Below are 121,896 nucleotides of genomic sequence, written 5' to 3'. Positions count from 1 at the left end.
CATAAACTATTTCTATTTTCAATAACGTTGAAAACATGTAGTTAAAGGTCTGCTTTCACCATCTCTTAAAGTGGAGTGCTAGAAACTTTTATTAAAAAAAGTTTCTTCCCTTAGAGTAACAGAACTTCTGGTTCTTAAGATTTGGTGAGTTTCTGTGCCGAGCAAAGAAAAAAAAAAAAGTAGTTTCACAGTTGAGCTCCGCAGCAGCAGAGGCAGGAAGATGTAATCACGGATGTGGGTTCCAGCAAGCTGCTGCACAGAACTGCGCTGGCGGCAGAACTCGCCGCGATGAATCCCGAAGAGCAAATTGTAACGTGGCTTATTTCATTAGGAGTTTTAAATTCCCCTAAGAAAATCGTAGATGATCCGGAGGAGTTCCTGAAAGCTTCTCTGAGAGATGGAACGGTGCTTTGTAAACTCATTAATCGGCTTCTTCCGGGATCTGCAGAGAAGGTAACTCGTTAAGATGTATTTTGCTGAATACTGCCCTGGTTGGTTTGAGGTATGGTTTTCTTTGGTACGATGAGCAAGGATGAGTGTTCAGGGGTGGAATGTTTCGCACTTCGGTTACTGGTTGTATCTAACTGAGGGCAAAGTACGATTGTAGCTTTAGTTCTTCGATTTTGTCTCTACATCCAGAAAAGCCCTGAAAGGTTGCAGTTGGGTGAGTTACGCGTGTTCATGCAGTGGCAGGAAATACCAGGCCTACCAGAAATGAAAGTATCTTGGTTTTTGAATAGAAGGATATGCAGTTGGGCTGTATTTACGTAAATATCATTAATTACGGCTGTAAATATATTCACTCTTACAGAACTCTTGCTGTAAAATGCTTTCTTAGTCAGGAAACACACTAGAAAGGCAGGTGAGGTTACGAATAAAGGGTAAACCTTGCATCCCTGCCGTCTTGAACTGCCCCAAGGCCAGCAGATCCGCTGGTACTGAAGCCGTTTCAGCCATGCGAGTGCCTCCCGTTACAGTTTTGCGAGGCAGATATTCAGACAGCCCAAAAGTGCGATAAGTAACTGCAGGAGAAAAAAAGGGAAGGAGTCCAAGGAGAGATAGGAAATGGCAACACAGAAGAGAGGCGGTTTAATTAAAAAAAAACAAAACCACAAACGCGTTCTCTACCCTGGAGAACAAGGAGCCTTTATTATGCAAAAATCACTTTTGCTAGCTCCTTATCTCTTCCTTCTGTGTGATGGTTGGGGGCAAGCGTGTTCTTAAAGGTCATGGGTTTCCCACTGTCCCGGAGGGCAGTGTCATATGTTGACATTCAGAAGGAGATGCCGACCATGGCGCTGTGTGCATCACTTCCTCCACTGGCTCGCTCTTCCTGCTTCAACAGCTTGCCTGCCGCCCCCATCCGCCCCCGTAAGAAGCTTCCCTAATTCAGTATAAAACGCACATGTCAATATTCATGCAGGCCTTCTGAATAGAGGCTATACGGAAGGTAGTGCAATGAGCTCAGTGGATTTTCTTTCTTTAGTATTGCCTGGAACCTAAAAATGAAGCCGATTGCATCGGTAATATTCAAGAGTTCCTGAAAGGCTGTGCACCCCTTAAAGTGGAGGTAAGTCAACTCGCGTCCTTTCTCTCATCATTGTAACATTGCTTTTGAAATCAGCCTTCCAAAAGGCAGCCAGATACCAGAGGGACGAAGTCCCTCGTGTTTTGTATGAACATAAATGAGAGCCTGGGTAATTCGGTGTTCTGTCTGGAGAGTTTGGAAACGGGAATGTATTGACTGTGAGCTTAACAGATTCCTTATCTCCTTCTGAGACGAGCCCCGGGCAGAAGTGTGTGCAGCAGTGGCAGGAGGTCCGTCTAAACGGAGTCAAGCAGCATGGACCCGTTCACATATTTTTTTAATTATTAGCAGGGATTGCAGGTTTTAGCTTGCTTTACTATGAAGCTGAAATATTCTTAATGCTGCAGTGTTTTTCATCCCCTCGCAACTGTTGCGTGACATTCTGCCAAACACGTAATATTAAATTGATCCTTGCACATAAAAATACTCCTAATGATGACAAAAGACACCTTTTCAGTGGCTATTCCTGATCCTATCTATGTGCTGGTTCTTATCACAGATAAGATGTTTTAGCATATGCTTTAGCATAGCTCAGATTTGCAAGATCAGAGTCTAAATGAATCCCTTAAGAGTTCAGCTAATTTTTGCCTTCAGATTTTTTACTAGAGTGCATATGGATTTTAAATGTAAAGACTTCCGTATCACAGGAAAAAAGAAACCTGTGAGTAAGAGCCATCACTCTCGTTTGAAATATGATCGACATGGTGAAAAAAATACATATTCTGAAGACAAATTCTGCCAGAAACGGGGACATTGGGCATTACACAGCACCCAAGGGCATCCTTGGGCATTACAGAGAATATTCATGCACCGCGCTGAGGGAAGTCCAACCCGTGGTAGCTCTGCTCCTGCGCTTTTCCTTTGAAGGTCTAAACAAACGAAAGAGCCTTTCTTCTCCTCGGAGCTCTTTAGCTAACCAGCAGGAAAATCTGCTCGTTCCAGAGCTGTTTCTCTAGCCCGTTGTTTCCCAGGAATGCGTTTCTCGGAGCCTGCTGCCGCAGCCCGCTTTTCAGAGCAGATATATATAGACTCACTGAAGGCCTATCGGATCAGACATCGCTTGTGCTGACCATGTGATTCCCTCCGTTTTTCAGAGAGTTTCTATTTGAAAACTAAATCATAGTGGTTGTGGTGGAAAATATTAAAAAATAGGAGTCTTAAACAGCTAAAAGAAGGGACAAGGGAACAGTCAATGGTTGTGCTTTAACATCTCACAGTTTTGGAAGCCAGTTCTGCAATATTGCAGTCGGACTCCACGATTTTCAGATGATAGGAACTAGCGACAATGTGTGTGCCCAGCTCTACATGTTGCTCCGATCCTCCCTGGCCCTTTTCTTCCTTGGTTTTAATTTAAGAAAAGGTTTCTGACTCCTTTTTTTCTTCTAATTTATAACCCACTTAATCTTTGATGTATTCTGATCCTCCAGTAACTCCCCTGGTGCTTGTGTGGTTGCTCTCGTCTTGGTTGCTGTGAAAGGAGACCTCAAAAGCTGAATAAAAGCTCGAATCTCTCAAGCTCGAGTTTAAATTTTGCAGTGAAATGAAAATGATTTCTTTTTCTAAATGATTTTTCCAATCATGATCATTCCAAAAATGATTTTTTTTTTCCAAATTATTAAGTCATATTACAACGCCAAATAAAGACAGGAATTTTGCTTCTTCCTGGCTCCTCTCTTTAGGCTCGGGCAGAGGAACGCCCAAGGTAGGACAGCTGAGATGGTGGCCAAGGCATGACCCAAGTCAGAGTGCTCATGCTTCCCCCTGGCTCTTCACCTCCCCTATTCCCAGCTTTTCCAAGCGCTCTGAAGGCAAAGCCAGAGGAGACATGAAAACCCTCTGCCGTCTGTTCCTTCTCAATGCTGCCCTGTTCGGACCCTCTTGGCAACGAGACTCAAAGAAGCCTACCTAGAGGTGGTCCTCCCTCATGTCTGGTGCTTGGTTTGCCTTGGGAAGGGCCACTGCCCTTCAGAGGGGGTTTCTCTGCAGCACGTTTACTCCAAAAGCATGTTTGGAGCATCAGAACAGGCAGGGAACTTTCTGGTTCCAAGATCCGTCGGCAGTGACGTTGCAGTGACCTGGTCTTGGTCTAAGGAAGATGAGCATAGGGTAGCAAATGTGCTCTGCTCCAGCATGCTGGCTTGAGAAAGGGGTGGCGTGAGGAAAGCTCTTGGCTTAATCAGTTTGGATCCCCTGATGGCCATCCTGCTGCTTGCTCACACTTTGGATTTGACAATAAAACCCTAGTGCTTCTGTCAAATTCTGCCCTCCTCCAAGTGCCACAGAGAAACTCTTGTTCCTTAACATGCAGAAGTAGCCTGGGACTGCCTCTGAGCCACTTCTCCTGTCTTGCGACCGACGAGTGCGTGTTAAGGTCAGAGATTCTGTTCCTGTTGCAGATGTGAGCAAAAGAGGATGTTCTGAGGAAATTCAGAGCTCACGACTTCTACTCTGGATACTCACTTGTACGAAAGGCCTCGTCCTGGGAACTCAAGCGTGACAAACTTCACACGTGACATTAAACATCCCGTCCCAGCATCCCGTCCCAACATCCCATGGCTTCCTTGTGCTTTGCCAAGGCAGTGGCCACCCTCATACTGTGCTCTAACTTGGTTCTTGTTTCTGCAGCAGAGGTTTGCGCAGCAGGAGCTGAGTACATCCCTGAGCGTTGCTAGCGTGCAGGGCAGGTGGTCGCTGTGGAAGGCAGGGTTTCCAACAGCATTGGGCTGAAACCCAGGTCCCACTTTCCACTGAGCGGGCGCTCCTTCCCGATCTCTTCCAGCAGGAAGAGCATGTGAAGAGGTTACTCCTGCAGAGCTGCACGTACACGCTTCCCTCCCACCCTTCTTTGTTGTCCTGGTAACTCAGTCTTAGGAAGTGGAAGAAAGACACAGCAAGGCAAACGGCACCTTCTTCCCTCTAACGGGAACAGTGAAAGATTTGGACATACTGGAAGGGAGGGAGAAGGACACTCCGTGACCTTCCTGCTTTGAGGTGGCTCCGTTAATTGCAGCAGCTCTACAGGCTAAGTTTGAGCTGGAGGAGTCCATCTCGTTGCAGGGTATAAATACCCAAACTCTTCCTTAGCTTCAGCCCAGGACTGAAGCCTGCAAAGATTTGCTGCTTCGAATGCGTTAGTCCTAAAAAAAGAAGGCAAGCAGGAGAATAAACACCTCCTTCTAACTAGTCAAGTGCTGTCATTAGGTGAAACAATAAGACTGTGTCTGAAATTTTCTGACTGCTTTTCAGCGCTATAATTTTACCCAAGTCATAAGAACATCTGTGAGCCCAGCTCTGCTGAGACAGAGGATTGGGCAGAGGACGTGGGCACCTCTTCGGAGCTGAACTGTCCTTGGGGGTGGTTCTTTGGTGGTTTGGACTGAGGAACGGTGCAGATGACCTGACTGTGCTTCATTTATGCTGCAGCTACAAGCTCTGAGCTGCCTGTGTGACCCAAGATCTGGACCAGTGAGTGAGGACCGGTGAGGCAGTGGCAAGAGGGCTGAGGTGGAAAGCGGAAGGCAAAGAAGTTCAGGCCTGGTGATCAGGTAGAGTCTAGTTTAGAAGATACGGGGAAAAGATGACATGATAGAGAGCAGGCCTGCAGAAAAGGACTTGGGAGTACTGGTGGGTGAAAAGCTGGACATGAGCCAACAGTGTGCGCTTGTAGCCCAGAAGACCAGTCGCATCCTGGGCTGCATCAAAAGAAGCGTGGCCAGCAGATCCAGAGAGGGGATTTTGCCCTTCTACTCTGCTCTGGTGAGACCCCACCTGGAGTACTGTGTCCAGCTCTGGAGCCCTCACCACAAGAAGGACATGGACCTGTTGGAGCAGGGCCAGAGGAGGCCACAGAGATGCTGGGAGGGCTGGAGCCCCTCTGCTGCGAGGACAGGTTGAGAGAGTTGGGGGGGTTCAGCCTGGAGAAGAGAAGGGTCCGGGGAGACCTTAGAGCCCCTTCCAGTCCCTGAAGGGGGCCTACAGGAAAGCTGGGGAGGGGCTGTTGGCAAGGGCATGTAGCGATAGGACGAGGGGCAATGGTTTTAAACTAGAGCAGGGTGGGTTCAGATGAGACATTAGGAAGAAGTTCTTTCCAATGACGGTGGTGAGACACTGGCCCAGGTTGCCCAGAGAGGTGGTGGAGGCCCCATCCCTGGAGACATTCAAGGCCAGGCTGGATGAGGCTGTGAGCAACCTGATCTAGTTGAAGATGTCCCTGCTGACTGCAGGGGGGTTGGACTAGATGGCCTTTAGAGGTCCCTTCCAACCCAACACATTCTATGATTGTATGGTCATGAGTAACAAGAAAAAACTGGTAAAAAGCTCCTGGCCTAGCTTGTTAGTCTTTGCTTTTACTGTTGACACCACTGTGCATGTAGCAACAGCAGCTCGATAGCTGAGCATCATTTACTGCTGAAGAAGCACAAGACTTTCATTCAGCAGCAGCATTTTATTGCTAATGTGACCACAAAACTTCTGGCAAGGGGATGAATTTTGTGAACTAAGAATGGTATCTGCAAGATACATCAATAGCTGGATTAAACCTGACTGTCCAGAAGGATCCTAGAGCACGCAGCGTGCCGTTGCCATCGTGGGCAGAACTGAAGCCCTTTCTGCAGTTGGAGGTGTTTGTGGCCTTCACCGATCTGTTTGTACTTGGATGGAGGTCTTGAAGGCAAATGAAAAATCATCACCCCCTTGGCTCCCCATCCATGTGCTCCCAAAGCACACGTTGGCTTCTCTCCTGGTTTCCTTGCTGGGTCATGTCAAAAGTGGAAGCCCCAGCCCAGCACTGACCAGTGCAGGCACTAGTGAACGGTCACGTCTGCATTCAGAGTGACCCAGTGTCCCAGGTGTGGGGGTCTCTGACACCCCTGTGTCCCTGTGTGGGGCCGGGACCTACAGCCGGGTGTCACCCTGGGTGCCAGTGCCGTGCTTCCTTCCCTTTCCAGACTGCAGCCTGCTGTTGCGCCGAGGTGTCCGTGGGTTTCTGCGCTCCCCGCAGCAGAGTGTTCCCCGAACAGATGGGCACAGGCAGCAGCGGCGCCGTGCTGGCCATGGCGGGGACATGCCGTCTCTGAGAATCCACTGCCTCCACCCAACTGTGCCTCAGCTGCAGGCCCTTCTGCAGCCTTTCTCTTCAGTGCTGCAGAAACGCTGCAATTACCACTTCAACAGCCTGGATTTTCCTTTCTTTTCCTACCTTTTCCCCCTCATTTGTCCTATATTTTTTCCTGTTCTTTTTCCTTTCCCTTTCTTTTTCCTTTCATTTCTTTTCTTTCATTTTTTTCCTTTCCCCCTTCACTTTCACCTTACCCCTCTTTCTTGATTCACTTTTTCTCTGTCCCTTCCCTCTTCCCTTCCCCCTTCCTTTTTCCCTTTCCCTATCCTTTCTTCCTCCCCATCCCTTTTCCCTTCCCTGTCCTTTTTCCTTTCCTCTTTTTTCCTTTCCCCATCCTTTCCCCTTCCCCCTTTCCTTTTTTCCTTTCCCCCTTCCCTTCCCTTTCATCTTACCCCTCTTTTCTGATTCACTTTTTCTCCTTCCCTTCCCTCTTCCCTTTCCCCATTCTTTCTCCTTCCCCCTTTTTATTCTCCTTCCCCCTTTTTATTTTCCTTCCCCCTTTTTATTTTCCTTCCCCCTTTTTATTTTCCTTCCCCCTTTTTATTTTCCTTCCCCCTTCCTTTTTTCATTTCCCCTTTCCTTTTTTCCCCTTTCCCCTTCCCTTGCCTTTCATCTCACCCCTCTTTCCTGATTCACTTTTTCTCCTTCCATTCCCCTTCCCCCTTTTTTCCTTCCCCCTTCCTTTTTCCTTCCCCTTTTTTCCATTCTTCTTTCCTTTTTTCCATTCTCCTTTCTTTTTTTCCATTCTTTCCTTTTTTTCCTTTCCCCCTTCCCTTTCATCTTACCCCTCTTTCCTGATTCACTTTTTCTCCTTCCTTTCCCCTTCCCCTTTTTTCCTTCCCCCCTTTTTTCCTTCCCCCCTTTTTTCCTTCCCCCCTTTTTTCCTTCCCCCCTTTTTTCCTTCCCCCCTTTTTTCCTTCCCCCCTTTTTTCCTTCCCCCCTTTTTTCCTTCCCCCCTTTTTTTTCTTCCCCCCTTTTTTTCCCTACCCCCTTTTTTCTTCCCTCTTCCTTTTATCCTTCCCCCTTTCCTTTTTTCCTTTTCCCTTTTTCCTTCCCCCTTGCCCTTTTTCCTTCCCGCTTCCCCTTACCCCTCTTTCCTCCTTCACTTTCTCCCTTTCCCCCCCCCTTTCCCCATTCTCCATCCCTCTCCCCCCGGGGGCCCTCCCCGCTCCTCCCATCCCTCAGCGGCCGGCGGGGCGGAGCGGGGGCGGTGGCGGCGGCGGCGGCGGCGCCGCCTGTCACTTCCCCTTCCCTTTCCCCTTCCCTTCCCCTTCCCCGCTCCGCGATTCGGCTCCGGGTCAGAGCCGCAAGCGGCCGCCCCGCACCACCGCCATGCCCCGGGGCTGCGCTCCCTCCCGCTCGCCACCGTGAGTACCCACCGGCACCCCGCGACACGCACACCGCGACCCCAGCTGCCCGGCGACACCCCCCGAGGACCGGCTGGGGACACCCGCGGGGTGTTACCCTCCCCGCGCCGGGTGCGGGGGGCTGGATGCTGCCCTCGTTTTGCGGCTCTGTGCGTGTGTGTATTTGGGTGTGAAAGCCCCACCGTGGGGTGGGGGGTGTCCTTCCCCTGTCTCTATCCCCAGGGCAAAGCTCTCCGTGCTCCCGCAGCCCGGTTTTCACCGGGAAACGCCGGCACCCGTGGGATCGCGCGGCTCCAGCCCCTCACGCTCGGGTCTGGGGGAAAAGAGTCGCGATCGCCCCCGTTTCTGGGCTCGGAGGTTCGCCGGGGGTTTTGTCTAACCGCGTTTTGTGCCGATAAAACATCTCAGGCTCGAAAACACAACGCGGCTTCCCCTAACTTTTCTCTACCTCCCATCCCGGCGCTGGGAATTTGGGTGCTGGGTGACTTGCTAGATGCCCCCCCCCCATACACACAAAGGTTTTGATTTCGGCGTCCTTCCCGAAAAGCCGGCTGCTTCGTCTGGTCTCTGCCCCGGAGAGCACCGGCCTCTCCTCACCTTCTGGCTGTCTCTGGAGGAGGATCCGCGGTGCAGCAGTGCAGGTTTTCTCTCTCCTGGTGCGATGCCCGGTGGAGCAGCCGGAATCCTTCCCCACGGAGAGCCGCCGTCTCTGCTTCTCGAAGGAGGAAAAGCATTTTAATGGAGACCCTCTGATGACAGCCTTGGGTTTTACTTGCGTCTTCCATGAGCTAAGAGTGAAAAAGCCTTCCCCCCCCTCTATTTTTCGTCTAGCCTTGCATCTTGTCTTTTAGTTAAGAATGGAATTATGGATGGATTGCACTGGGAAAAGTAATTTTTAGCTTGTAAATGAGGACTTTTCTTTATGACGAGTTTATTCTGGAACAAGCTGCGGAGTACATTTACGTTACAGTAGCTGATCCAAAAGAATTTTCCACGTAGCCGTTGCTCCACAGTAGCAATTCCAGGCAATTTCGCCATGAAGAAAAGCCCTGAAAGGTTATTGCTTGCTTTTGTGATAGTTTTTTGGGGTTTTTTTTTGCATCTCCCTCCTGCCACCCATTCCTCGGGGCTTCCTCAGTCTGATGACTCCGAGCTTACAGCATTATTCTGTGCATTGAAGGATCAGGGATGTATTTTGCTGCTTTGGTCCTTTAAAAAAAGAAAAAAAGAAAAAAAAAAAAAAAAGAGAGATGCCGTTCATTCAAGGCAGGACTTGTTTTTCTGGACTTGCTGAGGTGGAAGGAAAAGGGTATGGCTGAGAAAATGACACACCAGGGAGATGCACGCAGACGTCCCAGCCTCGCTGTTTACTTTCCCCTTCTGCGTGGCGGGAGGGTGAAGGCGGGTTGCTGCAGCCTCGCCTCCTCCAGTGGCTGCCAACGGGGTCAGCGTTCGCCCGGGCTCTCCCGTGCCGTCTCCCTTTCCACGGAGACGCTCACGTCGCTGCCGAGGGCTGGAGGCGACGCTCAGATAGCACTGACTGCCGTCGCAGGGCAGGAAAACTAGTTCACGCACCAGTTGGCAGAAGGGATGGGGGCCGCGTGGTCCAGAGGAGCAAACCCAAGAGGGCGCGGGTGGTAGATCGGCGTGGAAACAGCCCCAGGTAGGTGGGGACGTCCCCAAAATGCGTAGATGGGATCGGAGCTGCGGAGCTGCTGGTTTTAATACTTGCAATGACAGCAGGCTGGCTGTTCCCCCTCTCAGTGTGGATTAAATTTCTTTAGGGCAAAACCTTTCTCCCAGTATGGAGCAGCTGAGGCGAGTTTTTTTAAAGATATTCTCAGCAAAGAGCAGCCTTTGTGCTGCCCCTTTTGGACTTGGTGGCTTGCGCTGATGTGTGGGGAGGGAGAGATGCCGCGAGCATCCCGGGCTGCGGAAGGGGCTGTCCCTCTTCCTATTTGCAAAATGCCAAGTGTACCCAAGGAGCGATACGTGGAAAGCAAGAAAGGGCCGTTTTAAAGGGCAGTTCTACCCTGAAGGTAATTAACGCTCGCGTACTTATTTAGCAGGATGCGCTCCAGTCCATCAGAAGTGTTTAAGTAGACAGTGTCTGCCAGGAGAGCCTTAAAATCATCTTTCCTGTTCTTTGGATTCGCGGATCTGTGGTCTCCATCTGCAAGACAACGTGTCTTTGAGGACCGGCAGATGGTGCCTCGGTGGTACCAATAACGGGGGCTTTTTTGTGTCGCTTGTCTTTGCTTCGTTAATGGTAGGATTTGTACAGCCTGCATGAAGCGGAGGGCGTTTCTCGCGTGTTAGAGGGGATCGCGGTGTTTTGGAAACTCAAATTGCCCCCTCATTGTGCTGGGGGCGATTTCGGAAGGGCTGGGTGTACAAGGTCCCGGTTACCAGTCAGAGAAAATAAGCCCTTGCTAACGATGTATATCTGTCCTTGCTGTTGAGGTTTAGGAGCTCGAAATTGTTTAGAATGGGAGTCTTTGCACACGAAATAACCGGTTTTGGCTTCCTGTGAAAAAATGCAAATGCCGTATCGCAAGAGCAGAAAATTCTGTGTGTTTGTTTCTTCTGCTGCGGAAAATATGTGTGTGTGTGTGTGTGTTTTCAATAACAAAAATAGCAGCAAAATCTTTCCTTCCCTGGAGGCAAGCAGTAACCTTCGCTGTGATTTTGAGGAGTCCCTTCCCTGCCGACAGCACTGATTTCTCCCAAGTGCCGCCGGGTCCCCCTGCCCTTCCCACGCCGCCTGCCACCGGCGCCCCGGGAATTCCCTTGTTGTAAAGGAAAACGGGATTCGCCAGCCCTGAACAAACACCCTTTCCCTGCGGAGACAGGCAGGCCGCTCCGTCCTCCCTGTCTCCCACTCCCTGGGCTGCTCAGGTGGCTGGAGCGAGACCTTTCGCCCCCGACTCACCAAATTTGTCTTCCGCAGGTGTTTGATCCACATGATTTGTACACCGGAGAACGCTTCTCCAAGGTCCTGAGTACATTAACAGCTGTAAATAAAGCTACTGAAGGTAAGAAAAAAATGGTTTTTTTTCCATCTCGTATGTATGCTGGGGTGGGTTGGTTGGGTTTTTTTTGTAATTCTGAGTTTATGGTGATTTCAGGAGGCTCGGCAAACTGTGCTGCCGGCAGCGATGCCGGATGGCGGAATTGTCATTTCGTGCTTCTTTCTGCCAGCTCTGGGCTTAGACGTGGCGTTTCGGGAGTCGCCGTGCGCGCTTTGCGGCGCTCCATTGTCGCTTTTACGCGAAGGGACCTCTGCTCGGTTCTGACAGCGTTGAGGGAGCGTGAAGTAGGTCACCGTAAAGGAGCCTCCATGTAAATGAGCCTGCACCTCCCCAAATGCAAATAGCGGATTTTAAGTAGTGCGTTTTAAAGCTGAAGAGGAAAAACAGATCCATCTGCATAATATCTTTACGGAATGTCAAAACAAACGTCCTTGCCAGATGCTCGGTCAATTGTATTGATGTTTCGCCCCCTCCTCTCCCCGGGTCCCTGGAGCAGGCTCCCGGATTTGGGAATCCAGCTGATGGCTTCTCCTGCCTCCTGGGGTGCGGGAGCCGAAGCAAAGCAAATCACCTCCTCTCCTTTCCATCCCAAAAGTGTAGCGGCTCCCTATGAGACTGCTTTAAACTGATACACGGTCACGCAGGGCTGTGGAAGAAGTGCAGCTGGGAGGGCGACGGCCGCGTGGTGCTCAGGAGGGTGAGAGGAGCAGGGTCTCAATCGGAGAGGCGAGGAGCAGGTCTGCGCAAAAGTGTTTAACGGCCCCCCTGTCACACATGCAGATATGCACAGAGAGTCCTGCGCACCCCACAGCGTCCAGCACCAGGAGGAGAGTTTGGTTTCCCTGTTGCGGGTTGCGTTTTGGGCAATTAAAAGGAGAAAAATTCAAACCCCAAACCCACGATTTTCCTTTCATGGGGAGATTTTTCTGTCGACTTAATGCGTTTTGCCTAGGTTTGGGTTGCGGTGGTTTTCTCACTTGTTTCACTTCTCTTTCAACCGAGTTTTTGCTTTTGGGTTCTCTTCTGCCAGTAGAGAAGCTGCTTGGGTGCTTGACGAAACAACCTCTTTGCTGGGGCTGGACCCTCTCCTCCCTTTTTCCTCTTTTTTGGTTCTGCCCTGATGCAAAGTTTTATAAAATCATATATATAGATATATATAAAATATATATACACTATATTTATACATTATATAAACTATTGTATGAATTGTCGTGTATATATTATATAAACAGCAGCATATACATAATAATATAATAATGTATGATGTATAGTGATATATATAATGTAGTATAATAATAATGGTACATATATGTGCACAAACACACATATATATGTGTGTGTACAGGCGTATGATGCTGATCTGAAGAAATACAGGTTCTTAGGCTGTCTTTGTGCCACCAGCTCTCTCCCTCCAAGCCAGCTATCGTAATTCGGGCTCGGCACATCTCCTTACAGCCTCCTACCTCCCGGTGCCATGGCGGCACCCGGTGACCCCGCATAGAAAGCTGCCACGGTTCAATACGATGGGGGGGTACAAAATGCAGGTTACCTAGAGCATCCTTTGCAAAATGCTGTCGTTACGATTGACGTTACCTTCGTTATTCCAAAAGCAAAAGGAACGAGAAGCTTCCCTGCCTCTGCGCTTGCCCGTTCCTGGACCGGAGGGGTGTGATGGGGCGTTTGTCAGCGGGGCTGCGAGGCCGCGGTGCCCTCTTCACAACGGTCCCCTTCTTCACAGCCCCAGCTCGATTCTTGCAGCTGCCCATGTCCCTGCGTGGTCCCTGGGGGAGGCTCGGGACGGGGCTTTGCTGGGGAATAGTTTCTATCAGACGTTACTGATGGGGCTATAGGGAAGCTGGGATCCACTTGGTTTCATGGCAAACATCTGTTCGAACATATGCTTTCTTGGTTTAAACGTTAAAAAGCGCAACGCCTGCGACATAATTAGCTGCTCAGGCAGAGAGAACCCTTGGGAAAAGCACAGGGTAAAATAAATATATGTCTGAAATGTTTGCTTTTTGGTGGCTTGGCCATGTTCCTGAGAAGCAAGAGCCTGTGTCCTCCAAACCGCCGCTGCAGATGGTCCGGTTTGTCCGTCTCGACAGAGGCCAAGGGCTGGCTGGAGCATTGGGACAAGCCTGGGACCGGCTACTGCAGTTCCTGCCGTGGCCAGGGCTCCGGCACGCCACCGCATCCCGACGCCCGCAGAGCTGCTGCATCCCGCCAGCCTTGCCGGAGTCAGAGGGAAGTAGGTGACAGCTAAGGAAACGCCGTGGGAATGTGTTTCTGAGCATCCATTTGAAGTCCAAATCCTCGCGTCTCCGTGGATCTTGTTATGCAAATAGCCAGCGGCATCGTTCGTAGCGGATAAACTCAGGGTTCAGCAGCCGTCCGTCAAATAACAGCAGTACGGAGCGTGGTGCTTTTATCTGAAAGAGAGGGCAGGGGAGGAAAACCAGCTGTGCTGGCTCAGACAGGGCTCGGCTGCCAAAAATAGTGTAGGAATGTGAGCAGAAAACACAGTTATTTTAACCATAGTTTAAGCAACATATGGCGGCGGCGTTCCGTGCTGGACCAGGCATAAAATAGGACGCTGTCATGATGCAACATAAATGATACGCTTGCCTGCCAAACTGTCAAAGTCAGTTTTACATTTGTTTCTAGGTTGCTGCAGATATTTATAAAAGCTTTGGAAGATCGGGAGGGGCAGGGAGAAGCATAAAATCTACAGTAACCGAGTCATTTCCGTGGGACTGTTGCCGATGGCTTGAATCAGCGGAGAAGTCTGGGCTCGCGGTTTACGCCCTCCCTTTTTAGAAGGAATCAGGGGAAGAACATCTCGCGCTGGCAGTCGGCCACCCCTCCTGGCCCGGGAGTCGCCGGGAGCAGCCGAAACCGCTCCTGCTCAAATATCGGGATGCTGCAGAACCAAAAAGAAAAAAAAGGAAAAAGACAACAACAAAACCCCCACAAAACCCCACCCCAGTCTGTGTTTGCAAAGTGGGTTTTCCACGCAGGGGGGGGAGCTGGGAATTCATCGTGCGGTCGTCAGGCAGTGAGTGGCGTGGCGAGCAGGGCGAGGGAGGAAACGGACTCCCTGGCGGCACAGGAGATGTAATGTGAACGTCGTCCGTCGCTGGAGCGTGGAGCGGTGCGTGGGGACAGCATGGTTGGGGGGTTTGGAAGGCAGCGGCGCCTGGAAGTCGTAGTCACGGACCTGGTCCCCATTGTGCCAGGCGTTGGAGGGAAGGCAAAGCAAATCTATGCTCTGAGAGCTCACAGTCTGTGTTGCTTCAGGTCCAGTCTAAGGATGAGGTGTTTTCCTATTCAAACAAAAATCCTCTGGGGAGAATAAAAGCCCAGCTGAGTTCCTGTAACTCCCACCAGACTTCCCCTTTGGAATGATTTTTCCATGTTGACATTCAGACTGGAGGAGAATGGGGGAACGGCAGGCTTAGACATCGTGTTTCCCGATTCCTGCGCACGCTTGGTGGCTTCCTCGCCCTCTTGCAGCGTTTTCAAAGAAGAACCCCAGACGTTGAGCAGGGGACTTGCACACCCAGCGCGGTGATGCCTGCGGATCCCTCTTCCCTGTCCTCCTTTTGGGGTCCATGGACATGCTGGGTCCACACCGCAGGTGGGAAACAGCAGCTCTGGAATACAGAAACGTTCTTAAAACTAAAAAGAAACTACGAGGCAAGTTGTAAAAGTATTTCACAGTTTACGGAAATGATGGCATCTGCTGTTGCTTCATTTGAGCAGCATGGCACTTAGAAAGGAGGTGATATGAGTCGGTTGGTATGAAGTACAACAGCAGAGAAGTACTGGGAATTACTGGGTGGCTTCAATGCCATGTTTTTACAGCATCCAAGCAGGATTCTGGGGCTGAGCGCTGCCGGGTCCTGCAGGAGCTGGGACTGCTCTTGGTGACAAGGCCACTGACTCAACCTCAACACAGGGCAGTTGTGACCAGGAAACTTTTTGCCCTCTGGCAAGTTTGTCGGTATTAATAGAGAAAGAAATCACTAATTGTGAAAAATAGGTGTGTGTCAGAGCAGCAGCGTTATTTCCAGCGTGGGGCAGGTGGTGGCAGGAACAAGCCCAGAGACTAGTTTGCAAAGTGAGGAGCTTTGAGGGTGCGAAGGAGGCAACTCCAAGAGCTGCTGTGACCATCTGAGCCTTTCCGTGGGCTGTCCATCTCCTGGGGGTGACACTCCTGTCCTTCCTCGGCGCCGTCTGAATCCCTCTCTCACATGGTTAGTGGCAGCGGTCCACGAGCAGTCATCAAAATTGTGCCCAGCCTCTTCCAGCTGTATAATGAACCCAGAAGGACTTATCTAAATAGAGAAGCGATTGTGTTGACCAGCTGTTCGGCATTCTTCCCCACTCGGCGGGGGAGCCCACGCTGCAGCTGCGGAGGTGACCTAAGTGCACTCGCTTGCGAGCTAGACTTTGAAACACCTTCAACAGTGCTTACTCGGATCCCAGAAACATTCCCAGTTGAGCAGCGGTGGGTTGAGTATTGTTCTGGTTTTCAGTTTTAAGGAGGATTTCAAAAAAATGCTGTGATCGGATGCGTGGCTGCAGAGCTGGCATAACCTGGGGGTGCCTCGGGATCACAGAATCCCAGACTGGCAGGGGTTGGCAGGGACCTCTGGAGATGATCCAGTCCAACCCCCTGCCAGAGCAGGGTCACCCACAGCAGGTGGCACAGGAACGCCTCCAGGCGGGTTTGGAATGTCTCCAGAGACGGAGACTCCACCACCTCTCTGGGCAGCCTGTGCCAGGGCTCTGCCACCCTCACAGGAAAGAAGTTCCTCCTCATGTTGAGGTGGAACTTCCCATGTTCGAGTTTGTGCCCGTTACCTCTTGTCCTGTTGCTGGGCACCACTGAGAAGAGCCTGGCCCCATCCTCCTGACACCCACCCTTTCAGTATTTATAAGCATTGATAAGATCCCCCCTCAGTCGTCTTTTTTCCAGACTGAAGAGACCCATGTAGTTCAACTTCTTCCACCATGGAAGGGTTGACCCAGCCCAACAAACCCGTCCTCACTGTTGACTCGGAGTACCCACGCTGGAGATGCAGTGCGCTTGCTGCCTTGCTCTGATAGATGCTCTTTCACCTGCTGTGCCCTGTTCTTGCGTTCTTTACAGGCTTTACTCTTTGCTTTGCCATGGTGCAGAGGGAGTGTGGACAGTTGGGTAAAACTCAGGTGTCGTTTTTGCTTCACCAGATCAGCCGTCGAAAGGGCCATGTTCGCATCTGTCGTCTCTTAGCTCTGCGGCTGGAGGTCCCCACACTGACTCCAACGGCACAGCTTCACAGTCAGCGAGGGTGTTAAGGAGGCAGTCCAAGCCCGTGGTATCCTTCATTTAACATCTCATCAAGGGTTTGGTGGCTGCGGGGGTGGAGGGGGGTGTGTGGTACCTCTGGGTCGAGCACGCCGGAGGGCTATTTTCTCCCCTGATCTCCATCATGGCTTTGCTGCCCTGGCGGGAGAGAGTCTCGTGGCTTCTCCAAAACTCCTCCGTGAAATGAGACCAGCCATTCTGATCCGTCCTCCGTTGCACTGGGAAACTAAATTAATGCTTGGGAGGGACCTTGTGGTCCTCTGGCAGAAGTGCTTACACAAAAACAAGACGTTATTTGCTGTTATAAAGAGCTATACTGAAAAAAACAGCTGTCACAACAAAGAAGAACAATAGCTTTTCCCAGTGGCTTCTGCTTTTTTGGACTATTTACTGATGTTTTTCCATGTTTCTTTCCTTAGGAGATGACCGAGAATGGCAGTCATCAGCTGGTGGTAAAGGCCAGGTTCAATTTTAAGCAGACCAATGAGGATGAACTCTCCGTTAACAAAGGAGACATTATTTATGTCACTCGGGTTGAAGAAGGAGGCTGGTGGGAAGGGACCTTGAATGGAAAAACCGGCTGGTTCCCAAGCAACTACGTCAGAGAAATCAAATCCACCGGTAAGCAAATTGCTTTCAAGGGCTGATTGAATGACAGGGGTATAATGCAGTGTGGATCCTCGTGCCTTTGGGAAATTGCTGCTATTTATGAAGGGCCGTTTGCGTCCTTAAAGCAGCAGGGCTAATGGAAAGACGAACGAGGCCAGGCGGGTAAAGCCTAGTCTTTCGCATGAGTTGTTTGAGAGCTTCTTCCCCCTCTTACCCAGCGCGTCATGCCTTTCTCTTGCTCCGGGAGCGGGGACGTTGCCGGAGGATGCGTGAGACCCCTTTGTTGTGGGGAGCTGCCGGGTCATTCCAGTGTCTGAGCACGGAATTAGCTTTTTGTTAGAGACCTCGGTCAGGCCATGTGTTTGCCTTTGGTCCTGCCGTTCCTGGCAGCGGTGGAATGGACGCTCACGGTCGCAGTGAGGAAACCGACAACTCTGTGGCCACAGGGGACGGTCCCCTGGTTTTGTCCGCAGCGATGGCTGGTTTCACATTTCCCCCCAGACGCATCTTCTGCTGTGGTATTGAGAAAGGAAGAGGGAGGGGACGATCCATCTGACGACATCTGCCTTTATTGAGCTTTGTCTTGAGTGTCCTTAACGTTTTCTGGGATGTGATTTTAACCAGATGCGGGGTGGTGATGACATGAAGCGTGTCCTTGGCCAACTGCCCTGTAGCGTTACATAGCCGTTCAAGCAGGTTGCCCTGTTGTGCTTCCGAGGCCATCGTGTGACAGTAAACTTGTTTTGTTTTGTTTTTTACAAAATCTAACTTTAATTCCTTAACGTGCCTTGAGGGCTTACCCCAGACGGAGACCTGGTGTGCGCTCGCTGCTGGTTTTATGGCTCGGGATCAGCCCTGGCCTCAAACACTGGGGGTCTGCAAAATGTCCAACCCCCGTTGGACATCCTTGCTCCCACACTCGCAAGCAAAAAAGCAAAGAATAAAATTAATGAGCGAGTGCTCAGAGTTAGGCCAGTTTTTATTTCATTCTAAATGAAAAAAAAAAATCATTGTTAGGATAGCTGCTCTCCCACTGTTTCCCCCGGGGAAATGGTGTCTGAGCTGGAGCAGGGCGTTGGAGCAGAGACTGAAGGCTTGTCTGGCGCAACCTGGGAATCGCTAATTAAGTCAGCGAGTGGAGGAGAGAAATGCTTTGAAAAAAGGGAGGGCAAACTTCAGTCTTGCAGGGAAAATCAGATGGGGGTCGCATGAAATAACGGCACCGCATCGAAGCGAAGGACAAGCCTCCTGTTGATGCTGATGTAGGAGCCCATCCGATGTTTTTTTTATCTGCCGAGCTTTTCCCTCCAGCACCCGTTTCGTATGGGAGGAGGGTTCGTTCCCTTGTTCTCCGCTTGCTCAGGATGGGTGGTTGTGTTGCAAATGATGGATGCGGGGACCATCAGCGAACCCTCTCCTGCCCCGCGACAGCTGCCTGGGGGCTGTAGTCCAGGGAAAACCCTCGCTCCAAGCCAGCAGGAGCTGCTTTCCTTGCCTCCGAAGTGTGAGCTACTTGTTTTTCAGCAGTGTCTGTACCTCCGCTGTGTCCGAAGCCTGCCCTTTGGGTGGAAATAACTAGCTGTGTGGAGCAAAGCTTTGAATGAGGCACAGAGCTCCCGGCTGGAAGTGACAGGAAGCTCTCCGAGGGCAATAATTAGACAATACGTCAAGCTGCGGTTTCCAGGGGCTAAATTTATCAAATCTCGAGCTTCTCCCCAGCTATCGGTGCGAAAGTAATTGCCTTCTGTGAGCGATTGCAGGGAGAAAGGAGAGCGAGTGGCTGCTCCGCATGGCACAGGGGTGTTGCCGACCTGTTCCACTCCGGAGGGATAACGGTGCCATGCCCAGAGAGCTGGCATTGCCGTGGGGCAGGGAAGGGACTTCCCTAGGGCAGGAAAAACGGCGCAGGGACTTGTGGCTGTGCCTGTGTGTACCACGCCGGAGGCATCCGCAGGGGTTTAGGAGACGCAGGAGGAGATGGGAATTGGCCCCCAGGTTTGCGTGAGCTTTCTATTTGTTCGGAGAAGGGTTTTGCATCACAAACGGCTGCGGGGTCGGGGTTCGGCATGACGAGTGGCCTTGGCTTCCAGTGCCTCACAAATCACCTGGAGCAAAACGCTCTATCCGGCATTTCCGATGAGACACCCGGTTTTACAACCCAAGTTTTGTGGGCCGGGAGAAGGCACGCCGTCGCTCCCAACGGTGCCAGACGCTGGGCTGCTGCCAGGGATTTCAGAGGGAACCTGTGAGTTAGTTGGCAGGGGCTGCGCAGTGCCTTCCCTCCCCTGCGCGCCTTCCCTTCGCTCCCGGCGTCTCTGAAGCCGGCAAACAAACCCCGCAGCTGCAGTTTTGTGTTCGCAGGGGTGAAGCTGTGTTTGCTGGACATGACGCAGTAGTGACTTTTCCCACTGGAAAGCCGTGTGCTGGAATTTATTGATGGTTTTTGTTGTTTTTTTTTTTTTGTACAGATAAACCACTCTCTCCCAAAGCATTAAAAGGACTTGAAAGCACTCAGCTGACAAAGAATTATTACCCTGTGGTAAGTTTTAAAGCGCTGATCATACATTTTAATAAGTAGCATATTATTAATCTTCCAAACTGACTCCTTCCCTTAGAAATCATTGAAGCAGTTTATAACAATTGGGGATGCAACTCTGTGTTTAAACGCAGCTGTTGCCGTTTCCTTCTTGATTCAGGGCTGTCGAGGCAATAATAAACCACAAATGGAAACTTGCTGCAAGGTGTCAAAGGGAGAGAGTCAAAGTAAGCGACGGAGATAACGTAGCAGAGGTGGCGGCGTTGGGATCAGTGCTGGGGAATAAGGCACGATGTCTCTGGTCCGGTCCTTGCCATCGGCTGCAGGCTGTCTCCCATTGATAAAGATGGGGAAATAAGGTCACGGCGTGAAGCAAGCCAAATTTAGGGCTGTCATCCAAGATCCCTTTCTTGAGTTTGGCTGGAGATGTGACAGCCCTGTGCCTCTGCCCTCAGCGAAGGGGCAGCGGCCGCAGCTCACAGCCTGGCGCATTGGTGTGGCTTTGGGGCAGGTCAGCCTGCCAGGCTCTGAGCTGCGGGTGGAGAAGCATCACCTCCTCCGCCGTCCGGCTGCTGGAGCGGTGATGTCTGGCAAAGCGGGGCTGGCCCCTTCCTGCCGTGTCCAGGCTCGAGCGAGCCCTGCGATGCGGGAGAGTTAAAACGCCCGCATGTGAACGGCCCTGCCTCTCGGCGCCGGGGGCGAAACGTGCACATCATCACGTCTAAAATATATTTCAGGCAAAGCAAAGCAGAAACAGTATGTCCAGAGAGCTGGGAAACCACCTCCACTGTCTCCAAAGCTCTTCTACATGGAGAAACCGTAGCGCTGACGGGGAGCGTGCAGGCGGTGGGTTTGCCTACCCGGCTGCCAGAGACAAACTGGCTGCTGAGATGGATTAGCAGGACCAAACCCAACCCGGCACGTCCTGGAAGTGGCAAGTGAGCTGTGCCCTGGCTCGAGCTGTGGCAGGAGCCCTCCTTGGTCCGGCCACCCTTGCGTTGAAGTTGTCGCCTGCCTGGGTGCGAGCGGTGCTGCCGGGCTGCATGCTCAGATGGTGTGTTTGCCTACCTCGCATGCAGGGTCAGACACGAGCCTCTCGGAGGCCAGACACTCAACTCCGGTCCGAGCTGACATTGTCCTCATGCTTTGCCAGAGAAGAAGGAGCAGCCCTTAACACCCACTTTCCAGGCCTCCCCCAGTTTGCAAAGTAAAACCCTGAAATTGCACCCCCCAGGGCTTTCCTGAGCGTTCTGGGTTCTGCATGAAGGAATGTAATTTGTGGACTTAAAATACACTTCCATGCTTTTCCACACTTGGAAGCTGATGTCATGTTCCTTTGACTAGTCGCTAGTGCTAAGATCTACTCAGTGCTCTGTCTCTCACCCTAGGTGTTGCAAAATATTCTGGAAACAGAACGAGATTATGCGAAGGAACTACAGTCACTTCTGGGAACTTACTTAAGACCCCTCCAGTCTTATGATAAGTAAGATATAAGGGCGTCTGAGGTGGAGACAACCCTGTAAAATCGACCATAGTTCGTTACTTTCCTGCTTTTGAATGTTTAGGGACTGTTGCTGCTCTTCTTGTAGAGCCTCTGTGAACCAGAAAAAAACCCCCACGTTGTACGGGTTTCTGCTCTTTCCTCTTCCCCAGTGGTTGTGCAGGCGTTGGGCTGTGTTAGAGCTGGGCGTTTCCATCTGCTGGCCGGTACAACCCATCTGCGAGCTGGTGTGCGGCTCTCCTGGCATGCATGTTTCCCGGCGCTGTGCCTTGCATGGCTTCTTCCCTTGTAATTTGCCTTGTTGTGACTTCTCAGCCCCGAGTGGCGTCTCCTCCTCACCTCTTCATTTTGCACGCGGCGCCACGTATTCTCTGCGCTTGGATTGCCTCTCGCTACATCCAGGCTGCTGCTGAGCCAGGAGCGACTCCCCTGTCTCCCCGGCTGCGCAGCCACCGGCTTAAAGTACCTCTGTGCTTGGGAAGAGCGATGCCGGGGCAACTGGGGGGCTTTGGCAGGGCTTACCTGTGGAAATAAGCTGATGTATTTGCCATCCGTGCCAGGGAGTGATGCACAGGCAGCACACGCCATCCTGTCCCTTGCCCAGGCAGCGACGGCATCGCGCCGGTGCCTCTTGGCATATTTCCGGCGATAGTTTCACCCGGTGTAAAAGACCCGGCGCAGTTGGCTTCACCTCCCGCTTATTGCTTTGCCTTTACAGTCGTCTCTTCTGAATGCCGCCGGCTCGGCGACCCTGTCCTTGCAGCTGCGTTTGGGGCCAGGGTCATAGAATCATAGAATCAGAATGGTTCGGGTTGGAAGGACCTTAAAGACCATCTAGTTCCACCCCCCTGCCCTGGGTCCCTCCGGCTGAGGATGCTGCAGGAGGACTGGGCAGCCCTGGGGCACCACGGGCGGAGGGCAGATGTTTTGACATTGTCTGGAGAGATGTGGGAAAGTGATGTCTTAAGGCCTTTGTATTTAAATCTCTCCTTCCTTCCCCAAATCTTCATGTGGGATGTATTTAACTGTGGAAATTTCATGTGCTCGCAGCCTTGTAGGCGGCAAAGGGCTTAAATGAGGGCGGTGCGAGAGTGACTGGGAGGATGGCAGGAGCCAGGCACGTTAGCTTTGGCTAGGAAAAATCCAACCTCGCTCAAGGAACAAAGCAACCCCTTCCGGAGGGTGCTGCTCGGTGGGACCCTCCTCCCACAGGGAAACCCACAGCATGGATCCCTGAAGACAAAGCTGCCTCTGTGTCTGTGCACACACCTCCCTCCCCACCCCTGGCTCACATCCCATCTGTCTGTGTCTATTAAACAGCTAAACATCTGAGAAGATTAGCGTGATTAAGTGATTAAAATCCAATTAAGATAATCCTTGACAGCAGACATCTTCTCGGGGAAGCTGTGGTCTGTAGCTCGCAGGTCGTGAATTTTGTGTTTTCCCATGTGCGATGGGTGGTGTATCTGGGGAAAGAGAAATTCCTGGGCCTTTTTGGAAGGACTGCTTACAGATACTATGAGGGTACTGCTAAAAGCAGCATCTCTTTGATGATAATTGGTGATTTGACTCTTCTAGGCTCAGCGCCGTGGACATCGCGTCGTTGCTGGGAAACGTGGAAGAAATCTCTGCATTTCAGCAAACGCTGAACCAAGCCTTGGAAGAAGTTGCAAAGTAAGCTCGTGCCGTAGCACTGAGGGTGTTAAACCGTTAAACTGCAGCTAAAAATAATCGAGAGACCCATTCATTAATGTTCCTCCTGGCTGCTCTCTTCGACTTGTTAAATATAGAAGAAAATAACAGGATTGAAGAAAGGCAGCAGGTAGTACTTTGTCGGGAGGGAAGGTAGAAGAAATTCTGACATTTCTACTGTTAAGGCATCTGCTGAATGGAAGCGTCACTAGACCTGACACGGAGGTGTCACTAGACCAAAGATGCAGACATGTGTAGGGTGGGAGATCTGGTGGGCGTGAAGACGGGGATTGCCAGGAAGCAAAGAGCAAATTATTAGAGGTGATGGTTTCCCTGGGGGAGGTCCTCGAGGAGGACACGTTCAGCCTTAGGCCAGCCTCTCCTTTGGAAGGGATGAAAAGAGGTGGGGAAGAGACTGAATATTGGAAATATATTCAGGCTGTGGCTTCCGTGTCTCTCTCCACCTCCTCTCTCATATTCATGGGCAGCCCAGACGGTGGGACCACCCCTGCGTTGCACCCAGCGCTTCCCACAGCATCCCAGCTGTGGGTCTGCTGTGGGACAGGACATGCTGGGCACACCCTGTCTGTCCCAGGCCGATAACGGGTTGTGATGCTCACTGTCTGCACCGCAGAAACCCAGTCCCAGAACAGGACCTCCTTCCTCCTCCTCCTCCTCCTCCCCAAGCGGCAGGTGTGGGTGTTTTGCTTGGGTGACCTGGGAATGTCCCTGTGCAGCGGGTGGTTCCTGGGCACGTACCTGAGGGTACCGTAGCTGCAGGGTGCGGATCAGGAGGCTGAACATTGTGGCTGGTGTGTTGGCGTCCGTAGGCTCCCCGAGAACCAGCAGCGCGTGGGAGGCTGTTTCATGAACCTGATGCCCCAGTTCCGCTCCCTGTACCTGACGTACTGTGCTAACCACCCCTCCGCAGTCAACGTCCTCACGCAGCACAGGTGAGTGACAGAGGAGGAGGTCCAGACTGAAACCCCTCCTTCAAAAAGTTGCTTTGATTATTAGTGCTTGGCTTGGCATGGCTTTTTGACCTGGACTTTTGACAACAGGGCAAGTGGGATAACGTGCACTTGGGCCACAACAACCCCATGCATCGCTACAGGCTTGGGGAAGTGTGGCTGGAGAGCTGCCTGGCAGAAAAGGACCTGGGGGTTCTAATTGACAAGTGGCTGAACATGAGCCAGCAGTGTGCCAAGGTGGCCAAGAAAGCCGATGGTATCCTGGCTTGTACTAGAAATAGTGTGACCAGCAGAAGGAGGGAGGTGACTGTCCCCCTGTACTCAGCACCGGTGAGGCCACACCTTGAGTATTGTGTCCAGTTCTGGGCACCTCAATACGAGAGAGATATCGAGGTGCTGGAGCGAGTGCAGAGGAGGGCAACGAACCTCGTGAAGGGCCTGGGGAATAAATCTTATGAGGAGCGATTGAAGGAGCTGGGACTGTTTAGTTTGAAGAAGAGGAGGCTGAGGGGAGACCTCATCACTCTCTACAACTACTGGAAAGGACATTGTAGAGAGGTTGGTGCTGGTCTCTTCTCACAGGTAGTTAGCAATAGAACAAGAGGGAATGGCTTTAAGCTGCAGCAGGGTAGGTTTAGGCTGGACATTAGGAAAAAATTTTTCACAGAAAGAGTGGTCAGACACTGGAATAGGCTGCCCGGGGAGGTGGTGGAGTCACCACCCCCAAATGTGTTTAAGAATCATTTAGATGTGGTGTTGGGGGATATGGTGTAAGGGAGAACTTTGTAGAGTGGAGTTGATGGTTGGACTCGATGATCCCAAGGGTCTTTTCCAGCCTGAATGATTCTATCATTCTATGGGATCCTGCTGCTGGGAAAACTGCTGGGGCTTTGGGCTCTTCAATGTAGCCTCAGCTCCAGCATGGAGACAAAACTTGTGCTGCTTGTCTTCGGAGTGGTCTCACAGGTCCTGTCCCAGGTTGATGGTTGGACTGGATGATCTGAAAGCTCCCTTCCAACCTAGGCGATTCTATGATTCTATGACTCTCTTACCTTGGGTAAAACAGAGGTGACTTCAGCCCTTGCAGTAGCATCTCCTGTGACTGTTACTTGCTAAAGGACCCAGAAGCCGTGTCAGGCCCACTGCTGCAGTGCTTGCACGCTGGCAGAAGGGACAATGTTCCCCTGTGGCACTACGGTGCGGGGCACCTTGTTGCAAAAGTAGGGTGGTCATCAAGTCACCCGGAATTACCCACTTTAACAGTTGAGCTGCTGTTCAAGCAAATGGTTGATTTGCAGGGTCGTTGGTGGATCGCAGTAATAACAGCTTCCTTCAACATGTCCCACTTGAGCAGACACTTGAATTCATATAATGTCATGCTAAAGAGCCTGCCAAGCCAAAAGGCTACAGCTGTGTCATCCCTAATGCAGCTTAGCTGTCCTCCCTGCAGCGATGGGAAAGCAGGACCCCGGCCACACCGTTTAGGTCTTCCCATTCTGTACTGGGAACTCGCAATATATTTACTTACCTGCTGAAATCCAGCTTTAATTCAGCCTAATGAAAAGCCCGACTCCTGTAAATGACTCATTCATGTGCTTCCTCCGTCTGACCCCTTTTCTTAAATCAGTCAAACAACCAGCTTTGGCAGATGTGCTGACAGGCACGAGCCATGTTTTCCAGAGCGATGTATGAGCTTGCAACGGCGTCACGGCTCCCAGCAGGGTCCCTCCACCACGGCACAAGCCTCTGAAGCCCCCCTGGTGTCCACCAGACGCCTCTCCCTGCGCCACCTCGCCGTGCTGGGGCACCGGTGTACCCCAGAGGCTGTGCACACTGACACCCGCCACCGTGCAGCATCCTCCCCGGGGACCGGGGTCGAGCCTGGCTGGAGGCTGGCAGCTCCCTGCCCACGCTGCCGGCTTTGCGGTGGGGGGTGCTCAGAGGGGTAGCTGGACCGCCTTTAGAAAGGCACAGCTCGGAGCAGAGCCCCGGCCATCAGGAGAGCGTGGGAGGCAGCAAAACACAGCCCTCGGCGGTGGCGAGCCCTCCTCCTTCTTCTTGTTGTTGTTGTCTCTATTTATAGCGATGAGCTGGAGAAGTTCATGGAGAGCCAGGGTGCGGCCAACCCCGGCATTCTCATCTTAACCACGAGCCTCAGCAAACCCTTCCTGAGGCTGGATAAATACGTGACGCTGCTGCAGGAGCTGGAGCGGCACATGGAGGTAGGTGGGACGTGGGGCTGCCAGGCAGGCCGTCTGCCCCTCCATGCTGCCAGAGCTGCCCCCCAGCTCCCTGAGTTGCAAAAGGAACCTCTGCCCCTTGGTATTTGAGCACCACCTTGCTAAGAGCGCTTTTATCACCCCTCCAAGGAGGTGTCCTACCTCTGTGGGACATTATCTACCTTTCAGGTTAAAAGTGGGGAAGCGGTGGAGTCGGGGATGCTGTGGGAAGGCGTTGCCTGCCCTTCACCCCAGCCCTTCCTCAAGTCAAAGCGCAGTTCAGGGTCAGGCTACAGCTGGTATTCATTTGCACAGCAGGCAGTAAATCAGTGTTTTTATCATCGTTTTATGAGATTCCTATCCCCGGCTGCTCGCTCCTGCAGCTCGCAGGCATGTCCCCACCCCAGGCAGGGGTGACATCGATGTGGCAGCAGACACGGGGGCGGAGGAGCCGGTGCCTGGGAGCAGGGAGAGCAGCAAAGGGGGACGCAGGCTTCCTCGGCGGGCGGCAGATCTGCTTTAGGACATTTCCCCCCCCACTCCAGGGACTCTAGAGCTCTCTGCCGCTGGAGCTCTGCTGCTCGCCCGCTGGCACGCTCCAGCCGCAGGGATGCAAACCTCAGGGGTGGTACCAGGAACTGAAGAAAACAGGAGCAACAGTCTATTTTTAACTGGGTTTGCTTTTTCCCCCCCTCTTCCAGTATTAATTACCAGTTAATTACTCAGCCCGCTTAGGCATGATCATCCAAATCTGCATCCCAGCCAGAGGATTAAAACCTCTGTGCTTGAGCTGGGGATTTTTCTGCCTAGGAGAGGGTGTAAGAGACTGTACTACAGACACCGTGGTGTCTGGAGGGACACGACAGACCTGTCCTGTCCTGCTCTCGCCTGGCTGGGCTGGGCTGGGCTGCAGGGACTGGGCTGGGCTTGGCCGGAGCTGCCGTGCCTGTAGAGAGACAGCGTAGGTCCCCCAGCAGGATGCTGTATGGGGGTTGGTGGTGGCTCTGGGGACACACACGTTGCCTGTTTCTCTTAGCCGAGTGTGGGGGTTTTGTTGCATGAACCAGTAGGGTTGCGGCTTAAGCTGCGATGCCGTGGGAAGAGTATGGGTGCGCGCAATATAGCTGTGTGGAATATAGATGTATGCGGTGTGCAGGTATAGCATCGCATTCCCTGCGCTGCTGCAGGTCTCTCCAGGGCAGCCCTCCTCCCAGATTCAGATGTGAGCGATCCCAGGCAGCCTCTGGCAGCTCCATCCCAACCTAGACACCTTAGGATTTGCTTGGCATGAGGTCTGGATGGTGAAGGTCTTACGTAGGGCCTTAGATGCCCAGGAGAAGGTGCTGGGAGAGCGCTAGCATGCAGCTGCAGTTGGAGGTAAGGGGCAGCATCCTGCTTCCCCCTCGCTGGCCCCGGAGCTCTCTGCTCAGACCCGCTCTTCCCTTAAACCTGGAGGTGAAGCTCCCATTGATCCTCATGGAAGTGGCACCCTCCGTGTGGCAACGGCTGGAATACCTTGCGTGCCGATGGAAGTTGCCTTCCTGAAGGTGAAACCAGAAATCCACCCTGTGCCTCTGCCTGTTTTGGATCGATTTTCTTTGTGAGCCGAGGTTGTTGGAAGTAAAATCCTACCTGCTCCTGCTCTGGCCCACTTTAACACTCCTTAAATCGGCATCAATGGTTTTGCGTAGCTGCTTGAAACCACATCACCTTGAACTGGGTGGTGGGGAAGGTCCCTGGGGGGGCTTTGTCCCCCTCCTGCAGCCCTGGGTGCCGTGCTGGGGCAGTGGGCGCTGCTGCTGGTTCCCTGAGGGATTTTTCTCTCCCTTCACTAGGAGGCGCATGCGGATCACGAAGAGGTTCTGAAAGCCGTCACATCCTTCAAGTCCCTTGTGGTAGGTGGCGATTCTTAAAATAGAGCGTTCGCTCCATTTCAGGGCTGCGTTTCGCGAAGAGTGAGTCAAGCCTGACATTTGGCTCCTCATTAGCAAAAAAAAAAAAAAAGGTCTTTTGGAATGGAAAAGATGGGTTATAAAGAATCTTAAATTTCAAGTTTCAAGCCTAGAGCTGCCCCTCTGGCTGCGTGTTTCAGCAATTCGTGCCAGCTCCGTGGTCCCGGGCAGCAGAGACAGAGCATCTCTGACTTTCTCCTCTGCTGCAGAAAGCCGCGTGTGGGTGGTGCTGGTGGTGGGGTCCCTTTCATCTCCTTTTGCCTCCGTACCCTAGTCGTTTGCCACCTGAAACTAGACGGCCCCTTGCTCACGGAGATGAGCCGTGAAAGGTTAACGCGGGTGTCTGACTCAACAGGAAGGTTCCCTCCGAGCCCATTGAGCGACCCTTGGTTTGGTTGAGGTTTGCTCCACGGGCATCGGGAGGCTTTGACCGTATTACAGATAATTTGTGGCTCCGGGTGCCGTGGCCGTTGGTGGGGAAGAGAGCAAGTGGCAGCAAAGGGATGAATCAGGGATGATAAACCTATTTCTGTGAGCTGTGTCACCTAACACCCCTCAAAGTCCCGCTGCATCGAGATGAAAAAGAGGGGGAAAAGCCATCTGCGTGCACAAAGGTTTTACCTGGCAGAGCTTTTTTTGGTTATTAAAAAAGCGATAGTCTCTCTCGCTTTGTAGCCACTGAATACCTTTCACTACAACCACTCCAGATGTGGTCCAACTTCCTTCCTTAGTACAGCAGACGTGAGTTTTTGGTGCTTTGCAGTGCAGATAAAAGATGGGGAGGAGAAAGTTCATAGAAAACAGGAAAGGGCGATCATGTTACATTTACTTAGAAACTCAGCTCCCTTTCCATCTATTCTAGTAGATAATAGGGGAATAATTCGGTTAAATTACCCGGTGTCATTAATCTTTAGGAATGCTCGTAAGTGATGGACAGGTTTACTTGAAATGTGTGCTTGGGTGCTGAGTAGTTTAATGTAATTATGATACGACTCGAGAGGTTCAGTGTGGATTTGAGGTTAGACGGGCAGAGATGCCCCTCGCGACAGATGCGTGGTTCCATGGTAGGACCAGGGGGGGACCGCAGAGCCGCTGTGATTTGCCATAGTGCCTCTGCACACACTGGGGTGGATTGCTGTGGATTTTCTATGGATTCGTATCCAGGGAACATGGGATTCGGACACTTGGGGAGCCATCAAAGCACACAACAGTTGCAAAACCAGAGGAAGCCCTGGAAGTTTGGTTCAAATTTGTGTGTTTTCAGACTAGACCCCGTGCAGCCTCTCTCTTTGAAGATCTGGATAGTCAAAGTGTTTGCAGGACAGGAGGAAAATCTCTGTCAGAAACAGGGGTTTGGAAAAAAACCCAAGCAGCGGGTGAAAACTGAGCCCGGGTTTATCTTTGCAGCAGTTTTCCCTGTTGGTAGAAGGGTCAATTAAAGCAAGTCTTGTTTGGATCTGCAGGGCTGTCTTTGTCCAGTAGGTGTTGTCCTCTGCTTGGTGAAAGCTGCTGTAGGACTGGATGCTCCTTGGAGCTCTACCAGTCCCCAGCTGCCGAGCATCGGCGCAGTTTTTTAGTTATGGCACCTTCAAAAGCTTCTTTTTGTGCTCCTCTGCTGCACCGCTGAAATATCGCGCCACGTCCTGCTTTTGGGTTTGCAGATTTGGGTTAGAAGATATCCACCCATCTGATTCATGGGGGCTTTGCGTTGCTGCAAGTATAACTCTCTCTGCTATTTGGCCCAAAACTCAACGGGCAAAATCTCTCTAAGCAGCAGCAAAATTAGAGATGTTTAACTCTGCAGCTGTCTTGGTTTGGAAAATGTGACCCTATACTCCCCGAGGTAGGACTGGTTTGGAAAGAAAACCTTGCTCAGTGCAGTTTGTAATTTCTTTGACATTTTAATGTATTCATTACTTCATAAATTGCTAGGGTATGATTTTTTTTTCAAACAAGCTTTGTGTAATAGAGCCAAAGCAGGCTTTCCTGACCCCTTGATGTGACCAGCCCTGAGCCCGTGGGGCTGTTGGGAGCATTGCGGGTGAAACCGTCTTCGTTGGGATGGTTTGGGTTTGTGCCTGCCCTTTGGCTAATGAAGCGCCCCGCTGTGATTCCCAGTCGCAATGCCAAGAGCTGAGGAAGAGGAAACAACTGGAACTGCAGATCCTTTCGGAATCCATCCAGCGCTGGGAAGGAGAGGACATAAAAACGATGGGAAACATCATCTACATGTCCCAGGTTATGGTACAGTGTGGGGGAAGTGAGGTGAGTGCAGTGATCCTTCTCCTGGCTAAAGACATGTTGTCCAAATACCCCCTTGCTCATGGGGTCAGTGATGGAAGGTGGCACCTACTCTCGCTCCAGGCCAGCAAAGTTCTGACAAATGGGGCCTACTGGAAGGATGGGGAGGGACTTTTTACAAGGGCATGTAGTGATAGGATGAGGGGTGACGGCTTCAGGCTGGAAGAGGGGAGATTTAGGTGAGATATTAGGAAGAAATTCTTTGCTGTGAGGGTGGTGAGCCCCTGGCCCAGGTTGCCCAGAGAAGCTGTGGCTGCCCCATCCCTGGAGGGGTTCAAGGCCAGGCTGGACGGGGCTTGGAGCAACCTGGTGTGGTGGGAGGTGTCCCTGCCCAGGGCAGGGGGTGGCACTGGGTGGGCTTTAAGGTCCCTCCCAACCCAAACCAATCTATGATTCTATGAAATAATGCTGATAAATACTTTTACCTGGAGAGGAGCTGTGCAAAGGGATTGTGCACGTCTTTGGAGTCAGGCCCCCCAGGGGCTTAGCTTCAGCCCTTTGGTGACACATTTTTCAAGCAAAAGAAGTATCTCGGTGTCATATAGCACATTAATTTCCCTCTTTTCCCCCTGTGACTTACTCTGAGAAATGAGAGTGACCTGAAAGTGTGCATTAGCGTAACCATTCTGCCACATCCTGTGCACAGCGCGGTGGCTGCTGTGATGTCCCGCTCCAGAGCCGACTGCGCTTTGGAAATAACTGGAGGGATTCCTGTGCCACTGGTCCTAAAGCATCGCACCAGTGCTTGCTACAGACCTTCACCCAAGGTGTTAAAGCCATGGTTGGTGTTTGCTGTGTGGGAAAGTGCCTGCTGTAGCAACTTTTCCATGGGAAGGGAAGACAAAGCCCTGTAGAGTCTCATCCCCAATTCTTTGGGTGCTGAACTGCTGGGGAACATAAGGTCTTAGTCTTTGGAGGCACTCAAATCTTTGGAAGAGGACGTCAGTCATATCGTCAGGATTAGCAGGATGCAGACAAAACACATGCAGGAAAAGCTTGTACAGAAATGAGCTGCTGAAAATGGAAAAAGCCAAAATAATTGGCTTGGGGGTGGTCTCTGGAAGGCTGCGACTCCAGCTGAAACAGGTTCAGTTTGCTGGAGGAAAGTACTTGTGATGCATTCCAAAGTGGCCTGAGCTAAATTCTCATCCCCGCAGGAGAAAGAAGAGCGATATTTCTTGTTGTTTTCGAACGTTTTGCTGATGCTGTCTGCAAGCCCACGGATGAGTGGGTTCATCTATCAGGTAGGCATGCTCAAATTGAAGTTGCAAGGCGTTAGGTGTGAAAAAGGAAATCAGATAGCTCTTATCAAATTCAGAGCCTCTGCTTCCTTAAACCTCTCTGTTGTGATGCAAATGCCCCAGGGCTTGGTTTTACCATGCAGTGCCAGGACACTTAGTGCCTTTGTCCTGCCAGCTGGTTAAACAGCATTTGGTAAGTGTGAATGCAGTGAAATTAGAAAAAAAACCCAACCCTCGGAGCACAGTTGTCATACGTGTTCTCAAGAACCTTGTGTGTGTGTGTGTAAGGTGTCCTGACCCAGCTGTAGGGTTTTGCCCCACGTGACCAGCCAGCCGGCTCTTGGGCTTGGGCCATCTCTGGAAAATACTTCACCACTGCAAAGAGCCCCAAATTCCCACTCCGTGACGCCCCCCCCAAAACACTGCATTTCTTGTGTTTTGCCGTTTGAAAGGCTGCAATCAGGCTGGTGGGAGCTTGGCTTTTCTCCAGTTGCCTGAAACCATCCATCCCCTCCAGGAAAAGGATGCTCTCCTCTTGTGTCATTTGTCCTATGCAAGGGTGATGAAGGACACAAGGGTGATGAGGGACAGGAAAGATTCGGGAAGGATTTTGGCTGGTTTTTTTTTTAGACTTAAGGTGAGCAGGCGGTTCATCATGCAAAACAGAGGGACAGGGAAGGCTGTCAGAAAAACCAGGGGAAGTTCATCCTCCTGAGTTGGTTGTAACAAGGGTTTGCACCTAGTGAAGGGAAAGGGCGGCGGATGAGCCAGGGATGACTCAGTCATCATGGGAGCCTCTTCTCTGAGGCTTGACCTAGTTGTGCAGGGAAATCTAGATCCATACATTAAAGGAGACTCTTCCCACAGCCTGAAGCCTTCGCAAATTAGTTTTTAATGAGAATTCCCAAAGAGAATGGGATCAGCAGAAACAAGCAGAACAACGCCTGCCTGGAAGTGGGTGCAGACACTGACGACTCCTCAATTTTCCTAGGGAAAGCTGCCTTTGACGGGAATGACGCTGACAAAGCTGGAGGATGCCGAAGGGAACGAGCACGTGTTTGAAATTGCAGGTCAGTGTGGCCCCTGCCTGGGGACATCCTCCCAGTCTGAACAGCAGCTGCCACTGGATATGCTGGTCCTCCTCCCTCCACCCACTGCTCCACACTCTTCTTTTTGCTGTTTTACCATGCATGGTGGGAGTTGCTGAGCATCTCCCTCTGGGTTGAGGCAACCACCTCCCAGTGCCCGTCAGCTCTGTCTCTGGCCTGCTTTCAGAGACCGTAATGTTTGACAAGGGACAAATCTCCTGCCAGGGCTGGTTGTGGCTCCAGTAGCACTGCTGTGTGCCATGCATTCCCTGTCTGCGCCTGGGGTCCATCCCGTGCAGCTGTGAGCACCTTGTTTATTGACAGATTAATGGCTCTGGTCATCAGATAGCTTTCCTAATGTTCCTCACAATTTTGCCCTTCGATTTCTCTCATTGCTTGTTGCTATACACAGTTGTCATGCACAGTGACTTGGCTGCAGCGCAGCTATTTGCGCTGGTAGCATTTGGTGTCGGGGTCCTATCCATCATGGAAATGTTGCATTTGCTTCCTTTTAACATTAAATAATTCCTCACACATTCAGCTTGCCAGTTCCCTTGGCTTTTTTGTGCTGCTCCCACACTGGCAGGAACGGGCAGTCACGTAGAATCACATCTTGGCCATGGCCTTTTGCAGCCACTGGACTTTTCAAATTGAGGAGCCACTTGCCGCTGTGCCGAGTTGAGCTTCACCCTGTGTTTCCTCCTGGCTCTCTGCCAGCTTGCTAAAGATGGTTGTTTAACCCTCTGCCGCAGGGAACATGACAGAGCGGATCACTGTCTCCTGCAGCACCAGCCAGGACTTGCAGGAATGGCTGGACCACTTGCAAAGGCTGACCAAAGGGACCTGCAACACCGTACCCAAGACGCAGTCCTGGAGCGCTCACTCGGTAAATCTCCCCCGCCCCGGCCCCTCTGCTGCCTGGGGTTCCTCCGCCCTGTCCCATCTCGCTTTTTTTGGCAATGCACCTCGATATTGAGGTAACGTGCAGAGCTGTATAAGACACAATCTGCAGTTTTGCTTGTAACCTTGGCATGCTTATGCCATTTTACAGGTATCCTGCCCTATTTTTGCTGCATCGTAGATGTCTCGAAGGGGTTGACAGTGAACCCATGTCCATCGCCCTCTGCTACTCTACGTTGTTTGGTAGCTCACAGTCTCCATTTGCTTCCCCTCTATTTTCTCAGGCATTTAGTTCAGCCGGACAGATCCGGGGCCCTCTGGAACCTCCGAAAATCCTCAAGCCCTGGAGCTTGAGCTGCCTCCGTCCTGCTCCTCCGCTCAGACCCTCGGCTGCGCTGAGTTACAAAGAGGTAATTGTCCCACTTGCCCGCAGAGCACCGGGGTTCCACGGCAATCTCTGGTGCTTGTCTCCACATTTCTTATCCCACAGCGAGGGCACAGAAGTTTAGGTTAACGGGGAGGTGGAGAGAAATGGCTCGGCAAAGTTTTGTCCCAGTCCTGGCGATGGATGCTTGTCGCCGCGGCTGGCAGGGGAAGCAGGAGCACGTGTGTTTGCAGGCTCAGCCCCGTTCCCCGTGTTTGCTCTGGGCTGTTGGATGTCACCGGTCCCACAGCAGCCTGTCCCCGCAGCCTTGCATGTCCCATCAAGCGCTCTCCTTCAGCAGTGCCGTGGTGGAGCTGCCTCCCCACCTCCTCCTCCTCCTCCTGCCTTGGTCTGAGCCATGGGTGGGAGTTGGGACGTGCTCCAGCTCCAGCATCCCCCGAGCTGCAGGATGGAGCAGCAACGCTGCACCAAGAGGAAGCGGAAAAAGGCCTGTTGGTGTTTCTTGTGTCTTCCGCCCCGTGTTTCGGTGGCTGGAGCAGGGCTCCCTGCGGCAGCCGTGGGACTTGACCCTCCTCCACCACCCACCCCGGTGTTTTACACACCCAGACCCTGCCGGGAGGCGGCACCCGAGGGATCGCTTCCCCCGCAGAAACCCCGAGCCTGGGAGGGAGGGGGCGGCGTGGGGAAACCCAAAATACAACCCAGCTCCGATTCTCACCCCCTGCTGTAACTGCAGTGCTCTCCTTCCCTACCTCACATTAAACTTTTGGGATTACTCACCAGTACCTTGGGTAACGTTCCTCTTACTGAATGAGCACTCCGGTTCTGAGTCAGACGCCTTTCTTGGTACAGCAGCCCTGGGAGCGTCACTGCCCGGGCTCCCAGTGGGGATGGGGACGGGGAGGGAGGCTCAGACCCCCTCAGCCCCCCCAGCCCTCAGGGATGGAGAGCCCAGCAGCCGGGGGGGCTGGGGGTCCGCTGCTCCAGGCAGAGATTTTGGGTAGCCTCATGGCATTTTGCAACATTCATTTCTTAAAATTTGTTAAACGGCGCATTCCAGTTTGGGAATGAAGTTGTTCAAAAATCAGCCAAGCAGACTGGAAACCACCCTTAATCTTTGCATGGTTCAAGTCCCTAACGTAGACTAAACCCTTTCTTGCTTGCCTGGTGAATTAAAATATAGGAAGAGGCTTTGAATTAGAGGAGAAAATTTTTCTGCGTGAAAGTGCAGGGCTGACACTTGTTTATAAGGTAGGCCAAACCCACAGATTGAGTGATATCATTAATAACCACGGTCCTGCGCAGTTTCTCAGTTGTCCCCTGCCTGCTGCGCGGGGCAGGAGTCAAACTCGCTGTGTTGAAACCAGGCGAGAGGTTTTTGCTGCGGAGGCCGAGCAGGGGGGGAGCCCCGGGGACCCACAGCGTGGTTTTCATGGGAACTTGGCCACCTCGGTGGAAACCCAAAGGCGCAGGGGTCCGCCGGAGCTGGAGCACAGCCTGGTACGCAGTGGGTCCAGCCTGAGCCTGGGGGCAGCTCCCCGCTTGGGGAGGGACTTGTGGACGCCACCCTGCGATGACAAATGTGGAATAAGTTCAGTTGTTATCCCCAGCACAACTGCGTCCACCTCATCCCTCCCTCCGGAGTGCTCAGTCACTAAGCAGAACTCCTCTTTCACTGTATTTTTATTTTAATGTAAATTAGGGCACAAAATAAACTATGCTAACAGCTCGATTACCTTCCTTTGGTAGTAGGAAAGCTGCAAGTCACCTTCCTATGCTGAAGATATAACGAAGGGATACAAGTCTCAAAGGTTATTGGCAGGGAGTGGGGGAGTTTGATTAAAAGATTAGAGAATTTCAGACATCCAGTGTCACTTTAATTGGCTTCTAGCAGTGTAGGACGGGATGGCAGTCTTGTGCATTTCCTCGTACCTAGCTGTGCTCAGGAAACCCCAGAACCTGCGTGCGTACCGCACAGCGCTCTTGTTATTTCCATCGAAATTGGGTCATTTTTCCTGTTGTGTTTCCAGTAATCATTTGAAATGACAGAGCAGGTGCTGTGGGTAAAGCACTGTGTCCGGATTCGGGTTAGCAAACTGAAAAAGATTTACGGACGACTTCTTTTTCTTCTTCTTTTTTTTTTTTTTTTTTTAAGTGGCCTGCTTTGCATTAGGAGATGGGTTTATAACATCAGGATTCGGGATTCTGCAGGAGAGCCGTGCAGCTCCCTGTGCCGAGCATCCTAGGGATGGGGACCCGCAGGACGCGCCGGCAGAGCAGGGGGATGCCGCTGCCTCCTGTGAAGGATGGCAGGTGCCCTCTGGGAGGGTGCCCTTGGAGAAGATGGGGTTCTGGGGGATTGTCAGCAGGGTGGGCAGAGCATCCCAGAGCCGGGTCTTGTCAGAGGGCGCAGGACTGAGCGCAGGAGCAGCCCCCCAGCTGCCTCCCAGGGCTCGGATGCAGCCGGGCGCGCGGGGCGGCTGCAGCATCGCCTGGCACCAAGGGGTGCTGCCGTTTTTGAGCACCGTTCTCTTAGGCAGCCAACATCTCCAGGAAGCTGCTACTAACCAAGGAGGCATGTTCTCTATTTCGATGTGTCCGGAGCGTATTAATGCCCACTTGCCATGTATTTCACATGTAATATTTTTCAAGTTCTGCATGACACCGTGCTCCTTTGCATGTTGATAGCGCTCTAAAACCAGGTCAGAGGGTGTGCCACATTAATCGCAAAACTAACATTTATGTGTGTTTTAGAATTGTGGATTTAATGGACTTGGTCAATAAAAATCATCAGTCTCTCACACTCATCTTCTCTTTCTTTGCATATTCATTGTAGAGGATGTCTTATATCTTAAAGGTAAGGGTAGATACATCTCTTTGGCTTATTGCGGCAAAGAACGCTCGTTCCTGTTCACGCTTCTTGTGCTTGCATGACCCTAATTTTGCCTGGCTGTATCAGTAAGTTATCACGAGAGTCCGTGGTGACTGGCAAATATATTTTGAGATGACTCTCAAGAAGGATTTTAGTATTATAAACTTCCTGGCATGCCTCTTCTGCCGCTTACAATCCGTATTGCATGTAACCTACTAATACACTAATTCTCTCAAAATCAGCAAGACTTGTAACTCAGTGAAGGAGGTAAAAGCTTGTGTTTCTTACCTGTGGAGTCATAGCCAACACTAACTTTGTGTGTATTTGTTCGTTGTCTGTGTTTGTCTGTGGGGGATTTGTACTCTCAAACAAAATCATTTGGAAACAGTGTCATTTGCCAACCATTTTATATTAGAAATCAAATCGAGTCAAGGCAATAAACAACATTATAGGGTTCCCTGACAAAGACCCCGGAGCTGGTAAGCAGACTAAAAGTGCTGTGAATGTCTTTGAATTCTGTGGCTAAAGCATCTTAGCCGAGAGTTGAATCCGCTAAAGGAGCTTGTCTTGTCCCAGACCTGGAGTTACAATTCCCAGGGCTGTTCCAGGGCCACAGCTAGCCCATGGGAAAGGCAAAAAGCATCATTTCCCCCAACTTTGTCATTGTCTGCTTTGTAGTTCTCTAATGTGTTGTGTGTAACACAGGTAGCTGCGTTCAGCTGCGCTGCTCCGCTCTTCGAGCTGCCTTTGGTTCTGGTTAAACACAAGAGTCTGTTTCTCTATAGGATTCCAGCAAAAGTCCAAAAACAATGAAGAAGTTTCTTCCGAAAAGGAAAACTGAAAGAAAACCGTCTGATGAAGAGTTTGTTATTCGGAAAAGTAAGTGTTGGGGTTTTTTTTCTCTTCTTTTTGGAGGTTTGTGTGTACTCGGTGATCTCCGCGGGACGTTGAGAGCAGCCTTTCTTACGGCGCGGGATGCGCCAGGATGCTTGTGTTGTGAGCAAGCCTACACGCTGCCGAGCGCAGGAGGCTTCTGGAAGTGCCCCGCTCCTCAGCCTCTGTCACATCCCCTGCCAGTGACGACGGCCAGGAGTCCTGCCACCCTCCTTGTGATCCTCTGGTTGTGGGTGGTCTTGTTCTGGCTGCGAAGCCAAGGAGCTACTTCCAAGGGGTTAAAAGCTGCATCAAAACTGCACATCAATGGGCATCAAAATGTGTCGGAGAGCTGGGACAAACCCTTAGCTGGCTGTGCCAGCAGCTCCTGGAGCAGTTTTCGTGGGGGACCAGGGAACAAAAAAGGACCCCATCCTTGCAGGGGGTGTTCACCTGCAAAGAGGGATGTCCTGACAGCTCCCTGAAGTCCCCTTGGGACACTCCTCGGGGGTTTTACATGAAAGGCCCTGGTCACCCAGCGGTGAGCTGCTGCGGTGCACAGCCTGAGGGTCAGTCGTCTCCCTTGAGAAGACAGTGCTGAGCTAGGGCTGGACATGAAGGCTTCATGTTGCCAAGTCCCGCTCTGATGCGGCTGTGCCGGACCCCCCCCTCGCAGGGCTGCTCTGCTGCCCCGTCTCCTGGTCATCCCTACCCCCAAACTCGGGTGAGGGGGGGTTTTGCTGAGTTTTTGCTGAGTTTTTGCTGAGCTGAGCAGCGAGAAGTGCATTTTCACACCATTTCATCACGGTACTCGATGCCACGGGATGGTGCAAAGGCCAGAAAATATAAAGGACCTCAAAAAGGAATTAGGCAAAGTCCCAGAGACGGTGTCAGTCAAGGAAACAACAGGCTCTTCTCTTCGGGGACTTGGGAGCAAGATAATGCCAAAAGAACTGTGCTTTTTGTGATAGCTGTTGTCTGCGGTGTTTTACAGGTACAGCTGCGCTGGAAGAAGATGCTCAGATCCTGAAGGTGATCGAGGCATACTGTACCGGGGCAGGCTTCCAGCAAGCTCTCAGCTCAGGTGGGCGCACAACCAGATTTAATTTAATTCTTAAGACTCTGCCTGCAATGCTGATAACCCCTCTGGGAAAAAAAAAAAACAGCTGGTTGCATCATACAGCAACGCGACTCATGCTAGGAAACTGTGCGGTGTTCAATCTTCAAGATAAGGGAGCTTCATCTGCCTAGTGGTTTAGTTGCCATTGTTTTTCTTCTAAACACAGAGGATGAAGCAGGTAGGAGGGCAGATGAGACACAGCTATTTCACCAGCGCTTGTTAGGAATTAAGCAAACCTAGTCCGTGCCTGTGGCTGTCAGCACTGAAAACCTGATGGTAATCTCGGGTTGCATATAGCTTTAGAAAGGAAGCATGAATATTATCTCTCAATCAGCTGCGTGTTTAAGAACAAGCTGCTTCATGAGAACCTATGTAACATCTTCAACTCTGGAAATATAACTATTTGTCATTGCTGGTGAGATGTCAAATTAAATCACTGAGCTATCAAATAATGGTACGTTTGAAAAAAGAGAGGCCGCGTTTCTTCTGAGAGCTCTTGACCCTAGTCGAGTGATTTCATTTATAAGTCATGATCATAGAATCATCTAATGGTTTGGGTTGGAAGGGACCTTAAAGCCCACCCAGTGCCACCCCCTGCCCTGGGCAGGGACACCTCCCACCAGACCAGGTTGCTCCAAGCCCCGTCCAGCCTGGCCTTGAACACCTCCAAGGATGGGGCAGCCACAGCTTCTCTGGGCAACCTGGGCCAGGGGCTCACCACCCTCACAGCCAAGAATTTCTTCCTGATATCCAATCTAAATCTACCCTCCTTTAGCTTGAAACCGTTACCCCGTGTCCTGTCACTACACTCCCTGATCCAAAGTCCCTCCCCATCCTTCCTGTAGGCCCCCTTCAGGGACTGGAAGGCCGCTATAAGGTCTCCCCGGAGCCTTCCCTTCTCCAGGCTAACGGAGCTTTAGTCGCAGTGAGCCCTCTTGGAAAACTTTCCACTTGCTGCTTTGGCTCCCGGTTGGTGGGACGTGGAAGCCCATGTTTAACCATGGCAGGTCGCTGGTGGCTGCTCGAGCCCCCGCGTCCCTGGCCTGCCCCAGGCTCCCGGAGGGCGGCTGGCTACCTGGTGGCATGGGCATCATGCGAGGAAGTCTCCCTCCTTCTCCCTGACGAGTAATTCTCCTACACAGGCTCCCGTAAAGACTCCATCCCCCAAGTCCTTCTTCCCGAGGAAGAGAAAATCATCGTAGAGGAAACACGAAGCAATGGCCAGACCGTCACGGAGGAGAAGTAAGCGTGGCTGCTCTCCGCTTGCACATCCCCTTATTGCTTCTTGGAAAGATGTTAAAAATGAATGCCCTCTCCTTCTGCATCCCTGCAGAGGGGCCAGGCTGATGTCACCGGCTGCTGCCTTAGGGCTGGCGAGAACCACTGGGCTATTTCGGTGGCTATTTTGTCCCTTTTTAAGAACGGATCCTCCTTCCCAGCGGCTCTGACGTGGCCATAGCCCTCTGGGAGTCTGTGTGCCGGGTCCTGAGAGTCACGGAGCTTTTCCGGATGCAGCTAATGGGGGCAGGGAGGACAGAACCAAACAAGTGGCTTTTTTTTTTCTTTTTTTTTTTTTTCTTTTTAACCCCTGACATACCGGGCTGCTACCCCTGGGGACGCCCCCGACAGCCAGGGGATGCTGTCTGCGAGTGCCCCCAGTACCTTCAGCATCTGGCTGACCCCCTTGATCCGCTCCTTTCCAAACCCAGACAGGGCATTCCTTTCATGCTCGCTTTTCTGGCAGCATGACTTCAAGGAATCAAGGCCCTTTTACAAAAGATTGCTCAGGCGTTTCCAGATGTAAAGTCATTGTTATTTATTGCAGTAGCACAAACAAGGAAGCCAAAGCCACAGATCTTTGTTGATAAGTTGGAGATAGCAGAACAAGATATTTTTTCTTGAGTTTTGAGAAGAGAGCCCTGAATTTTGGACCGGTGGCCTATAAATGCCCTTGGGCATTTCCAGAGTCTCCTCACGGGCAGCAGCCATAGCTGCAACCTGAGGTTTGCAAGGCAGAAGCTGGAAGCACCTTCCCCATCAACACCTCGCTCACAAAAGCTCCCGTGCTGTTGCTGTTTTGTTGCCTTCCAGCTCTTTATTTCCTTTTTATTTCCTTTTGGGTTTTTTTGCATCTCTTTTCGCAGGAGCCTTGTTGACACGGTTTATGCACTGAAAGATGAAGTCAAAGAACTGAAGCAGGTAATTCCAGTGGGATTGTTTGTGCTGGCTGCACCGGGGAGTTGTCTTTGACTGGTCAGTGCCCAGGAAAAGTCTTGCCACTGCTGGAGCAAGCCTGCAGCTCCCTGCATCCGTGTTTTCTTCTGGTTTAGCCCCCTCAATCAGCTCACCACGTCACCATGCGGTCCCTTGAGCACCAGAGCCAGCAGGAGGGAAGGAGTAGTTGGTCTTTGTGGTAATGTGAAACTTTCCCCCTACTCTAAAAGCTGTTTTCAACTTGACTGGTGAACGTGGATGGTTTCCAGGAGGATGCTTCTGCCTGCGGAAAGTCACTTGGACTTCCATGCAGGTCTGTAGGGTAGTAAGGGTCTACCTGGGCAGATCGGACCTGTTGTTCATAGAATCATAGAATATGTTGGGTGGGAAGGGACCTCTAAAGGCCATCTAGTCCAACCCCCCTGCAGTCAGCAGGGACATCTTCAACTAGATCAGGTTGCTCAGAGCCTCATCCAGCCTGGCCTTGAATGTCTCCAGGGATGGGGCCTCCACCACCTCTCTGGGCAGCCTGGGCCAGTGTCTCACCACCCTCACTGTAAAGAGCTTCTTCCTCATGTCTCATCTGAACCCACGCTGCTCTAGTTTAAAACCATTGCCCCTTGTCCTATCGCTACATGCCCTTGCCAACAGCCCCTCCCCAGCTTTCCTGTAGGCCCCCTTCAGGGACTGGAAGGGGCTCGAAGGTCTCCCTGGAGCCTTCTCTTCTCCAGGCTGAACCCCCCCAACTCTCTCAGCCTGTCCTCGCAGCAGAGGGGCTCCAGCCCTCAGATCATCTCTGGCCCCGCTCCAACAGGTCCATGTCCTTCTTGTGGTGAGGGCTGCAGAGCTGGACACAGTACTCCAGGTGGGGTCTCACCAGAGCAGAGCAGAGGGGCAGAATCCCCTCTCTGGATCTGCTGGCCACGCTTCTTTTGATGCAGCCCAGGATGCGATTGGCTTTCTGGGCTGCGAGCACACACATTGTTGGCTCATGTCCAGCTTTTCACCCACCAGTGCCCCCAAGTCCTTTTCCGCAGGGCTGCCCTCTATCACGTCATCCCCCAGCCTGCATTGATAATGAGGATTGTCCCGACCCAAGTGCAGGACCTTGCACTTGGCCTTGTTGAACTTCATGAGGTTTGCTCGGGCCCACCTCTCCAGCTCATCCATGTCCCTCTGGGTGACATCCCGTCCCTCTGGCCTGTCGGACCTCACCACTCAGCTTGGTGTCATCCTCACAAGCCAGCAGTGACCTGTTGTCCATGGGATGTCATCACCTCTGAGCCACCAGGCAGCCAGGCGCACGGAAGTACCTCATTGTACAAAGCATGTGGGCACTAATTGCATCTTCGTTCCTTTCTTTTTCTCCTTGCAGGAGAACAAAAGGATGAAACAGTGTTTGGAGGAAGAGCTGAAATCCAGGAAGGACTTGGAGAAGCTGGTTAGAAGGCTGCTGAAGCAGACGGACGAGTGTGGCAGGGAGGACACGGGGCGCAAGTCGTCCCTGATCGCTTGAATTTGGGGAGAAGCTGCTGGCAGTGGTGTGTGACCTCAGGTGTTTTTTTTTGGGGAAGCGGAACTGGATCCTTTGCCTCTTCTTGCTCCTTATTTTGTTGGGTTTGGGAATTTTGTTACCAAAAAAAAAAAAGTCATAGAGGAAAAAAAAAATAGTTTTTCTTCCATCCAATAAGGAAATAAAGCAGAAACAATCCATCACAACTAAACCAGTAAGCAAGCGGTCCATGATTCACAATTCATCTGCAGCAACTAATACCTCATCGTACCTGCTACTGGGAGCAAATACAAACTCTGCTAACGATTGCCGCTCACCGAGGGGTTGGTAGCAGTTTCCTAGAGGAAGCTTAAGCACTTTTTAATGCTTTCATTCTTTTCAAAAGCACCGGTACCTATTTATTGAATGAAAACATTATCGAGGTGGCATTGAGCAGAAACCAAAAAGCACCATGCTCCTCTTTTCAGATAATCACAACTGGGGAAGCTTTTTCCCATCCACCTTCTTTTTTTCCCCATTAGTTGACTGTAGCGAACTAGAGCCCAGCAATACTGTGGTTCCCGTGTGTGGCCTTGATACTGATTAAAATGTGCAATTAACACGAAGACGTTTGAAGTCCTTGGGGAAGCCAGATCTGGAGCACCTGTCAGAGCGCATGGGAAGGTGTGTTGCACCCTACTGCCTCCTAACAGCTCGTGATTAGCGCAACAGGTAATTGCTGTTCTGCCCTCCCCCCCTCCCCGCCCCATCCCTTTCCTTATGCATGACCTACAACTCCCAGCCCCTGCTTTGTTTTCACATGGAGTGTCCAGGTATCGTATGAGTTTAGAGTTCCGCTGTGCTTCCCCTTGCAGCACAACATGCTTTTCTCTGTATGAAATGTAAACGCTGCTTGACGACAAAACCCAAGCCCCAAACGTGCTGGCTCCCCGCTCCCTTCTGCCCGCCTTAGGCTCTCCGTCGCTCCTTCCCAAAGGCTGGCAACAGAGCCAATGGCCACTTGTCGTCCCCGCCATCGCCCCCAAAGGGGCTTTCGGCTAGGAAAAAGGCACTGTCTCTTGGGCTAGGAAAGGTATTTCTGTTTATGCTTTGACAAGAGCTGGAACGCTCCTGGGGCAAGGACGTGCGATGCCCTTCCAGATCCCAGCACAGCTCCTCGAACACAGTGCACAGGCAACATGCATATGTATCGGCTGTCTTCATCTTACTCGGTGTTACTCCCTAGTTTAGAACGGACGTTTTCCTTCCTTCCTTAGCAGCATTATAAAAGTAACCTTCTGGTAAAGTTAAGGCTAAGTCGTACGTGTATCCCAGGGCAGCGTGGTCCCCGGGTGTGCGGACGCACCACAGCTCACCGCAGTCGTAGCGTTACACGGGTCATGAAGGACAGAAGAGAGGCAATAATTACAACTCCCTCCTTGCAATTAACATTTAGCCAGAACATAGCAAATGGTGTTTGAGGAGAGCCGGACTCCAAAACATCACAAGGAGTGTAAAAAGAAAAACCCTCTTTAAATCGAAGCTGTTTCTAGGATAAAACAGGGGTCTTTTTTGCCCTGGCTACATTTGCTGTCTCTGGAGCATCCCAGCTGGATGGCAGCTCCCTGCATCCCCACGCAGGCACACAGATGAGCGGTTTGCTCAGCAGTCAAGCCCTCCTGTGCTGATTAATTGTTTTCCAGGATAATGAGCTTGGCTGTACACTGAGCAGCTCACGCTGCTGTTGGGGGGAGGCCATGCCCAGACACCCCAGCATTCTCTGCTCCCACTGCCCGCCCAAGGCTGGGCTGGGGACCAGGCTGGGGACCGGCTGGGGACCAGCACAGCCAGCACAAGGAGGCAAACCCAGGGCCATTTACACTCCGAGGAGAGGGTAGAAATAATTCCTCGCTGCCCCTCCCTGGTTTAGTTGAAACCCATGCTGTGTACATATGCATGTTTGTAAGATGTAATGTGACGGAGGGCGCACTGGGACTTTTTGGATCAAGCGTTTGTCAAGAGCTAGAAGCCAAAAAAGACAAGAAAATAAAATTAAAAGGAAAAGAAGCCATGCCGGATGGACAGCAATGTTTCCATATTTACTTTGTTTACAGTGCTTTGTAAATAGGTTCCAGTGAGTCTGTCTTTAGATGGGTGTTGTGTCAGCTGCCTTCCAGTTTATCTTTGTCATGTAGGTTTATTTACTGTAACTACTTATGCAAGTTCAACTTTTCTAACATGTTTTTATTTTGAACAGTTTTTTAATTGACATTTTCAACAAATAAAGAAGGATAAAAATCGCTTCTTAGCTCTCGGGGCTGTTTCCTTTGTTTCCACCACGAAAGCAAAGCCCGTGCTTGCTGTGGGCATCCCTGATTTGCCCGAAATGCTCATCGCTGCATCATCCTCCCTCCCATTTACCAGCTGCTGCCAGGGATACTGGTGCGAATGGTGATGCTGGCGGCCAGACTGTGGCTCCCACCATCACCCAGAGCTGCGGCAGGGAAGGACGCCTGGTCCCAGGGGAAGGAGACACGTTTTCATCCCTCAAGCGCCACCTGAGCTCTGCTGACAAGGATGCTTCATGGAGAACTAGCTGCTCCCCTCTGCACCGGCAGCTTGCTGTAGATAAGTGACTTCCTGCCCCTTTGAGATTATTTTTTTTATTTTATTTTATTTTTTAAGTTAGTGTGTGTCTTTTTTTTTTTTTCCTGGAGATTAGGTGTGGTGACAGGATTTCCTTTGGTCTACCGCTTGGACAAGACCTCTCCTGCATGCTGGTATTTTTAACTCTTTGGTAGAGATGGGCTGTGCTCTCAGCCTGCAGCCGAAGTGGGAGGATGAAGGGCAGGAGGGACGGACCCTGCTCTCCCTCTCCAGACACAGCAGTCAGAGCGGGAGAAAGACCAGGCAAAAAAGAAACATTGGCCTTGGGTGCATCATGGAAAAACACCGGAGCCTGCCAGGGAGCCCGCTTGAACCCCAGTGGTACAGAATCCCAGACTGGCTGGGGTTGGAAGGGACCTCTGGAGATGATCCAGTCCAACCCCCTGCCAGAGCAGGGTCACCCACAGCAGGTGGCACAGGAACGCCTCCAGGCGCGTTTGGAATGTCTCCAGAGACGGAGACTCCACCACCTCTCTGGGCAGCCTGTGCCAGGGCTCTGCCACCCTCACAGGAAAGAAGTTCCTCCTCATGTTGAGGTGGAACTTCCCATGGTCAAGTTTGTGCCCGTTACCCCTTGTCCTGTCCCCGGGCACCACTGAGAAGAGCCTGGCGCCATCCTCCTGACACCCACCCTTTCCGTATTTATAAGCATTGATAAGATCCCCCCTCAGTCGTCTTTTTTCCAGACTGAAGAGACCCAAATCCCTCAGCCTTTCTCCATGAGAGAGGTGTTCCAGTCCCCTCAGCATCTTGGTAGCCCTTTGCTGTCCCCTCTCCAGCAGTTCCCTGTCCTTCTGGAACCGGGGAGCCCAGCACGTTGGGGAGTTGTTGCAGAGACAGAGCGGGGCCACGTCCGGACCCGAGCACCCCAAAGCCTGCACTGGGCAGAAGAGCAAGGAGGAGGCATCCCCAGGCTCACTTTGGAGGGGGCATCTCCACTCCCGGGTCCCCGTGAGGCCAGATCCAGACCAGAGACCCTCCATCTTGCTCTCCTGCTGAAGACAGGGTCCCTCTGGCCCCTTCTCGTACACCAGCTCCCAAACAGCCCCTTTGCACAACCCAACTCCAACACAGGCAATGCCAGCATCCTCCGAGCAGCCGGGTTTGGCTCCAAAAGACCATTGATGTGAAAAAAAACAGAAGAAAAACCCCAACAGCTTAATCTGTGCAGCCCAAACCGCAGCCGCGGCTGGGGATGCCCTCCCTGATGGTCCCCATTTGTGGTGGGCTGCTCCCACCACCCGTCCCAGTGCGGCACCACTCCACAGCACAAGTAATCCCGAGCCCAAACTTACATGGGGGGAGAAGTGTCCCTCGCCCCCACGCGCAGGTGAGTGCAACGGGTTTGGCCTCCTAGAAGAGATGGAGACCCTGCCAACGGGGACCCTGGCCAAACAGGGGAAAGGGCTGTCACCAAGCAAGGGGTGACAAGGTAAGGCTGCCACCCAGGCACCCAGTGCCTACCTGGGAAGGGGCATAAAAAAATAAAAAGACCCCAAAGTAGCGCACAGGGATGCTAGGAGGGGCTTGTCACCTGGTTGGCCACCGTGCAGAGCCACGTGGCATGTGGACAGCCACCCTCAGGGCAGCCCTGAGCTCAGTGCCACGAGCTGGAGAGACCCCACTTGGAAACTGGCATCCCAGCCTTTTTTAAGGAAAAAAAAAAACCAAACCAAAACCAAACCCCAAAATCTGATTTCCTATACAAAACTTAAAAAAATTACGTTTCCCAATGAGCTCAGTGTGTCTTGAGCCGCGCAAGCACCTCTCCCAGCAGATGACCATGCTGCTGCGTGCTGCTGCCCCAGCTCATCCAGGCCTACCCCCCACGCCAGCCCTGCTGATGTCCCCCAGGTACTCATCACCTTCTCATCCCCCTCTCCCTCCCTTACTCAGACAGAAGAACGAAAATCAGTTCAGAAACTGTAAAATCCACAGCCCAAGGAGTGACAGAGGCGCCCCACATCACGGGAAAAGTCAATGTATTGACGACCTTCAAACTTTCCATGGGGAGAGGAAACCTGCACCCGCCGTGGCACGGGGCAGGGACCGGGGAGGAGAACAAAGCTCGGGAGAAGGCCACGGCTGGATGGCAGCAATCGCATCTCCTCCCCTCCCACGCGCTGCCTCGCGTCTGAATCCCACGGGCTATTTTTGGCAAGCGAAGAAACAGAGGCAAGAAAAAAAAAGCCCCAGGAGAGGCAGCGGTGTGGGCAGGGGGGGGCGGCAGTTGGCATCTGTCATCCATTTGATGGTTGGACTCGATCATCTGAAAGGTCCCTTCCAACCAAATTGTATGATTCTACCTTCTGCTCTTGCTGCACAAGTTATTGAGCTGGTTTATGCCTCTTTGTTTGCTTGTTTTCTTCTCCCCTCTTTAATTGTTTCCCCCAGTCGCGCAGGAAAATCTATTTCTCCATGCGATTTGCAGCTCCCGGATCCTCTCTCGCTGATTCAGGCTGGCGATCGCAGACTGCCTCAAACCCTCTGGCGGGCGCTCCCGGCCCCTGAAGCTGGGGGGCCGCGGGGGGGGCGGTTTGGAGGCTGTGCACTGATGGCGATTTCCCCTCCCTTGTGACAAACAGCGTTTCTGCTCCTGAAGGTTTTGGGCACCCAAGAATGGCCACGCACATGCTCCTGGCGGCTCTCCCCGTCTGCTCGCTCCCAGCCAGCTTTTTCCCCTTTCCCAGTCTGTGCCAGTTTGCAGGGGCTCTGGTTTCTCCAGTGGCTCCCACCTGTATTCCCACTGGGGCCAGGCACCTCCAGTTCCCCACGGAGGGCCGGGGGTCTCCAGCCGCCCCAGCGTTGTGTCCGTCAGCCCATCCCGCAGGGGCTGGATGGGTTTTGGCAGCGGTGGGGACGTGGTGGGACCCAGGAGGTGGCCGCCCAGCCCCTGCCGCCCCACACGCAGCGGCTGCAGGATCCCACCTCGTGCAGCATCCATCCCTCCGCTCCAAAGTGGAGACATCCCTGTAGGCAGCATGACCTGGCGGGTGGGAATAGTCCTTTTCCAGCCAGGTGTCCTAAATCCCCTTAAATTAGCACCAGCCCTGGTGCCTCCCCAGGGCAGGGGGGGTCCCTGCTCCCTCTTCCAGCCAAAATGCCCCCGGTGCTGCCTGGCCCTGGCACCCCAACATTCCCCCAGGGACGGGGTGGGATGGCTGCCCCGGGAGGCCGTTGGAAATGTCCCCACTGCCCTCTCGGTCCCCAGACCCCAGGTAGGACCCAGTGAAATCCCAGTGTGTCCCAGTCCGGGGTTGAGAAGGGTGAGCAGCGTCTAAAGCATACAAAGCACCCGATCTCTTAATTCGGGAATTGTATTATTTGCCACAGTTGACGAAACCCCAGACTCAGGAAGGGGGAACTGGGAATGTCAAAATATGCTGCAAAACATGGCTATGGCCACACACAGTTCACAAATATAGTTTTACAGTTTTAGTTAAATAAATAGTTTTTGTACATGGTGTCAGACAAGAGTGGTCCATTCCCTGGTGAAGTTAGGTAATTTTGGAGAACAGTCAAAAAAATACATGTTAAATTATAGTAAAACCAGACCGTCTCTGAGCTCTCCTCTGCTGGCTTTGGGAGGGGCCCGTGCCGGACACCCAGCAGGGCAATGAGCTGTGCAAAGACTGCCCCGTCCGTCCCCGCAGTGGTGGCACTTGAGCACTGTGTTAGGACCAGATCTGCAGCCTCCAGCCAAGTAAAACCTAAGAGCTGCCCAAATCTGAAAGCTCTTCTGCTTGCAAATCTACCGGCTTCCAGGAGTGCTGCCCAACCTTTGCGCTCTGAGAAGTGTGACCTGTACAGCCAAGTGGCTTGCCACCTTTGGCATCTTTAGATGTTTTTAAAAAATGCAACATAGAATCATCAAATGGTTTGGGTTGGAAGGGACCTTGAAGATCATCTCATTCCAACCCCCCTGCCCTGGGCAGGGACACCTCCCACCAGACCAGGTTGCTCCAAGCCCCGTCCAGCCTGGCCTTGAACCCCTCCAGGGATGGGGCAGCCACAGCTTCTCTGGGCAACCTGGGCCAGGGGCTCACCACCCTCACAGTGAAAAATTTCTTCCCGATATCTAATCTAAATCTCCCCTCTTCCAGTTTGAAGCCATCACCCCTCATCCTATTATCCCACTCCCTGATCCAGAGTCCCTCCCCAGCTTTCCTGGAGCCCCTTTAGGGACTGGAAGGGGCTCTAAGGTCTCCCGGGAGCCTTCTCTTCACCAGGCTGACCACCCCCAATTCTCTCAGCCTGTCCTCACAGAACAGGAAAGGTGCTGCTGTGGACACATTCTCACTGAGGACAGCCAGAAGATGCTCTGCACATACATCTCGAAGGCCTTGGAAAGAAGCAGTCGGTCCTGCCACTCCTGGACTTTCCCAGTCCTCCCCAGGGGAGGAGAGGTCTCAGAAGAGGAGAGAGGTCCAAATTTGACAGTGGTGGCCAATGTCCCTTCCACAGGCTAGTGAAACAGTCCACAGGCAGAGTGTCCCCTACCTGCAGCAGTGGGAGGAGGACAGTCGCGCAAGCAGATTTGGTTCACCAAGAACAGAGCACCACCAGCACCTTACCAGTGCTCTGGGTTGAAATCAGTGACCACCCCTCTGATGCAGAGCGGTGAACCTGGCCAAGACAGTGTCACCCTAAGCAAGAAGGCTGCTTGAGTTTCATAGCTAGGCACGGGTGGAAAAAAGGGGGTTCTGGAGATAAAGCAGACAGTTAGGGTGGCAACAATGCATCACCAGCAGCTACCACGTAAGGACAGCACTTGGCTGATTAATTCCTTTAGGGGAGACGTTCCTAAGCCGTTTAATGTTTTTCCGTTGATGTTTTGTAAGCAGATTGGTACGGGAGATACGCATGAACCTAGCTTGGCTGGAGCACCCTGAGCCATCCTACATTCTTAGGAAAGAAACGTTGATGGTAGAATTTGCTAAATAAAGCTCTCGTGACATAATGGGGACATCCACCCTGCCAGGTGTGTGGGGCATGGTGGACCCAGACACACAACACCAGCATGTACCAAACCGTTGGCAATGAAAGAAAAAAGCAAAGTGCAAACAACAACAGCTTCATACTTTGTTCCATTTGTGTTCTCAGGGCCCCTTGGCCCTCATTAATAAATAAAAAAATATACAAATTAAGAAACAAGAAAACCAAAGAGGCAGAGGAACATAAATACGGGAAACAGGGAAAGCCACTTTGCTCAACAAAGTGGGGCTGGACCCCCAGTTCGGGGCAGCCCCCTCCTCACTACAGCTTGAAGATGCCAAAGTAGGTGCTGCCATGGTTGTAGTTCACTCGCGTTGAGTCTGTCACGTTGACAAAGACCATGTCGCCTTCCCGGAGCTTGAAGACACCTCCCTCCCGGATGGACTGGAGGTCGCAGAAAGATGTGGAGGTGCTGTGTGTGTTTAGTCCCTTCAGCAAGAGCCGGTCCTCTTCCATGGGGAGATACAAATAAATATAGAGGGTGAAGGGTGCCGAAGTGGCTGCCTTGGTGCAGAAGCTGACTTGGGAGTAGATGTAGTAGAGCCCTGCTTCCTTCACCTTCAGTTTCCCCTCCTGGTAGGATATCGAGTTGTTGTTCATGGGGCCATATATCGTCGTCTTCCACTCTAGCACTGTAGGGGGAAAGCGTGGCAGGTGAGTTGGGAGAAGGAGATTTTGGCAGGCTGATTTTGGGGGCAGACCCCACGGATATTTGGCATCACGGCCTCTGTCTGCTGCAGGGTGTGGGGGTGGGTCCTGCCCACCCCAGGACACATCCCCAGCCCCGCAGGGTCCCCGTCCCCGAGGCCAGGACATGTTTAACCCGAGTTTCTGATCTTAACACCCTTGAATCGATTATGCAAGCAGAGAAGCATTTTGCTTCCTTCCTCCAACCAAGAGGAAACGCTTAGGTTAGAAGATTGCACACAGTTGCCACCATGGGCCAAACACCCCCCGTGTCCGCCCCTGTAGGTTTGCTATCATCTCCACGGCTTTCGGTGGCACAGCCTCCAAGCCCTCAGAGCACCGACAAAACACACTGCAGCTCCTGTCTTCACAGGCACCCATCCCAGGGCACATAGTTTTTCCGAACTAGGTGCTGCCTTTCTTCCAAAGTCCTTCCTCCACGTGGCCTTTGGAGAAGGCAAGACTTTGCCAAGGAAAATAAAAGTCTCACACTTTCAGTCCCTGGAGGGTGCAGAGCTGGAAGGGTTCTGCATGGCAAGGTCTGTCTCCCATCGCCGGGACCACTACCCACACAGACCTGCTACTGGTGTGGCTTTTGGGGAACTATCGGTGTCACCATGAACACGCACTCCCGCTACAGTCGGTGCAGATAAGCCAGCAGAGACCAGGAAGCCATGGCCATAGGGGCTGAGCTCAGCTATGACCTGCGGGAGGGATTTTTGGACCTCCACCTTCCCCATCCTACTGAGACACCTGCAAGAGCACCAGGGGTGAGCACCCCAGCTCCATGGGGAATAACGGACCGTCGCAGCCCAGACTCCCAATCCCTGTGGTGGGGTGGCACGGGTGGTCCTGGGGGAGCCATGCAAGCCCGTGGTCCATCCCCATGGATCCCGCAGGGATGGTCCCTCTGCTCTCCAGCGCCAAGATGCAGAGCCGAGCTCCAGGCAACTGCTGCTCTCGGCGCAATTTCAGCCTGCTTTATAGGCTCACCAAGTGCTTAAGCCGGGAGCTTTAAAACACAGCGAGTTTCTCACTTCTTTGATCTTATCTAACACTAAGCTTTCCACAGGTAGACTGAGCCCTGGGTGAAATGCTGCGTCAGAGATGGAAAGAGCAGTTGCCGATTACTGGCAGTTACTCCAGAATTAAATCAAACGTGCTCAGATTGCGAAATCCTTGCCAGATAGAGCAACTGACTGACCTTGCAGACTCTTACTTGCTTCGGTCATCCTTGCTCTTGCAGGATGTCCCTTAGCTCAGGCTACGCTGGGGGACGGAGCTGCGAGAGCAGCCACCGTCCGTGCAAAGGGATGCACAAACGCAAACGGACTCATGCCTTTCTCAAACCTTAAACAGCGGCCGTGGCTGTGAATAAGTGCGGTTTAAGTGCTGTGAATAGATCAGGTTGGAGCTATTTGTGGTGTGGCTGTAAAGCCACCAGCCAGCCCGTATTGCTGCCGGGACCAATGGTTAAATCAGCAGGTACAATATGCCAGAATTCGGCACGATATGCGGCAGCCACCCCGGCAAGGCATGGCCAGGAGGGCAAAAGCCTTGCGTTTTGAGTCCCAAAGAAATGTGAGAGGTTGGCTTCCTTAAATATGAAGGAAATAGTTTTTCCCCTCATAAAAAACACCATAAAGATGAAGCCATTGTGGCGCGTTTCTAGGAAGGCATACATAAGGCTACTGAGGATGCCCGGAGCCCGTGTGGCGCAGGTACACGTGGTGACATGACCACTGGGAGGTCCACTGTGCTTTGGGGACACGCGCTGGTGATGGAGTTGTGCTGTCCCTGTCCCAGCCCCTCCAGACCCCCGGGGCAGGAATGCCAGGTCCGTCCCGGGACCACACTGCTGTGCCCCACTGGCTCCCTGGCCAAGGCGGTGCCGAACCCGTCTGTCTTACCTGAGACAGACTTGCTGCTCTTCTGACCTGCCAGGTGGGCTGCGACCGGCTGCCTCTTCTCCCCTGCAATTCCGAAAGGCCGGTGTTATTGATGGCTTGGCACCCACTGTCCCCCCGCCTGGCCCCGGGCAGCACAGCTCCTCTGCAGGGACCGTGGCACCTCCCACCCTTAGGATTTCTCTCTGGGCCAAATCCAGCTCAGAAGCACAGTCTCCAAAGTCCCTCCCACAGCAGGATCTGGCCTCTGCTCAGCAAAGACACTCAGTCACCTTCGAGGGATAAAGCCCGCGGAGGTGACCGTGCCACCTTGCCCACCATGGGAACAGGACCTGGATGCTCCTGCTGCTTACCTGCCACAGCCGTCTCGTTCTTGTGCATCAGACGGGGATGCTCATGGCCTGCAATGAGAAAAGGCCATGGATTTAGTTTTGGATTCATTTTCATCGGCTTCAGGCAACGTGGTGCCCAGAGCCGCCCGCCCCAGGGAGACAGCCATGCCCAGTGCCAGCCCCATGCCGTGCCCAGTCCTACCCCCCGGGGAATGCTCCAAACCCTGATCCCTTCCCCTGCCTCTCTGCTGTGTCCCGGGGCACCAGCGGGTGTTGCAGGGTGAAGGAAACCCCTTCCCAAGCCAAGCTGCTACTCCTGCCCCCAGCAAGCCACCTGGGAACTCACCTCTCTGCATTTCAAACTTGGGCTGCCCCTTGCTGGCTCCCCCGTCCTGCAACAACAGCAAAAATATATGCTTTTTTAAAAAAAGATGTACAAATCAAGGATTTTGAAAGCCTCTGTGTGAAGGATGCTCTGGCCATGGCGCAGGTTGGTGCTCTTTGGCCCCAAGAGGTCTCAGCGGAGGGTACCCGGACACACAAAGCCCCTCCAGCACCTTCCCCAGCATCACACGCGGCCGCGGGCTGAGCGGCTGTTTGCAGCAGCAGGGCTTACGATCTTAGGTTTTATGATCTTAGGTTTTATGCAATGCAAATGATGAGATGGGGAAAGTTTATTTAAAAAAAATAAAATAAAATAAACAAATAACCATCTCCTTTTCATGTAAAACCATGCCGGAGAGCCATGCTGTAGATGCTGCCCAGCAAACTGGGCACATCCCTGCCCCTACAAGAGGGAATTTTCAGGACTGCAGAGCACGGTCCATCTCAGACACAATTTTCTGTTGCCCATTGGGTGCTGATGCAAACCTAAAGGTTTAGCTGAGGCAGTGGATGTCACCAGGCTGCCACAACGAGGAAGAAATGTCCCTCTCCTGCTTTCTGTGGCCAGCACAGCCCCTCCTAAAGCACGAATTCAAGGGCCGAGCAGGCTGAGAGCACCCCATCCCCGGCTGGGCTGCTCCAGGAGGACATTGCAGTGCAGGTTGGATCTTTTGCACAGCATCCTCCTCCTCCTCACTGGCTGGCAGGACCCATGCCACGTGGCCCGAGCCTTGCACCGTCATCGACAGCTGGGCAAAGCAGGCCAAAAAGTGGTCCCAGCGGCAGGTGGCCACAAGCATCTTCCCAGCCACCCGGCATGGGATCGGAGCAAGGTGCCAGACTGCAGAAAAATCATTGTTTTTCAGACCGGGATCAGAGCGCAGAGCCCGAGTGGCTGCAGATCCACCCCTCCCACTGCCAAGCCCCGAGCACCCCTCGGCCACAGCTGGACTTGCTCAGACCAAGACAGTTTTGAGAAAAAAGAATGGGCGAGATTTTTCAATGCTATCAATATAGTGTGAAAAATACAGTGTAAAAAGAACATAGTGTAGAAAAAGGGCGTGTGCTATGCAGCCCCAAGGTACAGGGCACCCATGGTTTTCAAAGAAAAGCTTGGGGTGAAGCTGTGTGTGTGCCTGGGAGCCCCCCCCCTCTGCCTTCAACGGGGTCTTTTTCTGCCCAACAGCAACGTACCTTGCACTGGAGGTTCTGGAAGCCCTTTAAAACCTTTTCACAGTCCAATAATGTCGACTTCTGACCTTCTGCCGTCTGACATTTCTGTACTTTCCTCAGGAAGATGTAATCTTCATTTAAGCTCAACACGTCTTCCATCTGCCAGTGCGGGGAGAGAAGAGAGGGGGGAATGGGATGTTAGTGGGAAACCTGCAAGGGCTGGCAGCAGAGCCACCATAAATCACAGCCTGGAAAGCTCAAAGTCGGTGGTTCAGCATCGGGATGAGCAGGGCAGAGACACTGCCGGTACCAAACGCTCCCACCGACACCTGCATCCACCGGGAATTGCACCCATGGGGCTGACCCTGCTTGGCTGGGTGAGCGGAGGATTGCTCAGGATCCCTTCCTATTTTCTATCACCTTGATCACGAATATAAATTTCCCACTCTGCCTTTTCCAAAGGGCAGCTGGCAAATATCCACACGCTTGCACCTGCAGACAGCGGCGCGGAAATGTCAGCGAGCGGCTTCTTGCTGCTTCTGCCCCAGCAGCCCCAGCAGGCAACTGGGATGCCCAGTCAGCCCTGCCATGCCCTGCCTGGGCAGGGTGGCTTGTCATTTTTTCAACTAACTTATTGGCTAAAAGAGCTGCCGGGAGATCAAAAACGACTTGTGGGTTGGGGCTGAGTCCTGCCGAGAGCTTCAGGTTGAAAAAATCAGGTTAAAAATATCAGAAAGACAAAAAAAGAACAAATATATATATATCTGTATGTGTGTATTTATATATATATACATATACACACACACTGATTTTTGAAATTACACCTGTTTTTTGTAAAAACCTAAGGTTCGATTAAGTGGTATAAAGACCTCCAGATGGGCATGAGGACACACAGCCTGGCAGAGCGCTCAGGGCAGGCACCACTGGGGTGCAGAAGGTCGGGTTTGAAGCCCTGTCCCAACCTCTGAAGGCAGCTGAAATCCTCCTGCCACCCTCAACTGCGTCTCGGCTGCCTCTGATCCTCCTCCATGACCCCAGAAAGCCCCGTTTCACTCCTCCGGGGACCCTCTGCTCCCCTCTGGCTGCAACCCCCCTGCAGCAAAGTCCTTTTCCAGGTCCCTGCCTTTGTAGTCCCTCGAGGTCAGGATTGCTCCCCACCCTTGAAAATCAGCAGACACCCCCCTAAAATTTCAATATAAGTTGAGATAACACATTTAAAAATCAATAATGACGATCTTAGCGTTGCATCCGGTAAGGAGAAGTCATTCTGGGTTTTAGATGCATCATTTCTTTAGCTGGTAGTTTTTTCTGGTTGGGAGGAAAGTAGCTTCAGTTTGGGGATTTTAAGCATTGTGCAGTGCGGCGGCGGTCATGGCAATCTCGAAAATAGCTTTTCAGCTTTCAATTTTGTTAGTAAATATTGTCCCACGTACGGGACAGGATCACTGACACTGTGCTGCTTCAAAAAAGAAGACCGGGTACTGAGATCCACTCTTTTCTTCCCTAAGCAGAAAGGCAGCATCTGAAGTGAGATTTTGGTAAAATTCACACATGCAAATACTAAATTTCTGGACCCCTCCCATCCTCACCATTAGAGTCACAGTGCTGCCAAGGGCTACGGCACCAGAAAAGCCACCAAGGAGCCTAAAATAGCTACTTGTGTGTTTAAGCCACAATCTCCTCTCCCCCGCCTGGCCATCGGCTGCCAGGTTTGCCATTAACGGCTCTTCTTGATTGATCCATTATTGTTGTGTTAATGAAGGGAACAGATCTCTTCCTCAGCGTACAACTTAGCGGCAAATTAAAGCAGAAATGAGAACAGGGGTGTAATAAATGCCACTCCCGCATCCATCCAGTGGCCAGCATCGTCTTCTGCCATATTCATCCTTTGGGCGAGCACATCGCTCCGCGGCTGAAGGCAAATCGCGTTAGTGATCCAGCAGAGACAACCTGATTTCTCTACTTACCTTATCCATCTTCATGTGAAGATACAAACAGAAGAGTACGGTCCCAATCGTCTGTGCTACAATAAATACAGCAAGGAAGCCCATGAACATTTTCATGGTGCCGGGCGAGGTGCTGCCGATGGGTCGGGGCGTCGCAGGGCTGTAGGGTTCGTTCATCCTCTGTGCACGTTGCCGGGGCTCCTTCAAATGCGCTGCTTGCAAGTAGCATGAGAACTGTTGTGTGAGCGCCCGCTGCTCAAGGATACAGGTTGCAGCAACCTACACTTCCTGGAAAAAACTCTTCGTAGTGGGTAGGTTTGTTCACTACCGTCTCCCACAACAAAAGAAAAAAAAAAGGGTTGCTTAGACTTTCTTCTCTGGTGCACTTCCATGCTTTTTCCTACCATTCTACCAGAAGCAGAGAGAGTTTCTTATTCCATATATTCATTTTTGCCCTCAAAACCCTCCAGACGATGCCCGTGTTTTTTTCCTGCTGTGGATGAAAGTTTTGTAGCAATGTGTCTTCAAAGAAATGAAGACCATGAACACATGGGCAGAGCTACTGAACAGCCCTGTGGGTTGCCAGGGGCTAGGAAGCACTTAGGAAATCAGTTGTTTCCCAAAAGGAGAAGAAAGGTTTTTTGCCCTCGGTTTCCTTCATGAGGAGGATGACTTTGCAGTGAAGATGCTTGACTGAGGCAGGCGGGTTGTGCCAGTCTCTGGCCTTCCCTTGTGCTCCCCATGGATGAAGTCTCTGCAGGGGTAGTCTGGATAATCCTGGAGAAAGGACTATCTCTATGGGCACCGCGACCCTGCGGTGGGCACAGCTTTCATGCTCAGACAAGCGAGAATTTGGGTCTTGGTTCTTGGACATCATTTTGGAGACCTAACTTTTAAGCAGCTTTCTTGGTACCCTAGTGAGGTGCTCACCCTCCACCCAAGGGCACAAGCCACCTCAGACCCTGTCCCTGCTTACCCATGTTACCTGTATCTATATATTTGGGCATGAAAAGGGCAGCTGGGGATGCTGGGCACTCCTGGAAGCTGCTGACCTGCCAGCATCACCCCATGCAACTTTGGGCAACCCATGTCTCCTCTATGCCCTCATGCCTCTTGAGCCGGCAGCAGGGAGGCAAGATCCTGTCCCCAAGCTCTCCAGTCATCTGACGCTCATGTGGCCATGGACACTGATAAAATAATTCAGGGTAAATGCAGAGGGATCCTCACTGCTTGCAACAGGAGACAGACCACCTTTTCTCCATGTAAAAAAGGAAGAATCTGGGTTTCTGCTGGGAGACAGAGGAGGAGGGCTGGTTGCTGGTTTGAAGGCAGTCGTCAAGCCGTCATGTAAAGTTGTTTTGAAAGAAGCATGCTAAAGGCGAGGTTCTTATCAGATGTGCACGCAGCAAATAAAGGGTTGGATCCTGCTAGAAGCAGCGAGGCGCTGAGCAGGGCCTCCTCTGGGAGAGGAGGGTTCTCAGCACCTTCTTGGGGCTGCTCAGAGCCTCGCAGGATGGAGTCCAGCGTTCGCTTTTGCTACCTACCCTCTCTCTCGCATCCTGTCCTGTGTGGTTAGGGCGCTGTGAGCTGCAGATGCAAAAGCTGGTAACAAAGCACAAACATCTCTGCAGCCAAGTCGGAGTTTGACCTCGGCAGGTCACCGTGTTCCTAAATATAGCGTCCAAATCGCAAGTGTGGGATGGCACCAGGGTCTTCGTGGGCTGCAATTCAGTGGCTGGGCAGAGGACAGCCCGTGACCGAGGCCCTGGCTGGTTCTCTGGAGTCATGTCACTGTCCTGGGGACTGTCACCCCTCCGTGCTGGGGATGTCCAACTCACATGCTCAACATGCTTGCTGCCCAGCCCCATCAGGAGCATCCTCCCAGCAGCAGCTGGGAGGTGACCCAGCTGTGATGGGGATGCACCGTGTTGGGTCACAAAAGGGGATGGAGACCCTTGACATTGCTAGGATTTGGACCTTGGGCTTGCAGCCCTGCTGTGTGCGGGACCAAGCCACTGCTTTTAGTCCTTTCTATCTTAAAATTGGCATTATCTTTGGAAAGAGCAGCCCTGGCCTCCTCACAGGGCTCTGGTCCGACACCGCATTCCTACACAGTGTCCCTACCGTGGTGAGCTTGCCACAGACAAAAAGCCTTTTCATGGTGGACATCCCCAAGGACACCCCCCACAGCTGAGGGCCACGAGGCCATGGTGGGGAGCAGCTGCCCAGAGTCCTCGCCCCATGCCTCAGCCCCGTGGCGCTCACCATCATTTTCCAGGGCTCTTCAGAGTTTCCTCTAAATTTAACACTCATGTTTGGGGGAAGTCTCTACATGAGAAACCAAACGACATGAGAATTCATCACTTAATACTTTCCCCGAATCCTGAGTATCGGGACTGAGGCAGCTGATAACGTGTGAAACCACAGCAACGAGCGGTGCAGAGCGCAGCAAGTGAGGTTTTGCACAGCTATTCCTGAGCCCTGGCTGTCCCCGGCAGACAAAACTTTTTCAAAGCCGTTTCTGGATAGCCACCCGTCACTGTTTCGCCGAAATGAGAAGAACCTGTAGGTAACGCCGGAAACCCCGAGCGCATCATCGGCTCCATCACACACACCTTGATGGGGAGGACGGAGCTGGCAACAGCCTCAGAAGGGCACCCGGGTTTGGCAAGGAGGATGGGGAAATGCTCCAGTTTTGGGTACCCAGCACAAAACATCACCAGAGGGTTGGCCAGCTTGTGCTGTAAACCAGGAAATTGAGAGTCGCTAGTCACCGGCACCCTGACGGGAGAAACCGGGTGGAAAATATGACAGCGGGGATCCTGGCAGAGGTTCGTCAGTGGGGAGGACAGGCTGGCAGTTCCTCTTCAGGAAACCATTGCTCCATGTCAGCAATCCAGCCCCTCGTCACCCCGGCTGGCGGGGAGAAGGCCCTCGGGAGCCACCTCCTCTACCTTGCACCACCAGGTCCTGCAGCTGCTCCGGCTGGAGCCCGGAGTCAATGCCAGTAGCACCAGATCTACCAGGGGGTGCCAAACAAGGTCTGGGGAAGGTAGAGCCCCATCAGGCCATCCCACCACCATCACTCTTCAGATCCAGGCAAGACAGAGCTGCCACATGGCGTGCGGTGCTGTTGGTCCCTGGGGACACGGTCTGTTGCTACCTTACTGCTTCACATGGATGGTAGGGATGGGGGAGGAAGACTCAAAGTCCTCAAAGCCCATGTTATCCCGTGTCAGGGCCAGGTAGCAGCATGGTTGCACATCCTTGAACATTTCACCGCTGTAGGAACGTGGTGGGGGGTGTCGCAGAGGGGGGACACAGCCTTGGGGAAAGAGGGAAGTGGTCCAGAGGGACCCAACACCTGAGGGAAGAGTCTGCCTGCATGGGATAACTCCAGAGAAGGTGAAGTCCCACCTTTACCTGGTGATGAGCCCACCACCAAGAAACCAATGGGGTTTTCTTTCACCCCCAAAACCCTCTGAATGTGACCATACCCATCCACTCGTGAACCCCAACTGGCACAGTTCCTCCAGCCAGACAACCCCCGGGTGAGACAATGGGAAAATGTGATCCATCGCTTGCATTCCTATTGACCTAGTTGCGGTATTTCCGCTGATCAGCACATTGTCTCCACTTGTACTCGGCGCTCAGGGTTTTGTTTACCGAGAAAATATCCGGTTGCCTACCCCGGTGATCTGTCAAAGGCTGGGAGCATGTCTGAATTCAGCAAGGTGAAAGCTGATGAGAAGAGAGGGATTTTTTATTTTTTTTTTGGGTGCCCGCTGCGGTTTCGTGACTAGCTCTTTAAAATGTGCTGCTCACGCCACATGCTCTTGACAATTAACAAAAGCTGGGCCCTGTGCAGTACTAAGAACAATACATTCAAAAAGAAGATTTTATTCTGAGTCACAAAAGGAGTTTGCCTGCGATGCTGTGGGAGTGATGCAGAAGGGAACCTATGAGAGAAACCTAAATTAGCTCCTTCAGCACACAGACCATGGGCAGAAGGGAAATTTGAGCTTTTCCACCATTTGCTTTATCGCTTCTTTAGATGTTTCCCTCTCCTGCATCCTTTGAGCTCTTGTGTCTCCAGGACAACCCTGTCACCGGAGAGGAAGAGGGAACAGACATAGCCAGACCACCACCGAAAACATCACCAGCATCCGGAGAAGGAAAGGTTGCGTTGCAGTTTCCGTTCATTTTTTACCTTGGTATGAATGAGAGAAAGCTCTTGGAGCCCAGAGCAGCAATAGGCAGCCTCAGGAATAGGAGGAGGCTTCAATCCTTGTGATGGTCACGTCTCTCTGTGGAAGCGAAGAGCAGAAGATGGTGGTTGTAGCCACTACAGTGGTAATGGCAGGCTGCAGCCCCATTGCTTGCTGTGGCCCTCAGCCGTGGAGACACCCATGTGGAGGTTCAGCAAAAAGTTCCAAGTTCCAGCAGACGTGAACACGAGCTGTCCCAGGCTCCTGCTGCCCAGCAGGTAGATCAGAGCAGGGTGTGGAGCACCATCTCTGCTGCATTGTCCCCAGAGATGTGAGGGGACATCTGCCCCTTCTCTACCACCCTCCAGAGCAGCAAAGAGCAATGGGAAAGAGCTGCAGGGGGTGGCACTGGGGTGGTGCTGTCCCTCTGAGCCGCCCTGCTCCAAGGGCCATCATCCCCTGTGCCCTCCATCCCTCCTCACCACCCATAGATGCACCCCAAACTGGCTTTTCCCAAGGGGACTGAGGTGGATGAAGAGCAGGGAAGGCAGAGAAACAAGCCCCAGTGACTCCGTGGAGGATGGAGGGCCCCGAAGGGCACGTGGCTCTCCTGCCACCTCTGGGCGGCAATGCCAGCCTTGCTGTGCTGAGCCACGGAGAGCACCCGGCCTCTAAACTGCTGATGCTAAGCCTTCACCGAAGCCGTGAAACCACAAATCGCACTAGAAACTTCTTGCTGTGACGGGCTGCACCTACTTCTCCTGGCTTCCTAAAAATAGAGCCTGGTGCGGGGAGCCCCCGCGGCCCCAGCCCTGCCAAACAAGCCCCTGCTGCCTGAGTCACAGCGGAAGGCAGCGGGAGCATCCCGTGCGTCCCCTCTGCGCTCCAACCAGTGCCGAAAGCAGCTCTCCCCGGCACGGAGCGCGGGGGCCCACGACCATCAAAGCCGCAGTGAAACACCCTGGCGAGGCTCTGCCCTTTCATGTTGCGAAAGGAGAGAGTAGGAGCGGGGGAAAAGCAAAACCCGCGGGAGGCTGCGGGGCTGCCGACGCCAGCGGCTGCCTCCCACAGCACAGCGCCAGGGGGTGGGTGGGGAGGGTCCCGCCATCGCCTCTGCATTGCCCCTTCCTCCCACACCCGCCCCCTCGAGACAGGACCGAAAGGCAGCCAGGAACGTGTCTTCTGCATCCATGTGGGACTCACAAACAAAGCAAAACCCTCTGGAGGAGAAGGGGGACACTGCCATTCCTCCCCACCCTGTGGGGCTGAGCCCCCCGGCAGTTGCTGCTGCAGCCGGCTCCAAGCACTTGCCAAACCCAGCCTTGCCAAGGCAAAGTCACCCAGCCTCGCCTCCCACCGCCCCACGAGGGTCCTCGGCCACACCGGTGGAACATGCCCATGGGCCAGGAGTTGCATTGTGCCCTAAGGAAGGTTTCACAGCTCTTGGCCAGAGTTCAGGAGGTGATGCCACATACAGCATTGGGATGGGTGTGACCCCAAGGATTTTGGGTGGATTTTGTCATGGGAGGTGGGTGAGACACAACCCAGATCACCTGCTGTCTTGCACAGCCTTTACCTCCTGGGATCACTCTCTTCTCCCAAGTAACAAGTGTTAGGACAAGAGGAAACGGCCCCAAGTTGCACCAGGGGATGTTTAGGATGGATATTAGGAAAGATTTCTTCACCAAAAGGGTTATCAACCATTGGAACATGCTGCCCAGGGCAGTGGTTGAGGCACCATCTCTGGAGGTATTGAAAAGACGGGTAGACATAGTGCTTAGAGATATGGTTTAGTGATGGGTTTTTATCAGAGTTAGGTTGATGGTTGGACTTGATGATCCGAAAGGTCCCTTCCAACCTGGGCGATTCTATGATTCGATGATTCCGTAGCCGGAGGTTTGCAGTGAGCTCTCGGGCTGCCCGTGCCTGGTTACCCCTGCGGGGCTGCACAGCACCGACACATCTTACAGAACATCATCTGGATCCTGATTGGAAATTATTGAGAGATGTGCAATCTCCCAGGGCTGATTTGGCAGCCACTAATTTAATCTCCTGCATTAAACCCCAAACCCTCTACCAAGGCAATATTAATGCAAATTACTCATCTTTTTCAAAACGTCACATGCAGCGACCTCCGTAAGGCTCTCACCAAAGGGCTTCCTTCGCCACTGTGAGGATCAGCTCAATGGCTCTTCACTGTGTCCCCTCTCAGCCTGCACTGTCATTTCTCCCCTCGCCCTGCGTTGACCTTTGAATCCTCTGGGAGGTTGTGCTCGTCCCTCAGGATCACTGGGATCCTCTTGGGGTCATGGAGACCCCCAAGGTGGGCAAGAGAGGGGTTGGACTAGATGATCTCCAGAGGTCCCTTCCAACCCCTGTCATTCTGTGATGCTGTTGATGATGACAGGAGACGAGCCAGCAAGGGTGACGGGCGGCCAAGGAGCAGTGCTCTGACCTTTGGGGAGGAAAGCCTCAGCCCCTGCCTGGGAGTAACCATCCCCATGGGGAAGGTGGCGCCTGGGGGCAGGAGGGAGCCGTGCTGGGGTGGAAACCCGCTGGCAGCCACGCTGTCTAGTAACGCTCAGTCTGAGAACCCAACCAAGACGATCCGCACACGGTCGGCGGCAGCAAACCTGATCTCGAATCCCTTGCAAAGCAACGCAGAGGCAGAGCAGCGTCGCCTGCGCTGGCATGCAATAGATACTGCAATGGTAACCCACAGCCCTTTCCTCTCGGCGCTGCAAGCTGTGGTGCTCCGCGCCAGGCACGTGGGCGTCGCGAGGAGCCTTCTCCCTGCAGGGTGGCAGCCCCGCTGCTGCTGCAGCAGGGTGGTGGGAATGCTCGCCCCAGGGACAGCTTTGTCCTAGGCTCAAGCCTGCAATGGCTCGAGCTTTGGGGCGTCATTTTGCTGACAAATCCATCATAAAAATCCCTGGGAGCGTGCAAGAGACACGGCAGAGAGCAGATGCTAAAACAACTCTGCCATCTACTGACTTCTCCGGTTCCCCTCCCTGCCTGGTCTGTCCCTCCATCCCTGCTGCAAACAGACACCTGGAAAGATGATGTTAAAAATAAAGGGCCTCCATGCAGGGCTGTGGTGCCGCAGGTGACGCTGGAGGAGCCCTGCAGCCAAGCAGGCGTGTGTCTCGCCTGCTGTGCGCCCCGGGTACACGGGCACAGCTCAGGATAGTCCTCAGGCTGCAGAGCAACCGGCTTCGTGGGGAGAAGAGCAAACTGAAGCTGCAAAAGCTGCTGCCAACATAATCACAGAATGGTTTGGGTTGGAAGGGACCTCAAAGCCCATCCAGTGCCACCACCTGCCCTGGGCAGGGACACCTCCCACCAGACCAGGTTGCTCCAAGCCCCGTCCAGCCTGGCCTTGAACCCCTCCAGGGATGGGGCAGCCACAGCTTCTCTGGGCAACCTGGGCCAGGGGCTCACCACCCTCACAGCCAAGAATTTCTTCCTCAGGTCTCATCTAAATCTACCCTAACATAATAATGGTCTTGGTGCTCAGGCCAGGGACAAGACCTGCTTAAAGAGGAGGGCAAGTGTAACTTCCTGTAAAGCAGTGATGTTTCAGGAATTTCTCCATCTGAACAGACCTCAGGGGCAGGTTTTCCTCTGCGTGTCCGTGGGAGCAGTGCTTGGTGGCTGGCACTTGTCTCCTGCAGGTCCAGCCACCTCTGCTGTCCCCGCAGCCCCTGGGAGCCGGGCCAGAGCAGAGCCCAGGGCTGGCCTGGTGTGTGCTCAGCCAAAGTGCTGGCAGCCGCCGTGGGGAAGAGCAAGTGACAGCCCCAAGCCAGGCTGGTAGCCCCGATGCTGTGACCAGAGGAGGTGCAAAGCCTGCCCTGGGCTGAGCTCCGACCCCAGGCAGGGTGGACGGCACGCCTTTTGTAGGAGCTGTGCACAGAAACCTGAGCAGCAAGATCAGCTCGGCGCCACCTCGCTAAGTAAAATTAAAAGGAAAAAACACACCCAGAAGTGAAACTAGAAGAACATCCCTGGTGCTATGGAAACCATCCTGCCAGCGTGGGAAGGTTCCTCCTGGGCTAAATCCCGGCCACTGGGTGCTGCCCCCTATTTCCAGTGCTGCAAAGCAAAGGAGCTTCAGCTGCAGAGATCAGGGGAGACACGTGGCCATAAGGACAAGGACATCACCACCCCCAGCCTGCACCTTAGGGAGTGCATGCCTGAGCAGTGCAGAGGCAGCTGTGTGTGATACGTGGGAGTGTTTAAACACACCAGGAATTCATTTTCTCTTTTGCTTTCCTCCTAGCAGAGTCCCGGTGTGCACCACGCGTGCAGGACCTCTATGGCTGGAGGTGGCCGGTGGACCAGCACACCACGCTGCTGGGAGCACCATCGCCTCAGCCCCAAATGCCCGGCCCCACACCAGTGGTCCCAGCGGCTTGGGGTGGCTTCTGCAGGGGAAAATGGTGGCAGCACAATGACAAACGTCGAGCTTGCATCTTGGCAGCCAAGGACTGCCTCTCCCTGCAGTCCCTGCTTCTCTGAGGAGGAGTATGGAGACTTCCCATGGCGATGCTGCTGCAGCGGGATGGTACTACCAGAAGCATCGACATGAGGGTCTTTAAGATGTTTCTCTTTCCAAACAGTGAGAAAGTTAAAACCATGGTCGCTGTGCAGCCGAGCTCTCCCACCAAGACTTTATTTTCCCAAGGGAGATATTTCCTTTTCAACGCAGGTACTAGAAGCAAAAGGCTGTGTTGCAGCTTGAGCTCTCCTGGCCACTGTCACACCGTGTCTACCATGGCCAGACACACTCATCACCAGGAAGACCTGCTTTGAATTTTTTTGGGTCACTGCCCAGAGAGATGCAGGTCTCCAAACACCCTGCTGAGCCGTCTGTCCTCTGCATCCTTCCTGCAAAGGGTGCTGCGTGCTTGAAAATAAGCAATGAGGTCAACAGATGTGTCCACGCATCACACCTGGGGACAGTACAGCATTGGATATGCCAGCTCCAGCATCCCCCTCTGTCCTTTCCAGCCTGGAGGAGAGGCATTTCCAAGAAGTGGCTCCAGCCTGGATGAAACACAGCCCCAATGCGCAAGCAGGACATCTCCCGTCCTTCCAGGAATGTGACAGCGGAAGATGCTGCAGCCCCAGCCCCTGTGTCCTGCTGACGCTGGGAGCAAATCCGCTGCAGTTTCTAGGTAGAAGTCACTCTTACCAGCAGACACAAGGCGCTTCTCAGAGCTTGCAGCCTGCAGCCTGTTTGCAGAGGGCTGAGAGACCTCAGCTCATCTCACTTTTACCACAGGGGCCAGGCGTGCACCCAGGTGGCTCCGGCAGAGCCCCACACCCGGCCCCGGCCCCTCTCGCTTGGCGATGTGGGACCTCTACTCTGGCTCCCGACCCTCCACACTAGGGCCATGATGGGCTGGAAACCTCCTGGGAAGCACTCTGAGTGTGTCGGCTGTCTTCATCCTTCCCAGGGGTTTCCCCTAAGGTGTGGACCAAGTTCCTGTACAGCTACAGTGGCTTGGCTCAAGCACTCCGTTTTAGGAGGGGATGGGGCTAAAAAACTAGAATTAAGCTGATCATCCATGTGCAGGTCCCCCAGGACCAAGTCACACCAGAGGAACAAGCTTCATCTGGAGAAGATTCCTCCAGACATCTCTCACGTGTAACACTTGGGAGACAGAGCTACGTGCCCCATGGCTGGGTGCTGGTTATGGGTTCAGGGGAGACATCCCAACGTCAAATTGCAGAGCTGCAGGAATTCAGCTCCCCTGGTGGTGCCCAGGCTCAGCACATCCCCACCTCCCCTCACATGCCACTGTGCCACCATGTCAGCTGGTGAAAGTGGGCCTGGGGACACGCAAACCCTGCTCAGGGTACACCTTTTTCTTTCCAGAGCAGGTCCTCATAAGCCCAGGCTGGGGGAGACCCTTCTCCTCTCTCGCTTGAATGAGTCACCAAACCCCAGAGACTGTAATTCCCTCTTAGGAGAAAAGCAACTCTCATTTTAAAGCGGAAAATCTTTGGCCCAAAAACCCCCTGCATGCCTGGAGGGAACTATTACACAGAGGTGATGCAGTCAGAGAGGTTTGCACACCAAAATGGCCGCTTGCTGCAAAAAGTGAAAGGAAAACCCCAAACACCCTCTTCAAGGAAACCACCCAAATGGCACGAACCATAGGGACAGAAAAAAGGACCGTTTCCCCCCCGCCAGTATTCAAGGAGGGGAAGAAGAATGTGCAGATGTCAAGAAACTAACACCATTTTGCTGAGCCACAAGAAAATCTATTCACGTAAGCATTGATTGTTGTCAGTCCTGTGACAGTAAGTTGGGGGAACCGCAAGGGAAACCAGGCTAAGTGGTTGAAGAGAAAGGAAAGTAAACCCAGAGCACATCCCAGCCCGTTCCCTCAGCATCCAGCCTCCCTATGCCCTGCCTCAGGCCAGGAGCCACCAGGATGCAGATCCTGTTGGCCTTCACCACCTGAGCATCTAGGTGGAGAGATCTAGAAGGCAGGACACTGGCTTTCTCTTGCTGCCCCTGCCCGGTTGTTTACGACAACTTATCTAAGTCAACTGGTCTCAGTTTCATCACTGGTGAAACAAGGCAGCTCCGTTGCTGGGAAGAGTGAAGCTGCAGAGATGGAAATAGCCAAATGTATTCAGTGGAGACAGAAATAAAAAATAAAACCACTGTGACATCTCTAATCTTCAGAGCAATGTTATTTCAGAGCCGATTGTATCCCGAGGTGGGGCCACAGGATCTGCAGATCCCTTTTTCCCCAGGTCAAGTCTCTTTTGCCTGTGACAGTAACCGGTGCGTGATCTCCCCGTCCTTACCTCTACCCGTGAGCATCTCTTACCTCCTCCCCAGGTCTCGCTGAGCAGGGGGAGTGAGGGAGCAGCTGGGTGGGCGCCTGGCAGCCAGCCAAGGTCAACCCACCGCAAGGTCCCAGCCCTCCCACAGCCCTGTTCGCTTCCCACGATGCAGTGCACTTGAGGACAAGCACCGCTGCCCTTCCTGCCTTCCTGACCAGTGAATTCACCCTAATTCTCAAAGAGCTGAGCTGAATCGCTACCGCTAATAATTACATAGTGCTGTATTGAGTTCCAGCTCTGCCACACATCCATCCCCCCCCATCTCTACTAACCAGCCCCCCAGATCGTGAAGGTGGCTGTGGCAGTGCCACACGGCGCAGGGACAGTTTCTCAGTGACAGCCTGGATTCGGGGCAGGAAGGTGAATTCCCCCCGATTCCCTCCTGCGGTGCGTGAAATAACAGCAGAGCGCGCAGGCTCTAGGGTGGTCGTCAGCATCTTGGCAAAGGGGACTCAGGTATTTTTTTCTTTCATTTTGCAAGGCAAGAACATCAATGGAACTGAAAGTAGGTTCACACCACAGTGCCCACCCGTGCAAAACTATAACGAACCGCAAAACCAGGCAATTACACAACCTTTTTTAGTGTTTACCAGGTTCATTTTCCAAGCACCAGCTGCTACTGAAAACAGCCTCAGAATACTTTAGTGGTAGAAATGACCTCTTGGTCTGCAATTGCTGGAAAAACCACTGAGCTTGTCCTAGAGGGCAGAAGCACACGATTCAGGTCTCTAAGAATGAGCCCCGGTCTTCAAATAATCCTGCAAATGCTCAAAACACTTTTGGTACAAACCCAGAGCTCTCATATCACCTTTCCTCACATACCTGAGCTCAACGAGAGAAAACGTGAAGCAAGTTTTCCTCCTGGCATGGCAAGGATGGACAGGCATCTCCCAGGAGTTTGGAGCTTGAGGTCCACGGTGCCTTGAGCACCACATGGAAAGGTCATATCTGGATTAACACCAGAAAATGTAAATCTCTTAGACCCAACTATGTCCCTTTAGCCCATTTCAGGAGCTGTCAAACACTGTCCGCACCAAAATCCAGACCAGGTTCTCCAGGTTCTCTTTGGTCGCAGCCAAAGGCAGTATCACACACGGCATCTGGCAGAGGATAGCACGGGTAACCACAGAGACCACCACAACGTCTATGTGATGTTCCCTCTTCTACAAACCTGCTAAAATAACTAGCTACTTCTATTAAAAATCTCACTGAAGTGAAGAAGGTAAGAAGCACGTTGCAGTACTCTTTCCGAATAACAGGCTGTGGGAGCCCACCTGGACATGTCGGCGTGCAAGCCATCCCAGCTGTGCCATGGGATCTGGACCAGAAATCATCTCTATCCATAAAGAATGGTTGAGGCCAAGGCTGTGTGTACACGGAGGTGTGCAAGCCAAAACCTCACTGCGCACAAACCTTGTGGACCTGTGCCAGCTCCGGACACGGTGCCCACCTTGACGCAGGGACACTTTTCCAGGTCAGAATAGGGATAAGACCAAAGAGCTCTGCAGTGACCAATTCCTTCCTCTGAGCAGATTTCCCTCTCCAGATGCATGTAAGGACTCAGGAGGAAGCACAACTTACAAGCCCTTCGCGCAGGTGGGGACGTGCCCACCCCTTTCATGGCACAGGAGCATGGCCTGGAGGGTCACAGGGCATCCACAGCTTCTGCTCCCACGTCCTCACAGCCTGTGGATAACTGGTGTTCATGGGATGGGTCAGCTTTCTCCTCCTTCCCAGAAGGAGAAATAAATTTCTTCCCTAAAGGGCGCCACTACAATCCTTTGCAATGTGGTGGCTTCTGTTGGGTGGCAAGGTGCCAGCGAGTCATTCATAAAATTATGCCTCAGGTAAGAAAAAGGCCGGAGCTCTGCATGGGAAATGAAATGCTCTTGAAATTACGCAGCTGCCCTGGGGATATTAACATGCAAAATTAATGAAGAGCCCTGGAGTGTTTCATTCATCGGCCAAGTGTACAGCCTCAGTGAACACCAAGCCCCAACGCTCAGCAGCTCTGGGACTTGATTAAGGCCAAGGAGGCACTCAGCGGAAGTGACTCCTGAACTGCTGTGTCCCTACGGGTTTGGTAGTGGCAGGGCAGAAAGTCTCACCTAGATTGGCAGCACATTGACCGGCAGTTTTGGATCCCCCACACAGCGTTAGAGGATGCGGGATGGGGTTCCGTGATGCCACCATTACATGGGTCCAGGGCTGGATGACAACAGCAGAGCAGCCCAGCTGCAGCTCAGGAGACTCCAGGCATAAAAACCATCCTACATTAAAATCCAAGATCCAGTGCTCACCTCCAGGAGTAGCTGATAACCAAGGAAAATAAAGACCCACCTTGTGCCCATCAAAGTTTGCGACTTCCTACACTGGGGGTGCATCCAGAGAGCTGCGTTTAGGAGACACCTGTGCATACGGCTGCCCCTGTTGTGCCCCTGAGCTGGGAGCACCACGGCTTGGTTACACGCTGTGACAGAAACATGTGCTTTCCCTTGTTTCACCTGTCTGGTTGATCCAAGCTGCTCCACAGTTTTCATTTCCTTAGCAGTGGGAATTCACCAGTTTTGCTGATGCAATAGAGTCGAGTAGCACTGGAGAAGAGAAGGCTCTGGAGAGACCTTGAGCCCCTTCCAGTCCCTAAAGGGGCTCCAGGAAAGCTGGGGAGGGACTCTGGATCAGGGAGGGGAGCCATGGGACAAGGGGGAACAGTTTTAAACTGAAAGAGGGGAGATTTAGATGGGATATCAGGGAGAAATTTTTCACTGTGAGGGCGGTGAGCCCCTGGCCCAGGTTGCCCAGAGAAGCTGTGGCTGCCCCATCCCTGGAGGGGTTCAAGGCCAGGCTGGACGGGGCTTGGAGCAACCTGGTCTGGTGGGAGGTGTCCCTGCCCAGGGCAGGTGGTGGCACTGGATGGGCTTTGAGGTCCCTTCCAACCCAAACCATTCTGTGATTCTACGATTCTTAAAGCTAAACCTGGTAGGAAATTTGCTTCCCACACTGCGCCGTTTGACGACAGCTCTGGGACATGGCAAGGCTCCCCAGGAAGCAGCGAGAGCTGTGGGAGGCAGGACCTTTGGGAGAATATCTGGCTGGCATGCAGTCTGTTACCGGCTCCTTTTGAGGACCACGGCATGGAGCATGCATGAGCTTTGCATTATCCCTCTTCCACTGGGCATTGCAGGTGGCTTTTCCAAATATCTTCTTGTTTTATCATCAGGCAAAAAGGTAGTATTTGCATTCCTTGCCTCAATCCGTTTCTTATTCTTGTGTCCTGCTGTCTGCACAACAAATGTAATGTTCAAAGGCTGCAGCAGCAGCAGAGCGTGGCAAATGTTCAAGTTTTTGGGATCAGTGAGCATCTTTTCATTCTGGGCTTCCACGCAGCAGATGAGCCTTGTCCTGATGGAGCCTCCTGGAATTACCACACGAGCATCATGACGTGCCATTTGTCACCCAAGAGCTGCACCGCGTATCTATTGCAATCGCCAGCAGCACGATGAATCCGCCCACAAACGAGTGACAAACTTAATTGCACGGGTGCTAACACATTGCATGTCCTCGGGGGTGCAAAGTACCGTTAATAGCACTAATAATCCCAAAGTGCTACGATGCGCAAAAGCAGCCAGAGGTGCCCCTTGCTCTTTGCTCCCACTCTCCTTCTGCCGCAGCTGCGGAAGCAGCACTGGGCAGGAGATGAGGAGCAGGGAGTTGGGCATGATGATCCTTATGGATCCCTTCCAACTCGAGATATTCCATGATAAGAGAAACACCCTGCAAAAGGGAAGAGACACGCGCAGCGTTTGCATGGCGCAAAGGCACGGAGGACTACGCACACGTGGTGAAAACCGGCTGCAGCTGAAAATATACATCTAACGAGGCCAGGCCAAGCGTCCTTCCTGACTGAGCCGTATCGACACAGCTGGGTTTCCCAGTGCAGGAAGAAACGAGTGCACGCCCCAGGAAGAAGAGGCAGCCATCCCCTGATCCTGCCACCCAAGTCCAACGCACAAGCTCCGCACAGGCTGGAGCGTCCCTGCGGACCGAATGGTCCCAAACAGCAAAATCACCAATATGATGGTTTTTTTCAAAGACAGCAGAGCTAGGAATATATATATTTTTTTTAAAAAAAAGAGATTTCGTGAGGTCTAAGCTCTGAACCAGGCCTTGAAAAGAAACAAAGAAGAATGGATCATGTTTATCCAAGGAGTAAACGGCAGCACTGAGCGTTGAGGAAATGCAAGACCAGACTCATTTCCTACATGGGAAAGAACAATACCTTCTTTCATGCCACAAAGACTTGAGGCTTTCAGTATTTTTACTGCACACCGGATGACCGAAATAGAGCTACTTGAGTTTAGAGCCACCAAAGAACCAGCCTGAAGTTACTGCAGCTTTGGCTGAGGTTTGAGAAGGTGCTCTTGGAGAAGCGCAGAAACAAACCAAACCCAAACGCAGCCTCGCCAGAAGGGCTCTTAGTTTCACGTCAAACCACGTTTGGTCACTGAAAAACCAACCACTGACAGTTTATCAGCTGCACGATTTACCCAAACCTACCTCTGAATAATCGTAAATCATAAAAGTAGTTGTCAGTGGAGAGGCAGCCTCAGGAACACGCATCAGGAACCAACATAAGAGCTTAACAAATCCTGCAAATGAATAGAATGATTTGACTCATTTAATTGCTTAAATCAAGCCAAAATCCAATTTAATAACACCCTTATCCACAAAGAATATGTCACAAATAACGCATCAACAGAAATACGTGTTTAACACAAAGAAGTCAAACTGGTTCTGCGGCAGATGCTCGTTTACATATGTATTGATTTAATTACAGATTTCTCTCCCTCCTTTCAAGACGGCTAAAAAAGATCCAGAACACAACCCCAGAACCGCTCGAGCTGAGCCAGCCTGACTAGATGCACTAATTTTTTTCCTTTCGGCGTGCCTGCAGAGATGGGCAACACTTCTGCTCTTATTGACACAAACAAAGTCAGCGGCAGGGGCAGGGCTGCCGCGGCTTACGCTCCTCGTGCACCCAGCGAGCGCGCGTCGGGCTTCGCAAGCAGAAAAGCCAGAATCAGGCCAGAAGATCCTCGGGTTTTTGGTCTGCATTCAAGCAAACGCTGCAGCTGTGCGTATGAGAGCCGAGGGGGATGGGTATGCCCGGGGGAATAAACCTGGCTCTGGGTTCCCGCGCTCCCCAGTCTGCAAAGCCACGGAAAGCATTTTTCCCAAGCAAGGAGGAGGGGTAGAAAAGGCTCTTATTCCCCTGAAACCCCTCCCTTCCCAAGCATTCGTGTGGAGACGGGCAGCAATTCTCATTAGTCACTCTTATATGGTTGTTTTGTGCCCTACAGCGCGTCAGCGCAGGAAATCTGCCCAGAATAAGGCCAGCCTGGGCAGCGCCAGTGCCCTGCGGGATCATCCCACAGCTGCTTCCCAAACTGGTATTTCCAGGCTGCTTTTCTGTGTAAGGAAGGAAAAATTAAAAAAAAAAAAACAAACCAAGCTAGTTTTTGGGATACCAGTACACAGCTTGCGGGCAGCCAATGTGTTTCTATGTGGGGGGGTCACCGCTCGTGCCTGTGCGGGGAGGATGCTGCATGGGGATGCCTCATGGGATGCTGATGCACGGTGCATCCCTCGACCCGCTGCCTGCCCGTGAGCTCCTGCCTGGCTTTGCCTCCTGTGGTGGTCGCGAGATACACATCAGCTTTATGGGTGTGGATGCTCTTGTGTCCATCGGTGCACGTGTAGGACCTAAAAGCGGCACCTTTCGGCTCGCTAGCATTACCTGCTATTAAGATATTCCCGATCGGAGACCTGTATGTGTGTGTATGCGTGCGCTTCTATGCTTTGCTTAGATAAATATATAAAAAAAAGCATTAATTTGTGATTTGTACCTTTACTCATATGTATATGCATTGATTTGGGATACCTTCTAGTAGGTTAGTGTGAATTTTGTCACCTTCAAAACCGTAATTAAGTCACCATTCAGTTATTTTGTTTACTCGCTTTGCAAACCCCTGAACCGGTTAATGATTAAGCGCTGTTAAATTCAACCTCTCGATCTGCCTTGCCTCACGAACAAAGTTTGAATAGCTGTTAAATCATAAGCGTGTCAAATATCTCATCGGCGACGCCTCGTCCCCTCCCTCGGCATCACACCGTCCCGTGGGTGTTCCTGGCGAGACAGGCGGTCCGGAACAGCGTGGTTGGAGTGACAGACCTCAAAAACCCCTCATCAGACCCAGGTTATCCTCCAGCCCTGCCCAGGTGGGGACAGGCGTGAGTCACGCACCGACCAGCTGTGCTTGTGCCACCTTATAGACCACGCGTATGGATTTTACGCCCCAAAACCATCTAAAAAACTCAATCCTCTGTAATATATGTATTATTTTTTTTTTGGCAAGAAATGGGATAAAGGGTTCAGTGGTGATCCTCATCCTGCATATTTGGACAAAGCCAGAAAAGCAGTTCCAAACCACCCAGGGCAGGCGTTGGGCAATCGTTTTGCACTCTGTTGGCAAACAGAGAGGTCAAGGAGAGGGTGCTCAGATCCTGCGTGGAGCAGAGTGGTAACACCCCCCCACCCCTCCTGCCCCAGCCCTTTTACTCACAGTAAATCACTCACCTCCCTGCTCCCCGCGACACGGCGCAGCCCTGGATGCTGCTGTTCTAGCGAAGCACCTTTATGATTCACGAGCCAAATCATAGAATCCTAGAATGTGTTGGGTTGGAAGGGACCTCTAAAGGCCATCTAGTCCAACCCCCCTGCAGTAAGCATGGACATCTTCAACTAGATCAGGTTGCTCAGAGCCTCATCCAGCCTGGCCTTGGATGTCTCCAGGGATGGGGCCTCCACCACCTCTCTGGGCAACCTGGGCCAGTGTCTCGCCACCCTCACTGTAAAGAACTTCTTCTAGTCATGCCTGGCTGCTCTTTTCACACTTACGATCAGCAGTTACTGGTGCAACCTTAGGCAGGGGAAAGAGAGCATTGCGAATGCTAATCTTTTCTTAAAACATGGCACAAACCCAGCCCCAACAAACAACGTGTGGTAGGTGGAACTGTGATAGTATCACACGTCTCAGATGTCTTAGTTCTGTGACAGCTTGACTAAAGCGGGGAGATTTTCCTTAAAATCTACTTATTCTAACGTCAAAAAAACCTCACAACTCCTTTATGCATCAAAAAGTCCAGCTGGAGAACTTTCCTAATTGCCCATCATTTCTAATTAGCCCTTGTGTTTCTCTCTGGAGTGATGTGAGTACATACCCAGATTGTACACAGCGTTCCTCACACGGGTGAGCTGCACATGGCGACTTCTGTTAAATATCATGTATCCGGAACACACTTGAGACTTGACAATATTTGAGCAGTTCACAAGAAGCAATAGCCTTCCTCCCTGCCCTCCTGAGAACCTGGCTTTTCCGCATTAGCCCACGCTGCTCTACGACCTACCCAAATCCAGATGTCCTGGTTTCCAGAGCCACAACCAGACCCAGTCAGACGTGGGAGCCACTCCATGGGGCCAGGAGCTGGATGGGATCCACAAAACTATGAGACAAACAGACTTTCAAGGCTTTCATGGTCCTCAGCACAAGAAGAACATGGATCTGTTTGAGCAGGGCCAGAGGAGGCCACAGAGATGCTGGGAGGGCTGGAGCCCCTCTGCTGTGAGGACAGGCTGAGAGAGTTGGGGGGGTTCAGCCTGGAGAAGAGAAGGCTCCGGGGAGACCTTCCAGCCCCTTCCAGTATGTGAAGGGGGCCTACAGGAAGGATGGGGAGGGACTCTGGATCAGGGAGGGGAGCCATAGGACGAGGGGTAACGGTTTTAAACTGGAAGAGGGGAGATTTAGATATTAGGAAGAAATTCTTTGCTGTGAGGGTGGTGAGCCCCTGGCCCAGGTTGCCCAGAGAAGCTGTGGCTGCCCCATCCCTGGAGGGGTTCAAGGCCAGGCTGGACGGGGCTTGGAGCAACCTGGTCTGGTGGGAGGTGTCTCTGCCCAGGGCAGGGGGTGGCACTGGATGGGCTTTGGGGTCCCTTCCAACCCAAACCATTCCATGATTCTGCAAGACCAAATCAAAGCGTTGTCCCTTGACCGCATCACTCAGTGGTATCTGCAGGACTTGGGTCATCCCTGAGCCTATGGACAAGGGGTAAGAGATGAAGCCCATGTCGGGGTGCTTCTCCACTGCCGATGGAGTCCCTCGCAGCCATCCAGGCACGGGGAGACAGCACGTGACAGGCAGCCAGTGCAGGATTATTTTAGGCTGTGCTCAGTTACGAGATGCCCTTTGCGTGTTCAGTACATTCAGTTTCCTTCCATCCGCTCAATTTGTTTTTCCGTTTGGTAGCGGGATTTACCTAAAGTGACACTTCTCTCTGGTAAATGTAGAGTATTGGGAGCTAATGGGAGTGAGTCAGAATGCTGAGCATAGAAACTTTTTATTTGTGGGAGAGAGCTGCTACTTTATCCCTATCTCAGGTGGAAAGGCGGTAAGGAGGAGATGAAATGCTGTTGTATTTCAGTATGAAAAACTGCTTGGTAATATTTATATAGCCCTGTACCGGACCGAGCATCTGCCAGGTGGAGAAAAAGCGATGGGGAAAACACAAATTGCTCTGCTCAGGCTCAAACCTGGACCCTGCAGAGCCCAGATGGGTGCGCAGGGGGGAGGCTGGAGGCTGGAAGAAGCCACCAGCTTTCGGGGTGCTGCACCCAGCTTCAGCCAGCTGGCCGAGGCGCTGGGAGCAGTGGGAACCCACAGCGTGGGTGCTGGTGAGCTCAGAGGGGAGGCGGGGGCTCTCGCTGGGCTGCGTTTAGAGCAGCACCACCTTTCAGTTGGGGTCAGCCTGCTCCGTTACGGCTCCAGCCACCCAAAAGCATCATCCTCGGTGGCCCAGAGAGCCCCACGCCGCAGCCCGGCCGCTGACTTGTCCCCTCCTCAGCTGCCTTTGCACCCCCTCAGCAAAGAAATTGCGATGGGGGTGATGTGACCGCAGCAGAGGCGCTTGCACAGCAGTTTTGCCAGTGCGGTGACACGCAGCCCTCCGACACGGCGCGATACTGAAACGAGGAGAGCATCCTCCTCCCAGCAGCCCAGGCACCAAAACCACCAGTTTGCACCCTTTTGCTGCTGAAATCCTCCCAGTGTAACTCGATGTGATAACTCAGAGGGTACTAACAAGGGCTCAGGGGATCAGCAGCTAAGTGGATTAGAGCCCTGAGCCCAAAACGTGCAGTGTTTCAAACCCGACAGTACAGGAAAACAGATCACAAAACAGAGTGGGGCGACGACGCTTTTACCTTTCCCAGGAAATCACCTCTTCCAGTTATTTGTTTGCCTTTATTTCTACCAAGGCCACACGGACACTTAGTCATAAATCTGCCCACAGGGAAAATAACCCCAAATACACACACAGAGCAGGGGAAAAAAAAAAAGACCTAGTAAGGAGCATTTTTCCTGACCCAGCTTTGGAAAAGGCTGGCAGAGCACCGTGCTCTCTGCGCGGAGGCACTGATGGGGTGGGCAGGTTTGGCTCCGGTCCCCCTCCTTATCGCAGCGCCCTGCACCCAGCGGCTCCCCAGGCTGCTGGGACACGAAGCGAGCAGAACCAGCCCTTCGGACAGTGATGGAAAAGGCTCGGCTGCCATTTTCCTGGGGGGATTTGGGAGCCCACCTACCCAGGAGCAAGGAGCCGTCACATTCCCGAGTGAAGGTGAGAGCCTCTCTGCTCGGATGGCAAGCTCTTTCCCACCCACGCTTCTGCTCTTCTCTAGGGGGAAAGATGCCATGAATCCACTCGTCTCACCCAAACCCACTAGCTTTCTTCAATGCTTTGAGAACTTTCCCACATGAACCACCTTTGAGATTATTTTTTATTTTAAAAATAAAAAAAAAAGGAATTTTGACGCTATTTCCTGACCTTCGCAGCATTGCGCAGGGCACAGATCACAGAGTTCAGACAACTGCCCTGCTCTGGCCAGATCTCCGCCTTGCCGTGCCACTCCAAGCCGCCCAGCAGGAGCAGGACTGTCCCACTTGGCAGAGCCTACCAGAAAAGAGGGTTAAAAACCACAAGACGGTCAAAAATTCCAGTGATGAGCGAGTGTTTACCAAGGGCTGCGTGCCACAGGGGTTGACAAGGTGTCCCCTTCTCACTGGTGACGGGGCAAATCTTTACTGATGGGTTTTGTCAGTGTGAGGTTGATGGTTGGACTAGATGATCTGAAAGGTCCCTCCCAACCTAGGCGATTCTGTGATTCTATGAAATTAATTGACACCTGAACAAAAAGAAAAGCAACAACCGCTTGGGTTCCCTGCTCCGAAAGGGATGAGGGACATCAGCTCCAGGGTAAGGGCCACCAGCCGTGACCATTTTCCCAGGCGGCATCGCTGTTGGCATCACCGCCAGCTGGTGGTTGTCCCCTCGGCTGGGGCCGGCCAGCCCTCTCCCAGGGACAGCCCAGCTCCCCAGCAAAGGGCCGCCACCTCCAGCCCGAGTGAGCACGGGAGAATTTCTGTTTCTTTCAGCTCCTCATCCAAAATTAGGAATAAGAAATGCAAACACACCGTCACACCTCCGTCACGCTTCTGGGACATTTTGGAACTAGACTGGCGTCAAGTAAAATGCTTAGGCTGATGGGGAAGAGAGGCAACGAACGCCCAGAAGAGGCCATAGAAACTGTGGTTGAGTTACCCTGTAGCATTCTTGCCTTCCCGCCTGCCTTTTTTTTTTTTTTTTTTTTTTTTTAAACCCTTAGGTTTTTCTTTAATGGCAAAAGAATCTCTCTTGTTTGTCCTTACAGTCCGGGACTATTTTTAACGCTGCTAATGAATGACTAAAATGGGGTGGAGCGGCTAAGCCAGCTCCGCTGCTGCTCCCAGCCACCCACGAGCTTTATCTGCCCATCAGAGGAGGAGCTGGACCAGGGCCACCCCGTGCGAGAGGGCACGGAAGAAAATGCCTGTGTCCGAGAGGTGCCCGGTGCAACATGTACAACGGTTCCTACAGCCTATTAAAAAAAAAGAAAAGAAGCCCCAACCTCCTCCCAGGGCAGGCATGCCAAGCACTTGTGTGTTTTTCTCTGCCTAAATCTCCGCACGGGGCTCTTTGCATCTCATCTGCCCATCAGAAAAAGCCGAGAGAAAAACCACGCGTGCAAAGAAGTTATTCCTGCGCTAAAGCTTTAGAAATGGCACCCAAACGAAGGCAAACAGCATTTTCCCACAGGGTCAGTAAATTACCAGAAAATGTAACACCCGGCCCACGTTTGTCCTTCTGTCCTTCGGAGCGGTCTCCGCAGAGGTGCGCTAGCACCGGGGGAGGCGGAAGCTGTTGAAACAGGTCCATCCCGCATCCCTTCTCCTCCCGTCACCACCGTGATTGCTGCATTCAGAGGAGGAACCGAAAATAACCGTGGGAAGTACCAGATGGCAGCTGCTGAATGCCGGGCGCCGTCTGCCAAGTCCTTCCGAGCGAGGGAGCGCACGTCCTGCATGGGAATGAAGGCGCCGGCACCGGAGCGTGACGGCAGCATCAGGAATGCGGCATTAGCCTGAGTGGGAAAGCAAGAAACGCTCCACTCTGGACAAACAATATGTAGAGGAATAGATATATGTGTATATATTTCTTATATATATATAAAAGCCTTCCTAATGCAGGGAACTGCTGTGCAATGCTCACGCCTCTATTCATACTAAGTGATTAAAGGCAAATTGCGCTGCTGGGTTAACTGCATTGATTATTAAGACGCCCACAAAGCCAGGCACGCTCCGGTCGGGTGGTGTGAGACCAAACGGCGGAGCAGCAGAGCCTCTGTCCCCAGCCCTGCACCCCGGGACCATCGTCCTTCCCGCAGCCGGGGAGGGGAACATGCACCCATCTGCCCAGGAGAAGGGGGACCGGGGTAAGACACCCTCCCTCAGGCTGCCCCAGCGCTTGCTCCTTTTCCCCAGGTCAGATGGTGAGGACACGGCCTTGCCAAACCTTGCAGTGGCTCAAAGCGTTACCATGTCAAGGCAGTTCCACCTTGTGTCCTTCCATTAAGTGACATGCATTTAAAAACGAAGTGTTTTCCTCCCCCAGCACTGTCCGACCCCACTTGGTTGATTCACCAGAAACATGGGCTTTATAAGTCACCTTGAATATTCCCAGCTGTGACACGCACTGGACCAAACTGTTCCAAGAAACACTACCTTTTAAGAGCATTTAAATATACTGTCACACACATTTTCTGACCTTAGACAGAATTATTTAAGCATTTTCTTTTAGGAGGGAGGGCAGAGGGAGAGAAAAGTAGTATTTCACTATTCTGAAGCAATAACTTCACTGGAATTACAACACACGCCAGTAAGACACATGTACGGAGCACAGCTTGGAAATCTCTGCTTCGGCCCATGAAGGAAGGCAGATTATATTACCACGTGGTCTTAAAAATCAGGGAATTAAGTGATTTGGGATGACAGAAGAAAAGTACTTGGGTAAGTATTCCTAAAGCTGAAAGAGCAGAAAGGCAGTTGTGTAGAAATAGTAAAAATGAGTGATTTGTCAGTGCTCGTCTATCAAGAGACAGGATGTTGGTCTACCCTTTATTAATTTAGTTAAAACAGTTCCCCTCGCATGTGATCTCAGGTTGGTCTAACCCATGTATATGGCTAGAGCAGACTTCTATCACACAAACCGGGATTTTTTTTTTTTAATTTTTCTTTTTGAATCAGTAGCATAAACATCGAAAGTTGCTGAACTCAAATTACTTATAAAATTATGCAGGATGTTATAACTGAAGGAGATTCAGTGGCAGCATAGATACGTGGCACAAACAGAGCCGCAAACACTTTATACCAGCTGAGGATTTCTCCTACAAAATCACAAGCTCTAGGAGCAAAAACGGTCAAATTTCCTTCAGCAAATGCATAAAGCTGCCAGGAAATTAATCGTGCTCCTTTATATTAAATTAATGTATAGCTAATGAAGAAGGAAAACATAAACACAAATCTTTTTTATCCTCGGGATTGACACTAAAGGCTAAGCAGTCTCTCTTGCTGCAGGGATTACATACACGAACCTCAACACCAGCCACAGGAGGTTTTACCCGCAGAAGCTTCAGGAATTCTATTTGCCCCGGGCGAGTGGTGAAGCGAGGGGGGATCTGACTGCGCGGTACCGATGGCCGGTTCACGGCTGCCGTTCTGCTGCGGGGAGGAGCATCGGGACCACCCACCCCCGGTTCAGCCGCTCTCCGTCTGTGGGATGCAGCTGCCATGGAGGGATTGGTTTTCGCTTGTTCAGGTGGCCAAGTCCTTCAAGCTCAATCATTTAAAATCCATCCCCACAGGGTTTATTTAGAAAAAGAACCTTTTACGCCCGCAGAGAGGCTGGGAAAATATACCATCGCCACCTCCGCCTTTCTGCTCAATGGTATTTTAATTGCATCCAACGAGGATGCAGATTTCCTCCCAGATCTACTGTTAGTTCACTGTTTTCAAAAGGATGATTATACATTACGGGAGGGCAAAACAGAGCCTTCGGGCATATGCATATTATATGGCTTCTGAAGGATGTCCCTGTGAATTGCAAGTATGGTTACAAATTACTGTACTTCCAAAAAATAAATACGATAACGTGCTTTGCTGACCCGTGCTTGTCTTGAAGCCTCTTGCCCACGGTCTAAGACTATTTTGAACAATATGGAGATATCAAATCAAGCTAAGAAGCTGCAGCACTGAATTTACACTAACTGCATCCCTGCATTTATCAGTTATCAACTGTGTTGATAAGAATCGTGCTTCTTACCAAGAGATAACTAATAAATGAATAAACACAGAAAGATTAAAAAAGTGCTGGGTCCTTTCAAGAGGGCTCCATGAAACGCCTTAAGTAGACAGTATTTTTTCACAACAAACATACTCTCAGGTTTAATACCGCAGCTATTAGAAATTATTTACTGAATAGAAAAAGATGATTTTTCATTCCCCAAGTAGCACATCTATTCTTCCAGCTGAGAGAAAAAGCGCAGAATATCTGCAGTTCATGTCTTCCTGATTCACAGTTGCAAATAATAAAAAGTTCACGGCCGGAACTTTCTCTTTCAGAATAAAGTAGAAACATCCAGTTGCTAAAAGTACAAATCTCGTCTTCTGTTGTGAATCTGAATACCTGAAAGACACAGCAGCATCAGGACCGTCAAACAGCATAGTCCATGCAATCTCCTAAGACGTTGTGCAAACAGCATTGCACCTTTGGGTCTGATGCAAGAGGGCCCTTACTAGAATAACCTGAATGACCCCTCCAAAGCATCCCCAAAATATTGCACATCGAAGAACCAACATCAGGGTGTGACGCAGTCTCAAGAGGCTAACAAAAATACGGAAGCCTGAATACTTTGGGAATAATTTCTTAGAACGACGCCGCTAGCAGCGTGGTGGGTTTGTCGGTGAGAACTGCAGCGACACGAGCACACAGGTCCCACGGGGACCTCAGCCTGAAGCCGGGTGCTTGAGCTACAAAGCAAGGGGTGTCCTATCTTTCCGGGATCTGAAATTTAGACAGCCAGCCCAAAATAGGCATTGCAAAGCGGCAAGCTGATGGTAGGACCACAAAACCCAAGGCAGACGGAGTGAAAAGATCACATATCTCATTTTACCCTCTTCTCTGTTAACGTAGTTATGGGAGATGGCGCGTATATCTGGGGGAAAAGCAAGCTTTTGAAATACAGTCTGGAAGCAAGCAAGAAAGCATCTTTAATTCTGCGTGCATAAGCAAGGCAGCTATCCTTCATACGTGATTATTAATTCGGTCCAAACCTGCTGGTTTCATTACTCACCTGCAGCGGCATGGCTTACGCTGGGATTTTCTGAGCCTTGGTAAGAGCTTGCTTTCCTCTCTTAAAAAAAAAAAAAATAAAATACCGGAGATGAGCAGAGATTCAACATAAAGCTAAAAGTAGGCAGCAGTTCCTAAAGAAACCTTGTGCTTTTGCAGCCCAGCTTATAGCACAGGTGCTGGGGAGCTCTGTGCTGTCTGGCACAGCAATATATACTTCCATAAATATAAATATCAGCTGTTCTTAAACATGACACAGCGCAACAAGAAGTACATTTAACAGATAGCGCCAAGAAACGGGGACTCCCACAGCCAGCCTAGATGCACACATCCTAGGGACTTGCCAAACACTCCCTGTGAACATGGGCCAGTCATTTCTTATCTCTTCTTTTTTGGGTTGCTTGATAAGCACATGCACAGCGTTACACATAGGGTGTTACGAGGCTCCCCGAATATTCAGAGAGGCCCTGTAAACATCCTGAAAGAAAAAGCTTTAATTTGCGGTGGTTGGGGAACATCGAGCTGTTTAATTTCCTCTTCAGTTTTCCCCCCAGTCATTTTCTTTCTGAAATTTTGAACAGAAGTCGTTAGCGCTGCTTCCCTTTTTCGATCCCAAGGCTAGTTTCATGAAACATCTCCTTTTTTGGAGGCGTCGGTTCCTTGGGCTCCCAAGCCTTGGTAGGCTGACATTGCCCCCTTGGGGGAAGAGGGCACCTAACCTTGTTCTTAAATTAAATCCTAGAAGTGCAGACAGAGTCTTCAAAGTAATTAGACCGTTGTTTACTAGCTGCAAAAAGTCTAGGGTGCAATTCATACTTGCGGTCTCAGCTACATCCATCTATTATATCAGGAGCAGGAGGTCTATATTCCAGCTAAAAACATACACACTCTCCCTTTTCCATACACAGAAAGCATTGAACGCTCTAGCAAGAAAAAGTTAGCAAAACACCTACAGCTGGGGTCCTCATAACAACATAGCGCTGGTGTAGCCTCCAAAAAGGATAAGGCTGCAGATATAACCAGCAGTTTTAGCACCAATGTTCTGCCAAATTCCTGCGGACGCAGATTAGGAACTGGGTAACCAGTAGGTATTTCACAGCTGGTTATTTTTGAAAACCTAAGGCTCAAGATCACTTCTTCACACGCCCGGTCCTTTTTATCTAGAAGCACCAGGTAGGAAGCGCTCTATTTTTCCAGCAGACTCCCTAAACAATTTCACAACCCATTTTTCTTGGAGGCCAGTGCCAAGCTGACGATGCAGGTGACGCCCAAGAATGGCAACGCAGGCGTACCCCAACAGCGCACCAGGGCCAGGCAGCCTGACCCCAGAGAGCTGCTCAAGGTAGCAATTACTCACAAGGGAGCAATTTCATCCAGCAGTCCCAGATGCTGTGGGGATGTCACCTCCCAGGAAATGGACTTCAGTCACCAGCCATCGTTCTCCGTGTGCTGGCAGTACATAGGACTGGGATTCCTACTAATCGTTAATAATAAATAAGCAACAATCATCGCTCCTGCGTGGATTGCATTAGGGGTTGCAGAGCAATCGCAGCCTTCCACACGCAGGGCAGCAGTGCTTCGTGGAAGGCAGGAATTAGCTGGGAGATAAGGCGAGGCTGGCCTGCCAGCCCCTTCTGACTAGTCCTCCCAGCTACAGACAGAGACTGGGGAGGGAAAGAAATCCCCGGCCTTTCTGGTAAGGGCTGCAGTTTCCCCACCCTTTATTCAGAGTATCGTTAACACAGCAAGATAGGGCACTCAGGGCTCTTTCCTGGCCACCCTCTTCTGGTCATAGTACAGGAGCACCTGCTCTACCTACTACCTATAAGGAGCATCTGCTCATACCTACTACCTGTAAGGTAGAGATCCTGATGGCACCGTGGATAATGTTTATATTCACTTAAAATAATCCCCTAGTGTCAGCCAGAAGGTAAAATATTGTGCAAGTGGGCAACGCGTAGTTTTGATTAAGCCATACTAGCTAGCTAACCAATCCCAAGTACCACGGTATGGATCAACTATTGAAGAAAACTTCTATGAGCTGGGCTGAAGATGGCTCCAATTCAAGAACCTTAGGAACAAGCTGTATTATTTTGTCTCTTTACATAAGATGCCATCAAAGGATAAAGTGATAGTAAATATTTCCTTACCTCCCCCAGGAGCTGAACTTTGGCTTATATTTTGTAACCTAGCAGGTCCAGTCATACAAGCAGAACTTGAGTGTTGCTTCACGGTACATTCTTGCATGGATGTCAGGCACCTTTCCTGTTGCAGAAGACCAAGAAGAGAACCGTATTTCCTGTCAGAGATCGGTTCATCTACCGCATGCAGGTCAGGCAAGGCATGATGATATACCGAACTGGTAAAACTGGGAGTCCCGATGGAAGGGAAGGGCCATAAATCTGCAGGCTGAGTTGGATGACTCCGTGGAGCTGATGGCTGGTATTGGCCTGCCATACCAGCAGCAGAAAAATTCAGACCAGAATTTGACATGCTTGTAGCAGAAGATGATGGATATGGTTTGGAGCAATGTGAAGAGAAATTCCACTGATGGGGAGACATGCTATCTACTTAAAAAGAGAAAGAAAGCATCTGAAGTCTCACCAATTCTTATTTTTTTCCAAGGCAAATTCCAACGGACTTCTAAGGTAATGCTACTGGATTGCATACTCATTTTTAAAGACATAGATACTTGCTTTGGTACTGCTTATTGTAAAAATCAACAACAAATTCATACTAAAAGTGGACTATACCACCACCACCAATACTTTCAAATAAATATTACACAGGCTTTCTTACAGGCCACTAGCACAGGCACGGTTTTAATAATTGCAAGGTTAGACAAATATATTTTTGCAAAGACAACAAATTAAGACATAATGCACTTAATGCATCATCTGACAGTGATGGAGGCTCACGGTTGGAAAATGAGGACCTGGTCCTGCCAACAGGCCCATGGAGAGCTTGGGAAGCATCCCAGCAAGCACAGGGATTTACCCAGGAAGTCCCAGCTACATTATCCAGGGCTTTACAAGTGTGATTTTCTTGCTTTCTGTTTGCTCACAATTCCAAATTTAAGTACGCTGCATCTTACATTCCTTAGTGAAAGCTAGTCACCCCTGTCTACCACCACGCTCAGGCACAGAAAGCGGCTCACCGTTCTTCAGGACAACAGTCTCGCCCTTGTGCTTTGTGCTCAGGTCTTGTGGGTTCTTGGCATTGCTCAGAGCTCTAGAAAAATGCTCATCTACCACGCTGTTAATATCCCCTTGGAAATACGTAAATACAACACTCTGAGACCCCCATTCTGTTTTCACGGGTTCTTTGCTTTTACACGGCTTTGGAGAGAGCTTACTGGTGTCTTCCATTTTCAATAACCAACAGCCCCTGCCAAAAAAAAAAACAAAACCCAGATCGGTCAAAGAAATACTATTCCACTTAAAGTGCACAGGGAGTGGTGGGCCCGTCTTCCTCCTGAAACTGGTAGGGCCAGAAGAACTGTTAAGATTAGATTTTTTATCTGGATTTCTGCTTCTTCCATGGCCCGTTTCTTTTCAGATTTCCTTAGTAGATATAAAACAAAAAGAGAAAACTTTCAATAAACATGCATTGCATTTCTCAGAATGTGATGGGAGCCCCTTTCTCCCAAGCAGACAAATTGAGTCCTATTTATCTTTAACTCCTTCACAGCAGTATCTTTTGCCGGAGAACTCTAAGTTTGATATAACCGTACAAGATGCGACATTAGTAAGGGATATTGCATCTTTAAAGCTGTGAATGGCTCAAAAAGGCTCTGATGGATACAGACCTTGTATGAGATACCTGTCAATGCCATCGCATCGGCTCTACTGAAAAATAAAAGGGGCACATCTATTCACCAGCTGTCATTTCTCACTTTGCCCTCATCCGTCTCCATAACCCTGGGCGTAGGGCCCAGCGCTGTGCAAACGTGCCCCGAGGATGGAACTGTGCTAAAAGAACTGAAGCACTGGGACAAATAATCCAGAGGTGGCATTAGCCCTGGATAAAGTTCAGGGTGAACTTATCGAAATGCTTTGTCCAATTCTGGTTTTTGCATTGTTCCAAACCCACACTGATAGAGTGAAAAAACAAATCAAAGAAAAACCTCACTGGAACTTAAAATAATAACAACATTCGATAAGGTGAAGTTCAAAGTACCTTGGTCACTGTCAGCACAGACCTCCACAAGAAGACGACTTCTGAGAGTAATTAGTTGTTTCACCTGTTAGAAAAAGACACTCAGATTAAATTATTGGAAATTCATATTATGGCAAATTCAAATAAAAAAAACCACCAAACAAAACAACTTTTTTTGGTTGAAACAACTTACCTAGAACGTGATGGGCCTGCCAGTTGCTTAAAGCTTTGGTAGCAAGACTGCTAAAACACACACTGTAGCTCAACCAGAAGTTACAGATTTAAGGCCGGAATAACTCTAAAATAGTTTGCAGGAAGTCAACAGAAGACTGTAAGACTCCTTTTTGTTCTCCTTAAAAATCTCTGCTGCCAGATATGGTAAGAGTAGGACAAGGAATGTCACTGCTTGCCCTGGTGAAGCGTCGTTTTTATGCATTTGTGCAGTTTCTGGCCGCAGGGGAGCTAGTTCTACAACCAGACCTCATATTTTCTGCTGTAATCAAAATCAGATTTAGCAATGCTCAGGCTGCGAATGCAGTGAGAAGGGCCTGCTGGTTCTATTCAATTTTCCAGTCTCACTGTCAGCTCATCACGCCGCACAGCATAATTGATTTACCTTGGTAGCAAAAAGAAGGCTGTTATTTTTCAGAGAGCGGGGAATCCTTCGGCCGATAGCCAGTTGTATCACGCAAAACGTAATGAATCATTAGATTTGTGTTTCCATCCAACTAACCCTGCAATACACAGCGTTGCTTAAGCTATTCCAATACATTTATCTGATTTCTTTTCTAATCATAAACCCTCCAATGCTGAGAAGCTTCCCAATAAACATTGCATTCATCTGTGTCTCGAAGGGTATTCTGAAGTATCTGCAAAGGCTGCCTCCAAACGGTCCCTGTTTCTTACACATGAAAAGACTGTCCAGGCTGCAAAGCCAAGTATTCAGACATTAAGAAATATGAGGATTAAGGTTATCCAGCCATAATCCATCTCCCTTTTTAATCTTAAGCCTTCATTTACAAAATTCTTGTCCATGTTTATCATCTGCTTCTACGTCTAGTTTTGCTTGTTAGCTCTACCTGTTTCTCTGTTGCGTTCTCTCTTCACGACCCCTCGCTCAGCTAGCCCTAGTCCCCTGTCATCAACCACCAATTTATGTTCAAACTCAAGAGTTCCTCTGTCCTCATCTTAGCATTTCTATTGCTTTGTCCTTCTTGCATTCTTTCCCCAGCTCCAACCTCTGGCCCACCTCATCACAGCGGTGGGGATGGGACAGGTACAGGTTGGTCACCAGTTAGGAAATTCAAGGGGATGCTCTGTAACAGCCATCTGATTCAGAAGACCGTCTTTCAGAACTTTAAAACTGACCAAACTTTCCCAAACGCTGAAACTTAAACCAAAAACCCCTTCCCTCCTGGATTTACAGGCACCTTCCCAAGGCAGATGAGGGGAGCAGGAACCAGCACATCACAGCCAAACAACTGAAACAACTTCAAGCCCAGGAAGAGACACTATTTTTGCCCACTCTTGTTTCAGAAAGCACCCTGCTGTTTAGCTTAAGAAACTTTCTGGTTGCTCAGCTGGAGGCCAACGCTTGCCATGGAAAATTCAAAGCAGGTAGTGAAAACTCTGCTTTCTCAGTGACCGTACGGCCTGAGAAAGGACTACATCGGGCCATCTCAACAGCAAGCCAGCTCTTCCCACTCTGCTCCACCACTGCACAGCAACATACAATTTCCAAAGCGTTAGCTCTGGCCCAGAGGTCTATTTTTCCAGTGCCTTGCTCAGTGCAAGCCAGCCATTGCGTCTTTGTACCGCTTTATTAACATGCTTAACTTGCTCGTGACATTAATTGTAAGCTCCTTTAGCACTGTTTATTGGGGTGCAGCAGCTGTTTTGCTTGTGTGAATTGTGACCACAGTAGTTAACAATGCTAGAAAAATAATACGTTATTTTAAAGAAAGGTTGGTCATTTATCTATTTTTTCTCATTCCCCTTAAAACCCTCTTGTGCTTTTCAACAAGTAGTCATAAGAAGGCTGGATATAACCTAGGTTACATCTCAGTCCTCTCGATGATCTTATGCACATGAGGAGTCTGATGTCCCAAGAGTCAGGACTTAGATTTGGAGCATTTGGAGATTGGTCTTGGTTACCTGAACTTCCCATTCTTCCATCTTCCAGCAGGAAGTCTGCAAAAAGAGGCAGAAATCCTTCTGATTTGTGTCTCTTGTCAAAATACAGTAGAAGTGGAGCTCAGGATGAAACAGACTCAGCTCACCTCTCTCAGGAAGGGTTAATTATGGCAAAATAGTGCAAGTAATTGTCTAAGTTATTTGTCCTTCAGGTTGACAAGGATGGATGTGCGGCCAACACAGGCTTAAGAGACAAGGTGGTTGACTGCGAGCCACAAGAGACAATACTTTATAACATTTTTCACATTCCCCACCCTCGCTAGTAGTATTAATTTCCCATTACTGTAGCATCAGACAGGGAACTCTTTGTTCTCTATTTCACACAGCCCAAATAAAGAAAATAAAAATAAATAAAATTTAAAATTTTCCACTTCCCAAGTATTAGGCAATGATTTAACAAGCAGGCATTCTCTTTCACCGAGTGTCTTTCAAATCAGGGAACATTTGAGAAAGCCAGTGAGCACAGGTTGAAATTCTCAGCGAATTCTCCTACCTTAACTCACTGTCACGAGTGGTGTCACTCCAGTAAGATTTTCCAAGGTCATGCTGCGTCCAGCAGCTCGGGATCCTTCCCCCGGCAGGCTGTGTGCGCTCTGCAGCGACTGCAGGAGGAGACAAGCAGCGTTCATGAACTCCCTACACGCTTTCTAGCCTCTAGCTGCCAGTGAACTAGGCGTTTCCTTCAGCCCATCTGCTAAGAATGCATGAAATGCACTCCAACAAGTCAACCAGGTTAGGAGGTTTCAGGAATGAGGAAAATAAGATTGTAAGTAGGGTTTGGGTTTTGCCTTTTTTTTTTTTTATGACAATGTGTACATAATAAAGACAACAGCGTCTGGACTTCAGAAGACTTCAGGGGAAGATGATAAACAAGTTATGGCAGAGAACCAAACTCGGCCAGGATCAGAAAGGACTTTCCTACGCCAGGTTACAGCATTTTCAGTACTAAGTGGGTAACTACAAACATCTACAAGAAGGAAAATATCACCTGTCTCCAGTCCAGATAAACAGGATAACCGATTTTCCTCTCTTCTTTGCTGGATCTGTTTAAATGCTCACAGAAATCTTCAAAAAATAAAAATATTATTCTTGTCCTGCAAGGGCTGTAGCAAGGAACAGGTAGTTTGGGGTTCTTTTGTAGTAAGTCAACCAAAATTACCAAATTGCAGCCGTTCCAGAAATGCTGAAACGGGGTCAAATTTGCCAGTCTCAGTTGGAAAAAATACACCGGGGAACTAGAGTCACCAGACTGGTGGCATTATGTCTTTTATTGCAGTAGCTTAAGAGTTTGTTTACTCACCCAGAAAGTAGGAGAGCACAATCCAATTCCCTCTGCCTAAAGAGGTAAGAATCCACCCTCTGCCATCTCCCAGAACAACTTAACTACCAGGCTGTAACATTTCCCAGGAAGGTGCTTAGTCTTTTATTGACACACTCTCTGCATAAACACAATTTCATTGTGAGACGGACCGGATTCCAGTCTGTCAGCAGGGCAAGTGCCCTCAACATCTCCATCAGTCCTTCTTTGACACCCATTTTTAAAACTCTCATACAGCAGAGATTTCTTCCGCTAGGGCTTTTCAAGACACATTCAAGAACTTCCTCTCAGGCTGGGCACTTAAAGCACTCGTAAAGTTGTTAGTTGGCATGAGTTTAAAGCTCCTAGGTGAACACCTCAAAGTACTGGGTTAAAATGGGTTTATCAGCCCTGTCCCTGTGTTGTATAGGAATCGAAACAACTTGTTTCCAGGGATTTTTAAGCATTCAAAGTGTCAAGCTTTGAAGAAAATAAAATAATAATAAAAACATTATCTTCATTTCTAAGAATAAAAATTGAAATTCTGGTTTGTCCTTAACAAACACACACACCACACACACCCCCCCCCAATCTCAATTACAGCTACGGTGTCTGCAGTCACTCCTGCCCCTTTTCCCTTCACACAGGGCCCATTAACACACTGAGCCAGAACCAAGTCCGAAACCAAACCCAAGGAGGGAACAAATACCAGTGTCCCACTGGGAACACTTACAGTTCCAGCAACACGTACAGCGGATTCCAGCTGGAACACACAGGCTTTATAAATTGAAGTCACTGGGCACCAAACGCTACCGTGTCTTTTACTAGGGAAAAAAAGTAAGACAAATGCATTATCTCAAAACTAACCAGAAAAGACTTGTTTTGTTCACGAGTTTGTTTATTAAAAAGGTAGTATAAAACACAACCCCTTTAAGAAACAAAATTGAAGACAAATCAAGGGATTCCCAGATGCCGTCACAGGTCTAGATATTATTCAAATATGATTTTTTTTTTTAAATGTTGGTTTTCTAAAGGATAAATGAAAACGATCGATTTATCTTATCGAAATAAAATAACCTGGCAGAAAAGTTCCAAGTCAACTTATTGAAAAGTTTAATCTAACAATATACTTTCGTATTACAGAATGAGCAAAAAACAATTTGCTGCAAAAGATTTCATAATTCTATAAATATTTTACAGAACTTTCAGAGTATCCTGACAGTAAGACTTCAAGCCTTGTATAATGAGCACTAAAATACTCACAAGTTAAATCAACACAAGTACACAACTTCCATAATTCATTTATCATACTGCAGTATGTTTCCTCAAATTCAGAAATAAAAGTGAGAATTTAAAATCCAATTAAAATCTATAGGTATGTTTGTTTGTGTTTAAGAATGTAGTTAGGTTATACAGCTCAAGAATTCAGGGTATGGATATCGATTTTACCGGAAAATTTAAAGGCAGGGTTGGGTTTCTATGAAGCATCCAATACCTTTAAGTTTTCTCAAGCGAATTAAGTTAAGTATTTGTAATTGTAAATAGATCAACCTTAACTGAATAATGTCTAGGACATGTTTTAGCCAAAATGCACTGCATTTAACATACTAATGATTTTAAGTGAATTGCAATCCTTATACAAAATGTAAGTTGTACGAGGGACTGAAATTCAATTAAAAAAAGTAATTAAAAAAAGTCAGCAGGAGAAACAGATAAACATTTTGATGCAAAATGAAACTAATTCTCTCTTTACAGCTGTATATGAACATTCGAGAACCTGCTACCACCTCTGTGCCTTTTCTTTTGGGGCTTTTTGTTTCCAGATGTCTACCTTGGCCACGCTCCTCAAACCATGTCATCTCTGATGAATGCTTCTACCTCCACACAATGACTTTGCCAGCAAACCACTAAGTAGCATTTCATTGTAAAGCAAACTACCAATATATCTTAAAGCTAAGCAACTGATTTTATATTGCATGGTTAAGAAAGTGATTATCTATGCCGAATTATGCTGAAATACCAGTTAATACTCTTTCCCTGCTGTTATATTTAAGTGGCTTCACATCCATTTTGTTACACTCTGCGAATGAGCAAAAACAGCTATTTCTCTAGTTCAAAATTGAGCAGCAATGATTATCCACAAATTGTTTCAATGTGCTGCTAGTTGTTGTTTTCACAATATACGGCGGGAAGAAGACAGCTTTTCTTAAAACGAACCTCTCACCAAAAGCCTAGGGACGAAGGAACACGCAGTATACTGCAACACTGGAATGGAACCTAAGAAAAAGTAGAAACTGAGCAAAAAGTTTGATTTTGTCACTTCTAATGAGCAAAACAAGTCATCAGAAAGCACTATTAATTAGAGAACAAATATAGTGAAAATTCCATTGGGGTTTTAACTTCTTACCAATTTATGATGCTGTTCAGTCAGAAAAAAATCCAAGTTTAAAAATCAATCAGCTTGTTCAGCTTCTGATTGGTTAAAATTTGGTATTCAATATTACTGCTCTATACTACAAGATTTTCATCATCGTACGTCAAAATAGTAATTTTAACTTTTGTGAAAAATTTTAATTTATGTTCAGATTAATTTATAAAAATTTTCATCATTTAAAAAAGGAAAACATCAGAAGAATTCGGTCGCAATGAAAATCTGAAAAGGAAGTTACAGCTGCATTAGCCTCTCCAAAGACTATTAAATGCCTCAATAACTCAAGGAATAGTTTATAAAAATATATTTTTACATTTTACTGGGGAGTAACAGAGGTAGACAAAAGGAAAATACCAGTTTGAGTGTAATGCCGCACTTAGAACCACGTATTTGCATGGAAAAACAACTTTTATTTTTGCAAGAATCCTAGTTAATAGGAAAGCCAGAAAAGCGTTTGGTCTTTGTTGGTGCTCTACTTCACTGTGAAGTCTAGAGGAAAAGGTGGAAAGACTTAACATCATGTCTCATTTTTGAAGGACGCCAATCAAATTCGTACATCAATTGGAGAGAGGAAGGTTACTGCACATATAATGATTCTTTATTTTTCAGTCTTTTTTCAAACACTAACACTAACCTTGTTTTTTATATCTGATACCATGATAAGGCTTCATAGAACTGTACAATATTTATACATTTGTCAACAGTTTCCCTATATCGTTGCAATTCCACTGTAAAACAGGCGATTTAACTGCGTAGAGTGTTATATCACTAGGCTCTCTTAAAAAACGAAAAAGCTAACAAAACACAATAGTTAACAGATCTAAAGCCTGGAGTCTAGAAGCTGGAAGCAAAGGAGCACTGAAAGCAATACCCACCACACTAAATTACACTCTTCGTATGCCCAAACCTTCAGCCCTCAAAGGTCCGTGGTGCTTATTACCAATAAAAATAACTAAGGCAGAACCAACACAACCCGGAGATGCCATCTGAATATACCCCTACGTGCAGCTAGGCACCAGGCAGCATTTCAGATTCCCTGAACACCTGCTTTGCTGAAACGTACAATTCGCACACTTGCAAAGATGAGAAAATGGTCTTTCTTGGCTGGCAATACAGCTCTTTTTGTAATGCAACTCAAAATGGGAAATTAGTTGTGCCAGCTTAAAATGAACCCCCCCAACTTTTAAACCCCGAATTCAAATATCCCCTCTGTTGCAAGACCAAACATTTTGTCACAAAAAGACATAATTTATAACCACAGTGGCAAGTGTTAACTTAGATGCTCTGGTTGGCATAGCTACTCATACATACCAATTTAAAAAAAAAAAAAAAACAAAAACAAACAAAAAACCCCAAATTTAGAGTACCACACAGACTTCTGGAAAAAAATATAGATGGTAACCTCAGAGCACAAAGTTGGAAAATACCGATTTTCAGAGCATTCTGAATACTTCAGGATGGAAATATAAGAATTAGCATTTATGGTTTCTTGCAATCCAATATGAATTAAAAAAATTCAAAACATCCTCCTTACAAATGTGCGCTAGTAACCATCCACATGAACAGCGTGCTATGAATTTAGCACCAGTATTTTAACTGCTTAGTGCCTAAGTCTGTATCCTTCTTGCTTAGTGCCTAAGTCTGTATTCTTCTATCCTTAGGTATCAAAATAATGGGATTCTAAGTTAACAATGACTACACCCAAAACAGCTCCCCAAAAGTTATTTTTGAAAGCCTGCCACTTATTAAGATATGTAAAGTTAGAAGGTCTTCTAAAGCCTTGCTTTTGGAAATATTTCTAAGAGGGCTAGCATTTCCTTTTTTCCATATAAAAGAATATTATTTGAAAGCATAATTTCAAGTATTCTAACTTTTGCACAACAAATTGTAGTTCAAGTTGCCAAAAGCCTTTAAATTTTATGAAATATGGGAGATCCTTGCACCTTCAAAGAGCACAAAAATCTAAACTAAAACGTTGAAGAGAACTCACACTCATCATCTAACAAAGTTAAACAAAAATGTTTACTCTAATATTAAAGCAAAAACTAAACAAAGCCAACACATCAATCAAAAGCCTATTTTGCATACCTAGTGCATACAGACCATGAGAGTTTAAGATCAGTCTTAATTCATTATGGCCTAGAATGTGTGTGCTCATGCATTTCTAGTCTCCTTGACATAATTCCAGCCTCAACAGAAGATCTAAGCATCAAGAAAAGATTTAACAGGGGAAGAAAAAATAATTAACTGAATGCTGTGATTTAATAATCTACCTTCACTCAGTTTGCCTCATCTTGGCTCTGGCAACCTTGTTTGTTTTCCACTTCCTTCAAGTTTGCGACTTGGTACTGCTCTTATCATTTGCCACTTAATGCACAGCAACATATCGAAATGCATTCACCCTTTACGCATCACAGCATCTGTTCCATAAAATGATCCAAAGCACTCAGGACAAGAATCATTTTTAAGGATGAGATACCGAGCTCCAAGGGGTACAGGAAAATTAACAGGAAAACCCACAAATCTTGTAATAGCTTTGCATTACTTAAGTTACATACAGTTACATAAACTTAAGGGTTGGAACATATTTCACACTTACATAATGAAACACTGACAAGCATAGTTAGAACAAAAGAAGCCTGATGAGTTTTACTGCATTCTTGGCAACTTGAGTTACTTTACCTGAACAGCCAATTAATACAAACTTTTAGAATCTCATTAAATACTGCTTTTAATGAAAACTTCAAAGCACACAGCTGATGACATTCTAATATGCATATATTCATACGAACATTGTCTGCAGTCACCCTGAAGAAAGGGATAAACTCAAACATCACCCTAAAACCCATGCTTTCGTAAAGCATTAAAGACGTTATGTATCTGCTTCCACATCGCTGCCTGCAAGGCTGCTGTCTGTAGATGGAGCACCATCTTCATTAATGCCCTCACCATTATTCTCCCTCTTATGGGCTTCATCATTTACATCCTTAGATGTCTCATTAACTTTTGAAGGTTGTTTGCCTTCAGGCAGTTTAACGCTACTTGTTGCGGCATCTGAATCAGATGTAGGTTGCTGCTCCTTTGCATCAGGATCCTCTAGAAATGATCCCCACACCTTGAGCCTTTCTTCCCTTTCTCTTGCAGTCTCCTCCACCTAATAAAGATACGTTTATACGCATCATTACAGTCATGCTTGTAGAAATGAATACTTACACAGCTAAAATTAAGCAAACTAATATCTCAAGACTTCAACAGGCTCTGTTGACTGTGGACTAACAATCTGTACATCCAGTGACTAATCCTCTAAGTTGACAACTCCAACACACAATTTTTAACATCAAGCAGGTCCTTTAAATTTTTGCTAAGTTGAATAATTAAGCATGATTTTTTTGAGACATCCTTGCAGTTTTTGACAAGAAGCAAGATGGGGCGGGGGTGGGAAGGGGATGGGAACACCAAGCATTTCTCAAATTAAAACAGATTTTCAGTTTGGAAGAAATATTTGATGAAATAGGACCACAAAAGGCTACCTGATAATCGGTTACACCATCCCATGTTTCAGCACTGAGCTGACGGCCACCAAACCACCTTCCATTTAGAGTTAGCTTGCACAGATCGGCTTCTGTTGCTTCTTTAAATGACACAGAAGCCACGCCATCGGGGTGTCGCTGTAAGGAGAGACAACTTTCATTTAATACTTTTCTAAACAGTGTATTCCAAGATGTTTTAGATTGTCTTACAAAAATCCATCAGGATATAGCTCCATTCTGATCATACACAATTGGGTTCGAAAAAACTCAATTTGCAAGGTTACACATTTTATTCTATTGGTACACAGAACAGACATTTTGAACACAAAAGACAAATATTTCAGCCAGTTTAGCTATAAATGAATGTATTTATAAACTCTCAAACTTGTAATATGTATCCAATTTATTGAGAAGAGTTAGAGTTTGCCTTCACATCAGCTAAGTAGATAGGTGCTTATAAATTAATTTCCAAAACAGCCAATTTTAAAATAGTGGAAGATGAGGTCAAGTTTCCATAAAGTAAACACACAAAACCAAATAAATGCTCCACTCATAAGTGTTTTGCATAGTTGCACATTACATCAATTCTGCCAAAGCAACCTGCAAAGAATACCTACATCAAATATGAGAACTTTCTTTACTTGACCAAACTTTTCACATTCTGTCCGCAGATCTTCTCTGATCTCATTTAGCACTAAGGGATCCTCCTGCAATGCAATCACAGAGATTAGATTAAACAGAAGCACTTTCTTCCCAGCTTTATTTTTGCTCAATCACCAATGGAACACACCTGCCAATCTACTAAGTTTAGAAATTAAGTGTTGTTACGCTGCGCTTTCAAAGCCACTTGGGAGTTGACAGACAGCCCTTATTTGGATTTAATAAATACTACTTATTAATAAGGCTTTTGCACTTGCTTCTCTATTCTAAAACAAGACTTACTGCCTACTCTTTCTATCCCAAAACGGAATATTGTCAGGATACACACAGTGAAAAATGACAATTTGGAAAAATACATATCTTTGATGTCTTGTTTTTTTGGAAATAACTGAATGAATTTTAAACATACTTGGCACAGGAAAAAAAAAACCCGCCCAAACAGCAAGTTTAATGCTGTTCTCATCTGCCTACAATTTTGCTAAAATTCTAACAGCAGAAAGCGCAGACAATAACAGCACAATCAACAGTAGCAAACCGCATCCACCTACCTCAAAGTCCTTTGGGTGAAACATATTCCTGATAATAACGATGCGTTCATGTCGCATTCGAGTTGCGCCATCTTTCTTCTCAGGCCTCCAATCCAGCTGTCTAATGAAATGAAGCAACAGTAAGAAGATATTGTTGCGGCTCTCTTCAGTTTCTACAAGTATTTGTTGAAAAAAAATCATTAATTTGGCATTTTTTGCAATACATCAACCAAAACATGTATTTTGACACAAAGAGTTAACTTGCTCTTCTAAAAAATGCAATCATCATCCAGTTTTACCATTTCTCCTACAAAGCAGTTGAGATTTTAAGGTACTTAAATGCTATTAGAGGGACTATAAATTATCTTAAGAATCAAAGCATTTTCTTAAACACTGAAAAAATAATCTTCAAGTTTTACTTCCTTCTTAATTATCAGCTCAGATACAGGAACCAGTTGCTGCCAAGTATGATAAAAATGTCAGTATTTCACAATTTTTTCCTAACTTACTTTGTAAAAGAGGAGATCCACTATTCCCTTTGGTAAAATTTAACTACTTTTATTTAAATAAACAGGTAAGAACACCTTCAGTCTTACACAGGCATTGCTGCAAGATGGATTTTGTTCCACAGTGTACAGAGCTACTGCCACAAACTAGCAATGTAACTCAGGGCATCTCTTCTATGACTTCTGGTAGAAATGCCTACTTCACATCCTATTACAAAAAAAGGACATGTTCACTTACACTTCTAAATTTCAAAATATTATATTTGGGGGGAAAAAGTCTTAAGGTCCTTCTTGTATCTGCTACTTCAGCTGAAGATGACTTGGATTTCCAATGAAGGTAGCAGCAATTAAGTTATGCTCTTCAACTCAAAAGGAACGCCAACTGAAGTTAGTTTATTCACACAAATTGCTGTCAAATGCAAGTTAATTATTTTCATACCTCTCTCCACACCAGAGACATCTTACAGCAAGAACTAGCAATGTATCTCTGAAGTAGATACATTTCAAGTGGCTTTTATTTTTACTTGATAAGATGCCAAGTAGACTTCATTCCCTTTAACTCTGGCAAAATACTTTTTTGCATTACTATTTAAAATGTTTAGTGGAATGCTGCTTTCGTTAAAATATTAAGCGTCCTATATACTTTATTTTTTTTTCTTCTTTAATCCGCATCTTCTTGGCTCCAAAAGGCAGAAAAAAAGTTTTTAAGTGACAAAAGCAATGAATCTGTGTACAATTAAAAAACCAGCATATCTCAGACCAGAGAGAGGGGTCTGGGGGAATCTACAGAGGTATTTTAGTATTTCCTCCTATAGAAGCTAGCATCTCTTGCCCTTTGCAGCAAGTAAAGTATGGTACAAACAATATGTCCGTACAGCCAGAGTGTTAGTACCTTAAAAAAGTAAGCCTAAGATAGGACTTGCACACTCACACACTGAGAAAAAAAAACGAAGTCTTTTATCTCCCAAAAGTTGTAATATTTTCTTCTATAACTGAAAGGACCATGGCTCCCCTTGTGTCCTGGTTTGAGATAGAACCACACCACCTATGTATTATTTTAATGTGTCAATGATGAAGAAGTTCATTATGTCAACATTTAATTTAGAAGTTCCTCCCCTCCAAATATGTGATATTTAAGCTATTTCACTGTCAGATAAGACTTCAACTTTTGCATAACTCATAGCATTGCATTTGAAAGCAGCGCTTTACTAATAGCACTTAGAATTCAAGCAATATTTTACTGAAATAAAAAATACAAACTTCTGCTGTTGAGACAGCTTCTTCTTGTAGTCTTTACATTTCTTCTTCTTTTTGCTTGCATCATACTCCCCCTTCAGTTGAAACTTTGCAACTTCAACATGCAATTTATAGCCTCTAATTTCTGCCTCATCCAGAAGTCTCAATGCAAGTTGAACTGATTCTCTCTATTTGGAGATAAAACAGAACACAAGCTTTAAAGCACATGGCACAGTCAAATTATTCCAGTAACATTTAGTTAAGCATATCGTGGCTAAGAATCAATTCCTTGTCACTGAAAAACATAATGCCACATCTCCTTGAGTCTCTTGACACAGAGTTAGCAATGCTTTCTTTTTTGAAACCCAGTATTTCTTCACCACTGTTATAGTGGAGTAATGCTCCCAAAAGCAACTGCACACATTTCATTCATTATGTCATAAAAACTAATCTGCAATGGCCAAGTAAGCTGATGAACTTAAAAGCGAGAATAACAAAATTTCAGGGGGATGATTTTCTATAAAGCTTGTATGACGTTTCCAAGAACAGCAGACTTTGAGGCTCTTAAGTAATTTTTAATGTTTTCCTAAAAGCCCTTTAGAGCACAGACTGTCTTTATACTTGTGCACTAAACAGCCCTAACTACGAAAATTACAAAAATAGCATAGACTACAATGAAGTTAATTTAGTACTGCCTGGTGCTTCTTGCAGAATTAAAGCAGATTGCACTTGCAAGCACTAACTTTCCAAATGCTTCACAAGTGAGAACCACGAAGGAAATCGTATTGCAGCCTAAACTTTTATAGGCTAATACAGAATGCAAGAACAGTTCTGAACCTAACCAGCTGTCAATTAAACGTTGTAAATACAGCACTACAGTATGTTCCTTCCTGTCTTGCTATTTCTGTATTCTTGGCCACATAGTAGCATACTTTGAAAGTAAAAGGTGAAGAGGTTCCCCATTTCACCCCATAATCAGTGGCACCCAAGACAGGAACACGTAGAGACATGTCCAGCAGGTATTACAGATATTTTCAGGGGGAGGGTGGGGGTGGTTAAGAGGAAACGAATGAGGTGCACAAGCAGATATGTGGGCAGTTCTGGAATAAAACAGACACCTTAAGTGTTCCTTTAGACCCATTTTAAGTTATACTTTAGATATTTCAAGACTCTTCTGAATGTGATTCTGAAACAGTGCCCACAAGTATCTTCAATGGGAAGGAAATCTGCATTTCATTGCACCACTGACCTTTAGATAGCAACAGAGCCCATCTCCTTTAAGATTTCCTTCCTTATCTTTGTAAAGTTTGATTTTGTGTTCTTCTGTCTGTGGATCTCGCATGATGATGCCACATTTTGACATGACTTGTACAAATTCATCTTTAGTAATATCTGGTGGCAAACCTGCAAAATAAATTAAAACAGAAGGCTTGAGGATGTTCAATTTTTTTTAAAACCTCATTAGAACAAAAACCTCACAATGTTTCTTTAAATGAAACATATCAAAATTAAGGACAATATTTTACATACCACGCTTGGGACCAATATTTTCGATATTACCTTTTAAGCATTACTTCATACTAGCACTTTGAAAATTCTTTTACTTTTTAATAGGTGTAGCGTACAGCAACATCTTTGTGCTCCCTAATATGCAGGCCTAGAGCTTTAGCACTATACACGATACCGACGGTGCAGTGGACACAATGGCCTACACAAACACAACTATCCTGCCCAAGTTTCAAGTTCCACTGCACCTCTAGTGATCGGAGACAAAAAAAACCTACCCCAATCTATAAACAGACAACTATTTTATCCATCCACAAATTCGACAAAAAAAAAGCAACTGATAACGTATGGAGTTTTCAAAGTCTGAACTTTGAATTAAGAAAAAAAAAAACACACAAAACGGAGGGAGAAAATTATGTGAATGTTCCATGCTAGTTTGGCCTGGATAAAGATTTCTGAGAATTCAACTGTGTGCATTTCTGTGACTGCTCAGAACCACCAAATGTACCTCTGTGTATGCACCTAAAGATAGCACCCCAACATCCAAAATAAAATTTCATAATAAATGCACAGATAGTTTCATTTGAACTTCCCTGTTACTTGCTCATTCAATTTCTAGGGGTTTTTTTGTACTTACTGTTTCCTCCTTCTTATCCAATAATTGAATTATGTATTTATAAAATCAAAGAAAAATTAGAGATTAAAACATTAAGTGATATATATAGTCAATATTCTTTAGGACTTTGCAAAGATTATGTTTCTTTGCTGTAGCTTACTTAAAAAAAATAGTAAATCAGTGACTTGGCTGACACAGCTCACAGAATATCACATTTAAAAGATAAAAACATGGAATATGTCCCTTATATTACCTTCACACATCTGCAATTAAAGGTCACAAAGACATTATGCAGTCAGGAAAACAACATTAAGTAGCTTGCAAGTGGCAAACTGAATAGGTAATGTTAGAAGCCAGTGAGACATATACGAGTCTCTTTTACCATCCTTAGGTCAAACGAGAGAAATAAATGCTACTACTTACCAGTCACATAAACATTTGTGTTTCTGTCTTCTTCAACATGAAACCACCCTAAAAAACAGAGTTTTAATTCAGTTGTGCCAATATATTAAACATGGGAGCACACACTAACGTTCACATTCCATTAGATTTCTAAGAATTTTTGCTTGCCCACAGGAAAAGCTCTGAACACACCTTAATTTGCTTTTTTTCCACCCTGTACATGGACTTAGAAGGATATCTATGAAGTATCATAGAATTCTAAAATTATTCTGGAAATTTTCAGAACAACCTACATCTTTGCTGTACATGATGACACTGAACAGTTGTCAGGTTCCACCCAGTATTATGCAGGTTGCAGCCTACACAGAGGGAAACCCTTAGGCACTTACCTGGCTCAAGCTTCCGTTTTTCTGCTTTTTGTTTGGGATCTGTTTGTTTTGGTCCTTTCTCGTTTGCTGATGGTTGCGTTCCTGATGTCTTAGAAGTTACTGGTTGCTTACTTTCAGTTGCTGTGCCAGAAGCAGATGAACTGTCTGTATCATCTCCATGGAAGCCATAGTTGGCATGATACGTTGCCAGGAAATCTTCTGTTATCTGAAAAGAAATTAGGAAAGTTAATCCAAAATTCCAAAGGTCTACAAATTCAGGTTTGTAAGCATTTTAACGTTAGTGCGCTGATCATGGTCATTTTCTAATCTGGCAAGATAGAAAATAACAGTTTTTTAAAACTGTTTTTAAATTGTCTTTGTAAAGCTATGCGCACAACAAAAACAATCAGTGTAGGCATCACCTGAACTAGACTAACATGCTAATTTCATACAGCACATGAAGTTTCTTAACAAATATTTCAGAAGTTCTGCCTTTTTTTCCACGCAAAGCCTTCTGCTTTCAACCTAAATTGGATTTGCCTGAAGGGCAAAAACCCTGACCACATTGAAGAGATAAAGTGACACTGAAGGTAAGCCAACAACTTATTCACAGATGATGAACGACTGACATTTGTAGGCATCTGCCTTTTCATAGAAACATTTTCAGAGACAACATATTTACTGTCTGTCAACACAAACATATTGCACTTAGAGATGGATCTTAACACACTGTTTATAAGGCCGAATACTCTACTTTATATCCTACCAATAGATAAATAATTAGCTCACTCTTTTCTAGAGAGAGACTGTATTTGGATAAAATATAACATTGGCTAGCGTCTATCTTTAAAAGACCAAACCAAAACCACCCTACAAATTACATGCAGTATTTCCAGCCAGGAAAATTTTAATACTAGCCACTAGCAATTACACACAAAGACATGTTACACATGCAGGTTATTCCATGTTTATAACATCCATCATAGTTGATTTTGCTAGCATCACTGCACTATGAAGCATCTTCTGAAGATATGCACTCTGAAATGATTTATTCCCAAAGCTGAGCCTTAACGTTTGAAAACTTTATCTGACTGGGACTTGTGCTGCACTTGCTTCATCTGTATTCAAAAGGGAACAAAACTTAATGTCATTAAGCTATTGTAAGAAAGTGGCACAACAGACTGTGGTAAGTGTCAATGTTAACAATGCCATCTCATATCTTCCATAGCGATTTGAAGCTTGATGGTTCAACTCTAAGCTTTTTTTACGACAAATCAAAATAGCAGAATTGACAGTTAACAGGATTGTCATGAGTAACACAAGAGACTGTGGAGCCCTATATAACTTGAAAGTTTAGCATGAAATAGCTCCTGTGTTAAACAAGACTTGCAACACACCTCAATCAGGAATGTAAGTGGCTGCTCTCACAGACATGACATAATGCAATGTCAAGACAAAGGAAGAAAAAATACTGTGTTCTAATAAGGTTCATTATATTTGACACTAGCAATCTTAGCAAACCCTTAGTTTCACAGTTGATGAAATCCAGAGAATTAAGCTTTTAAACTTTCTGGTGAACAATATTATTAATTTTCATCAGAGAAACTACTGATAAATTAGTAATTAAACCTGCAACAACTAGCCACCTTCCTGCAGCAACTTCAATTTGTCAACTTCAGGTGGAGCCGCATTCTCATGTAAAGCTAAATTTATTCTTAGCAAATTACCTACCACGGACTGTCAAATTTTGCCAGTCAAAAACAAAGATTTTTTTTTTTCCTCTTTATATGCTATCATCCTACCATATATACAATTGCAACTACTTCCTTTTAAAATGCATTTTTGCAGGCATAAAGGAATTTATACAAGTATAAAGGCTTTTATTGGAACTTAAGTCATTCCGTGCCTGCGTGGAAAACAAGCGCTCACAGAATTCCTTACTTGGGGCTTCAATCCCGTTCTGGTGGAGAACATCACAGAAAGAGATCAGTTCTATCTCCATACCCACACAGTTGTACAGTTTGGGGCAATTAAGCTTATAGAAAAAGAAATACAATACTACAGGACATGCTAGCATCTAATTAACTAGGGGTCACACTGAAATGGAAAGGAATAGATTAACCAAATGAAGAACAGATACTCTACGCTCACAAAGACATCCAACGCCTGTTTTTTCACAGTAAGTGATGAAGGAAGGCAGATGAATTCAACATGTGATTTTGTGCTATGTTTATGGAGGACTATAAAATTCAATATAGTACCATTGAAAGAAAAATAATTAAATAATACATAAAGTTGCAATCACTTTTATTAAATACTTGACTTTTCCAAATTTTTCTGAGGAACGTTGACAGTTAATATCATTAACTTTTTGCACTGCTTTCAAATATGGTTTTGAATAAGTTCAGCAGCTACTCTATTCCCAACGTAGAGCAGCAGTGCAATACTAGTCTGTAGATGATGATTACTTAATCTTTTGCCAGAGAACAGAGATAAGGAATTTTATTAGCGTTCATGGAGCAGAGGAAGAACTACAATTTCTGGCTCCCGTGGTCTCTTAAATCTATTTTGATAAGACACTCTGCTGAATAATCATCATCAAAATTAAGTAACCAGAGATACTGTGGTATTGAGCTCAGTGACCTATCTATAACACAGAGTTTCACAACAATTCTTTACCAACTTCTACTATACATCATATTTACTAAGGAACTTTGCTGTTCCTATATAATCTGCCCAACTCTTAATGTTGTCTCCTTTCCAAGGTAGATATTTGAGGCATTTAGGAAAGACCAACGCTCCCAGTAGAAATAAAAAAAAATAATAATAATAAAAAAAGAACCCTTTTAAAAGTTACCATGCTTACTGGATATAGCACTCCACTGGGAGCCGGGAGTACTAAGCTCTCCACTCACTTCGCGAGTCTGGATTTTTCACATGTTTTTATCCCTCCGTAAGCCCTCTGCTACATGGACCTTACCAGGTTTACACACATATAAACTTGGCACTACAGGCTTCATTCTCACTCAGATTCTCTGAATTGCAATGAATTCAGAGCCGCAAATAAGAACTGGCACACTACATTTATGAAGTACATGCTATAAAATGTCGTAATATTTCTAAATTAAGTAACTGCCCTCATTCATTGTCACATAGTAATGAAACTACTATTTCACTTGCAGATCATAGAATGGTTTGGGTTGGAAGGGACCTTAAAGATCATCTAGTTCCACCCCCCTGCCCTGGGCAGGGACACCTCCCACCAGACCAGGTTGCTCCAAGCCCCGTCCAGCCTGGCCTTGAACCCCTCCAGGGATGGGGCAGCCACAGCTTCTCTGGGCAACCTGGGCCAGGGGCTCACCACCCTCACAGTCAAGAATTTCTTCCTAACATCTTATCTAAATCTCCCCTCTTCCAGTTTGAAACCACTACCCTTCATCCTACCACTACAAGCCCTTGTAATAATCCCTCTCCAGCTTTCTTGTGGGCCCAGTTCAGATACTGGAAGGCCACTGTAAGGTCTCCCCGGAGCCTTCTCTACAGATCAGCACGTTAAATCTATGTTCCTTCTCACCTTGAAGAACCACGTTGTTATAACAAGTTGGCTTTTTATACTTAAAATATTTAATTAAAAAAAAAAAACACAAGAAGAAAAACTGTAACACGTTTCCATTCTGTGGAATGCCTCTAAGCCAAATACACTTAATTTTCAAGTGCACTTCTAAGATCTAATAAGAAGGAAAGCATCTTTACACATGCCTTATTTTCAGATAATAACAGAAGAGGGACATGCTAGTCCATTTTCATCTAGGTCTCTCAACAAAGTAGTTCACTTCTTCACTCCCAACAGAAAAATACAGATAACCTCAGCTCCCATGACAAAGAAACCTACACATGTCAACGTCAGTAACGATTTGTTAGTATCCACAAATATAACTGTGACTTCATGCCGGGCCTGAGCAATTGTAGATTCGCAGCCAAGGAGAAAAGCCAACCTACGGCTCTTCACAACAAAAGAGCAGAATGCAGCCGGTTGGGTTACAGACGGAGGCAACGCCAGCTGCCGTGGTTTTGCCTGTAAAACAAGAGTGTTTCAGTGCCACAGGGACTTTGCACTGGATTTGGCCGCATCCAGACAAGCGAGACACCCCGGTGCTGAAGAGCCCCAACAACATCAACTGTTCTTTTTTCTCACCCCTCCGCGGGGGGAACCTGGGCACGCCGCCGGCCCCCCACCAGGCTCTCCCACAGAAGGCCGCAGCTAGGCGAGGAGGCCGCTCCTCACACCGGGCAGGGGGCACCGGGCCGGCCCGCCCGCCCCTCAGGGAGCGCGGCGGCGGCCTCCGCACCCACCTTGGGGAACCAGGCCTTCTTCTCCCGGTCCCACTCGTAGGCGGCCCCATCGGCCGGGTCCACGTAGGTGAAGGGGTCGGCCTCCCCCTCGCCGCCGGGCTCGGCCTCGTACTGCTGCTGGAGCTGCAGCTGCCGGTAGAACTCCTCGTTCCCGTCCTCGCCGCTCATCCTGGCCCGTTCGGCGGGGAAGGGGGAGCGGAGACGCCCGCACCGGGCCTAGGCACCCGCCGCCGCCGCCGCCGCCGCCGCCGCCGCCGCCTGAGGCGCCCGCTGGCCCTGCCCCTCTCGGCGGCGGGGCCGGGGCAGCGCCCGCGAGCGCGAGCACGCGCAGCCGGAAGCGGCGGGCGGGCGGGCCGTCGCGGGGCCTCTCCGCCTCACGCGGCCGGTGACCGTCCCAGCACCCCCGCAGGGCGCAGGAGCGGAAGTGGCGCACACCCCCCCCCCCGCCCTCTAAGAACCCCGCAGCCACTGAGCCGCCGGCTGGCTGATCACGTGAGGAAGGCGGAGCCAATGGGGAGGAGGGGGGCCGTTCCCGGAGAGGGCAGGGGGCGGGAGTTCCCTTCCCGCCTCTGTGCGGGCTGAGGCCTGTAGTGATGGCGCAGTGTCTGGTGGCTACGCGCTGTCGGGGCTGTCGGGGCTCCTTTCCCTCAGGCTGCAGAGCTGTTTCACTGCAGGCAGCGGCTCGGCAGGAGGCCCCTTCTGGCTCTGAGGCCCCTTCTGGGCCTGCGGACCTACCTGGGCCTGCTGTGTGTATGCAGCCCTGACTACATGGGCCTTGTGTGGAGACTGTTGAGGTTTTACTTACGTAAAATAAAAGCCTGCTAAGGGGTGTGAAGCAGTGCAAGTACTTTGTCCTGCACTAGTTGTCCCTACTGTGCCTTGGGACAGCACTGTGCAGTCAAGTTGCTGCTGTCAGTTGAGGTGCTGCGCAGCCAGCTGGCCGTCGTCTGTCACTGAGGCAGAAAGTGTTTTCATATCCTACTAGAGGCAAAGACAAAACCCAAAGGAGGGAGATAACACTTAAATGGCATGCTAAATGTCAAAAAATCACACTGGTTCTTGCTCCTCCCTTGGCACAGGTTGCTGGTGCCAGTAGTTTGACCAATTAAGCTTCCTGGGCAGGAGGAGCAGTTGCTGGGGTCTGCCTGGGTGGCACAAGCACCTGCTTTCTGCAGGACAGGGGTGTGACAGGCTGATGGCCTCCAGCTACGGCTGTTGCTCTCCCTTGCTGAAGGGTTGGTACAATGCAAGGGATGAGGTCTTCAAAATTTTGAATTGGTTTGCATTGATGAAGCCTGCAATTAGCTGTCCATCAGTTTAGTGCTCTACCGGTGGATACTGAAATACTTTAAATAAAATTTTCTTACTCCAATCAGTTCTTTTAAAAGACCTTCATTCAGTGCCATCTAGTGGTTTTCACATCAAAAACAAATTTAATTGCTGAATTATGTATTTAAAAGTATTTATTTAGAGGATAACGAAGCACACTGTTCAGGTTTTGTTTTTCAAAATCTAACCTAGAGCTATAAACCCCAGGTATTAAAAGAGTGCATGTGTTTTAAATAAAAATTTAGCTGAACAATCCTACCAAGGCTGTCGGTGGCTGGTTGCCAGCGGCAAAGCAGTCTTTCCACTAAGCAATGAAAATAATATTCAGGACAGAAGTTTGCTGAAAGTGAGTATTCCAGGAACAAATATATCTTTACTGTGATACAGACTGGAACGATAATAAAATCAAAGACACGATCCTGAGCTTGTGAAGCTCTGCAGGGAGAGAGCGACATCAGCTAACTGGCTGGTCAACAGACCGTCAGATGAAATTGCTGAGGATATAAATATACACTTCTAGTAACCTTTGGCTGTTACACAAAGAACATCCAGCCTGGTTAATGACATCTTTCATGCTTCAAGAATTTTCTCTTGGCAGGGCTATTACGATAGTTGTCCAAAGATTGTTTCGTCACCACTTATAAACTGACAGCTTAAGAGACATTTGTATTAGCTCTCAAATAGGTATTCGCTTTTGGTGAGGAGCATGAGAGTCTTCACGTGAACCGTGCTTACTTATAAAAATTGGAATTGGGTGTGTGTTTAGAAGCAAGATAATCATAGCCTTAATCATTTTAAGAGCAATACAATTTACGTCTTAAACTGCTTATTTGATTTTGGCAGTTTTTTACATTCATAACCTGACTAAATGTAGTTGCTGTCAGTTGAGGTGCCGTGTAGCCAGCTGGCCGTCGTCTGTCACTGAGGCAGAAAGTGTTTTCATATCCTACTAGAGGCAAAGACAAAACCCAAAAGAGGTAGATAACACTTAAATGGTGTGCTAAATGTCAAAAAATCACACTGGGTCTTGCTCCTCCCTTGGCACAGGCTGCTGGTGCCAATAGTTTGACCAATTAAGCTTCCTGGGCAGGAGGAGCACGGTACGGATTTCCCTAGCGTGCAGATCTACCTACAGCAAGTCACTGGGGCGCTGTCCTGGGGAGCAGGAGAGCCAAGTTTCATCTCAGTCCCGTGGAAGTGAGATCATGCTTGCGTGCAGCAGGGTTAGTGCCTGGTAAATCTGATCCGCACACTTTAATGTAGCTATGAGGACAAACTACCTCAAATTCCCTCACACTTTCCACAGATAACAGCATGTGTGACGACAGCTCCCGTGTCGCAGCTTCTTACTGTGTCGCCACCATCTGTTCTCTTCCTCTTCAGTAAAGACAGTGCAGTGAGCCAGCTCAGGAAACTGATTCGAGTGTAAGCTCATCGATTTTTGGGGTCAAGACAGCTTTCCTCTCAATCACATCCTTGAAAAGATACAATTCATGGCTGCACAAGCACTGCTGCAGCAAGCTGCATGTTCTGGGGATGGTGCGAAGGGCTTGAGTGTTACACAGATCAGGTCAGTCTGAGCTATCAAGAAATGGCATTTTAAATCCTGACAGAATGTCCCCAAGTACATATTAAAAGGAGGCATTAGCATGATGATTTTGTATCTCTGTCTGACTCTTCCTGTGTGATAAAAGGCAATTTTGGTTCATCAGAGCTGATTGTTGGTCTAGAGATACCACCTAGCAAAAGTACTGAAATCTTGGTTTTCTTAAAGTGGTGTTTTGTTGTCTATTAGAGGGGAACCAGCAAATCACTAGCTAATACTTAATTAGGTAAAGAGTTAACACTCTTTTCTTAAGATGCTTTGTTATGTTAAATCAAGGAGGCAGGAACTAGTGATTAAGTGCAGAGAGGTTACTCCTCTTTGGGCTTTCCATGGGGCTGGAGCCTGTAGCTGTTACACAGAGGAGCGAGCGTGAAGTGGAGTCTTCACAGGGCAAAAAATGACAGGACCAGATCCAGATGTGCTAAAATTTCAATACCCTTTCCTATGCCAACAAAGGAAATTCCACAAAACAGTTCGCCTTGCACCGAGGGGACCATCAGTGTCAGAGCCCATAACTAAACGCTGGTTAGAGCCTGTATTTTTTAAAAAATTATAAGTACCACTGACTGAAATGTGTAAGTGCTGTAGCTGTGTGTAACTTTAGCTTATTCTTTAATTGTAATATTCTTAGCAGAAACACATGAGTGTCAGCGGGCAGCCTATATTTAACTATGTAAAATAAAAATACTTTCGATGAAAACAGGAGGATGAGCTTTAAAATGGCTATAATTTCATAACTGACTAATATTCTGTGCCATTTGCTGGAGGTGCACATGCAGCATGTTACGCTGTATCCATGCTTTGACATCGTTTCCTTCATTTTTGTGGCTTTTTTTTTTAACTAAACCAGCATCTGGTAGTGGCAGCACAAATTAGAGTACTGAGGCTAAGCCTGTTGCTGAGGTGAACAATAGTTGTTACATTTATATGTATCAAAGCTGTTAATGTGTACATCTCATTCACAAAACAAACTATAATCAAGGTACATCCTAGAAATCGTATTTACTTTCTCAGAAAGACTCCCCATGAACAAGACCTTTCATGGAGTCTTGCCTTTCAGTATTTTGTGCCTTTTTTCTACCTATTCTTTCATTGTGGATCTAAATAGTAAACTCCTAATTCCTCATGCCAGTTTTTTGCTAAATAACACTCAATGTTTCTGTAAATAGACATTATTCCCATATGCTCTTACAGAATTACACCTGTATTATCTAGGGGTGAAAGAACTGGATTTTGGAATACTGAGCAAAGATGCAAAAGAAACATCCCCTTTTCCTTAAATCCAGTTATGGTAATGTGGAGACATTTTATGGATAATTATATTGGGGGAATAGATGGAATGAATATCATTGGATTGTTTAGATAAAAATAAAAGTTGACCAATGTATCACTCCAATACAACACGTCATGAAGATTTGAAAGCACAGAGTTATAAAAGCATAAAGTACACAGAATAGTTAAATTATGGCTTGAAATATTGCCAGTCTTTAACCAAAACATGTACAGCATACAGCAAAAATACCAATTTTGTAACAGGATATATTAGCAATAGATAGACTATCCAGTGAGAGGAGTAGTTACACAAGCAAAAAGTAGCTGCATGCAAAGCAAGAAAAATGGAGAACTAGGAAACCGTGGGTTTTAAGGGCTGCTGTGGGGGGTAGACAAGGATTTTGCAGTGGGAAATTTGGTCCCCAATAGAGACAAATTGTGAAGTCCAGAAACACGTGGCAGATTTGTTTTCCAAAGGCTTTAATAAACTAGAATAAAGAATGATGTAAAGAACTGTAATGTTCATTGATTTGTCTTTTGTTTTGAATTCCCTGTAGTAACATCCAGGAAAATAAAAGTACGCTCATAAGTGTGTAGGTTTATTTACCTATTTCAGTCTCACCCTGCAGCTCCATTGAAGAAAAAAAAGAAGGGGAAAATATCAGTGCAATATGTTTGTTCTATTTGTATGTAGCTCACTACCAGGGAGTGTGTTATATTAAGACAAAGAGAGTAAAATAAGGTCTCTGGAGTCTGGTTTGCCGTAAATTGCATTTATGTGCTGTTATATTTCCATTGGTTTCAGTGATCCTATCCTGGTCTGCAAATGGTACAATAAAAGGGAGAATCCATTTGACAATTAGTGTTTATAGCCTTGCAGCAGGTAACATGAAGAGTGCAGTAAAATAAGGCCAGGCTTGATGGGATTAAAATGGGCTATCATTAAACCGGTTTAAGATGACAGAGGTTGTATTCCAATGCCCTTGGGATTTATAGTTTGGTTTTATTATTCTGATTAGGGCAGTCAACAGAGAGAGACTGCAAATAGATTTTCTCGTCTTGTAATGAACTCAAATAGTGGTGCATGGATGGGTGGGTTTCCAGCCATGTGTTTTTAGGGGCTCTGTGGAGCTGGAGGGGTGTTATATCTTCAAGGGTTAGTTAAAATTGAAACTTCTGTGACTGACAGCACGATTTTCTTTAATTCATATATTGCAACCTCTCTTCTATACTTTAACGCACAAATTCGTTTTTGAGCTAGAAGTCCCTTAGTTTAAGCGATGGAAAATCTACTGTGTTTTCTGTCGCCCACTCCCACAGAACACAGTTTTGGTGCAGGGTACACAAAGTTCATAAAAATAAGTGTCATTCAACATTTTTGTAACGTGGGGTGGGAAGACTTGCTTCCTGTATTTCCCGATGGGAAGCGAGTCCCCGCCAGCAGTTTTTAGGGATGCGCAGGCTGCCCATGATAGGCTGTCCCTGACTTGCCTCTCCATGCAGAGTCATAAAATCAGTGGATTTGAGATTAGAAGGCCTATCTCATAAAGACAGTATATCCCAATATTAAAAAGGGATATTACCTGAATAACTTGAAGAAGAGAAAATTAGTACAATAGAGAAATCCAGCTCTCCCAGCATGGTTGAAAATGTGCGGCCCACTGAGATATGACCACGTACACTACAGCAGGAGTGGATCCGTGGAGGGAAATGGTTAATCTGACCGCCCCCGCCATACACTTTTGGGGGCTTTATTCAAACTTGGTCTAGTCTAGTTCTGTGGATTGGCTGTGCGGTTTAATCTGAGAGGAATCCAGGCTGTGCACTCACAGCACTCTGGGAGACAGAGCAAAGTAAGGCAGGAGGGGACGTACGAGCAATTCACTTCAAAAGTGCACCGCAAATCACAACCAGCACTCTGATACAGACCCACCCCAATTTCTTCATGTTAAATCACTATAACAATACAGAACTCTGCACCGTTGAGATGTTTTCCCCCATAGATCGCAAAGAATTTTACAAGCGTGGTTGAAGATGGTTATAGATTTTGAAGAGAGATGATGACCTGCTGGTTCCCTTGGCTTCCTTAGCAACTGTGAAAGGCACCCCTTCACCCAGCCATCAGCTCTTACTGAGAGTTTCAAAGTCACTGGCAGAGCAAAGCCTGGTGTGGATCTGGCCCATAATGCTTTTTCTTTTTTACTACACCGTACTACAGACCTTAGCTTGCTTTAATTTTAGCACGCTTTCTGATGGGCTTACCAATTTTTAACAATAGGGGCAAGAAAAGAAATAAATGAAAGATCTGCCTGTTTGATCGTGTTATGAAGATAGGTGGCTCTGCTTGCTTGCTGCAGAGGCGAGTGTTTGACAGAGGGAGCTCTCAGTCACAAGTCAAAGAACGAGTCACCAAGAACAAAACCATCCTCACCGCCAATTCTCGCAGCAACTCTGCTGACTCCTGTCCTGCCCAGTCCAGGAATTCCAGCTAGGGATCCGTGTTCGTTCTTGGGAACATGAACAATCCCTTTGAGCTTATGCTGGAAAGTTCAGCTGCTGCAGCTTCTCCCGCACAGTTTGATTTCCTTATTGTATATTTAAAAAAAAAGAGGAGCTCCCGATGAAAATGCTTTCACAGACAGGGCAAGGCATGGTGCCTTTTTCCAGGCTCCCGCTAGCAGTGGCTTGATTGCAAAGGCTCAGTTTCTGTCCTTCTTCATCCCAGACAGACTAAACGCTTTCCTCTTCTTTTGTGATGCTGTAATCTGTTAGCAGTGTAACACTGATTTCTGAGCCGTGCGTGCTGCCCGTGACGGACAGGGCTCTGGTGGGTGTATTACTGTGGGTACCACTGGGAGGCTTCCTTCCAAGTTTTGCCTTGCAGCACGAGACTTGCTTTTTAAAATGTTGCCGGAAACTTTTACTCAGCCAATAAAGAGCAAAAGGATTGACGCAGGAATTGCTGAAGGCCAAGGCACGGGAAAAAATAGTGGCTATCAGATGAAAGGTGGAAGCGTCTACAGAAGCGTGGTATGTAAAAGAGCGGTACAGGTAGAGGATGTGGTTAGGCAGCCAGCAAAAGGCAAACAAAGCAACAAGCACCAGCACTGTTTTTGCAACTCTCTTGCGGGATTCAATCTACGAGAAAATAATGCATATTTGGTATTAATAGCAATTAGTAACACGTGTTTATGTAGTTGGTGCTGATTTTCAAAGGGGTCTAAATGCATTAGTGACCAAAAAAGCAAAATGGAAAAAAATCAAACCCAAAACCAATAGAAAAAGAAATCTATTTCCTGTGATTCTGTAATTGTTTTACCAAAGTATTTCCAGTGCAGAGCACATTCCCTTTCCATTATAAATCACATGGCAATCTCATCTAAATTAGGATATAAAAGTACAATAGTTAAATGTGTCAGCTCACACGGATGAGGTCTCTGTTTACAAGTCAACGTTGTAACTCCTGAGTTCAATAAGTTCATAATTATGCAAAACAAAACCCCATCCCTCTTTAGGAAAGAGGGTACACTCACAATTAAATTAATGAGTCATAAACATGTGCTGAAGTGCATAGCTGAATTTGGATTGCTAATATTGGCTGAGTTTATGGAGCTTTTTACTCTATTACCAGGTAAAGGTTTTGCGCTCAAGTATTCAGACTTAATCAGCATGACAGATTTTGGAAAACTGGACACATTAGCGCTTGATCACAGCTTACCTGCTTACGGGCATGACCATGTTCTTCTGCTGGCATGTTGGATGTACTTTTATATAAAGTTCTGGCGATAAGAAAATAGTAGACAGAAATGACAGCTAAGGGTACAATATAGAACACTAAGAAGCAAACCAGGGAGTGAGCTTCCTGCAGGATCTTCTCAGATACAGGATAGGGGGCACATGCCTCAAAAGTTACGTTTTTCTCAGGATTGCTGAAAGAATACAAATCTGAAAAAACAGCCTCTGGGATAGCAAATATCATGGAGACAATCCACACACAGCCGGCTTTACAGCAGGTCTTCAGGAGCGCATCCGAAGTCTGCAGTTCCAAGGGCTTAACGATGGCTCTGTACCTAAAACCAACCAACATCACTGTCAGAATGAATGCAGAAACACTGCAAGCACTGACAATGCAAACTTCTTGGGGATAAAGCCATCCCAGTTCTCGCTAAATGGAGAGTGGTAAGATCATCTTGGAAATGAAAAACAGATACTAGCTCTTTGTCATGACGATGGAAATGTAAAAGTTAATCTTAAGCATGTATTTTAATGAATTGGCTGGCAGGGCTTGTCATTTAAAGCCTTCCTAAGTAAAGATGAATTCTACTGTTTGGATTAGGATCCGTGAGGGGAATCGTCTCTCCTATTTTTATGGCACTGCCTAGAAAGGTAAATGAGGGAATTAGTATGAAAAACTGGCAAAGGTATGAAACAGGTTAACTATTTTATAAATACATGAAACCAAGCATATACACCCCTCCTTTCTCCCATGTTCTTCAGATCCCAGCTGAGTGCAGTGATCTGACTCAAAATGATGCTCCGGTATTCATTCATGCTAATAAACCAGGAGCTAGCACTGCTGTTGATTCCCAGCTGTGATTCTGCAGCACGTGGACTGAGTCAGACAAGTGAGAAAATCTGGGTAAATCTATAGATGGGTGAAAATCTGTGTGAAATGGGACCGGGAAAAAGGACCGACTGCCATGAAGGTGGATGGAGCACAATACACCCTGCTCCCCAAGTATCAGGGAGTCTCTGTGATGCAGAAAGAAGAGATCCCTCCAGGGGGTACAAGACTGGCATGAAAGGAAAGGCAGTGAAAAAGGATCCAGAGGATAAGACAGCTTAATTGTACCATTTTTCACAAGCTGAGGATCTGGTCTTTTTCTCCTCTAGGCACATTTAATTAGCAAACTGCAAGCTGGACTGCTCTTTATCAAATAAATACCAGTTTTATTGACTTTGAGCTCTTCTAGCATACTGGAACATGATAGTCTGGCATTGTGCACATGACTGAGCTTTCTGAGCTTTCTCAGTTACGTTTACCCTGTGAAAATGTAGCGTGGAGTATTTACGTAGCAGCTACCATGAAGAATCAAATACAAAAGCAAGTGTCAAGCTTATAGATTCTGAATTGACTTCATACAGGACGAAGACTTTGGAGCTGTGATAGATAGGATAGTTCAGTGAAAACATCTGCTTAATACTCAGCAGTAGTAAAAAAAAACCAACTAACACCAAACCCCAGAAAAACAACAAAAAAGAAAAATGTTAGGGATTATTAGGAAAACAATGGAGAGCAAAAAAGGCTGTTATGCAATTACCTGTATCTCGTTCATGCAACTCTTGAACAACATGTGCTGCTCTGCACACCTTATTTCAAAAAAAAAAAAAGCATACCAAGGATGGAAATAACATGAATAGCCTGGAGAGATGGACAGGGATCACTGTCTGCTGGCACAAGAGCCAGGGCCATCAACTGAAGCCACGTGCAGAGCCAAAACAAGGAGTTGTTTGTGCAACAGGCAGCGAAAGTCATTGCTAAACAAGTTCAAGAAGAGGCGGAACAAGGGTCTAGGAGAGAAATCCCCTGAGGTTATTAAATAGAGAGAAACCGCATCTGCTCAGGAGGTCATCTGAAGACTTAGGATATAAGTTGGATAGTGGTTTTTGTTCTTCCTATGTGTCTTTTCTTGTCCTTATGCTACAGCTCCATGGACCCTTGATCTGACCCAGTGTGGCCATTCATGTGTTGGCTTGGATTTTTTTGGAGTATAGTAACAGTATCATTGCTTAAATTCTGCACGCATGAACTACTTGCTGTCACATACAATCCCTAATTGCTGGCATACAAGATGAAAATCTTTTGCTTTCTTAATACTAAAATTCCTGTTGGGTTTTTCTGCTCCTTTTTCATGCTTATGCTGGTTGAACTGAAATCTCATCTTAGTTTTGTTCATTCAGAAAAGAAGTGCCGATTGTTCAGCAGCTCCTGAGAGCAGTCAGATGGGAGCACTCATCCTGGTGCTTTCATTGTAACCTGAGTTTAACTTCAGGACCGCTGGGCTAAAATAGCTCTGGAAAAGATGTTAAGAACTATAAGATAAAATATTCAAATTGCGCCATATTATCTCACACTGACAATTACTATAGTATTGCCGTAACCATCAAAATATGAGAGTCACTAATTTTTCCCCCAGTCTGTTCTGTGTTTATTTTTGGCTTTTTACCCCACATGTCAATCTTTTTTATGTTCTGGGATTTTAGAGCCTCGCCGAGCGCAAAGGACAAAGGATTTCCACTCAGTCGTTTTCAGAGTTTTATTTTTCATCTTCCCCGACTACTTTAGTGCACCACTAGATAGCACCAATATACTGCCTTTTCCCTGCCTTAAGCAATTTCCCTTTTCTGTGCAATTGAGAAAAAAACCCTGTACTGTACTTCAAGCTAATAAAAGGTCAAAAGACTTTAAGAGTCTTTCTCACTTCACTCCATTGAAAAGAACTGCTCCAATTTTTCTAACACACATTTTAAAATCAAATGGGAGAGCGTTCTTTTTTTTGGTTTGTTTTTTTTTTTTTTTTTTTAGTCTATTACAATGTGCCGTTTAATCTTGTGCAAAATCGTCATTTCAGCTCTTTTATTCATTTCTAGCTTCACACCTGTGGCATCTCCTGGCAAAGCAGTCGCATCAGACCCACCTGTCAGCACTGAGAACAGTCAGGGTAAACACTGATACTCCAACTGAGGTTAACTGGATAAAAGACAGCAGCTTGCACCCAATTCTTCCGAAGACCCAGGTATCCACAATGTACCGCGTTGCATCTACAGGCACGCAAGTTAATAAAAGCAGGAGGTCTCCAAATGCCAGGCTGGTGATGAAGATGTTTGGAACCGTCTGCATTGATTTAATCTTGAAAAAGACTTTGATGAGTATAGCATTTCCAAGGAGACCCACTGAAATGATCACAGCGTATGTAATATAAATTGTGCACAGTATTTCTAATCCTGGAAAGGAGTCTTCGGTCCATTTTTCGTTTGTGGTTTCATTATCAAGGATTGATTTCAGTTCTGTACCATTTGTAGATGCACACAAAGTCTGATTAGCTGAATGCAAGTATACTTGAGACATTTCTTTAACTGTTTCTTCTCCCCAGGCTGGACTTAAATTGATCAAAAAATTGTTTAATATTTATCTTGCAGCATATCAGCAAGGTCAATAGAAAAGTACAGATCTGTGCCTGAAATTGAGATTCCCGGTGCGCATTAACTACTTTCATCCCCTTCTGGGTCTCAAAACATGCCTAGGAGAAATGCACACAGATCTTGTTCTGAACTGTGTAGGAGGTGGAGATTTTTTTTATTGGCTTTTCAGCTAGTGGAGCAGAGAGGGAGGAGGAAAAAAGAGAAAAGGGGTTTCTTTAAAGATATTAGCCAAAATGATGGTTGTTTTTTTTTTTTTCTTTGAAGTATCTGGCAAATAAATACTGTATTGTAATTACTGTAGTACTAGGGTTTGCGTGTTATCTAGAAAATGTTGAATGTTTTTCAAAATGTTCTAAAAAGGAAATAAAATGAAAACCTGAAATAGTTTTCTCACTACTACAGGTAAGCGTAGGACATTCTAATTTAACATAAAACTCTACAGTGTACCTTAATGGCAGATAAAATACCTCAAAATATATATAGTATTTGTTGAAGAAGCCGTAGAGACAGCCTGTGCTTGTCTATGCTCGGATTAGCATTGCCATCACAGAAATGCAGTGACCTTCCAAAAGGCAACATAAAATAGAAATTTATGGCCAGAATCCTGCTAACCCTTACATTAAACTTTAGGTTTGTCCCTTGTAACAGTCCCATTGCCATCAAAATGGCAAATTTTTGCCATTTTGCCCAATTTATGCTGAAGTTTGATCAGGTTTATAGATAGTTGCTGTATGGAAGCCTGTTCTCTTGCAATAATCCATGTAGGTATTGGCTTTGGGTGGTACAACTCATGATTCAAGTCTTCTGGGAGAAAAATAACTTTTCATGATGCTACCTCAATCAAACATGTTAGTACTATGGGTTTTCTTATCTTTAGATTAGTCAACAGTCAAATATGAAACTGCTCCATGATGAACCCTTGACTAACTTTAATGTAAATTAAGGTACAAGGAATGTGATCTACCAGGTTAAATCTCCTGAAATGAAGAAACCCAAGATCTCATTTCTAAATAACGGAAGTGGAAAGGATGTCAAAGGTCTGAACTTTATGCCTTGAAAATGAAGATCAGTAGCTGGAGTATTTTTTTCCTCCCAATTGTTCTTCAGCTGCAACGTTCGAGTGGAGAAGGTACCCTGCTCAAATCACAAAAGCAATCTTATACCCAAGTCCCTTTATCTTTAGCTGCACACACACAGACACTCAGACACATAAAATCGAGTTTGTTTCATTTACTTAAAAAAGCTCCTCTAAGTACTACTCATGAAAAGTCTAATTTTCCCTCTCTCAGTCCCAACCCTTGCAATCACAGCTATGCCATAGGTGGCAGGTGGTGAAAGACCAGATGGTAGATCGGATGGAAGACCAATGCTGTGGCCAGGTGGAAGAAGGAGTCCCAGAAACAAAAAGGATGCATGAGTTAAAAATTCCAGTTACATTTTTCGAAAGTGCTTTTAGAAGAGAAGTTCTTGTCACGATCAACCATAAAATGTCCTTTTATGCAGGCGCAGTATGTAGGTTGCTCACAGATTTAGGTGCCTTTGAGGATGCCCGATTATGTTGTCCACCCACACTGGCGTAGTACTGTGCATTATATTTAATATAAAGTTCGTCAACTGTAGCAGATTGTGACAGCTTAATGTCAGATAGTTACATAAAATGTTTAGATTTCCTGTATAGGAGAAGTAGGGTATCGCCAAACATTGGGAACTCATTGCTATCCACCAAGTGCTGAATACTCAAAGGTGGCATCTGAATGAAACATCAGGTGTTTAGCTGAAGTTGGAATTTACTGAACTCATTACTTGCCTTGAATTGCTCTAGAGGTTGGTTGATGCACCGAAGTTCAGCTGGCAGCATAGATCCAACCCCTTACAGTCCCAGAGCTTTCGGAGCCATCTGAGAGATTAGAGTTGACAGCGTGAATTCTAAGGCTTGGTTTGTTCTGTCTCTCCATCATTTCATACGGCAGGATAGAGGACCTGAACTGACACCCCGCTGTGTCAGATAATCCAGAGGACTGGAGACTCTTGAGCTACGAGATGCTCCCAACGCTTCGTTTGGGGGGTGACTCAGGTATGAAGGGAAAGGTGACAGACCTCCCAACCCGTATTTAATCCTCTTGAGGACACCAACGTATGCCATAGATGAAAGCCAACCCAGAAAGCGGCAAGGGCTTAAAGTTCTGTTTACTCCTGGTACTTCGTGTGCTGTTTATTCCAAACTGGACCCGAATTTATGTATCTGAGCCTGGATGCTCAGTTGATGCTTCACACTTCAGAAGCCCGCATTACCTGCAAACACAGACACATTTTCCCTGCTCTCTCCTGAATGGACCGCAGTAAATATGTCTAACCCAGCTCACAGCAACATGAAATTCTACTTGGTTGTCTCTTTCTACTGAGAGATTGTATTTTTCCCAGCTTTCTGCCTCCTTGGGGGAATCTGGCAGAAGGAAGCTCCTTCGTTTCTCACAATTCTTCCTACAGTCCTTGCGTTACTGCAGGTTTCAGATAGCTGGCCAGGTTCTCTCCCCATGGAGCATAAGATGTTGTCTTAGTCGATCCTAAGAAGATGAAAAATATTATTTTGAAAAAGCACACAAAATAATATTCTCTAGTCCCAACAAAAGCCTGAAGGACAGATAGTAAACATCAAATAAGCAATTTACTTATGGTGGTAGAATTTCAGTGTTGCTGTCCTCAATTTTGTCTGCTCTTCACAGGTAAAAACGAGGCAGGAGAAAACACACCGTGATTTTAAGAGAGATTCCGGTAGCTTTCAGTTGTGCAAATCCAGCTGAAAAGGAAGAGAATGGCTTCATTATCCCAAACAGTAAACAACTCCAAGGCGTTACTTTAGAGCTCTGTCTTCTGGTGAAAAGCAATTTGGGTAATTCTGGCTATTGTTTAAAATACCAGAAAACGCACAAAATGTTCACAGAAAATGAATGTTCCTTTTGAACTCCGTGCTGCAAAAAAACCCCAAAACAACAAAAAACCCCAAGTAAAATACTCAAGAGTATATCATTTAGCTGTATTTTTAATGCAAATTTTCTGTTTTAATGCAGTGTGACTGCTGACTTAAGTCATTTCCATGTGCTGCCTAGTGTCACCCACTCAGAAAAATCTCTTTCGGAACCATTTGCTCTGCACCAAGCCAACATATGGTGAAAACAGCCAAAATCTTCACTCCCATTAAAGAAATTGATTTTCCAAAATTGTGATTACTTGGGGTAGCGCCTTTTTATTATTTCAGTGTACATTGGTCATGCAGAATTGATTAGTATTTATACAAATACGTCAAAATGCTTTGTAGCTAGAGTGCAAAACCGATACACAGTGAACTACAGCTATATTAGCAAGCCTGGGGGTTTTTTTTAGGATTATTTTAACTCACTTTCTTAGGGTATTGTTTGTGTCATTTCTACATAGAACTATTTAGTTGTCTTAATTCTTCTTTTATGCCTCAAACTCATTTTCGACCCTTGCTTTAATTGTCTCTCCTAGCAATTTCACCATCTGTTTATTGCTGGCTGATGCATCTCTCTGTCTCTCCGCTGAGTGAACTGACGTTTATGTTCTTGGGGTGTTAACGGCAGAGAGATACGGAACAGCTTGGCTATTCCGGTCCTGAATTTGGGTAGACTCTGTTGTGGCATCCTCTCTTATAAAAGGCTTTTTTCCGACTAAGATCTCTTCTACAGACGAGCCTGATTGATTGCTGTCCCCGTGCCCAGAGCAGGACTCTGCCGTGGGGTCACCAACCACAGGCACATTTCTCTTCTTCCTCCCTGGAGGTGGAAAATTGATCTGAAGTCTAGCAGTCTGCCCAGATCAGGGTAAATCTTTCCATTCCAGCAAATCTCAGTAGCCTTCCGCTTTTGGGTTGTCTTCTTTTGACATAAAGGTGAAGGAGGGCTTTTTGCTGCTCCATCAAGAAGTCCTAACCCAGAGTCCTTTGACAGCTCTCGCTTCTGAGCTAGACTCTGCAGTTCTAACTAGAATCATGTTATCTGAAATACCTTGTTCTTCCTGCTGTTTTCTGAACTGGCTTTGCCACCTTTGTGTTGGGAAGAGTCGTCCCTGCTCTAGAGACGACAGTCTCTGGGACGGGGGTGTGTCATTGCCCTGTTCCTGACTTGCATTGGTGTTGCAGTTTTAGTGTCTTCTCCGGAAATTGAAATTGCCAATAGCGTGACAAGTGACGGCAAGACGAGGGGACAAAGAGTATCATAACTCACATCAATAGTAAGAGTGAAGGTTTTATCTGCCAGCCATTTGA

The 121,896-nt window shown here is 48.5% G+C and overlaps 5 protein-coding genes across 18 annotated transcripts; 1 reads left to right on the top strand and 4 right to left on the bottom strand.

Moving 5' to 3' along the window:
- The first annotated feature begins 207 nt into the window (after window positions 1-207).
- Window positions 208-44,724, top strand: ARHGEF6 (Rac/Cdc42 guanine nucleotide exchange factor 6). Of its 10 annotated transcripts, XM_074600368.1 has the most exons (22): window positions 208-453; window positions 1,487-1,570; window positions 11,022-11,106; window positions 16,339-16,466; window positions 16,876-17,077; window positions 19,534-19,604; window positions 20,990-21,084; window positions 22,681-22,776; window positions 23,625-23,747; window positions 25,849-25,987; window positions 27,820-27,879; window positions 30,055-30,201; window positions 31,395-31,481; window positions 32,470-32,548; window positions 33,319-33,452; window positions 33,751-33,876; window positions 36,688-36,708; window positions 37,509-37,602; window positions 38,591-38,680; window positions 39,859-39,958; window positions 40,861-40,915; window positions 42,306-44,724. In XM_074600368.1, the coding sequence occupies exons 1-22, from the start codon at window positions 289-291 to the stop codon at window positions 42,444-42,446; spliced, it is 2,322 nt and encodes a 773-aa protein (XP_074456469.1). In that variant the 5' UTR covers window positions 208-288; the 3' UTR covers window positions 42,447-44,724. The 10 variants fall into 10 exon arrangements, with proteins under 10 accessions (XP_074456469.1, XP_074456471.1, XP_074456479.1 ...); XM_074600370.1 differs by lacking the exon at window positions 36,688-36,708; XM_074600378.1 differs by lacking the exons at window positions 208-453; window positions 1,487-1,570 and adding an exon at window positions 7,900-8,071.
- Window positions 44,725-50,158: 5,434 nt separating this feature from the next.
- CD40LG (CD40 ligand) lies at window positions 50,159-56,790 on the bottom strand. The gene is made up of 6 exons (XM_074599682.1): window positions 56,535-56,790; window positions 54,589-54,726; window positions 53,357-53,402; window positions 53,032-53,079; window positions 52,682-52,744; window positions 50,159-50,716 (listed from the first exon to the last, which is right to left on the bottom strand). Exons 1-6 carry the CDS (start codon window positions 56,688-56,690, stop codon window positions 50,346-50,348), a joined length of 822 nt encoding a protein of 273 aa, XP_074455783.1. The 5' UTR covers window positions 56,691-56,790; the 3' UTR covers window positions 50,159-50,345.
- Window positions 56,791-77,835: 21,045 nt separating this feature from the next.
- Window positions 77,836-90,963, bottom strand: VGLL1 (vestigial like family member 1). 4 transcript variants are annotated; one of them, XM_074599680.1, is made up of 8 exons: window positions 89,266-90,963; window positions 88,734-88,769; window positions 86,773-87,195; window positions 86,601-86,664; window positions 85,579-85,808; window positions 84,572-84,991; window positions 82,423-82,482; window positions 77,836-81,755 (listed from the first exon to the last, which is right to left on the bottom strand). In XM_074599680.1, the coding sequence occupies exons 5-8, from the start codon at window positions 85,787-85,789 to the stop codon at window positions 81,715-81,717; spliced, it is 732 nt and encodes a 243-aa protein (XP_074455781.1). In that variant the 5' UTR covers window positions 85,790-85,808; window positions 86,601-86,664; window positions 86,773-87,195; window positions 88,734-88,769; window positions 89,266-90,963; the 3' UTR covers window positions 77,836-81,714. The 4 variants fall into 4 exon arrangements, with proteins under 4 accessions (XP_074455781.1, XP_074455779.1, XP_074455780.1 ...); XM_074599678.1 differs by having other exon boundaries at window positions 86,601-87,195; XM_074599679.1 differs by lacking the exons at window positions 86,773-87,195; window positions 88,734-88,769.
- A 202-nt stretch (window positions 90,964-91,165) lies between these two features.
- Window positions 91,166-106,633, bottom strand: HTATSF1 (HIV-1 Tat specific factor 1). 2 transcript variants are annotated; one of them, XM_074599676.1, is made up of 10 exons: window positions 106,205-106,622; window positions 105,744-105,926; window positions 101,873-102,077; window positions 101,505-101,552; window positions 100,209-100,363; window positions 98,984-99,147; window positions 97,239-97,338; window positions 96,648-96,737; window positions 96,031-96,168; window positions 91,166-95,654 (listed from the first exon to the last, which is right to left on the bottom strand). In XM_074599676.1, the coding sequence occupies exons 1-10, from the start codon at window positions 106,370-106,372 to the stop codon at window positions 95,373-95,375; spliced, it is 1,533 nt and encodes a 510-aa protein (XP_074455777.1). In that variant the 5' UTR covers window positions 106,373-106,622; the 3' UTR covers window positions 91,166-95,372. The 2 variants fall into 2 exon arrangements, with proteins under 2 accessions (XP_074455777.1, XP_074455778.1); XM_074599677.1 differs by lacking the exon at window positions 105,744-105,926 and having other exon boundaries at window positions 106,205-106,633.
- A 3,963-nt stretch (window positions 106,634-110,596) lies between these two features.
- Window positions 110,597-117,743, bottom strand: BRS3 (bombesin receptor subtype 3). The gene is made up of 3 exons (XM_074601107.1): window positions 117,110-117,743; window positions 114,130-114,481; window positions 110,597-113,549 (listed from the first exon to the last, which is right to left on the bottom strand). Exons 1-3 carry the CDS (start codon window positions 117,538-117,540, stop codon window positions 113,142-113,144), a joined length of 1,191 nt encoding a protein of 396 aa, XP_074457208.1. The 5' UTR covers window positions 117,541-117,743; the 3' UTR covers window positions 110,597-113,141.
- Window positions 117,744-121,896: the final 4,153 nt, after the last annotated feature.

Source organism: Larus michahellis, chromosome 9 (assembly GCF_964199755.1).
Source record: "Larus michahellis chromosome 9, bLarMic1.1, whole genome shotgun sequence".
Classification (NCBI taxonomy): Eukaryota; Metazoa; Chordata; class Aves; order Charadriiformes; family Laridae; genus Larus; species Larus michahellis.
This window is presented reverse-complemented; position numbering and strand designations above follow the sequence as displayed.

What these genes read in the sequence shown, in the direction of transcription:
- BRS3 (XM_074601107.1), bottom strand. Translation starts at nt 117,540, where the DNA reads ATGTCTCAAGTATACTTGCATTCAGCTAATCAGACTTTGTGTGCATCT. An exon ending in ACTGTTCTCAGTGCTGACAG is followed by an intron (nt 114,482 to 117,109) that starts GTGGGTCTGATG and finishes GGTTGGTTTTAG; the next exon opens with GTACAGAGCCATCGTTAAGC. An exon ending in ATGGTCATGCCCGTAAGCAG is followed by an intron (nt 113,550 to 114,129) that starts GTAAGCTGTGAT and finishes ATTTTCTCGTAG; the next exon opens with ATTGAATCCCGCAAGAGAGT.
- VGLL1 (XM_074599678.1), bottom strand. Translation starts at nt 85,789, where the DNA reads ATGGAAGACACCAGTAAGCTCTCTCCAAAGCCGTGTAAAAGCAAAGAA. An exon ending in GACTGTTGTCCTGAAGAACG is followed by an intron (nt 84,992 to 85,578) that starts GTGAGCCGCTTT and finishes TCTCTTTTTAAG; the next exon opens with TAGATAGCATGTCTCCCCAT. An exon ending in CGTAAGCCATGCCGCTGCAG is followed by an intron (nt 81,756 to 82,422) that starts GTGAGTAATGAA and finishes TGTGTCTTTCAG; the next exon opens with GTATTCAGATTCACAACAGA.
- ARHGEF6 (XM_074600368.1), top strand. Translation starts at nt 289, where the DNA reads ATGAATCCCGAAGAGCAAATTGTAACGTGGCTTATTTCATTAGGAGTT. An exon ending in CCCCTCCAGTCTTATGATAA is followed by an intron (nt 21,085 to 22,680) that starts GTAAGATATAAG and finishes TGACTCTTCTAG; the next exon opens with GCTCAGCGCCGTGGACATCG. An exon ending in AACGTCCTCACGCAGCACAG is followed by an intron (nt 23,748 to 25,848) that starts GTGAGTGACAGA and finishes CTCTATTTATAG; the next exon opens with CGATGAGCTGGAGAAGTTCA.
- HTATSF1 (XM_074599676.1), bottom strand. Translation starts at nt 106,372, where the DNA reads ATGAGCGGCGAGGACGGGAACGAGGAGTTCTACCGGCAGCTGCAGCTC. An exon ending in GGCTCTGTTGCTATCTAAAG is followed by an intron (nt 99,148 to 100,208) that starts GTCAGTGGTGCA and finishes ATCTCCAAATAG; the next exon opens with AGAGAATCAGTTCAACTTGC. An exon ending in ATGGTGTAACCGATTATCAG is followed by an intron (nt 95,655 to 96,030) that starts GTAGCCTTTTGT and finishes TATCTTTATTAG; the next exon opens with GTGGAGGAGACTGCAAGAGA.
- CD40LG (XM_074599682.1), bottom strand. Translation starts at nt 56,690, where the DNA reads ATGAACGAACCCTACAGCCCTGCGACGCCCCGACCCATCGGCAGCACC. An exon ending in GAACGAGACGGCTGTGGCAG is followed by an intron (nt 52,745 to 53,031) that starts GTAAGCAGCAGG and finishes TCGGAATTGCAG; the next exon opens with GGGAGAAGAGGCAGCCGGTC. An exon ending in GAGCAGCAAGTCTGTCTCAG is followed by an intron (nt 50,717 to 52,681) that starts GTAAGACAGACG and finishes TTCCCCCTACAG; the next exon opens with TGCTAGAGTGGAAGACGACG.